At 36.7% G+C, this 144,179-nt stretch overlaps 1 pseudogene; it reads left to right on the top strand.

Annotated features, from left to right (window-relative positions):
- The first annotated feature begins 48,162 nt into the window (after nt 1-48,162).
- Nucleotides 48,163-48,292, top strand: LOC117309292 (U2 spliceosomal RNA; annotated as a pseudogene).
- The last annotated feature ends 95,887 nt before the right edge of the window (nt 48,293-144,179 follow it).

The raw sequence follows: 144,179 nt of genomic DNA, 5'->3' as shown, positions 1-144,179 counted from the left end.
CCATTACATTTAATAACACAAGCTTTAAAAGAGTCACTTTATATATGAGGCCAATCTACTTCCTTACCACTGTACTTTTTTAATACTTTCTCTAAACTTTTATTATTGTTTATTAGTATATTTTATTGAGGTATAGTTGACTTATATAAGTTTCAGTGATTCACAATTTTTAAAGTTATACTCCATTTATAGTTATTATAAAATATTGGCTCTATTCCCTTTGCTGTACAATATATCCTTGTAGCTTATTCATTTTATATATAGTAGTTAGTGCTTCTTACTCCCCTACCCCTATTTTGTCTCTCCTTACCAATGTACTTTTTTAACCTCTTTATTGGAGTATAATTGCTTTACAGTTGTGTGTTATTTTCTGCTTTATAACAAAGTGAATCAGCTGTACATATACATACATCCCCACATCTCCTCCTTCCCACGTCTCCCTGTTGACCTTCTGAAAGGCCATCAGTCAGTATAGGACTATAAAAGCTCATAGAAGAGATGCAGATAGTGATCAAATATAATAAAAATGAAAATATAAGAAAATGATGAAGGAGAGAAAGAACCAGAAACACAAGTGTGATCAGTTACCGCCTGGGACTCCTATCAGATGAACATCTGCATGAAGTCTCCTTGCCTCCTGCCTTGGACTAACCTGTTTGTACGTGGTCCCGTACCGCTAATGGTCCCATCCCCGTGGTGCCCCAGGCCTTCTCTGTCCACTTTGCCTCGGTGACAGTGGGCCACCTGCACACTCACAGTCCTGACTGGGAGCAGAAAATGTGCCAACCAGATTCTCGTCTTTCCCTCCCTGGTGGGACCCTGGAACGCTTCACGATAGGCTTTCCCAAATTCTGTGTTTGTTTTCATAATATTGCAGGGATGAGTAAATCTCTTGTTCTGAGTCCCCAGACTGCTCCTGGAAATCTCAGAATAACTAAGTGATTCGTACGATAACTGAGTATTAGGAGTGGAAGGATCTTAGGGTGATCCAGGGGGCGACACATTTCTTTGCTTTAAAGATAAAGCTCTGGGAATCCAGCCAAGCTCTGAGACTTGCCAGACCAAATGCCCAGCATGACGCCAAGACCTCATATTCGGGTGTCCCGACCCTGCACATCACTGCTTTACCTTACTCTGACCCCCAAATGCTGCTCTTCTCTTTGGAGTGGACACCAACTCTTTTTGTTCTCCCAAATGCAAGTCTTTTGCAGAAGACCCAAGAGCTGGTGAACATGAATTAGTTATTATTACATTGAGTCATTAGAGTTTTAACTGGTGTGTAACCTAGTATACAACTTGTCAAAATCCATTGGAATAATATTGACTCAGTTAGTGATTAGGATTGAAGTTGAGTACAAATTATATACATTTGAGTGTTTTGATTCTCCTAAAATTATAAATCTGAAAATGTATAATAGATTCTCAGCCTAGATTTGTATAGATTGTTAATTGATGATTAAATTTAAAAGCATAAGTTTGCTTATCAAACCAGTCTACAACTTCTTATAATACCTTTAGGGCACAAGAGGGATCTTAATTTCTATTAACTTGTAGAGAACAAAAAATAACAACTACATCCTAACATATTCCTTAAGCAATGGAAACAATAAACTTACTTTGCTTTTCTTTCTGTCAAGGACAAAATATGAAAAGGCAGTACATTTATATCAAGGAACTGATGAGATTTATAACTTCAGCTACTTTTAGACTGCCTTCATTATAACTTTATTCTCTATTATCCTATATTAGATTATGTTAAAAATTCAAGCTGAAGTCTCATTATTTTGGAGACAGACAGGAGATGAAACATACCAATAGTGAAAAATATGATGCTCTGAGAATATTCTATTCAGAATGAACTGTGTTTCTTTTCTTACCGTAAACATAAACAATATGCATTTAGTAATCTGTATTTAGTATGAAAATAGCTATTTCCTTAAATTACAGTATATATTTGCTCTGTTTTCTTTTTCTTTTTACTCTATTTGACTTTCCAATTTCCTGACATAAAAACTATCAATAGGAGATCTCAAATTTTTATTATTAAAAAATATTCAAGAACCCATTTGGAAATATACCTAAATTCTTAAATTCATTTTATTCTTATATTCACTTAGATATTTATAATTTTATCATTCTTATAACTTATTAATCTTTCAAAACTATATAGGAACTTATTAAAATCTCTAAGAAATAGTTTCTATCAATTTATCTTATTATTAAAAGTTTTCTAATTTTAAAATTTGCTTGGGTCCTATTATTAAGTCCATAAAGTTTTTTTTTTAACATCTTTATTGGAGTATAATTGCTTTACAATGGTGTGTTAGTTTCCACTGTATAACAAAGTGAATCAGCTATATGTATACATATATCCCCATATCTCCTCCCTCTTGTGTCTCCCTCCCACTATCCCTATCCCACCCCGCTAGATGGTCACAAAGCACCGAGCTGATCTCCCTGTGCTATGCGGCTGCTCCCCACTAGCTATTTTACATTTGGTGGTGTATATATGTCCATGCTACTCTCTCACTTCTTCCCAGCTTACCCTTCCCCCTCCCCATATCCTCAAGTCCATTCTCTATGTCTGTGTCTTTATTCCTGTCCTGCCCCTAGGTTCTTCAGAACCATTTTTTTTTTTTTTTTTTAGATTCCATATATATGTATTAGCATATGGTATTTGTTTTTCTCTTTCTGACTTACTTCACTCTGTACGACAGACTCTAGGTCCATCCATCTCACTACAAATAACTCAATTTCATTTCTTTTTATGGCTAAGTATATAGTACATAAAGTTGTACAAATGTTATATTGTCGTTGGGTTTCTGTAAGTTTTACAAAATAATGTTCTTTGTTTAATCACTTATCCTTTGACAATGTTTTATAAAAATACTTTTGCACGGGCTTCCCTGGTGGCACAGTGGTTGAGAGTCCGCCTGCCGATTCAGGGGACGTGGGTTCGTGCCCTGGTCCGGGAAGATCCCACATGCCGCGGAGTGGCTGGGCCTGTGAGCCATGGCCGCTGACCCTGCGTGGCAACGGGAGTGGCCACAACAGTGAGAGGCCCGCGTACCGCAAAAAAAAAAAAAAAAAAAAAACAAACTTTTGCAGAATTTTTCTCTTATTAAAGTCGCCCCCAAAAAATTTTCTGTAACTTTTTAATGTCCTGTATGTTTTAATTGTATCTCTTAGAAGCAACTTTGAGTTAAATAAATTTACCAAATCTAAAATTCTTGGAATTTAAGAGATTTTAAGCAATTTACATTTATTTAAACAAATATTGTAATTGATATGCCACTAAAATTTTATTTTTCATTGCTTTATGTTATATTTTATCTTTGACTATCTTACATTTTTTCATTAATTTTGTATGTTTTGTTATATGTTCCTTTTGGTTGCTGTTTACCTCTTTATAAATTTGAAGATAGTTTACACATTTTGATTTTATTATCAAATGGTAATTATTGTTCTTATCAATAGTAATTATCTTTGCGTTTTTCTAAAATAATAGTCAAAATTAATTTATTTAATTTTCAAAACTCATTTTTATCATAGATTTGGCTTCCTTCTATGCAAATTGAGTAATTTAATTAGATGGGGGGCAGTACAGCTTAGTCTTAACCAAGTGGGCTTTGGAATCAGAGATCTGTTTTTATTCAACATTTGCTAACTACACATTGATAAATTACTTATTCTTTCCCAATATTTTTCACTTGAATGATGTTGATAAATGCACCTACCTTACAGGGTTATTGAAAGGATGAAATGGCATGATACACCTTAAATACTCAATACACAGAATAGCATACTCAAAGCTCTTAATACTTAATCATTATTTTTGTAATATTAAACTCATCATCATACTTATCAGCGTGTTTTTTTCTTTTATCCCCTTAAATCTAGTTTAGCTTTCAAAAATATTATCAGGGATTTAACATTAGTTTCATGCTTTTGTTTTATTTGTAACCTTTAAAACCTTCTTTTTTAAAAAATCTTTTCTTCCACATTTTTGGAGAGCCACTTTCCCCTACATCCACACAAATAAAAATCATGTAATGTTAATCTTTTGAGAGCAGGCGTATACTTAAATTTCTCTTAAATCAAGCTTATTTTTCTTCTACTCTCAAATATCAGGTACTTCTGGCCTTTTACCATTTTATTTCTGTGTCAGTTAAATATTCAGCATTCTCCTAAGATATATAAGGGGTTTTTAAAATGTTATCTCTTTGCTTTTCGTATTAAATCTGGCATTGTAAGAAAGAAACCATACACAAAATACTATGTGTTTTTTTTCTTCTCATAATTTACTTAAAACTGATATTTTAAAGCAAAAAGCATAACAGTGTTAAGGTTTATAATGATATGAAACCATTGCATAGAGGAAAAGAGAGTGTTGAAAGGGTAAATGAAATTATACTGTTGTAAGAGTATTACATTTGTAGAGTGCAAAGCAGGAAAGGGGAAGTGTCAAGGTGAAGTACAAAGCGCTAGGAGACATAATAGTCTCTAATGAGTTAAAGATGCATTATTGTTAGACCTAGCTAAGAAGCCAATAGAGGAAATAAAACAGAACACTAGAGCATTTATTGATTGATTGATCAACACAAGTTATTAAAGGAACAACAGAAGAACAAAATCAGAAGAAACAGATTAAAAACCTTTGGTTGGCTTATGCCCAGACATATCAATTATTTCATTAAGAGCAAGTGGACTAAATGCCTTTTAAAAAAGCCAGAGATTGTCAGACTGAAAAAAAAAAAAGGCAAAATCTAACTATTTGCTAAGAGATGCATTCTATGTTTAAAGACCCAGGTAAATTTCAAGAAAAATGATAGAAAAATATACCATGCAAACAGTAAACATTAAAAAAAAAAAAACCCTGGCACCGGCATGACTGTATTAATAAAAGAAAAAGTGGTCTTCACAACAAAGAATTTTAAGAGAGACAAAGAGGAAAATTACATAATGATACAAGAATGAATTTACCAGGAACACATGACAATTCTAAATAGCTCTTTACCTGATAAAAGGTATTCAGAGTTCACTAAGCAAACTGTGAGAACTAAATGGAGAAATAGGTAAATTTTCAAAGATATTCAGATATATTAACACCCTTGTATTAGTACTTAATGAAACTAGCTGACCAAAAAAAAAGTCGATAAATATATAAAAGAGCTAAACAGTATCAACCTACTTACCTAACTGGCATGTAAAGAACATTCCAATCAGAATTTACAGAATACACCTGCTTTTCAAAGTCACATTTAATATTTTTCAAGATATTTGCCCATGATATGTCTCAATACATTCAAAAGTTTGAAATCTTATATGATTTGTGAAAATTTAAACTGCAAATCAATACATTAAAATACTTTCAAAATCTATAGTTTATTAGCAAATACAAATTTGCAAAATCTATAGGTATTTGCAAATAGATTTCTAAATGACTCATAAGTCAAACACAAAACAAAATGAAAATTTAAAGTATTTTGGACTACCTAAAAACAAAAGGTAAGCATATCAAAATCTGTGAGTTATAGCCTCACCAGAGGAACAATTATAGCTTTAAACAATAGGAAAATAGGATTTAGGTTTGGGGTATGTTAGATAACTAAAGAATTTCTGACAGCAAGAAGTTCTTCATGTTTTCACTAATTTGAATTTTAGTGGGAGGTCCAAACAAGAAAAACATGTCTCCTAAAGTTCTTAAATAGTTCTGGGTGCTTTTAGTCCCTGGGGAGATAGTCCTAATCAGTCATCACCAGTAAAGTATAGTTCCAGCTTATTAGGTTCCAAATACAGAAATGAAAAGTAATTCCAGTGACAAGTTACCCTTGTCATCCCCAAGTGGGTTACTCATGTAATCTCCATCTACTGATGAAGATATATCTTATATTCAATGCAATGGGTACTTCATATGTGCTTGATACTGTCCATCATTTTAAGAGGAATGAGCAAGCAAACATACAAAAGACAACAACACAACAAGAGCAACAACAACAAAAAATAGAAAGGTAATAAAATGTTCTCTCATTGCTCCCCAAATCAGGAGGCAGTGTTTGTGGTTCCATCCATCTATAGCCACAAAAGAAAATGATGACACATTCAAAGAGAGTAAATTGAGAGAAGTTTAATCAAGGACTGTTGACGAAGGTGCCTGAAAAGTAAGGGAAACGAGCTGGTGAGGCACCCTGGGGCAAGCAGTATTGAGATAACTCTTAAAACCTTCAGCTTACACACAGAGCCCTATTTTCCAAACGTATTCATGCCGATCAGAGATCTTTTCTAAATGATCTCATGATACAGGCAAACATAAGCCAAAGGCATAGGCGAAATGGAGAGAGATCTAGAAGATCAAGGGCTTCTTCTCAGGTCTTTCCTTCCTGTATTAGACAATTTTAGCTTTGCAAATTCTCTCACATGTCCCCCAGTCCTCTCTGATTCTTATATCATAATCCTATTCTTTACAAATTATTTCCTGCACGTTTGTCATAATTCTGTCTCAAGGATAGCCTCATATCAATAACAATGAAAATAATGATCCCAGTGCCACTTATTAAGTTCTAACTATGTGCCAAACAATGTGTTAAATGCTATAAAAATATTATCACCTTTTTACTTAAAAAAAAAACAAACTGTGAAGTAGTCAATCCGTTTAACTACTAAAAGTAGTTAATCCGTTTTAAATACAGGCTCATCTCACTTTATTGTGCTTCATTGTATTGTGCCTTGCAGATTTTTTTTTTTTTTTTTTTTACAAATTGAAGGTTTGTGACAACCCTGCATTGTCAGATGATGGTTAACATTTATTTTAGTAATAACATATTTTTAAATTAAGGTATGTACATTGTCTTTTTTAGACATAACGCTATTGCACATTAATAGACTATGGCATAGTATAAACATAACTTTTATATGCACTGGGAAACAAAAAAATCCATGTAACTTGCTTTATTGAGATATTCGCTTTATTGCAGTAGTCTGGAACTGAACCCACAATATCTCTCAGGTATGCATGTGTAAGGAAGGTGAGGCATATGTCAGACAGCTACTAAATTGTTAGATAGTCCTTGTATTTTGATCATTCTGACTCTGAAACCCATGTTCTTCATCTCTACGATATTTTAAATCCTATTGAAATGTTACCACCCAGTGGTAAATATTCCTAAATTGCAACTCTCTACATACCTCTCTTTGGATTTTAATTTTGTAATGGTTCTGTCCTGCAAATAGGACTAATTATAAACTTCAACAGAAAAATTGTATTTCCTATTACACTTTCCATAAGACCTTTTATGAAGGAGTCAAACTGGAAGAGAAGCACACTTTCATATATATACTCATATATTCCATGGTTTCCTGACTCCTTCCATTCAATTCAATATTTCTATCTTTTGGATCCTTCGTTCTGAGCCAGGCCCTCCATTAGGATATTTCAGGTACCTAAAAAGGGAATGTATTGCTCATGCTATCACATTATCATGACTTCTACTCTTCACTGTCCTACAATCAGTCAATCTCTCACTCTTTATCATAGAACATTCTACATTCTTCTGGTATTTCCCCTTTTTAAAGCAGTAGTTTCTACATTTAGACACTTTTTCTTCTATCCACTCTGCCGTTGATTCAACAAAATTTATACATTACTTGCCTGTTAATATTAAAGGAATTGTATATTTATTTGTGCATATGTCATTTCCCCCACTGTGGTGTAGAGTTGCTACTTACTGAATCACTGTGTCTTCTTAGTTTCCAACTCTGGAGTCAAAGATTGACTTAGTTTTCCACCTTTATGTCATGTGGTGCCTAGCAGGGTGTCTTGCACTTGCTGTTAATGAATATTTGTTAATTTCTGGACTAATCTCGAAATGCATTGTCTTGAAGGCTATCCTGTGGTTTTCCAATGAATCTCATACACAGAGTCACTCCTGCTGAACAGCTTCTTACTCTGCAACTCTCCTCCCCTGCATTTACCATTGTGTAGCAAAGCTTGGGTGAGACAGTTTTTTGGCTTAGAGCTTCGTTTTCAGATGAGAAAATAAACTCTCCTTTTAGATCCTTCACATTCTCTCGAGGTCTCCTGTAGTAGTTAATGTATTTCTTTCAGTTGAAAATATAAACACAAGAATAAATGACCCTATTAGCTTGTAATTGTCATCTCCTGGGTTTACTTTCAGTGCCTAATGGGGAATTTTTTCCTTTAAGAGAGGTCTAAATTGGTCCTATTGCCCAATATTAACCACATGCTCTAGTAAATATCTGTGCCAATGATTAATAGAAGAGGTCATCAGTAACTGTAAGGTGAGTGGCACATTCATAGACAAGTACCCCGCCCATCTTGCCTGCAGTAACTTCCTATTTGAGGGATTTTTTCAAATTAAACCTTTAAAGGAAAATAAGGTCTCTAAAGATAGCCAAGCACCAGAAAAAAATTGCAAGGGAAAATTGTATTCTGTTAGGTATAAAATATTTTTGAAGTGGGTGCATTTTATTTTTTCCTCAATCTTCTTATTCCCTATTCTGTCTGACAGGCATAAATTCAAAGGTGTCCTTGTCTCTCACCATTTGTGAATGTGCCCAATTATATGTACATAGGACATTTACTGTGACATTTACCTGGTATCCAGCTAATGTATACAAATAAATCTAAGTCAAATTTAATAGTGCTTTCGGAGTGCCAAGTCCTGTGTTGATATATAAGACAAGGTAAAGTGTAAAATACTTTGACAAGTCAACACAATTGTATGGGAGTTTAGAGGAAATACTGCTTGTATTGTGGAATAAATAGGGATTTTTTGGTCAAGAAGGCATAGGTTTAAACCTAGGCTGTGTTACTGATTAGCTGATACCTTAGGCAATATAATTGCCTTTCTTTGCCTCAGTTTCCTGAACTATATAATGAGAGACAACGTTTGATATAATGAATTGTTCTGTGGACTAAATGAGATGGCATTTTTGGAGAACCTAGCAGAACACTTGGCCTGTAATAGGTGAGCAATAAACATTAGCTGAGATCCCTTTCTTTCATTTGACATCTTCAGAAGACTTCCTGTAAGGGAGATGTACATTTGGATTGGATTTTTAAAGCATGAATAGGATATTAAAGTATAGACAATGGTGTTAGCAAAGTTTGCAGAATATGTATGTTTGATATAAAGATTTTTCATTACCACCCTCATTTATTAAACATGTTATGTTGCTATGTGGATGGTCAGATAAGGTTACAGGTACACAAGAATACTGTAGTATAATACTTTAAAATTTGACTTTTCCTTTCATCTCTTTCTCTGTCCCTCTCTCTTAAGTGACACGAGAGAAGGGAAATAAGGAAGGTAGAGACATATCTGACCATAGTTGTCTCTAAACCGTTGTATAGGAGGTGAATCATCACTCTAATTACCTTGGTGAGTAAGCATTATGAATCATTTGCATTTGTGAAAGCTCAATAACCATTTACATCCCTTTATTAAAGACATCATTTTCCTCTTTTTTCACATGCGTATGACCCAGCACCTAGCTTTGTACCTTACCTCTTAACCATCATTCTTTAAATGCTGAATAGGTGAATTTGGACTTGGATTTTAATTCTTTTAAGTTCACTAAGTACAAGCCAGATATACTATTGTCATGAAAACTCTAAATGCTGTTAATATCTGATATACATGGTAAATAGGGTATTTGTATTCAGCCAGGGTTTGGTCTAACTTGTTTTCTTTTCAAATGAAGCTTGTGTGGTAAAAGACCCTTCAGAACTGAACAGCATTGATTTCTTTTTTCCTTCTCAAAAGCAACAGCAAATATATAAACTCTCCTTCCTTGGTGAAATATTTATGTGCAAGAGATACTGCCTGTGTCTGTTTCTAAACACACATTCCCCAGCCCATTAGCTGTATATTTAAATATTTTACACTTTCTATTTTTCTACTAATTGACCTTCTGACGAAAGTAATTTGTGATCAGTAAAAGTCACCAAAATTAACATGTCAATTTAATATGTTTAAAGAATCTAACCAAAGCAGTTATTTTCAGTGGAAAGCTATCAAATTCATTTTAGGAAGCTAGCAAAATGCTGGTACTAAAAGCTGACAAAGATAGGAAACACATATAAAGAAACTATAGTATAATCATGAAAACAAATATATTATTATAAAGAAAATACTTGAAAACCCTTTTCATTTGTAGATATGATTACATCTATATAATGATTTCGTCCTCATCAAGTAAGTGGAGTTTGCCCCCCCACCTCCAAGAATCCTTTATTTCTAAATATGTTCCTAAATATCCATCTAGTTATAAGTGTAGTAAGAAAAAAGGTCCATGGACATCTCAGTTGAGGAGTGTATTTCTCATATAGTTTCCTTTTTATCAAGTAAAAGGATAAATCTCTTAGCTCCTACTTAATAATAAAACAATAGTGACATTTGGATCAAGAAGAATAAAAAATAAGTTTGTATCAGTATTACTTTTAACACTGCTTTGGAAATTCTGAATAATATAGTATGAAAAGGAACAAGTAAGCCAAAGAGTAATTTTAAAAGACACACTATTAGAATTTATAAAAGTTTATATACTTTTATCTGTATTCAATTTTGGTATTCTCACCACCACAAGAGAGAGTAAGGTCAACACGAGGCTAGTTCACCATGGACTGGAATCTGAGGGAGCTAGTCGCTCACTTCACTCTATGTTCAGATTCCAAGTTGATGGAAAAAGAGACACAAAGGCCAGGCACATATGAACATATAACTACTGGCTTATACCTAAGACATGTGGAAGTTTCTTTTTGAATGAAACTTCCCTCACCAATCAGAGTCAAAGCAGCAGGACAGATCCTGGATTCCATCATAAATGACACCATCCTCACAGACTGACAGCTTGAAAGAGGAGAGAGCTCATCTTTGATCCCTTGGCAAGCAGGTCCTGAGAGAACCAAAAGACCATGACCACTTACGAGCTTTTACCACATAGTTTTTCCTTTATCCTTTTTAAAAATATATATATATATATTTATTTATTTGGTTGCACTGGGTCTTAGTTGTGGCAGGCAGGCTCCTTTGTTGTAAGCTCGTGGGCTCCTTCGTTGAGGCATGCATATGGGATCTAGTTCCCTGACCAGGGATCGAACCCCAGCCCCCTGCTTTGGGAGCGTGGAGTCTTAACCACTGCGCCACCAGGGAAAACCCTACCACATAGTTTTTCATCATCTAATAGAAAGGATAGCAAGAGAGAGAGTGGTAGATGTAACATGGAAAATGAAGTTGGGGCAATAAGGGTGTACCCCAAATCCCCCAGTTTTTCACAGAACTCCACTTTGTGCATGGTTACTGCATAAGGGATGTTGGCATTATTGGAAAATTCTCTCTACTGAGAAATAGTCAACTACATCTTTACCCAAGAATGATGTTGAGAAGTACGGGTCCTTGAATCCACCAAACCCTATGCAATGGATTAAAATAGCCACAAATTATTTGACATGTCTGTCATTAAGAGGTGGAGGCTCTATATCCCCTGTACTTTTTTCTGAACTAGGCCTGTGACTCCCTTTTGACCAAAGGAATATAGCAGAAAAGAGGTTATAGGACTTCTGAGGCTACATAATAAATCTTGGAGTTTTCACTCTGGGAGAAGCCAGCCATCCTATAAGAAGTCTGACTGTTCTGAGATTGGTATGCTGTGAGGAAGCCCAAACTAGCCATGTGAAAGGCCACTAGTCATGTGGAAAGGCCACTCGGGGACAGAGACAGAGACAGAGGGGCCTGGATGTGATAATCATCCTAGCCCAGACATCAGACATGTAAGTGAGGAAACAATGCTAGGTATGTCAGTCCCAGTAGAGATAATATGAGGAAGAAACGAAGAACTCAAATGACAGCCAAAAGGAAGTCCCTAAACATATGGCCCCATACATCTCTACTTTTCAAGCCATCCCAGTCAAGGCCTCAGTCATTATGGAAAAAGGGTAAGTTATTTTCATAACCAACAAAATTGTGAGCATGGTAAAATAGTAACATGACCCAGGTCAATCATTTAAAATATCTGATTATTTTCTTATCTGTAAATTGAGAACAAAATACTGGTATCTTTTTTATATCACTGTTATACACAGTAAATGAGAGAATGCATGTGGAGCTCTAAACATAATACCTGATAAAGAGCATGTGACAAATTTATTACATTTTGATAAGCTGTGCCTCTGAAAAACTGAAGGATCATGAGAAGAAATAGCACCATAACATCAGTAGAATTCTGAAATGAAATTTATGCTGAAACCAGAAATTGTCTCACAGTGGAATTTCAAGGCAATTCCAGATTGAAGCATTCTGAAAACTATGCTTCATGGTACCATGGCAATGTTTCAGTTATATACTTAGCAGTTAGTGATACCATTATATTCCAGAATGATTATATGCCTCCCCAAAAGGGATAACATTGTCCTTTCATGGGAGAGCCATGTCCCTGGCTTATTCTGATGAAAGGAAAGAAAGGAAGAAATGAAAGATGGGAGGGAGGAAGGGAGGAAAAGAGGGAGTCTACCAGTGAGTCATATTCAATCTGAAAATTCATTTGGTATGTGCATTTAGAGCTTTAACAGTGAAGGTCATTTGACTCAGTATTTCTCAGCTAGGAATTTATCCACAAGAAATGCAGGAAAGTCTCTGCCTACAAAGATATTTATTGGGCTTCCCTGGTGGCGCAGTGGTTAAGAATCCACCTGCCAGTGCAGGGGACATGAGTTTGAGCCCTGGTCCAGGAAGATCCCACATGCCGCAGAGCAACTAAACCCATGTGCCACAACTGCTGAGCCTGCACTCTAGAGCCCACAAGCCACAACTACTGAGCCCCCGCACCACAACTACTGAACCCACGCGCCTAGAGCCCATGCTCCACTACAAGAGAAGCCACCACAATAAGGAGCCCACGCACCTCAGCGAAGAGCAGCCCCTGCTCACCACAACTAGAGAAAGCCTGTGTGCAGCAAGGAAGACCCAATGCAGCCAAAAATAAATAAATAAAATTAAAAAAAAGATATTTATTATAGTTACTATATTAACATCAGAAATCACTTGAAATATTCTACATAAATAAGTTATGGTTAACCTATTCTATACAATATTATGATTTCATTACCCATTATATTTATTGTGTTGAAGACATAAAAAATCAATTTTTTTTAAACTTGATATGCCAAATAATAAACATAAGTATGTGAAGTTTATACATAACTATGATTGGAAAGGAATCCCCAAAATAGTACCAGTGGTTTTCAAGAATTTGTAAAATTATTAGTAATTTGTTTCACCTTTTTCTTTCCTATATTTCTCAAATTTCTACCATGAACTGTATTTATTTTTTTGTAAAAACACAAAAACCAAACTCTCTCTGCTTTCATTTAAGTAATGGCAAATTGTAGAATCATAAAATAGCTTATCATATAGACAAAATGAAACAAAATCCCTGGTGAAATTTCTGTTTTTCTCCTCTATAAATCTCATCTCTCATATTTGAGAACCTTTCTGACAGCTTCAATGAAGATGTTAAAAAAATGAAAAGATAAAAAATAGGAAAAAATACTAGAGAACTCTTCTCACTTCTGTATCAAGGTGTGTCTTGGGAGAAACCGTCAGAAAATTTTAGTCTAGCTCTGATTAATCTTCATTTTCACCTCCAGATAAATAACTACATATTACTGTCAATCATATCATGGATGAAAAAATAAGACCTCATTGAGCATATTCTTAAATACTCTATTATTCATCGGAAAGGTATAATAACATTTGTAAGAAGTTGTTTATCCAATAAACTCTCATGTAGCCCATGCATTTTGACAAAATCAGAGCTTGAAGGTTATCCCTGTTGCTTGAATCAGATGCCTACAACATTCTAGGGAATGGATAGACTTTCCCACATTGATGTGTTTCCATGGTCCTTCCATACCAAGAATCCTTACTTCTATGAATATACCTTTCAGGAATGATGTGCAAATATTTGTAGAGAACTTGTTTGCTGGTCCAGGATTCTGATAGTCCCTGCAGGAACTAAATTTCAGTAGACATATGTTTGCTGCCAGATTTTAGCAACATAATTCTGTGCTTAGTTGTTTGCCTGTTTGTTTGCTTTTTTAATTTAAGTTTACAAATCCTTGATAATACGAATGCAAAGGAGGGAGGTAATCCTTAAAGGACATGTCTTTTCTTTGTATGTGTTGCACTAAAGATAGTGAGCTTGGCTTTTTAATAGTATCTATTTTTAAATTAGTTATTGCTTTCCCAGGTCTTATGTTGCCCTGTCCTTTACAGGGCTGGACTTACCTTTTTTCCATCACTATTTAAAGGAGTCAGAACAATCATCGTACCATGCCTGTGTGAAATCATACTTATTCTAGCACAACTAGGTACTCAGGAGCACGGACAGAGTCTGATTTGGAAAGTGCCTCATAAAAATCTAATCAGAGACTGGCAAGGGATTCTCACAGATGAACAGTATTAAGACATTAATCTGAGTTCACTCCCAAAATGTAGTTGAAAACTTCACTGTGGTAAGTCACCTGGGGAAAAAGTGTATTGAGGTACTTGTCACAAGTAGGAAAGCACTCATGCCAGCATCTCTTTATGAATAAAGACATTTTTCACAGTATTAGCAAGCAACAGTAAGAGAAGGTCTTATCACGGTATCCCTCTCCTATCTTTCAAAGGGATGTGACTGTTATCATACAGTCTTCTTACTCTCACATGCATGTCACCTCCAGAGACTTTCTTTTCCAATATCTCTAGAATCTAGGAGATTACAATATCTCTAGGATACGAAAGGGTCCAGAACTATAGGTTACTATTGTTCAGCCCAGTGGACCTGAAGCCAGAAAATCTGGTTCCAGTCCTTCTTCCTAAGTTACTATGTTTTGACTTTTGGCAACAAGCTACTTAGCCCTTCTGAGCCTCAGTTTCATCATCTGTAAAATGGGAATAACACCTCCAAGCACTCAGGATGGTTGTGGGTTTAAAATGAGATCACAGCTTAAAGCTACTTTGTGCACTGGGATATATTAAATCATTTTGAGGCAATCTAATTGGGTTTGCTATTAGTCTGTCTGTTCCCTGATACACTTTTGTTACAGGGAATTAGAACAGATTTTTTTTTTAAAAATGAAGAGCCTCTCAAATGGGCATTAAACAGAGGTGGTTTGGTTTAGAGATCTACTTTGAATAGGGCAAAATTCAGTGTTTGCAAACCAAAGTGAAACTTGTTTGCTACACTGCCTTTCCTTTTCAATTCCACACCCAAACCATCAGCACTGGCTTATAAGCCCTAATTAGTGTCGTTGGAGAGCAGAGTGGTTCCATACTGCCATTGATTAGAATGAGATTCAATTATCAGATGAAGGTTTATTAAAGTGTGTGTTTCTAGCTAGCTGGCTTCTCACCACCCAGCAATGTGCCCTCAGGGAGAAACACTGCCCCTGGCAGCATGAAAGACCATCTTAACTTCTTATGTACATGGGGGCTGAGCGCAATTTCTGTCTGGCATGGGAAAAGTCCAGAAGGAAAACACTGAAAGGAAATGAGTTTTCAGGTGGAAGAATGACAGTGTGACAGGGGTACAATTTCTTGCCTTGAATGAAGGAACAAAGCACCAATTCCTTCCGAGTTGCAGGTGACCCCTACCTCTGATAGAGGATAAGAAAGTAATTGCTCTCCTCTGCCATGGAATGGACCCTTCATTTTGAAACCAGGCTGGTCTGCTGATTGGTTCTGCTAAGTAACTCTGAAGAGACCCATTTGTTTAGCACTATGTGTAATTTTAAAGGAAAGGATGTGTCAGCAGCTGGGAGGAGAGTCAAATGAGGTCACTGGTGAAATAGCGGGAGAAATCTGCTGGAGCCTCTGCCTTTTTTTCTATTCCATCTTCACTGACCTTTGCACCAGAAAACTGATGCACCAACAAAATGGAACCTTCATTTTCTCATTCCCTGAATGACCAGGCCATCTCCCCAGTGCCTCCAGAAATGGATCTTCATTTCTCTATTGGTGGGGACACCACATTTAACCCTTAATGTTAAGGCAGTTTTCACCTGCAGAGCTTCCATCAGTATAAGCTGGTTATATCATAGAAGCCTTGGATGTTCAAAAATCCCATCTCTGATACACTGTTTCTTTCTGTGGATGGTGGAATAACTGCCACCCTTACAGAAGTTGGGGATATAGGCAGATATTTTTGAAATTCTAAACATGACAATCCAAGAAAGTGATTGAGCACTGCCTTTTTACCTATAGGTTACCTTCAAACATAAATTAGTTTATGCTCTGAAAAGGTACTTGATGTTTCAATGTCAACTGAATCTGATTTCACTTAAAAAACAGCAATTTAGTAAATGTTACAGCTTTAACTTTGATACTAACATTTTTGTGTGAGAAAAAAAATCCTAAAAGAAACTGCAAATAGTGAACTTCATCATTTCCTTCTCAGCAATTCCAGAATATTAAAATGTACCCCATCATGGTCACGATCACAATCACTTTATATTAGAATTCTCTTGTGTAAGCTTTCTTCCCATCAGTTTAGTGAGAATCTGTGGCCAAAGGCCCTCCCTATTCATATCAGTTTTCCAGGGTTCCAGCAGAAGTTTGGTATATGGCAAGCACTTTAAAAATTTGAATTGAATAGGTGTATATTGAACAGTGTATGAGTTTTCAGAATATGTGCAAATGAATTAAACAGGAAACTGAAGTTACCACTCACCTATTTTAGTTCATATATAACAGCCTTATACTTTTTCGTACAAAACCCTTGTCTTCTTATTCCCTGCCTATTATTTATTGCTTCTGGTTATCAGCTTATGGGGCACTTCAATGTGGAGGTTTTGATAGGTCTCACTGACTCCAGCATTCCTGAGCCACTTAAAAGGGCTTTGAGGGGAAGACGGAAAGTCTTTCTTGGTTGTTTTATTTTTCTCAGGGAATATTAACCAGAAGCATATATAGAGATTCACAATTTCCTTTGTTATTTGTTTGCTTCTCTGTGGCATCTGATCTGTTTCAACATTGGCTGGACCGTGTGGCTTTCAAAAATAAATTGTCAAATGTTTGAGCATGGAAATATCCCCAAGATCAGGACTGTGTGAATTCTGTGTGTACTCTGTATGGAATCCACTTGGTCTTTTTGGAAGGCAAAACAGAGACATAAAAAAAGAGATTGGTATATAAGATGTCATTGGCAAGAGTCAAATCCAGCATCTATGACTTGGCAAGATTGACATAATCTTTCTGGACCCCCCTTTCTTCCTCTGTAAAGTGGAGATAATACCTTGTTTGGGAAGATTATGTAAAAATTTAATGTTACAATGTCAATAAATTCATTCATTTCTTTATTCAGCAATGTCGGTGTTTAGAATGTTCTGGGCTTTTTTTTTTTCTTTGTAAGCAAAAACAAGCCCAGAAACTGCTTCTGTACGCCTTATGCTCTAGTTTTTCTAGAAAAAAAAACAAAATCATTCAAATACTTTATAGTTACAACCTAATACATGTTCTGGAGAAAAGAACTGGATTCTATGAGGACATTGACTTTTCCCATAAAACAGTCTCCAAGGAGTGTGACCTGGATGACATGGCATAGCAGACCCTTTTGCCTTAATCCAAGATGAGCTGTGAATAATGAAGAGAAACTTTCCAGATGAAGGAAGAGTGAGGAAAATATTTCAGGCAAAGAGACCAGCAAGGCCTAAGGCCCCAGGGTGGCAGCATGTGGGGGAGGGGTTAGAAATGAATGAGAAATATGGCAAGAGAGAGCTGATGGGGTATGGACTGGTGAAAAATAAGATTGAAGAGCTAGGCAGAAGCCAGTCTTTTAAACCCTGTAGACCATACTAAATTTTTAGCCTTTATATCAAGACCTGTAACTCCCTTTCAAATGTACTGACACTATATTTCCTAGTTTTAAATAGAAACAGAAATGCGTTTCTTGAATCATGTCTAATGTGATTGCTCAACCCAACTGGATGATCTACAGCCCAACCTTTCCATTCTGAGCCCTGGTCTCTAGGATACTGTTAGTGTGGTCACCCAAGGTAGCACGTTCTAGTTCTTTTAGAATCCCAGGATTGGAAAGGATGACCACCGACCACTACCAGGCGTCCTTATGCCTGATGGGAATGTGCTGAACATCAGAGGACTGTCCTATCATACAGATTTCCTGAACTCAGAGTTTCTTTCTCTGCCATTTAGCGCCTTCTCCACATTGCTCCATCTTGGATAGAGATGTTCCATGGGTCACAAGCAGGGCACATGGAAAGGGTGAAAGAATAAAGAGGGATTAAGGGGGTTAAAAAAATAGAAAGAAAAAAAAACACAAAACACTGAAACTAAGGCATTAGCATAATTGTTCTTCCAAATCCAGTTAGCCACCAAATCTAAAGGATTCTATCATTATTATATTTTCTTAAATGCTCCCTCCTGTCCATCCCCACTGTCATTACCTTGGATCAGGCTCTCATTCTTTTCACTTATTTCTGTGAAAAAACATTGACCCCTGTGTTACTCAGGCCAACTCATATTCCTTCTGTTGTCAGACCAGTCTTCTTTAAGTAGAAAACTGGATCTGGTCAGTCCTCTATCTAATACTCTTGAACAGCTCCCTTATAAAATGTGTGGCATTTAGTACATGGTCTTATGCTGGTAGATCTATACAATGGGATGCTCAGATGGTTTCCATTCTGTGGCGTGGACAAGACAGGCATTCCCAGTACACTGGACCTTTTCTTTCTTCGTGCCAAACACCAGTGGGTTGTGGTATGGTGGTGGAGAATTGCTGCTCCAGCTCATGGGATCAACTGAATAAATCATATTTCATCTTAAGGAGGGTGACTGATACCACAACTGTACTAGGAATTGTGCTAAACACTTTGCATGCCATACTTTATTCAGTCCTCATGACCAAGCTTTGAAAATGGTGTCATCATCCTTATTTTATACACACAGAAACTGAGATTCAGGGTATTATTTAAACTTCCCAGTCAGTAAGTGGCACAGTTTGAAGTTAGACACAGACAGGAAATCACCAGAACACACACTCTCAACCACTGTTATATAATCCATGTCCTAATTGTTTTCTTCTTTTCTTATAGACAAAAGTTAATGAGTAAAAATCAAACTGGGATTTTAAGCTATATAATCATATCTGTTTGTCCAAATTCACAGAAACTATTCCCAGTTTGTTTTTTTTTTTCCTAAATGCAAGGTTATTTGGCCTGAATTAAGGTAGCTATCACTAGATCCTTGAAAACTTTGTGTTATACTGAAATACCACTTAAAAATGCCTGTAATAACAGGATCTAAAATTCAGCCATGACCTAGCCAAGGATCAGGTTCTCAAAGCCTCTTGATTGGTTTGCATCATTCTGAAAGAATCTGGAGTTAATGCTCCTGCCCCATCCTCCCGCCCACCCTCCCAGACCAATCTCACCAGCCCTTTGAGATTTTGCTAAAAGCCCAACACACTGTCTTCCAGGAGCATTATCATATGGTCTTAGTAACAAGAACCGAATAAAAATGGACACATTACACAGCCCTGGTTCCTCCAACAGTGATTGGAAATAGATCAAAAGAGCTAAGGCACTAACTCAACCAGCCATTCCATCATCAGCTTGTCTCAGGGTAGTAATAAACTTCTTGGTCTGCTAAATTTATGGAGTAGAAGTGCAAGCATGGCCTCCCAGCGGTACCCATGGCTTTGATCAGGTCAATAACAGTGGTCAGGAGGTCTGCATGCTGACCATTATAAGCACCAACGTGGACTCTCACCAATGTGCTGTCATTAGCAATTGCTTCCACATTAGTTTCTTAGCTGGAAAGATAAATCAGGCTGCCTAAGGAAGGGATTTTATATGAGAGTGCATGAGAATGTTTCCTATGTAGAAGTGTAAGATTAAGGGTTTAACTCCAAAATATTCTCTACATTTATACACTCCACTAGCTTAGCCAGCAACTCTGGACCATGAAAGAACTAGCATGGTACAGCCATGAGTCACCTTCTCATCTGACTGAAGGTATGACCTCTACCTTTGCAAGGGAAATTGTGCCCTGTGCTGCAATGGGAAAAAAACTTCCATATTATATGATTTATGCAATTAATAAGCTTAGATGTGCTAGTTGCACTCTGTGTTTACAATGGATATAATATAATTGACTTTGTAGCAAATTTGAAAGGTAAGTTGTATTGGTCCTTGAAGGATCATGCTTGCTCTGCCACTGGACCTATGCAGGCACCATTTCATCTACCTTGGCCATTGTTGCTCTCTTCATGGTGTAGTTAACTCTTACTCTTCCTTCAAATGGCAATTCAGGAACATTTCCTCAGGGAAGCCTTCTCAGACCTTGCTGAGTAAATTTCCATCTCTCATTTCCACCCCATATGGGTGCTCACTTCAGTGTAAATAAATATATTTGGTGACTCTTGGATTCATGTCTGTGTCTGTCTCTAAGCTGGTACCTCCATGAGGGTCAGAAACCTGGTGCTTTGGCTCACTGTTATACCCTCAGTACTGAGCACAGTCTTCAGCTGACAGTAGGAAAACAAGAGCTATTGTAGCCAAGAATGTAATGAGAAAAAATACTTTAAAAACTAAGAAAGATATATATCTTTTTAAAATATGCGAAGAGAATTACTCATCTTAAATTCTAAAAGCATTCGTTTATTCGTTCATTTCTTTCAACAAATATTTTTCAGTCTTCCACTATTTTCCAGCTTTTCCTAAGACCTGGATCTACAATGGTAAATATAAATAATCTTAAAAAAAATCTCTTTCTCGTTTTCTTTTGTTCTCTGACAGAAATAACACTATGTATTTATTCAGTAAAAATAGAATGGTATAAATCCTTGCCCTCTATTTATATATCAGTGCTTGGTGGCAACCTTTATGTTTGTTGCCTCTAAGAGTATAGGAAATTAATGCTTGGAAAGGGATGTTTTACAATGCTCAAAACTCCAGAAACAATTTCCTTTGGAAGGAACTTCTGGCATTATAATTGATTATCAGGATATATGACTTCTAGATTTATTTTTACAAAAACATAAAAACATAAAATGAAAAAAGTCCACCTTCTGTGTAGACTAAGAATGATGTGTTTTAAATGGCTTTATTTTTTTAATGTTAGGTAGAAATTTCCTCTTTCATGGGATCAGATCCTTTGGAAACCACTGCCAGACAGTGGTTGGTTATATTGTAAGGAAAATAAACATGTGCTAGTGAAAAATGAGGTATTTAGATATTCAATGTATATGTGTTTTTCTTGTATATGATGTGTTAGCATATCACAGAGAACTGTCTGGGTGTCAGGAAAAACTTGGAATTCTCTCAGCAGCGTGTTGAGTAAAGGCCAAACATAATAAAGTACATCTGGCTTGCTTTCCAGAGAGATCTAAGAAATTAATTTTTCTGCAAATTAGAACCAATTTGTATTGAACTCCTCTATATAAGCAAGTTAAGATTGACCATAGGTAGCTTTTACTCGCATGATTTTTATTGGCCGCTTGCTTGTTTAGGGGAAATAGAGAAACAGGGCAGCACATCTCTAATAAGAGTTCATTGAGTTTGCACACCTTTAAACAAGAGCAAGATCTACCAGTTGGCAGTATAGTAAAGTAATCATACATTCCAGCTTGGAACATTCACTCATGAACAAAAATAGCTCTACATAAGACCGTAAATATGAAACAGTTGTATGCAGTTCAACCATAAGCCGCATCTGCTTAAAATTTTAGTAAGACACATAGAATGGCATTCATTTCACATTTGTTCAACAGGCGGATCATTAATACTATAGCTTGAATGGCCTAGATCAGAGGATCTCACAGTGTGGCCCCTGAGCCAGCAACATTAACATCACGTGAGAAATTGTTAGAAATGCAAATTCTAGACCCCATCCCAAACCTATTGAATCAGAAACACTAGGGGTAAGGTCCAGAGATCTTGTCTTAAATGCCCCTCCTAATGAGTGTTCCTAACTGCCTTCCAGTGAGTACCCTTGAGAATAGGTACTGTCCTAGATTCAGGTAAATGGAGTTCAGCCCTAGCTCAGTGTGTCACTTTAATTCTTTGCTTCCCCCCTTTCTTCACTTCTAAATAAAGACATATTAAACCACCTCAAGATTTATTAGGGATGCATGTAATAGAAAAAGCACAGTCAGACAGAGTTGGCTTCAACGTCTGAATTTCCCCCTCGTTACCACATGGCTTTGGGTTAACAATAATGAAAACTGATTTTATTGACCATTTACTAGGTGCCAAACCCTATGCCAAGTGCATTATCTTTATCTTTGTCTCAGTTTGTCCTCATAAAAAACTCTAATATTGTCCCATTTTATAATTTAATTTCTGAGATGTAGAGAGGTTTTACAAATTGCATAACTGGAATTAATACATGTATTAAACTTACTCAAGAGCCCCGCTCAGACTGTACTAGTTAGGAGTAATCCTTCTCTAGATATAAGACTTCTATAATCCTGAATAACGTGGCATAATATGACCAACCTCATAGAAAATTAGTGAGTCAAATGGGAAGAGCTAGATATCTGACACACTGCAGCTACTCAAATACAAATTCCTCTCTTCTTTCCACTCTTCAAGCATAATATTCCATGATATTATATGAAATATATATAAATTAAAAGGATGGTTAAGCAAAAATTTAGAAATTTTACCTCTATTTTATTTTTAGTTTTTGAAATATTTATTCTGCTACACTTTACAAATTCAGGTGTTCTTGAAGAGGCAGAAGGGATCTTATCCTTACTGACTGAGAGGATTGTGGGGGACACACCCTAAGTTGGCTGCCAACACTCCCTGTCTCCTGATATTATGCCCTCTCCTTGAGTGTGGGTGAGAATTCTGACTTGCTTCTAACCAATAGAATATGGCACAGTTGATGTGATATCACTTCTATGATTACATTATATAGGATTATACCTTTTGGGACTTCCCTGGTGCTCCAGTGGTTAGGACTCCACATACACTGCAACGGCACGGGGTTCAATCCCTGGTCAAGGAACTAAGATCCCACGTGCTGCAAGGTTTGCCCAAAAATAAAAAATAAAATAAAATAAAATAAAAATGTAAGATGCCCTTGTTACATTAAAAAAAAATTATACCTTTTATCTTTCTATCATACTCTCCCTATAGGTGCTCTCCTTTAATGGCTGTTGATGGAGCAAGCTGCCATGCTGTCAACTTCCCTATATTGCAAAGAACTGAGAGTGGCGTTCAGCTGACAGCCAAGAAGGAACTGAGGCCCTTGGTCCAACAGCCCACAGAGGACTGAATCCTGCCAACAATCACTTGGAAGCAGATTCTTCCTCAGCTGAGCTTTCAAATGATACCTCAAGCCTGACTGTCACCTTGATTGGAGTTTGGTGAGACATCCTGGAGCAGAAGATCCAGGTAAGCCATGCCCTGATTCTTTATTCACAGAAACAGTGATGGAATGCATGTGCGATATTTATCTTAAACCTCTAAGTTTGCTATGTAGCAATATATAATACAAAGATTAAATGGTTTCAGCTCTAGGCCATTAAGTCCCTATGTTTTGTGCTGCTTTCTCAAAGTGCTTGAAATCAGAATAAATTTAGATAAAAAGTTAATGACATTCTATAGCACTAAAATAAAGACAGTGTTCTCTAGATATGGTAGGGAAAGCTTATAGAAGAATAGAGGCTGCTAAAAGGATAACCACAGAGCCAAGGAGGTGCTCTCCCAATAGAAATCTAATGAGCCTTTTCCTGGACTGCAATTTTTCACCTGTCCTCAAAGGTCTGGGTTAGGTATCCTCTCCTCTGGAAAGCTGTCCCAGGGAACTCCATTCTGAAGTGACCCTCTTCTGTGCTCCCACATAACCTGACTCCACTTCTTTGATTGTATTCCCATCTCCCTCATTTCATCCACTGGACACTGAGTAATTTATATTTGTCTCCTTTCTTAGGGTGCTCTTCCAGCTCTCCTCTTGCCCCTCTCTAACTTTATTCTTCATGTGAAATTCCATATATTCCCAACTTGTGAGTACCATATGCAAACTAAAGGAAAAAAATGGAATATATTGGCTCTTTCAATGAAACAGTCCAATAAGTGGTGCTGGTGTCAGTGACAGCTAGTTCCAGTTGATCAAACTGTGGTGTCAGATCTCATTGTCCTTGTATCTTCCTCCTCTTTCTCCCATTTGTTCTCCTCCCCTTTTATCAACTTTTTTTCTTCTCCTTCTTGCCCTCTCTCTCACTTTTTACCCCTACCCGGTTTCGCTTTCCTTTCTGCTGTCTTCCTCAAGAAAGGTTTCCCATGGAGCTCAATGATGTTTCCATTAACTCCCTGCTTACTGCATCCTTCCAGCTAAGCTTATCTTGCCTAGCATTCTAAACTATCCTATAACGGGTTTGCTGTGTCCCTAGTTATATTGTGGGACCACCCCCCAGTGAATCATTTTGGCCAGTCTTGGTAAAGCCTCTACATTGGTCACTTTGAGTCACGTGGCTGATTAGCTCACCAGAACCACAAAGAGTGATATAAAGGAAATTTCAAAATGGAAGCATTTCGGGACAGACTGAAAAGTAGCAGATGACCATTAAGCACTAGTTTTTACTTTTTACTTTTTACATAAGTGAAAACCCCTCCAGTTCCCGGTTCAGCCTCATCTCCCCTTTGACGTCTCCTGTGTGCTCATGTCCCTACATCCTCTGACTTTCAGCGTTTATGAAATAATCTGCCCCCCATCCACTTAAGAATGTCGTGAGTTGTCTAGAACCTCATTCCATGGTAAACTAACCCCTTCCTCCCAGCTCTTTCAAAAAAATACATCTCCAATTATTTTAACTTTAAATGACTTCAAAAGCTTAATTCCTTGAGCTGGACCCTAAAGATTTCATCTGATTCTCTCCAGTGGAGGCTGCTCACTCTTCCCATGCTATGTTACTGTACAGAATTACTTGTGATTTCCCACATGGCTTTCCATGGTCCTGTCTCTGCCTGTGCTGCCTTCTCCTTCCAGACTGCCCTTTCTTGCCAGTCCTTCAAAGGCCAGCCAATGTTAGTATCCTCTCCTCTAGTAAACTGTCCCGGTAAACTCTGTTCTAAATTTCAAGACACTCTTTGGTGCTTCCATGTGACCTGACTTCCCTCATTAGACTGATTGTGTTTCTGTCACCCTTTCAGAAGCAGTGAGCTTCAAGAGAACAGGCACTGTATCTTTTTTCTCCTTAGGCTTTAAAATTACCAGAGTGTATTGCCCATAGTAGGCATGCAAATGTTAGTTAGGTTAATGAATCCATAGTCACATTTAATCTGCACCATGACCCTGTGTGACTGATGATATATATATATGTATAACATTTTATTCTATATTATAAAACAATACATACTCACTACAAAAAATTTGGAAAATACATAATCATACAAAGTATAAGGTAAAATCAGCTTATACTCTTACTGTGCAGAGATAATCACTGTTATCATTTTGGTGCATTTCTTTCTAACCATTCTGTTTGCATTAGAAAAGAAAAAAAGATTGCAGTTATGTACTGTACATTTCCCAGGCTTGTTTTCCATCACTCTCCCTTATGCAGTACAGGGTCCAACCTCAACCTTCTTCTGCTTCCATCCTTTTGAAAACGCTAGTCCTCCTGTATAATGCACCCACTCTTCCTCCGCTTGCAGCACATTCCTCTGGGCTCTCTCAGTCAATAACTCGATTTCTATTCCCTTTGTGACTCTTTCTCTGAGACCCTCAAGTTGAGTTATTTATTACTTCCCTGTGCTGGTCCACTACCTGGCACATGTATCTCTTGTAACATTTAGACCTTTTAAGTATGTGCTCGTTGGATGTTTTCCCCATTCAACACAGCACCTCACCTTTGCCTCTTCTCCCACTCTGTTCCTTCTTGGCCCTTCCCACCCTCATTCTTCACTTGTAATTTGACATACGTTATACAATCAGAATGTGATTACAAACTGAATGAACCATGCCATGAGCTTTTAGTCCTGTATCTGATACAGATGAGCAAAGAGAGGCATATGTAAGTTACATCAATTGCCCAAGGACACACTGGTATGCTGCTTTCATTTTCTGGAAGGAGAAAAAAAATCAATAGTCTGCAGTGTCTTTCAAATAAATTAAACACACATGAACCAGTTTTACATCTGGAGTGGGTATTTGCAATATTGATGCTTCAAAATGAAATTGAGTGTTACCCATCACCAGAATGTCTTAACACCAATGAGTTAATACTTCCATCAACCGTGAGCGGCAGCTGAAAATTCCCTGAAAATTGGCTTCATTTCAGTGGCAGCTCTTCCAGGCACCAACTCATTTCATAACATAGAGGCCATGCAGAGTGGGTTGCATCACTGGCCAGGCGTGCTAGTCTGCTTAAGACTGACAAAGGGGCAAAGGAGAAGAGAGCTCTTGTCTGACAGAAATTTTGTTTAAATTGTTCCTCTCTCCCTCCTCCTCCCCCTCCTCCTGACTTCTCATTGCTGAACTGTGATTGCATCATCTTCTCCTTGAGGAAGACAGGGAAATAAAAGCACTCACTTGTGTAGATAAAGAGCATGTGCTCCCCAAAGTCATTCCAGCAATGCACAATAGAGCTTGCTGCAAACACAAGACCAACACGATCCATCGACAAAGAACATCGTCCAGATGCTGCCTTCTGTGCTTTTGGGTTGTTTTCTTGTTTGTTCATTTGAGAAAATGACACTGCAATAAAGAAGAACAAGAGGTACATGGGTTTTGCTCACCCAGTGATAACCAATATATAATTGTAAATGAATTTCCCTGAAAGCAACTGGAGAGAGATTATACAGTTGTGGGAGGAGAGAGAAGGCACACACTGACAGAGCCCATTATTAGAACCTGAGGGCTCAATGCTGCATTTCCTATTCTGACAGGGTATCATTTTAACCCACTAGCAGAAGTAAACTCCTTGGAATGATCTGTAGTGTCAATTCAGGTCATCTGTTAACTCTGTCAATGATGTTTATTGTCTGCTGTAAACACAGGTGGGAATGCCCAGGAGCATTCCATTAATACGGTCACTTAGTGCTACTGTAGTTGTTTCCAACTATGGGTCCAAGAGAGTTCTTTCAGATTGTGCTTCAAAGGGATCTGGCTAAAACCAGCAATATTCCCCTCCTACCCCTGACATGCAACATAAAAGAAAATGAGTGACAAAAATGGCAATTCAAAATCGCCATGGTTAGTTTCTCTAACTAGTACCTAGGAGCTAGGAATGACATACTAGTGTTTTTCAAATTTTGGATTGCCAAACCCATACCCCTTATTTCTGAATCTAATACTTTTCCAATGATGCAGATGTTGCTGGTTCAGGACCCCATCTTGAGAAACACTGCTCTATATCATTTCCCATAAAACATTTCTACAACATGTGAACAGTGACAGCAAATGTTACCTTGCTCATAGACTTCCCTTTCCATCATTTTTTTTCTTCAGTAATTGGAACATCATGCAGGGAAATAAAACTTAAGTATAATATTTGCCTAGTTAGCTCACCCATTCCTAGACATAACTTCTCAGGACTCAGTAAAAAATTATATGGTTTAATTATAGTTAGCAAGGTAGACTGAGCATTGTTACATTCGTTTGCTCACATGACCATTTAGTTGTTTATTCAATACATAGTCTTATATTTGTCATAGTCAGATCCTGTGCTAGGGACTGGGTAGACAAAGATGAGAAAGGCATAAACAGTGCTGTTAGGGGATCAAAATCGAGAGGAGAAATCAAGCAAATATGAAACTATCAGCTATGATTGCACAATGATGGCAGCAAGTACAAAGGAGCTCTACTTCCAACCAGGCTGGAAAGACGGTCAGGAAATACTTCAAGAGTAGCTGATATCTGTGCTGTCTTGGAGGGGATGGAAGCCTGTGAATCTGATGGATACAGTGCTTGGTTCCCAGAAGGATGATAATGCTAGAGATGAAGAAGTTTTGTTTTTTTTGTTGTTTTTTAACAAGGGCCCTGCTGTGGTGCTAATGAAGAGGTTAAGAGCACCTGCCTTAGGGATCGGCCTTCTGAGTTCGAATCTTGACTTGGTCACTTGATACCTGCGTGACTTTAGTGAGTCACTCAATTTCCCTGAGTCCCATTTTTTTAATTTGTAATATGTGGATAATAATAATGTTTGGATTGTGTTGAGGATAAAATTCAAGATAAGGCATTTAAAGTCCCTAGTATACCGACTAACCTGTACATAGACAGTACTCTCTAAATAGGAGTGGAAATGTTAATGAATATCGAATGAATTAAACACAGCAAGTTATAACCCTACACTGATGGGAAGAACTTGAAAGGTGAGATGTGCTATCAGGGCTAGAAAATGAATTTTCACAGCAGCCTTCCTCATTGTACTCCTAGAATATCTATACATTTTATTTGCAAACTAATGGTTCTATACAGTCCTCTGAATATTTGTTGAAATTTTGGTCTGAAAAGAGAACAGAAGAAAATTTCATCCAGCCCTTTCAATGTAAATAGGAGTAACCCGAGGCCCAGGAAATGTAGACGGCTTGGGCAGCCATTTTCAATAGGCCATAGTCTTCTTAAAGACCTGAGTCACATTTACTCACTCTGTAATCCTAGTTCTTAACACAAACCTCAGACACAGAAGGTAGCACATTACTCATTCATGAGTACTGAATGAATGAGCAATTCAAGGTTTGGGGGTTTTTTGTTTGTTCTTTAAATTTTTATGGCTCACATAGTCAAAAATGCAATCCGCCTGAAGCACATATCTAAGACAATGATAAAACTTATGATATGTAAAGAGATCACATATATTAAAATTCTTTGTTCATTATGCACACTTTTAATTCTTTAATGCAGCTTCAAAGATTCCTGCATAAAAAGCCTTCTGTCTACAGTTTTATTTAAATCACTGGTTTACAGTTAAACCCCATGGCAGGATGAAATATTCCTAATGTTTTCTGCATATTTTTTTCTCTAAGAGCACTAAGAAACAGTTGCAGAATCATTCTTTATTGAATGAATAAATGTGGTTGGCTCTGCTTTCTTCAGTATTGCCCTTATCTTACCATTCCTGACATAGAACCCATGGCATTCGTGACATGTTATTGGCCTTAAAACGGGCTCACCATTGAAAGGAAATACATGCCTATCAAGATCAAAACATATCTAGAGCCTCAGGCTCTCTCCTAACTATGTTCTCTTTCTACTCTATGCTTCTCTCATATTTTCAGACTTGAGGATCATTTCATATGATCTTTGTCAATAAGAGACGGCCTGTAAACTGACACCATCCTTAAATTAAACAATAATGGTCTCTCATTTTAAGGGAAATTTGGGAATTTTTCTCAACATTTTTTCAACCATAAGTTGATACCATTGGAGTCAAGATGTTCCTTTGACAGTAGAAAACTCATTTTGCATGCATGTTATAATGCTTTTGATTTTGCAAGGGCCTGTTGTGATGTGTGATAATTTTTGTAAGACTTCGGTCTGCTTTTAATTCAGTTGATAAGAAAATTATAAAAGATTTGGACAAGCATGTACCAGGGTATTGCATCATTTTCCCAGTGTACAGCCACCCAGTTGGCATGTTCTTAAGTGAGACACTAATCTCTTTCAGCCCCACCATTAACTGATGCCAGTTTTGATTCAATAATAAGGATGAACTTCCCAATATTTCACCTGATGAAAATGGAATCTTCAGCCCCTGGGTGCCCAGAATCAAGATTCTGGGGCTCTAGAGTATTGTGAAAATATTTCACATGTCTTGGTGTTTATCATTATGTTCTATGTGGTGAAATTTTTATAAGTAGGTAGATAGAGTGAAAGGATAAAATAGGTCAAAAAAAGCAAAGCTCTGTGAGGGACGGTAAAAGGATTTTAAATTAGAATTTGATAATTTTATTAATTTTGTAAATGGAAAAGTAAGTGCCTATGTCTTAATACATTCAATCAAAATTATCTAATGCTATCCTTTGCTGCTGCAGTTAGTGATGGAGTCTCCTTTTTGTGGGTAAGCATAACAGCCATTAATTTTAATGAGAGTAACATTTGTTTGTTTGTTTTTTTTAAATGTGGGCATTGGTTGGAATGAGTATGCTGAAAACTTGCACTGGACTGAACTGAGTGATAAAAGCATCATCTTCCAGGTCAACAGTGCACTAATCAGGAGGATTCTGTATACAAGGATGCTATAAACAGTGATTACCAAGGAGTTATTAAGTCAATAAGCAAACCCCTAATTTATAAATGAGTAACATTGACACTAAACAACAGGTCAACTCTCATAGTCTCCAGTATTTCAAAGCCTGCCATTATTCCCATAAGGAGAGGCATACCTCATTTTGTATAGCAATAGAAAGGAAGAATTATTTCGTAATTTGAGTAACAGCATAAAAATATCCTTTCCCCTAATGAGAAGATAGCATACTCTTTGGTCTTTTTCATTTTGGCCTTCCCCTCCCACCATGGTGTCCAGTACACTCTCCATCTACTTTGATTCCAAACATCTAAGGTGGTGCCAGGAAGAAGCATTTTAACAAGCACTTCAGAGGGATTGAATGCAAGTTTCCAAGCCTCCAGGTTATAAACAATACTTCCAGTCGTGCCAGAATTTTATCTTTAAAATGCAAACTTGATCTACATCTCTCCCTCCACCCTATCCACCCCCAACTCTTCACCACCCACAATTCTTCAGGATAAAAATTGACAAACAAATCCTAATATCAGAGGTTATAAATTGGAGGTGGGCAGGTCAAGATACAGTTGGTTTGTTCTACACATTAAATAAAAATTTTAATATGTTGTCAATATTTTAAAATTAGAGATTTCACAGAAAGCAACAGATTGAAAGCTGTTCTCTAAATTATTGCAACATGGCTTGCCCAGGTTAAGGACAGTTCTCTTCAAGTGGAACCCACCTTATCCATTAGTCCCAATCACTTCTTCTCAATGATAGCAATCTGTCTTGCTAGCTATGACCTTGATGGGACACCTAAGATATTTGAAATTTTGGAAACACCCCCCCACTGCCACCTACAAAATCCTTTCCCTCCTCCCGTAAAACACCTCCTTGAATGCTGGCACAGAAATTTGGCCTCTAGCAAAAACATGTTGTATTTTTTTCTCAAACATGTTTTGCTGTTGTTCAGTTTTTGACTCTGTGCTTTTGAATAGGTTTTGCATTGAACACCCAGCCTCCATGATCGTATCCAGGGTAAACTTACTTTTCCCTTAAAATTCAAACCAGAGATGATACAATTTAGAGTAGTGTGCATTGTTTCCTCGTTAACTTCCTATTACCATCTCTTACTAGTATTTAAGTCCATTCTTTAAGTACATTTGCTTACTTTGAAATGCTAAACTTTGAACTTTACAGAGTGAGGACCTAATTTAGTTGTATCTCTCATACCTAACCTAAGCCAGGAGCATGGTAGTTAACACATAAATGTTGACTATAGATGGATGGATGTCAACAATATAAACATGCTTGCTGGTAGCTGTAGTTTCTATGAGCTACCTTCTTTATTATTATATTTAATATGGTCTTTAAGAGTTGTAGAAATAAGTTTTAATCCGTGGTGAGAAAACAGAAATTAAGGTAAGAAAGTAACTTTGTCTAGTTTGCTAGTTATTCACCTCATCCAGACACTTACTCATGGAAACAAAATTGCAACCGGCTATATGAAGAAACTGTAGTGTATTTATATTATCCACCATGTGAGGGACAAAGAACAGAGATGCAGGATCTAGGAGAATGAGTGGCACAAATTAGTTTCTCAAAAAATATTTGTTGAATGATTGAATGAGTGGATACATAAATGAATGAATTTGAAGATGATTGTGATTCCAGACTTCAGGGAACTTATGCACTAGTGAGGACATGATTAGGGTTACCATCTCCAATTGTGCCAACTATGAAAAGGTGCCATCCTTTGGTGCAGATAAATCATATAATGCAACCTCTTCAGGCAGATAAATTGTAAAAGATGCTTCTTATTGAACTAATTAGATCCAGTCCCATGACAAGCAGCATTGACTAATAACCAGGACTGCATTTGAACGTCCACTCACTTGTCTTAGGATCCAGCTACAAGTCTTAGGTTGTCTTAGGGCACAACCTCTATTGCTGTATGTAGTAGCCCTATGTGTTCATAAAAAACAACTGATGCTAATATTCTGTGATGAGCACAAGAAATTAAGTGTGGCTCAGAGGACAATTAGAGCTTAGATGAGGGTCTCTCTATGGAGACCAAGTTGTCAGTGAAGCTGCAGAGGCAGAGCTGACATCTGAAACTAGTTGTAGAGGATTGGGAGAGACTAAGCAGTCCCAGGACACCAGGCAGGGCATTCCAGACACAGAGGCTCAACAGGTACTCACACACAGGGGACTGTTGCTGAATGAGTGTGTGAGGATGCAGGAGTCCAGTGAATTATAAATGCATGTTACAGCAAGTGAAAGAAAGCACACAACCAAGAGTTAGGTAAAATAACAATAGCAACATATAATTAACTCCTATCGAGCAGTTATAGATGCCAGGAACTATTCTAAGCACTTTATATACATCAACTAAATAATTCCTTTCAACAACCCCATAAAAGATAGGATGAAAACTACGCATAATCTAGTACTTTCTATGTGTCATAAATTTTAGAAGCCTGTGAGTTAAGTTCTGTTGTTTTCTTTATTTTGCAAAGGAACAAACTTAGCACATTCTGACTTCTCCCCACTCCCAATTTAAGGCTCAAAGTGGTTATGTGACTTGACTAAGTTTATACACCTAATAAGTGGTAGAATTAGGATATTTATGACCAGATCTCTGCCTCTAGCAAATAAGACTACCCCATGTATTCAGGAGATAAATCACTGAGAGGCCTATAACTTGGCTCCAGTGAATGAACTTTCCCTGGTCTAGTCAGCTCTAGACAAGGTGGAGAACTCTCTGGTGCAAAACACAGTTTATGGGACACAAGGTTTGCTGAGGAACACAAGCACCATCATCAGGATCAGTGGGGCAGATATTTCATAGAGATTCCCAGTGCGTCTATGGTAAAGACAAGAAATCTGTTTTTGTTTTGTTTTGTTTGTTTTTATTAAGCTCCATGGATAATTCTGAGAACCAGCTGTATTTGAAACCATAATTTTATAATACTATAATCCATTCCTACTAAAATGCCCTCTATTTGTATTTAAATAAGTCAATTAAATTTACTTCCAGTTGAAGAAATAACTCTTGCATTTCGCTAGAGAGCTCAAAAGTTTGGTGAAATAAAACCATGTACCCAGGGGAAATAATAAAAATGTAGTAGCTTGTGTTTAGGACACTAATAACCAGATATAAAGTAGAGTTTTAGGGGAACTATAGCATAGATAGATTGATTGATAAAGATATTGGAGGTCTTCTACAAGTACTAGCAGAGGTTATATTTCTTTGAGTATTTCTGAGAGCAAAAATATGAATAATTATATTTGGATCTTTACAACAACCCTTCAAGATGTAAAAAGAAGGCACTGTTATTTCCATCTTGTGGATGAGCTCTCAGTTTATATGACAGTCCCTAAGACACAGCAAAACTAAGGATGACTCTCAGAACTTCAAATGTCAAATCCCTGCAGTCTGCACCCCATCATGGTACCTCCTTTGCAGAAGAAGGAGGAGGAGGAGGAGGAAAAGACTCCTTTAAACTTTTTCTCTATTTGGAGCAAAGCAACAATTACAGAAGAAACATTAATGAATGTGCCAGACTTCAAAAGATAAGAAAACTTTGGTCCAAACTGAAAGCCTGAATGAATGGTATGTAAACAGATGTCCTGAATACCTTATCCAAACTATTGGATTTCAGGTGATTGAATTGAAAAGCTTATCATGAACTTAGTGAAATCTTTAGAATACTTATTCACTCCATGAAAACATATTGATACAAGACTTGGTTCCAGCTACAATACAAGATACTAAAGATGAAGGCCTATAACCCTTGATTCTGAAAAGCAAAGAGGCTAATTGAAGACACCACACACATATGAGTGAGCTTTCACAGCCCAGCGAGAACAGAATTGTAGCAGAGAGACATGTGGGCCTAGTCTTGCTTCATAGAAAAAGGGAGATCCTGAGTTGAATCTCAAACATTAGATCAGGCCAAGTCAACTCAAAAGGAGGAGGAAAGCTCATCCTTGAAGACAGAGAAGGAAATACAAGGAAGAGAGAGGAGTTTGAGGAACCTGAAGAGGTGTAACCAACTGTTGCCTTCTTAAAGAGTCATAGAAAGTTACATAGACTCTCACACTCATTCCATGAGTATGTGATATCTACCACACACTTTCAATGTGTACAACACTAGCCAGTGCAGTTCTCAGAGAAGCAGAGGGCAAATTTCAAACATACCAGAAATAGTACCTATGATAAATGAGTAGCTGAGCTCGGTTTCCACACAACATCTGACAAAGGGATTGCAATGCAGGGCCTAAAATCAATGCAGCTGTTGGAGAGTGCACCAAATGCATTAACAGCAGCTTTCATCTCTCAACAACTAGAAGGGTAATAAACTATTACAGGAAGGGACACCTGGAGATCCTTGGGAAATGCTCACTGCTGAATGAAGACAAGTCAGGAAATTTTCAGCAAAAGGAGAAACCCAGGGCATGGAATGGGATTCGTGGACCCTGATTTTTACTCCTAACATGTGCCATGGCCTGATGCAGTGTTGGGATGTGTTCCTAAATAAAAAAGGTCCTTCCATTGCATTTTCACTGCACTGCTGCTAGGCAGGATAGTCACTGAGGAAAATCCTAGTAGAAGGTGCAGGAGATATATGGGTGAGGAAAATCCTAGCAGAGGGTGCAGGAGATATATGGGAAGGGAAAAGAAAGACATATGCTTTCATTCTTTCTAGCATTCCCAGATACACATCTGGGAGAATAGCCCCAAATCTTGAGTTCTGCCTTTAAGGTCTAAAGGAACCAAAGAGTTTCATTCAAGAGCTCTGTACACATCTAATGACCTGAGCATTGGTTCAATGTATAGTGAGGGAAGCTATATGGTTTCACAAAAAATGTGTACTTGGGAGGCAGGTGGACAGGTTCAAGTTCAGTTCCTGGGTATGCCACTTACTGTGCCTTAGTTTCCTTATTAATAAAATGAGAATTATAACTGTACCTCTCACATACTGCTGATGTAAGGATGCAATGAGAGATGCTGGTGAAATACTTGGTAGAATGCCTAGCACATAAAAAGTGCTTCATGAATGTTAAATCTCCTGCTACTATTCCATTTTCTCCTTCTCCTCCTACGTTTCCTCCTCTCCTTCTTTTACTCCACGTCCACCTCTAAAATCTATTGGAGATAGCACATCAATAAAACCACTGTTATGAAAAAGGACAAAGGAATAACGGACATGGAGTTCAGTGAGTTCCCAAGTAGCAAGAGGCAAGGAAGTGGGGGAAGGCAGAGAGAGGGAGAAGGGTGAGGAGAGGAAAGGAGGAGAGGGGAGATGAGGGGAAGGAGAGAGGAAAGGATAGGAGAGGAAAGATTGGTCCAAGTCTTATTCTCTGTAATTATTCCCTTAGCAAACCTTATTTTTTCTCCCTTCCCCAAATATTTATAGAGACACTTCTATGTTCAGAACTGTAATAAAGTCTTAATTTACCATGATGAATTTGTCAGAGTTTGCCCTTGTGGACTAGTTGGGAAGACAACTAAGAAAATAGACTGTTCAGTATATGGGGAGGAATGCATGAGTTAGAATGTGATGTGTGTGATGAGAACACATAAGGAAGGCACATGAGCAATTCCTGGGCCACCAGGGAGGGAAGCAGCAACTTACACAGCATCAGAGGACTGGTGGATTTGGGCCAAATAAATGATCAGTTGATAGGGACTGGTCTGGATTTTGGGTGATTGGTTATGTAAAGTTGGACAGACAAGAGGACATGAATTGCTCTCATAGGATGGAAGAAGTTTGGTATAACAGAACAGTGGAGTGGAACACAAGGAGTTGTGAGTGATTGGAGAGCAAAGCAATGGCCATCTCAGGAAGGCTTAATAAGGCAGCTTTAGAAGCTTGGGGTTTGCACTGACGGCTAGAGTATAGACATGGAAGGTTTTAATCAGAGAAATGACAAGGTCAGATTGCTTCTCAGATGACATAGATCGCTCTGGTGCACTGTGAAGAAGGGAGAACTATGCAGGCCATGTTTTGGAAATTATTCAGATGAAAGTTTTGGGTGGCCCACACTTGGGAGGCAGTGGTAGTCAAGATGAAGTGTGTGGATTCAAGAGAAATCCAGGGACAAAGACATGAGTATTCAAAAATATGTTGAATGTAAAAGTTGGAAAGAAAGGAAGAATGGCAGATGACACAAAATACATGCATACGTTTCTAAGACAAATTTAGGGAGAAAAGAATCAAAGTATCACCTTTCACTGGAGACCTATGAATAACAACAGTTGTTAAAATTAGAGTATTAAGAGAGTGAATCAGTTTTCAGCATATGTGGTCTAAAGATGGAAGAGATCTTTATAAAATAATACTTATCCCAGAATATCTTAGAATATCATGAATAGAAGTTTTGAGACTCAAACACAGACCTTAGGATCCTTCCCCTTTCTCATTCCCTATTCTGTGTTTCTTCCAGAAGGCTGGAATGTATCAAATTTGTATTTGTTTTAACCTAATTGATGGTGATCTCAATGTTTCCAATAGTCTTTGAAAATGTCTGGAAAATTCTCCAAGTTAGAGATCTAGATAATCAATCTTGCACACTCCTTAATTTAATTCAATGGAGCTCTGAATGAATACCAATTCCTAAGATAATTTGCAATTCTAGGAGCTTTGACCTTACTTTGAAACCACAAATATAGTTTTCTTTCTTATTTATTTGCAAACTTTCAAAATTTCTCTGAAAACTGGAATTTTTGGTACTCAGAAATGCTTTGTTCAGGTCTTTTACAACATTTATTTAAGTGTGGCTGGATAATACTTCTTTTGATATCAGGCACAAATATCTCTGATCTTGCATTCTCCATGGCCCATAAAACTTCTGAACACAGAATAGAGGAAACGGTCATTCATCAATCTACCTAGGGAAAGGGGGAGAGATTGCCAAATTACTTCTCCAGTCTACATTAATGCTGACTGTCCAAACCAGGAACTTTTAACTATGTTGCTATTCTTGCATTCGGAGATCATTTTTATATTATGACCTCTAACAATTTGAAAAATAAATCTTAACCCATGGCCTTTGTAGAGGATAGAGGCAAGAAAAATTAATGCGAATACCACTTGCTAAAATAAGTACACGCTTTTTCTCTGATAACAGATGTGCTCTCTGTTCTCTGAATGAGGCTCCTGAGTACTGCCCTAGATTTTCTCGAAGTATCAACAAAGAACTCCTTATGGCCCTACTATGTGCAACACAGCAGAGGAATACAAGGTTAATGATAGGGTCTCTCTAGGTTTTTTTTAGTTTTTGAATTAATACTAAAGGTAATTGATAATTTGCTATAATAGTGCTTTTTTTTGAGATTTAATAATTAAAATACTGTGTGAAGGAGAGATGTCAACAAAAGATACTGTGTGTGAAAATGCCCACCAAAATGCTTGTCGCCTAATAATAATGTAATATTAATAACATTAATTATATTAATAATGGTAATTATTATAATAACAGCTTATATTGGGAACTTACTTGTGATGACTTATTTTATGTGTCAATTTGACAGAGCCCCTGGATGCCCAGATATTTGGTCAGACATTTTTCTGAGTGTATCAGTGGGGGTGTTCTTATATGAGATTAACATTTGAATCAATAGACTGAGTAGATTGCCCTCCTTAATATGGGTGAGCCTCACCCAATCAGTTGAAGACCTGAATAGAACAAAAAAGGCTGACTCTCCCACATGAATTAGAGGGAACTCCTCCTTCCTGACTTCCCTTGAGCTGGGACAGTGAGGTTTTTTCCCTATCTTTGGACATTTCCTTTATTCAATAAACAAACATTGATTGGGCCTCTTCCATGTTGCAAGCATGTTTCTAGGCATGGAGACACAGCAAGTGCTGTACAAGAAAGTGTTTAACAACCAGTTCCCCAGAAAAAATGTATTTGTAGCTTTTGCTGAGTCTTATATAAATACTCCTAACATGACTGATTTTAAGCTACCGGCATGATGTCAACTGGCTCATAAAATTCCTGAAATTTTACCGATCCACTCTCATGCACTTGAACAAGCCAGCTGCTGCACATCACTGACCCAAGTGTGAAGAAAACAGACAAGGGCTTTTCCCTTGTGGAGTGAACATTCTAAGAGAAAGAAAACATTCTGAATTAAACACACAAGAAAATACCAGGTAGTGATAATTTCTATGAAGATGATTGGGATAGAAAGAACAGAATGATAAAAGTGAGAAGAAATTCTCAGACATAAAGACATTTATAATTAATCTGAAATAAGAGAAAGGCTCTTGTTCTGAAAATAACATATTTTATTGTATTTCAAGAAAGGGGCACAGCCACTTTAGAGGTCCTAATGTACCCAAAAAAGAGAAAGCCTGTTGGGTAGGTAGATAACTCTTTGGCTCCAAGGGCACTTAATAGTCTCACTCCCTCTTGGTGGTTACTTATGTACATGTGCTTCTTCACTGCTTCATAATATGTACTTAGTTCCTTGAAAGAATGACTCAGCTGTGGTTCAAATGAGGTTACTCTGTCTGGCAGAACACTTAAATGTTTTCTGGATAAGAAAACGTAGAGGGCTTCCCTGGTGGCGCAAGTGGTTGAGAGTCCACCTGCCGATGCAGGGGACATGGGTTCGTGCCCCGGTCTGGGAAGATCCCACGTGCCGTGGAGTGGCTAGGCCTGTGAGCCATGGCCGCTGAGCCTGCGCATCCGGAGCCTGTGCTCCATAACAGGAGAGGCCACAACAGTGAGAGGCCCGTGTACCACAAAAGAAAAAAAAAAAAAAAAAACGTAGGAATTCCAGCATTTGGTATGCATATCATCTGGACCTGAGATCACTTTTGGTGGTACCTAAACAGGCACTTTTTTTTAACGTCACTGTTAAAAATTTAGTCTTTTTATTCTTTTGATTTTCCATCAATTATGCAAGGAAAAAGTCTTAGTATATTGGAAACAACTCTTTAACCATTTCAATATGCACTCATCTTACATTATAAAAAGAATAAACCTTAGGTTCACATCCCTAAGCAATTGATCAGTTTAACAATAATCTTTTGCTTTTGTAAAATTTATGGTTTTATAGTTACATTTCTGGTGTAAGGCAAGTTTTACTTTGTATTCTACTTACAGTGTTGATTTAATTTAATTTGATTTTAAATAAATCTAAGTATAATTATGAGAATATAAAGAAAATATAAGCAAAAAATAATACAAGTAGATGTAGAAAAATCATGAAATTAGTACGAGAATGACTGAGGTTTAGCAAACTGTCTGAATGACTAGATCATTCTTTCATAGTACCCTATTGGGGCAAACAAAGTGTATGAGTTGAAAATGTCCTCAAAATTCACTTCTGGAGAGGTCAGTGCATTGACTACTAAATTCAAGATCTTCAATTTACATGTGATGAATATAGGCTAAATGATTGAAGCAACTTGACCAAGTGTCTAATTCAGCTTGGGCTGCTATAACAAATTACCATAGACTGGGTGTCTTAAGCAACACACATTTCTTTCTCACATTTCTGGAGGCTGGGAAATCGAAGATCAAGATGCTGGCAGATTCGCTGTTTGGCGAGGACACTCTTCCTGGTTTACAAAAGGCCGTCTTCTCCTTGTAGAGAGCAGAAGCTGAGAGCAAGTTCTCTTGCCTCTTCTTACAAAAGCACTGATCCCATTCATGAGGGCTCCACCCTTACGATCTCCCCACCTCCTATTACCATCACATTTTGACATATGAATTTTGAGGGGACACAAAATTTCAGCCCATTAGTGCCAGAATTCAACATAGAAACTCCTATTTCCAGATCTAATGCTCTTCCTACCTAAGATATTAAGTTTACCTTCCAAAAACGCTTTCACTTTTCCCTTTACTTCTCTCTGTTTCCAAGTCAGACTATTGTATCCATAGCCAAACTAAGTTTTCTGAATCAGCACATCAGCTTTTGAAATGAACTGGAGTAACTCGGTTTGGTGAAACACCCACAGATAATGTATTTTTCCATTCCTTTGACCATTGCTCAGAGTTAATTTCCTACTGGCATTCACCCTGGAACTTGTTGTCTAGAGTTGCCCATGTAAGAACAAGCCCAATGGCAAGTCAGTACAATGGTCCCTTGATATCCACGAGGGATTGGTTGTGAGACACCCCTCAGATACCAAAATCCACTCCATCGATGCTCAAGCCCCTTATATATATTTGCCATTTTATATAACCTATGCACATCTTCCTGTATACTTTAAATAATCTCTAGACTACTTATACTATCTATTACAATGTAAATACTATGTAAATAGCTGTTGGAATGCAGAAAATACAAGTTTTGCTTTTTAGAACTTTCTAGAAACTTTTTTCTGAATATTTTTTATCCATGGTTGGTTGAATCCATGAATGAAGAACCCATGGATACAGGTGGCCAACTGTACATGGTTTCTGAAGTGGCTGGTCTCATGGCTCAGATTGGATTATATATTTTAAACTGCTCTATGTTTTCTTTGATAATGTTTGTAAGCTTGAAGATCCCACTTGGTTCCTGAACTTCAGCTGTTCTGGTAGATGACAACTTAACACTCAGGTAGCACACAGGGTCCTCAAAGTGAAACGTTTACTCTGTATAGCCTGTATTTTACATGGTACCATCTCATATACATTCTCCAAATGGGGTGAAAATCTACTCATGTGATTTGGCAAAAGAAAGAAGAGAAACTTAAGTTTGTTGATAGTTTTTCTTTCCTCCTTTATAATAAACTAAGTGGACAAAATACAAGATTCAAGTTCTAATTCCATCCTTCCATTCCCCCAAATTTGAGATCCTGCTTATTTTCTTTCCAGTACTTGTGCTTCCATCTTTTCTCATCTACAGTAGATAAATACTTGCCATAAGTAACATACTGGAGATTTTGAGCAGTGCAGATTAGATGGCAGATATAAATTATAGCTGAAAATACAGTTGACCCTTGAACAATGTGGGTTTAGGGGCATCACCCATCCAAGCACAGTCAAAAATCTGAATATAACTTTATAGTCGGCCCTTGAACCTGCAGTTCCATAGCTGCACATTCAACCAACCTCAGATCATGTAGTACTGCAGTATGTATTTATTGAAAAAGATCCACATATAAGTGGACCTGCACAGTTCAAACCCATGTTGTTCAAAGGTCAACTGTATTATGATCTTCAGTTAAATATCACTGTAAGGAGCCAAGGTATCAACCAGAAGTAGACACGGTTTTTTTGATTCTGTAGTCAGACTGTACTCTCTTCTAGTCCCTTAGCACTGTGTAGAGCTACTTACAGCAGCAGCAGTAGAAGTAGTATTAGTACTGTAGAACTAGTGACCATAGACCTAACATTTATTGTTTGTCATGACCACTATTTATTAAGTATTACTAGTTGATAATCCTGACTCTGCCACTTACTAGCGGTCAGCTTGCACAATTCACATAATCTCTCAAAGCTTTAGCTCTTCATCTATAAAACGAGGATAATAATAGTACCCACTGCATGAAGCTGACTTGATGATTTAATTAGTTAATACACATAGAAAGTTAGGACTGTTCTGGTACATAAGAGGTATTCAATGGTAATTAATTAATTAAGAGACTGAAACAGCATCTCTGTTAATAAATTTGTCTAACATCTGTTTTCATCACAATGACTTTTTTTTGATGCATAATATCCTGTGTCCTTAACTGAATTGTTAAAAATCAGAGTGACTAAGTGGAGGAACCGGGATTCAAACCCAGATCTGTCTGAGCACAGAGCCTGAGGGTTAAACCCTTGAACTCTTCTGGCTGCATGGGTCACGAGTTATTCTCCTTAGTTTTAAGTCCAAAAGACATAAAAGATTACTGAAAGCAAAGGTGATGGAGTCCCACTGACCTCTATATGTCATCATTAGTGATCTGGGGACACCTGACTCGAAAGCAGTGGGCCAGTAAAATGAAGAAACACATTTTTATGTTGACTATCTCCTAACTAAATGCTTCTGAATCTGACCCATTGTTAATGTAAAGATCTGCTTGGTGAAAGGAGCTCTGAGATAAGTCATATCATTTAGAATAAGCATCATGCTGGAGGGCATATTTCTGCATGAATTCCCTCAGTGGCTAGCGTCTGTAGTCCTCATTCTGCATTTCTTGTTCTTGCAGAATGAGAGCTTATTTTTATAGTTTTACAGTGTGCTACTTTCTCTCATGGATGGTAAAAAAACATGATTTCAACTGTTGGCTTTGTAAGCTATAATCATGTAATTGGAAACAGCTGTGCACACAAGAAATATAATTCAAAGCAGTTTAATTAATACATCTTTATTGATAAATTCTACTCATAATACCGATATTATTGTGTGATTCTATAATCAAAAAGGGAATTTCTGAGCCCTGGCTGTTTCCAGATTGTGTGCTCAACTTTTACTTTCATAAAGAAACCTGAAAAAGATATTTTGAAGATGACTTCATCCACTCTCTCAACTCTCTTCCTGACTTCTTGCTGCAATCCCCTTCTCTCCTCAAAGTCACAGGGCAATAAAATCAAGCTTCAAAGATTGGTTTTATTGTGTAGGGGATGCTGTTGTAAGCACCGTATCTCCCCCTCAAGTCTGAGGCATTCATTCTCCCAGCTGCTTTGTTGGTGCTTCCCCTGAAATTGCTGTCTGAGGGCTGCCTGTTAATAGGATTTTGTATCCAACTATTGGCCAGTGGTAGGGAGCTAAAAAGGCCCTTCCTGCTTACCTTAAGGTGGGCCAACTCTGAAGACCATACCAGCTATGGGAATGTCTGAAACCTTTGTTGCAACTGTCTCATATCCCAGTTACTCCCTCTTCCCAGTCCTATGCCCTTCACTCTCCCATAGATGTACATTCAAAGAACACTTCCTAATAAACTTCCTGCTGGAAAACTGCATCTCAGCATTTGTTTCTTGGAGAACCCAACTTCAGATAGATTTTGGACTTATTCTTACTTTATTATTACCTCCCTTGGTGTAAACTTTTGATACATTTCCATTTCTTTGAATTCCCAATGCTGGCCCATTTTCCATACAGTGTTTGTTTCTTGACTCTACTTTAAGATATGTCTTTGATTCTCTCGAACTCTTGGTGAATGTTATTGTTTGGAGTAGAAAGCCCCTATTCTGACTCCATCCTATTAGTGTGTGTCAAACCTGTACAAACTTTTACTTTAATGAAGCAACTTCTTTCTACATACATTTCAACACACACACACACACACACACACACACACACACACACACACACACACACACACACACACACACACACAATGTCTTATGGACCAGGAATTCAAACATGATTCATTAAAAAATAAATCTTATTGCCTGAAACTTTGAACAAAATTAATTTTAGAAGATAAAGTTGTAGTTATTGGAAAATAAACCAAAGGCAAAACAGTAGTTAACCTTTATTAAGTGCTTACTGTATTCTAGGCTTTGTGGTAACTGCCTCACATGTATTAATTAATTTACTCTTCATACTTACCCACAGAAGTATGTACTATTACTTTCTCCATTTTACACATACATAATACCAAGAAAGATGTACTTAATTGCCATAGTTTGCCAGAAGAAAAAGGCTATTCAGGATATTTTAGCTTTTTAAAAACTAGAGATAACTTAGACATGGTAGCAACAGATTCCTTTTGTGAGATATTTATTTCAAAATGCTGTTGAACTATTTTAAATTCTGTAAAGAAATATAATTAGCATATACTTCTCTGCAAAATGTTTACAATATTGAAAACATATGCTTCTGAATGAACATTTGTCAAGTAAGCCTTTATGTTTTTGATCTTTTACAATGTAAATATTTTTAATGAGTGACAATATATCTGCATTATAAACTCTGTCATTAGCTAATACTACAGTTTAAATTCAATTATGATTTCCAGTCAACTATCTGAAGTTAGAATGTTTATCTGAACACTGGGAATATTATATCCTGAAACCCTTGACAACACCAACTCTCAATTATAATAGTGTCACATAAAGGAAACTATTTTACTTTTAAAAAACTGTCATAGAATTTTTGTATACTTTTTTCTTCTATTTTAATGTAATCACTTATATTAATCTTTATGTTCCCAGCCCTAATAGAATACTATGAACAGACTGGCTTTATATTGGATTCATAAGATTATTGAGAAAATTTAACAAAAGCAAATTTATTATCAATATTTAAGGGTCAGGGGGCTTCCCTGGTGGCGCAGTGGTTAAGAATCTGCCTGCCTATGCAGGGAACACGGGTTCGAGCCCTGGTCCAGGAAGATCCCACATACCGCGGAGCAGCTAAGCCCGTGTGCCACAACTACTGAGCCTGTGCTCTAGAGCCTGAGAGCCACAACTACTGAAGCCCGCACGCCTAGAGCCCATGCTCCACAACCAGAGAAGCCACCACAATGAGAAGCCTGTGCACCACAACAAAGAGTAGCCCCCGCTCGCCGCAACTAGAGAAAGCCCACACATAGCAACAAAGACCCAATGAAGCCAAAAATAGATTAATTAATTGAACAACAACAACAAAAAAAAAAAGTGTAAAAAATATTTAAGGGTCAGGGGAAAAGAGGCATCACAATGAATGCAAATCAGAATTCCTGATGTTAATATTTTAATCGTGGTAGTTTTTCAGGTTAAGAAACATCTTATTTATACTAATAACATTTTATTCAGTAGTGTCTTGAGTGTTTCTGATTTAGATATTATGATTGACATCTCATTTAGTCACTGACAAGAATGGCAGAAATTCATATCTCAAGTGCCTTCTGATAATGACAAAATTAGCTAATATTGCATTCCATTTTGAGTTAATGCTTTTAAAGATGCTTCCAATCTACACTTCGATGGTGCATAGCGGAGGCAATCATGCATTGTGTATCTCTTGGTGTAGATCTGATTTCAAATATATTTTCCCCTTGTTCTCATATTAGTGAGACCACATGCTTCAGTTTTTGATTGAATAAACTCTAGCAGGTATGCACAGTTCATACCTAACCTGAATCCTAAAGTAGAATTAAAAAGGAAGTCAAGAAAAGGAAAAGGCTTCTCTTGGAAATAAAAATGGAGGAATTGCCTAGGAATCGAATCTGTAGGTGTGTTCATGTTGCAATCTACCTGAAGCGAAATATAGTCATGGGCTTATACATGAAACAATACTGAACCTCACCATTGACAGAGGTGGGGAATAATTTACAAGGCTAAATGCACATTCCATAATTCCAAAGATGTGTACACTAAACAGTATGTGGCAAAGCCTGTGTATGTCTTTACCTAAAGGCATTAAGAAGGTAAGAAGGAACTGTAAGATGAGGTTAATGGTGTTGCTGAACTACAGGCATGCATAGGAAAACTAAGAAGAATGTTGCATACAAGTGATAATACTAATTGGAAAAGTTATGAGGTTATACTACTATACATAGTGTTTGAAACAAGTGTGTGTCTACGATTTGAGATAAATGTGAACGAAGTTATCATTTATCTCTGAATAGCATTTGTATTTCTGTAATATGCATTAGCTTTGAGCGCATAGAACTTAATGATTTGAGACTAGATAGGTCAAACTTAGATGCTTAAATCACCATACACATTTTTTTCTATCCTACATATTGTGAGATGCTGTGGGTTAAATTGTGTTCCACCAAAATTCACATGTTGAAGTCCTAGGTCCCAGAGCCTCAAAATGTGACCTTATTGGGAGATACGGTCTTTAAAGAGATAATAAAGTTTAAATGAGGTCATTAGGATGGGCCTTAATCAAATATGACAAGTGTCCTTATAAAAAAGAGAAATTTGGACTCAAAGAGACGTATATAGAGGGAATGCCGTGTGAATATAAAGGCTGCCATCTGCAAGCCAACTAGAGGGTTCTGGAACAGAGATTTCCCTTAAAGTCCTTCAAAGGAACAAATCCTGCCAACACTTTGGTTTCAGACTTCTAGCCTCAAGAACTATGAGGTAATAAATTTCAGTTGTTTAAACCATCCCATTTATGGCACTTGGTTATAGCAGCCCTAGCAAACTAATACAGATTTTGGTATGGGAAGTAGAGTGCTACTGTAAGAAATAATTGGTAGAGACTGGAAGAGTTGTGAGGTGCATGATAGAAAAGGCCTAGATTGACTTGAATAGACTGATGGTAGAACAATGGAAATTAAAGGTAATTCTGGAGAGACCTCAGAAAGAGGTAAGAATGACCAGAATGTTGCTAGAAATATAAATGTTAAAGTGCTTCTGGTAAGATCTCACATGCAAATGAGGAATATTTTACTGAAAACTGGAGGAAAGGCCATCCTTGTTATAAAGTGGTAGATAATTTGGCTGAATTGTGTTTTAGTGTTTTGTAGAAGGTAGAATTTGTAAGCAATGATCTTGGATATTTATCTGAGGATATTTGTAAGCAAAGTGCTAAAGATATGGCCTGATTTGTCTTTGCTGCTTATAGGAAAATATGAGAGGAGAGATGTATTGAATAGGGAATTGGTAAGCAAAAGGGAACTAGAACTTGAAGTTTTGGAAAATTGTCAGCTTATCCAGATAGTGTGCTCTGAAAAAAGGGACAAGGGTATGGCTGAACAAGAGTTTGCCCAGGAGAAGGCAAGTGAGTCATGGGTATAGTCAGCCACCTCAGCAGAAGCCAGGAATAGAGATAAGGTTATCAAGGAAAGTTTGTGGAAGACCTTCTTATCTAATAGCTTGGACCTTTGTGAACCACACTGGAGGGCCCTACAAGGCTTTTGAAGATTTTATACCAGTATAAACACTGCCAGCTTGGAATTATAGGGACAGAGACAAAGACAGGATGACCTGAAGGAAGGCTGTCAGACTTTTGGAATTCTGTAGGCAGGAAATGGGCTGACAAATCTATCCAGCTGCAAACGTGCATTTTCTTTCAAGAAAACGGACATATAATTTGGAAGCACTTCACAGGTCAACAAGGCTACCACTGGTATCATGAGCCCAAAAGGCACAGGGCAAGAGAGTAGAGCTGCGACTCTGATGGGCCCAGAAGACAGAGCATAGAGTCAAAGAGGATTATTCTTAAGCCTTAAAATCTAATGGAATTTACCCCACTAGGTTTTGGACTTGCTTGGGACCCATGACCCCTTTCTTCCTTTCAATCTTTCCCTTTTGGAATGGGAATGTTTAACACATGTCTTTCCCACCATTGTATTTTTGAAGCAGATAACTTGTTGTCTAGTTTCACAGGTTCACAGAAGAAGAGGTATTTTGACCCAGGGTGAATTGTACCCAGAGTCACCCATACTTGATTTAAATGATATGTAGATGAGGTTTTAGACAGAGTTGATGCTAATGGTTTAAGATAGGTGGGTGGAAGGGGGGATGCTGAGATAGGGTGAATGCATTTTGCGTATAAGAAGAACATGAATTTTGGATGTCCAGAGGGCAGAGTGTTATGAGTTGAATTCTGTCCCCTGTCAAAATGTATATGATGAAGTCTTAACCTTTCATAGCTCAGAATGTGACTTCAGATACACGGTCTTTACAAAGATGATCAAGTTAACATGAGGTCATTAGGGTGGGCCCTAATCCAATATGCTTGGTTTCCTTATACCAAGGGGAAATTTGGGCACAGAGACACACATACAGGGAGAACACCATGTGAACATGAAGATGGCTATCTGTAAACAAAGGAGAGATACCTGGAACAGATCTTTTTCTCATAGACCTCTGAAGAAACCAACCTTGCCAAAAGTTTGATTTCAGACTTCTAGCCTACAGAACTGTACAACAATAAATTTCTGTATTATGTTTCTCTTGTTTAAGCCACCCAGACTGTGGTACTTTGTTATGGTAGGACTAGCAAACTAATACATGAAGGGTTAATCCATATGCACGTATTATTATGTTCTTATTTTATTTATTCATGTGTTTATACATTTATGTATTTGTGTTCTGTACATTTGCAAAAGCAATTTGAAATTTAAAAACATATCTAAAAGCATAATAATCGCTTCTCGGCCTTTTGGCTAAGATCAAGTGTAAAAGCATAATTATACCATGTTAATCTGCTTTACATATTCTTGGCAGTATTCTGTATATCAGATATTGTTCTAGCTGCTTAGCATACAGTAGTAGATTGTTCAAACATAAGCCACTATATGCTAAAGTAAAGAGAGATCCGTAATTAATACAGATATTTGATCATTTTAGTAATAATAAGCGCTATCAAGAATATATATTGAAGAGATTGGTTCAAGATGGCAGCGTAGAAGGATGTGCGCTCACTCCCTCTTGTGAGACCACCCGAATCACAACTAACTGCTGAACAATCATCAATAGGAAAACACTGGAACTCACCAAAAATGATACCCCACATACAAAGACAAAGGAGAAACCACAATGAGACAGTGGGGGGGGGCAATCACAATAAAATAAAATCCCATACTGCTAGGTGGGTGACCCACAAACTGGAGAACACTTATACCACAGAACTCCATCCACTGGTGTGAAGGTTCTGAGCCCCACATCAGGCTTCCCAACCTGGGGGTCCGGCAACAGGAGAAGAAATTCCTACACAATCAGACTTTGAAGGCTAGCAGGATTTGATTGCAGGATTTCGACAGGACTGGGTGAAACAGAGACTCCACTCTTGGAGGGCACGCACAAAGTAGTGTGTGCATTGGGACACAGGGGACGGGGCAGTGACCCCATAGAAGACTGAACCAGACCTACCTGCTAGTGTTGGAGGGTCTCCTGCAGAGGCAGGGGGTGGCTGTGGCTCACCATGAGGACAAGGACACTGGCAGCAGAAATTCTGGGAAGTACTCCTTGGCATGAGCCCTCCCAGAGTCCACCATTAGCCCCACCAAAGAGCCAGGTAGTCTCCAGTGTTGGGTCACCTCAGGCCAAACAACCAACAGGGAGGAAAACCAGCCCCACCCATAAGCAGACAAGCAGATTAAAGTTTTGCTGAGCTCTGCCCCCGCAGAGCAACACCCAGCTCTACCCAGCAGCAGTCCCTCCCATCAAGAAACTTGCACAAGCCTCTTAGATAGCCTCATCCACCACAGGGAAGACAGCAGAAGCAAGAAGAACTACAATCCTGCAGCCTGTGGAACAGAAACCACATTCACTATGTACCAGATGAAGGAACAAGATAAAACCCCAGAAAAACAAGTAAATGAAGTGGAGATAAGCAACCTTCCAGAAAAAGGATTCAGAATAATGATAGTGAATATGATCCAGGACATTGGAAAAAGAATGTAGGCAAAGAGCGAGAAGATGCAAGCAATGTTTAACAGAGAGGTGGAAGAATTAAAGAACAAACAAACAGAGATGAACAATACAATAACTGAAATGAAAAGTACACTAGAAGGAATCAATAGCAGAATAACTAAGGCAGAAGAACTGATAAGTGACCTGGAAGACAGAATGGTGGAATTCACTGCCATGGAACAGAATAAAGAAAAAAGAATGAAAAGAAATGAAGACAGCCTAAGAGACCTCTGGGAAACATTAAACGCAACAACATTCACATTATAGGGGTCCCAGAAGGAGAAGAGAGAGAGAAAGAACCTGAGAAAATATTTGAAGAGATTATAGTCGAAAACTTCCCTAACATGGGAAAGGAAATAGACACCCAAGTCCAGGAAGCGCAGAGAGTCCCAGGCAGGATAAACCCAAGGAGGAACACACTGAGACACATAGTAATCAAACTGACAAAAATTAAAGGCAAAGAAAAATTATTGAAAGCAGCAATGGAAAAATGACAAATAACATACAAGGGAACTCCCATAAGGTTAACAGCTGATTTCTCAGCAGAAACTCTACAAGCCAGAAGGGAGTGGAAAGATATATTTAAGGTGATGAAAGGGAAGAACCTACAACCAAGATTACTCTACCCGGCAAGGATCTCATTCAGATTCCACGGAGAAATCAAAAGATTTAAAGTCAAGCAAAAGCTAAGAGAATTCAGCATCACCAAACCAGCTCTAGAACAAATGCTAAAGGAACTTCTCTAAGTGGGAAACACAAGAGAAGCACCTACAAAAACAAACCCATAACAATTAAGAAAATGGTAATATGAACATACCTATTGATAATTACCTTAAACTTGAATGGATTAAGTGCTCCAACCAAAAGACACAGGCTCACTGAATGGATACAAAAACAAGACCCATATGTATGCCATCTACAAGAGAACAACTTCAGACCTAGGGACACATAGAGACTGAAAGTGAGGGGATCGAAAAAGGTAATCCATGCGGATGGAAATCAAAAGAAAGCTGGAGTAGCAATACTCATATCAGATAAAATAGACTTTAAAATAATGTTACAAGAGACAAGGAAGAACACTACATAATGATCAAGGGATCAAACCAAGAAGAAGATATAACAATTATATATACACCCACCATAAGAGCACCTCAATACATAAGGCAACTGCTAACAGCTATAAAAGGGGAAATTGACAGTAACACAATAATAGTGGGGGACTTTAACACCTCATTTACACCAATGGACAGATCATCCAAAATGAAAATAAATAAGGAAACAGAAGCTTTAAATGACACAAAAGACCAGATAGATTTAATTATATTTTTAGGACATTCCATCCAAAAACAGCAGATTACACTTTCTTCTCAAGTGCGCATGGAACATTCTCCAAGATTGATCGCATCTTGGGTCACAAATCAAGCCTCAATAAATTTAAGAAAATTGAAATCATATCAAGCATCTTTTCTGACCACAACGCTGTGAGATTAGAAATGAATTACGGGGGAAAAAGTGTAACAAACACAAACACATGGAGGCTAAACATTACATTACTAAATAACCAAGAGATCACTGAAGAAATCAAAGAGGAAATCAAAAAATACTTAGGGACAAATGACAATGAAAACACAATGATCCAAAACCTATGGGATGCAGCAAAAGCAGTTCTAAGAGGGAAGTTTATAGCGATACAGTCTTACCTCAGAAACAAGAAAAATCTCAAATATACAATCTAATCAAATATACAATCTAATCTACACCTAAAGGAACTAGAGAAAGGAACAAACAAAACCCAGAGTTAGTAGAGGAAAGAAATCATAAAGATCAGAGCAGAAATGAATGAACTAGAAACAAAGAAAACAATAGCAAAGATCAATAAAACTAAAAGCTGGTTCTTTGAGAAGATAAACAAAATTGATAAACCATTAGCCAGACTCATCAAGAAAAAGAGGGAGAGGACTCAAATCAATAAAATTAGAAATGAAAAAGGGGAAGTTACAACAGACACCACAGAAATACAAAGCATCCTAAGAGACTACTACAAGGATCTCTATGCCAGTAAAATGGACAACCTGGAAGAAATGGACAAATTCTTAGAAAGGTATAACCTTCCTAGACTGAACTGGGAAGAAATAGAAAATAGGAACAGACCAATCACAAGTAATGAAATTGAAACTGTGATTAAAAATCTTCCAACAAACAAAAGTCCAGGACCAGATGGCTTCACAGGTGAATTCTATCAAACATTTAGAGAAGAGCTAACACCTATCCTTCTCATACTCTTCCAGAAAATTGCAGATGGCTTCCTTGGTGGTGCAGTGGTTGAGAATCTGCCTACCAATGCAGGAACACAGGTTTGGGCCCTGGTCTGGGAGGATCCCACATGCTGTGGAGCAACTTAGCCCATGAGCCACAACTACTGAGCCTGCTCATCTGGAGCTTGTGCTCCACAACAAGAGAGGCCACAACAGTGAGAGGCCTGTGCACCGTGATGAAGAGTGGCCCCCGCTCACCACAACTAGAGAAAGCCCTCGCACAGAAACGAAGACCCAACACAGCCAAAAATAAAATAAATAAATAAAAATTTAAAAAGCCAATAAAAAACAAAACAACCCAATCAAAAAATGACAATGAGGTATCACCTCACACCACTCAGAATGTGCATCATCAGAAAATCTACAAACAACAAATGCTGGAGAGGGTGTGGGGAAAAGGGAACCCTCTCCCACTGTTGGTGGGAATGTAAATTGATACAGCCACTATGGAGAACAGTACGGTGGTTCCTTAAAAAGCTAAAAGTAGAATTACCATATGACCCAGCAATCCCACTACTGGGCATATACCCAGAGAAAACCATAATTCAAAGAGCCACATGTACCCCAATGTTCAATGCAGCACTATTTACAGTAGCCAGGACATGGAAGCAACCTAAATGCCCATTGACAGACGAATGGATAGAGAAGATATGGTACATATATACAATGGAATATTACTCAGCCATAAAAAGGAACAAAATTGGGTCATTTGTTGAGATGTGGATGGATCAAGAGACTGTCATACAGAGTGAAGTAAGTCAGAAAGAGAAAAACATCTTATATTAATGCAGATATGTGGAAACTAGAAAAACTGTACAGATGAACCAGTTTGCAGGGCAGAAAGTTGAGACACAGATGTAGAGAACAAACATATGGACACCAAGGGGGGAAAGTGGCGGGAGTGTGTTGGTGGTGCGATGAATTGAGCGATTGCGATTGACATGTATACACTAATATGTATGAAATGGATAACTAATAAGAACCTGCTGTATAAAACAATAAATAAAATAAAATTCAAAATTCCAAAATAGAAAAAAAGAAATGATCATGAAACAATAAAGCCTTTGTAGCAGACCAATTAAAAGAAAAATGAATGTATATTAATTTTGTGAAGACTGGATGGAGTACTTCATCTTTACAAATGGTGGTTGTAAAATGTCTGTCTGAGAGGTTGACATTTGATTGGAGGCATGAAGGAAGAGTCATGGGAAAATCTGAAAGAGAATGTTCCCATCAGAACAGACAGTGCAAAGGCCCCGAATAGAGACCATCTAGGTATATTTATGAGAAACAAGAATGTCCAGTTTGGCTGAAACATGATGAATGAGAGAAACATCTGAGAGAAATAAGATTAGAGAGGTAGACAAAATGTCATAAAGAGTCTTGAGAACTGTGCCATGGTAAGTAACAACTGTGCTCTAACAACCTCCTAATCACTTAATTGACTTAATCCAAAATGAGTATTTCTCCCTCTTATTTCGAAATCTGATGAGAGTTGAGTAACTCTTATAGGTCTCTCTTTCAAGGGGTGATTCATTGTTCCCCATTCATCCTCTACGTCCTCCTCAGAGTCCTTATTTGGATCTCCCCTTCCAGACAGCCAGTGAGATGAGTGAAAATGTGGTGTATCACACAAGATGATTTAAAGGTCAGGCCTGAAAGTGGTTACTGGAACCCAGTTATATGGCACCAACCCAATGAAAAGAAAGGCTGGAAAAGATAATCTTCCTGTGTATTCTGGAAAAAAATTAATTGGATTTTCCAAGATGCTGAACTCCTGCTGACTTCCTCCACCCAAATTGATCCTGAGAGCAGGGGTCAGCAAAGTATGGTCTGCAGGCCATACCCATCTCAGAGGCCATTGTTGTTCACCCATGAGCTAAGAACATGGGTTTTTTTATACTCTAAAGCATTTTTTACAACAAACAAGAAATAAAGAAAAGACAATAAAGATGGAGAGAGAAGGAGAGGAAGAGAAGGAGAATATATGGACCACAAATACTAAAATATTTATTATCTGGTGCTTTACAGAAAAAATATTGCAGATCCATGCTCTAGAGGAAGCATAGAGCAAAAAATTTTAAGTTAGTGAGAGAACAATATGAAACCCCAGGGTGACTAGAGGGCTGTTCAAACTGATGCATGTGTCTGTGTGTCTGTATGTTTCTGTGTGTCTGTGAATCGTTGGCTTTGGCCTGGGGTAGAAATTACATTCTTATTTCTCCATAATCATTGACATGAGACTAAATGCACCTGCCCCATACTAACTATATTAATACCAGACAAACTTTCAGACAAATACATAATATGTAAATATTGTAACAAATAATCTGAATAACATGATCAATAAGCTTGATTTTATGGGCATATGTAGTATTCCTAAGCTCTCAAGTTCTCAAGTTCCCTTGGAATATTAACCAAAAAATAATAATTTTTCTCATTTATCTTATTTTTACATATTAAGTCATTCCAAATTCAGTGTCAAAACAGCAATCATTTTATTGTTATTTTTCATGGTTCTGGAGGTTGACTGGGCTCAACTAGGTGGTTTTTACTCAGGTTATCTAAGATAGCTGCAGTCAGATGGTACCTGGGTCTAGACACATAGAAAGGCTTACTCACCTTCCTGGAACTTGAGCTGGAAAGACTCAACAGCTGAAAGCTGGAATGCCAGGGGGTCCGTAGGCATCTCTGTCTCCATGTGATATCACTGAGTTGTGTTTCCAGCATGGAGACTCAGAGTAGCTGAATCCTTCACCTGATAGCTCAAATCTAAAGGCTTGTGTCCAGAGAGACAAAGACAGTCAAGCTGTTTTGACTTTTATACACTAACCTTGGAAGTCACACAGCATGTGCCTTCCACAACCTATTCTCCAAGGTAGTCACAAAGGCCTACCTAGGTTCTTATGAAAGGAGAGTTGAAGAATGTGTAAGCATGTTTTAAAATTACCACAATATTTTAGGCTATATAGAAGGTGTGTAAATTTCAATGAACAACATACAAACTAATCTCTGAACATTAATGATAATTTATTGTTAAAAGAAAACATACATTCATTCACCATGTTAATAAATTTTAAAAAGAATGACTATAGCTTCTTGAATTATGCAGACGAAAAGTATGTGATAAAATTTATTCATTTCTGGTGAAAAAGAAAAAAAAAACCCTTGGCAAAGTAAGAATAGAACTTTCTTAATATGATGAAGATGATATATAAACGAAAAGGAAAAAACAGAAATCAAGTTAAGTGTAATCTTAAACAGGAAAGGATTAGGAGCATTGTATCTTAAATTGGAAATGAGACAAGGGTGCCCAGTATGACATTTGTATTCAGTATTGTATCAGCAGTTAAAGAGAAATAATTTAGATGTAAGAGATTGGAAAGGACATAAAACTATCATTAGAAAATATGATCATTTGCATAGAGATTCTAAAGGATATTCAGGACAAATTATAAAAATGGGAAATTTGGATAAGGTGGCTGGACATAATATAACAGAAGTGCTTAAATTTCTATCAAAGAGCAAAAAACAATCACAAAATGCAATTATAAGGCAGGATGTATCCGAGAATATCAAGTGCTTAAGAACAAATGTAACAAAACTGCAAAACCTCTGCAGGTAAAACCATAAAATTTTAGTAGATGTTTCAAAAGACCTAAATAAATGAGAAAATAATACTAAATATATGGACATGAAGATAATGTCATAAAGATGCCTGTTTAATAAAATTAACCCACAGCTTCAATAAAATTCCAATCAAAATATTGATATGGTTTTATGATGTTACTTGATAAGATGATTCCAAATGTAAATGGAGAAGTAAAGTTATGATAATAGCAGGATTCTTCTAAAGAAGGCATGAGTGGGACTGGTCAGCATCTAGTGGGATTTGCGATTCCTTGGTTAGAGTTTGGATTATTTTGTTATTATTTGTAATTATTTTGCAATGAGAAGGCATTGGTAGATTTCAAGGAACCATCTGATCATTCTGGCTGTTTTGTGGAGGAGGCAAGAATAGAGAACAATGAAGCAGCTGAAGTTCCTAGCTATAGATGATGGTGAATTACAGAGGCAGTGATGAGAACTGGTCAGATCCGACATATGATTTGCAGGTAGGTTATCAGGATTCACTGATGTACTGTACATGAGATATGAGGGAAATAGAAGAAACAAGAATAAATTGTCAGTTTTGGTCCCAAGCAACTGGGTGAGTAATGATGCCATCCTTTGAAACAGAGAAGGTTTGGAGTGGCATGGAATTTGGAAAGGATGTGTTGGCCAAGATGAGATTCCTAGTAGAGAAGAGAGTAGGCAGTTTGATATATGAGTCGGGAACACAGGGGACAAGTAGAGCATAAAGATTTAAATTTGAGAGTCTACAGAAAATAGATGATATTTAAAGAAATGCAACTAGATGAGAGATCCCAGAAGGAGTAGAGAGAGAGAAGGGTAAATCTGTAGTCAGAGCCCTGAGGAGACCCCGATAATTTAGAAGTCTGAGTCATCATCAGCCTTTTCCAGGAAGGACTGGCCTTTCCATTTCTTTCCTTGTTTATCATGCAGGTAGTAGGAGTTGCCAATGATATTAATCAAAATCTAGGACACACCTGGGCCCTGTGTATAAACTGGCCATTTCAATGCTGTATAGGTAGGAGGTGAAGTCCTGGCCCTTTTCTTGCACTGCCTGCCATCCTGTAAAGCATGTGTACCTGGCAGGGTTTTTCTCCAGAGAACCTGGGAGAAAGAAAAATGTAAATAACTGATTATTAAAAATCCAACCCTTTAAGGCCTAACAGCTAACATTATCTAATTCACAGTAGTTTTTATCAGGAGAATTTTACTATTAGGAAAGTCCAATCTATGAAGTTTTGAGAGGAATATGATTATCCTTTTGGTTGCTTCAAAAGATTCTCTTAAAAATTGAGTCTTCATCCAAGTTAACTTTCTCCCTTGGAGAATAATGGTCAGAAAAGCCCAGATCCATTTTCAGTTTAATTTACAATTTTGTTATACTTAACGTAGTTTTTAACGGGGTGATCTGTGCTCTCAATTAGCTGTGAAAAATATTCTCCTGTCACCAAGATGATTCTTAGAATATTTTATTTTAGTTTAATATACTCTTTAATAGGATCCAAATCACAGAATGTTAAATGTGTAAACTTCGTAGAAAATGAATGAATATCATTAAAATAGAATATGCATTCACTTTAATTACATTATCTAATTTCTTTTAAACATATTTTGGAAGAGAATTATGTTCAAATTTTTCTGTGACCCCTGACTTTTCTCTGCCTTTGTCCCAGGCATCCTCATAGAAAACAGGATCTGTCCCACAATTATCTTAAGACTATAGCAAAGCTACTCTTTTTTCCTATGAATGTTGTTTAAATTACTCAGCAATCTTGATGCAGATTTTTATTTTTCTGACATCTTTTCTGCAGTTGTTTATATAAAGTATCACCAGTTCTGTGCCCTTGGATTAGTCTCTATTTTTCAGTGTCAGGTTTCTATGTAGATTTGGAAATGACAGTCTGCTTGTTCAGTTCTGCCTTTGTTGTACAGGAGGGCTTCAGAATGGTGGGAAGAGTTCCCTCCCACCCAACACACACACATACTGTAAAAATGGATTGTTCTGGGATTTCTTTTTTTTTTAACATTTTATTTTATATTGGAGTACTGTTGATTTTTTAAACTTTGCTATGGTATTTCTTCATAAATAATTCAGAATGTAAGGGAAGTGTGGGAGTTCCCAGAGTAAGAACACGTCCAGCTTACCTCATGTTGGTTTCCCACTTTCTCAACAAGAGACCTTGTATAGGATGCCTTTGTAACTGATGTTCAATATCTTACTGTACTGGAGTCCTTTTGCACTCAGACCTTTATCATCACCCAGGAAGCGATTATACAAGAATCTGTTCCTACTGTAGATTATGTTTAGAGTTCCTCTTAGTTATCACACCACATTCAGCATCATTTAAAGTATGTCTTGTGGGAGGAAGAACAAGCCAGGTGTCCATCCGATGTAGCTCTACTGTCAAATTTATGGTGATCTAGAAAGCCCATTTTCTAGAAGAAAATTTTAGTTCATACAGTGTATGTTTGATGATTATTTTGTGCTTAAACAATATAGTCTTGTAGTTCAGGGACTTTGGTTCAGTTCTTCAGGTAAATGAATGCTATGGATGATGAATAGTCTAAGGAGGAGTACATACAATTAATATGAAGTGAGACTGTTGAGAAGGTTCCCTAATAATTATAATTATTGTTGGAAATTATTGTTAGGTTCTATAATAATTTGCAACTAATGTTAAATACAGTTGTTCCTACCATCTGCAACCTAAAACCTCCAGTTGTGGTAAAGTAGCTGAATCCTGAGGTTTGTTTTTCATGACACATGCTCTATACTTAGTGAAAAATACGGTAAATGGTCTCCATAGTTCTGTTTGCAACAGTAAGTCAGTGCCATCCTAGGCTTCATGTTTACTGTGAATAGGTAAATGGCTAAATAAATGACTTATTTAACACAAATATAAATGAGTTTACATACACATCTAATTAGCATGGTTAATTAAACCAAAGATTTTTCACCTTTTATCACAGTCACAACTCCATACACTGAAGTCATTTAATTGGTGTGTGTTCCTTATTTTTCTTTTAAAAAATAAGCTTATGAAGACTTTAAAAAATATGAAGTGAAAAGAGAAAATCCTTTTATTTATAAAGGGATGGGAAGTGTTCAGGATTTTCATGACATTCTGAAGAGAGGCACTGTTGTGTGAGTAGTACTTTTGTAATAAAACTTAAAAGTGTTCTAAAATTATTATTTTCCTAATCATGGGGTGGGAAATGCTCAAAGATTTCAGGATATATGCTAAGGAGTGACATTGGCGTGAATAGAACTAGTATTTGTGTTTTTATTGATTTTTAAATAAAAACTTCAATGTTCTAAAAGCATATTTAGTATGAAGCTATTCAACAGAAAAAATAAAAAGCAGAAATAAAAGTAGTAGAACTGAATCCCCCAGGGAAATCTCTATACATAAATTAGCGCACTGTCAGGAAGTTTTTATTCACTTCTCTCTTGGTCTCTCTTCCTGTCACTGTTGTCTTTATCTGACACTCTCTTGTATTCCTCTCTGATGTCCATCTGTTTGTTTCTGCACGTATCTTATCTACCACGATGCCTCTCTCTCTCTCGTTACTCCCCTTTCTCTTCTCTTTTAAAATGTGTGTATGTTTGTGTGTGCATATATAAATACAATTATATCATATATATTTTAGCAACTTTCATTTCCATTTAACAGTATTTCATGGACATATTTAAACTAGTATTTATAAATAAATTATCATTAAAAATTGAACTAATGCAAACTACTTTAGAAAAAATATACTTCACCATATCATACACATATAGAAAGTTGTAGAGAATATCTGGGCACCTGCATGTCACAGAGCTTTATCAAATGTAAATCTTTTCCATAGTTCTTTCAGACATGATATGTAACCCCCAAAAAATGTAATTAATAGTTTCTGAATTTCCCAACCTGATATGCACAGCATTGCATCTCGTTGTAGTTTTAATAAACATTTCCCTGATCATTAGTGGAATTGAGCATCTTCTAACATATGCTATTATTCAGTTTCCATCTTCCATGGATCGCCTATTTATACAGTAGAAGTTAAATACTTACCAGTCCCAAATAAATTAAATTCATCCTTAATTAAAATTAATTTAGAATATTAGGCCAAAGACTTCAAAAGCTTTGAGAGAAGGCAAAACGTTGGGCTGGTGACACAACTGCTTGAGAATATCAAACAGAGGACTAGCCTTTAACAATGTGTTATAAAGATGTGAAAGAAAAATGAAAAATATTTACTAGTTAAAGAGGCACAGCCACTGAAAAGAATATAGTCATTAGGCAATCTGTGTTAGAAGATCTTTCCTTTCCAGATTTACACACATTCTGGATCTTATAAAACATTGTCTTGGCTCTTCTCTTTTCTTTCTATTTCTATCTCTCTCTCTCTCTCTTTTTTTTTTTTTTTTCTTTTTTGGCAAGAAATTTTGTTGTAACCTTCTCACTTCCAAAAGCAAACAAACAAAACAAAAAAAGACAGTAGTTTGTTGTTCTATAGGTCCTAAACTCAAGACTGCTTGTTGTGGATAATTGTATTTACTCATTCATATTTATTTATTTATGTATTTATTTATTTATATTCATAGTATTTATTTATTTTTTTATTGGTAGTTGAATTTACTTACCAAACAGTCTTTACCCATATTTAACCCAATAATTACATTCCACCAGTCTATTATAATGAACTCACTGATTATAAAAAACTGGTCATATTGCTTTGGCTTTACAGCACTAACCCTTTTTCAGTTCCATTCGTTGTAAATAAATTTTTCCTGTGTGTGACTTGTCTCTTCACTTTGATCATAGTGTCTTTCTTTGAATGTAATATTTTAATTTTTTTTAATTAATTAATTAATTTATTTATTTTTGGCTGTGTTGGGTCTTCATTTCTGTGTGAGGGCTTTCTCTAGTTGCAGCAAGCGGGGGCCACTCTTCACTGCGGTGCACAGGCCTCTCACTATCACAGCCTCTCCTGTTGTGGAGCTCAGGCTCCAGAAACGCAGGCTCAGTATTTGTGGCTCACGGGCCCAGTTGCTCCGTAGCCTGTGGGATCTTCCCAGACCAGGGCTCGAACCCGTGTTAGCAGGCAGATTCTCAACCACTGCGCCACCAGGGAAGCCCTAAGATTTTAATTTTAATGAAGTTTAATTTATCATATCTACTTACATTTTGTTTGGTGTTTGTGTGAGTGAGTGTGTGTGTGTGTGTGTGTGTGTGTGTGTGTGTGTTAAGAAATTTTTTCTGTACCATTTGGTCATATAAATATTCTCTCATACTTATGTCTAATGATTTTTTAGAAATTTGATTTTCAAAAGTAGGCATCGAATCCACTATGAAATGGTTTTGGGTAATGGATGGATTAAGAATCTAATTTTATTGTTTTATTCCATATGGATGATCACTTTATCCCTGTGCCATTTATTGAATAATCCATCTTTCCCCACAGACTTGCAATACTAACTTGTTAGATGTTGATTTCCCATACATGTAGTTCTTCTCTAGACTCTACTACTGCAGACTTCTGGATCCTTCTTTTGTGCTATTTTTTTTTAACCCTTGAACAAAAACTATACTATGGCTTCTTAATAAATCTTGGCACAACACTGGGGAAGAATCTACAACACACAACATCCATTTTTCTTAAAAATTTATGCCAGTGTTATTGGTCCTTTGCTGTCCCATGTAAATTTTAGTCACAACTTACCATCTTCAGGAAAATCGCTGTTGAGATTCTGATTGAAGTTATGTTCAACTATTAGGTTAATTTGGGGGAGAATTTCCATTACAATAGTGAATCCTCCCATTAATGAACTTGGTGTTTATACATTTAGTTAGTTCTTCAATGACTTTCACTAATAGTTTTGTAAATTTCTCAGTAGAATCTTGCCCAAATTTATATTTAGTAATACTTTTTAGTTTTATATTACCAATGAAAAATGTTTTTAATCAGTGTTTTCTAAGTGGTTAGCTATTAGTATATAGCAATACAATTGATCTAGATAGTATCTATGACTGATTTAGTTTAATTTGTACAAATATCCTTTATGTAGATTCCATTAATTTCTATTTAGAAATTATATAAGATGCAAATAATTGCTTTTTTCTTTTTTCTTCTCCTTATCTTCTTCCTCTTAATTTCTTTTATATTTTATTGTGACTTTTTCTTGTTCTCTTCTGTAAAGTTCAATAAAAATTTGTTCTTCTAAAAATAGAACTACCATACAACCCAGCAATCCCACTACTCGGCATATACCCTGAGAAAACCATAATTCAAAAAGACACATGCACCCCAGTGTTCATTGCAGCACTATTTACAATAGCCAGGACATAGAAGCAACCTAATTGTCCAACAACAGATGAATTGTTAAAGAAGGTATGGCATATATATACAATGGAATATTACTCAGCCATAAAAAGAAACAATTGAGTTATTTGTAGTGAGGTGGATGGACTTAGAAACTGTCATACAGAGTGAAGTAAGTCAGAAAGAGAAAAACAAATACCATATGCTAACACATATATATGGAATCTAAAAAAAAAAAAATTGGTTCTGATGAACCTAGGGGCAGGACAGGAATAAAGATGCAGATGTAGAGAATGGACTTGAGGACATGGGGAGGGGGAAGGGTAAGCTGGGATGAAGTTGAGAGAGTGGCATGGCCATATATACACTACCAAATATAAAATAGATAGCTAGTGTGAAGCAGCCGCATAGCACAGGGAGATCAGCTTGGTGCTTTGTGTCCACCTAGAGGGTGGGATAGGGAGGGTGGGAGGGAGATGCAAGAGGGAGGAGATATGGGGATATGTGTATATGTATAGCTGATTCACTTTGTTATACAGCAGAAACCAACAGAGCATTGTAAAGCAGTTATACTCCAATAAAGATGTTAAAAAAAATGTGTTCTTGACTTAATGAATAAATTTCTAGAGTTTTACCATACACCTAAAATTTATGGTGGTGTTTTATATTTCTAATACATTAAGGAAATCTGTCTCTTTCTAAGAATTTGCTAAGTTTGATAAGATTTAATATGAATGATGAATTTTATTGAATGCCTCTTTTTAAAAATCTGTTCTTATAGATACAATAATCTATTGTAGCTACAGTATTTGCCATTTTTTTCCTTTTGATTTTAGTTAATGTGATGCATTGCATCAGAATATTTTTAGATGTTTAGCCAGTCTTCCTGAGATAAACATTATATGTGCATAATTCAATATATATTTTTATATTGATGAATTTAAAGAGCTATTTTTTTCTTATTTAAAACATACTAATATGTCAATAATTTGTATTATTCTTCTCATGGTTTTAATAACAAAGTTCTACAGCTGACATAAAAGTAGGTGGGTATCTTCCTTTTATTTGTTTATTTTTTTTGTTTGTTTTCTGAAATATTTTATAGGGCGTAGAAATTACCTATTCCTTGACTGTTTTGTAGAAGTTTCCTATAAGTTGTTTGAGTTTTAAGTGTATGTGTGTATAAAAACCACATGAATATTTATTTTCAAAATTTGTATTTTCTATTCCTTCAGAATCAATTTTGGTTATGTTAGCTGAAAGAAATACACAACCTAAAAGTTGAGAATTATGTTTTATTCATCAGGCATGTTGAGCACTTAAGCCTGGGGCACAGCACCTCAAAAAGCTCAGAGGGACTGCTCCAAAGAGGTAAGGGAGGAGCCAGGATATATAGGAGTTTTTGCAAAGACAAACCAGTTAGTTGAACATCAAAAGATTTCTGCTATTTAAAGAAAGATCCAACATCTCAAGTTAATGAATTTAGCTCTTTTCTATGTATAGGAAGATGTAAGAGTCTGGGCTTATTGAAATCATTCATTTGATGCACCTTAACTACCTAGGGCCAGTATCCTGTTATTCTCCATCCTGAACCCACTCAGGATGCACAATTGAGAGTGGTTGCATTGGCTGATGGCTTGTTGGCCACAACATCCTTTGTTTAAGGATATGGCAGGCGACATTTTTCACCATGGTTATATATATATATATTCATTTTAATAGACATTTCATCTAAATCTTCAATTAATTGCCTGCAGCATTTTACTTAATTTTAAACTTATAACATTTCTATTACAGTTGTAACATCTATCCATCTCTGTATCTAAATATTTATAACTTTTATTTCTCATTTATTTGTACATTTTCTTCCTTTTTTGTCTGTTCAATCTTGCTAAAGATTTATATTTTATTTGGTCCTTGAACGAACTACTTTTTGTGTTGTTGATTTTCTATTGTTTCTCTGTATGCTATTCATTAAACTTATAGTATTATTTTCTTTCTTATACTTTCTTCAATTATACTATTGATCTTGAATAATTTGTTGAGTTGAACACATTTATTTTCAGTCATTTTCATGTTAATAACTGAATTTAGGACTATTTATATAGCTGTGTTTACACATTTTGATACGTGATATTGTCATGTTTCCCTTTTAATACTAAATAATTTTCATTGGGTTTATTAGGAAAAATTATAAATAACTATTCTATTGTTACTTTCTAATAAAATTGCATTGTGGTCAGAGAAGCTGATCATTTTATCAGACTGTCTTACAAGATGAGTTTAGTTAATTTTCATTTAGTGGGTCACAGAATATTTGGACTTCATTTTTTTTCTGTCTTATTTTTTCTTTTGTTTTCCGTTTAAAATATCATTTAGCCTTCTGATGGGTCAATAAACTATTCAAAAGCATAATTTAGTTCTCTCTGTTGTTTTAGTTTTCTTTCTGCTTCTCATTCCTCACCCCTTTCCCCATCCCCTTCCTCCTCCTCTGTCTTCTTTGTTGTCTTCTCAGAAACTCCCTAATTTCAGCTTCATTATTCTAGTATCTTTATATTTTAATTTAATCTTTGTATCTACAGTTTTATCACTATGTTTGGATGCACACTAAATTGTATTCACCTTCTCTCTACTCAGAGTGTAGTTTTAATTTAATCATACATGTTTTTCTTCATTTCTGAAAAAGAAAAAGTCAACTCTTCAAATATCACATCTTTTAATTTCCTCTATTCTGTTCCAGAACAATGGAATTCTTTAGGAAACTCTCAGTCTCTCTTCCATGTGCCCTTAAGTTCTATCCTGCCTAGCAGGCTATTTCTACTTTCTTTTCAGAAATTCTGTCCTCACCTGTGTGCTATGTCGGCCTTGTTTTTGTCTTTTATTTTGATTGCTCTCTTTGGCATTCATAGGCTTTTATTTGGGTTTTCCATATCCTCCTATTATTGTTCTTTTGTAATTTCCAGTTCTATTTTTTGTCAATGTAACCTCTTCCTTCATTTCTCTGAAGACCTTGAACTTAATTGATTTTTAAATTATTTTATGTTCTATTACTTTCAATTTTTTGAGGGATTTGCTTTTTCTGCTGACTTAATCTTTAAGATCCTTTACATTAGTATGCTTTGATTTGGGGAGGGTGGGATTGTCTTGACTGAGAATCAATTTCTGTCTGTCTCTCTCTCTCACTCCGCATTGTCTCCTAGGGGTTTGTCTATACCTCCCTCCCGCAGTCCTTTAAGACAGCCCTACTTAAAAAAAAAAAAAAAAATTATATTGGAGTATAGTTGATTTACAATGTTGTGTTAGTTTCAAGTGTACAGCAGAGTGATTCAGTTGTACATATTTTAGATCACAGTCACAATGGGATGTGATAGTCTCTCACTCTGCTGGTTATGGATTGACTGAGCTCCACTTGTGCTTCCTCCATTCTCTCGTTCTTTTCTGCATCACAGAAACCAAAACTGCAGCAAATCTCAAACAACGTCAGCATCTGTCCAGGGTCAGAGATGTGCCATTCTGGCCTCTGGTCTCAAGCCATAAATCTGGCTCCAACCCGGCCATGTGTGAGTCATGTTATTCCCCCTTGCTTGATAGGAGGCAACAGTCTCTACCATGACCACCTCTGAACCAGAAACCCCCCACGTAAACTTCAGTTTTGCTTACTTACTCTCTTGCCTTTCTGTTCTAGTCTGCTCTATAGAAATGTTCATTTTGTTTTTCAGTGTTTCAGTGTCCTTTCAGACTTCCCCATATACTTTACATATAATCACTATGATGTTTTTAGTGCAGGGTAGAGTGTGGGAAGCACAAAATTTGAATTTATGATCTTTTCTTGACTGAATGTATAATGATCTTTGACATAATAGCCTTTCTATGAGTTTATGTCATTCTTTTTCTTTTAATATTTGAAGGAACACTTTCTACATTAAAAATAGTAAAACTTTCTTTGTCATATGTGTTTTACTTTTCTATATCTCATTTTATGTAAAGACATATGGCTTAGGTTTTTTTTATTTTTAGTGATTTCATTGTCAGATTTAACAACTTAAACTTTTATGGTTTCTTGGTTTCTTGATATGCATAGAAAAACTTATCATTAGCAGAAAAAGAAAAAGAAAGAATCATCTGAGCCTTTTCCCAGTTTGTTTAAATATCTGATGCCTCTGAAATTTATTTTGATGAATGGAGTGACATAAGACTCTGACTCTCCCTGCAAAGTCTTATGGGTTTACCAACTTTATTTATGAATAATCCATATTTTACCTCTCTTATTTAAAGTGCCACTTTCTCACATGCTAAGGTCACAAATACTGGTTGTATTTCAGGCTTTATTATCTTCTATTGACCTATTTGTGTCATTACCATACAGTTTTAATTGATACATTTGATATATTTAAATATTTAGAAGAGCTGGTACCCTCTTCTTATTCTCTTCATCCTTTTTTTTTTTTTTTTTTTTACTGGTTCTACAGACTTTGTCTTTTAGATTAAATCTTTAGATCTAGATTCATATTTTTCATGTTTTCCCTCCAAATATTTTTTTAGGAAATTTATGGGGATATCATTACATTTACATGTCAGTGTATGAATTTAAGTTGGGTATTCTTAAAAAGATTATGCATCAAATGGTCCTTAATGTCTCTCATTCCGTAAGGGCCGTAGAAAATTCTTGATAAGTTAGCCATTCATTAGTGATTTTACCATTTTCTTTCTTGTTTTATATTTTTAGCTAGTTATTTGTGTATAAAGAAACCATTAGATTTTTTTCCACTCATTTTATAGTCAATAGCATCACTTCATTCTCTTATTTAGACTTCTTTTTTTTCATTTGCTACCCATGGCTCCCCCATAATCACCTATGTAATTTCTAAATGATTATAAATGTGCCTGCTGTTTTCCAAAATGTATCACTCTTCTTTAATTCTCTTTCCTAATTTTTTATCTTGTACTTTCAAAATGGTACAAAATTATGATAATTATTATGAACAATCATATCTTTATTTTGAGTGTAATAGAAATGTTTTAATATTTCATAGTTAAGTGTGAGGCCAACTACTGACTTCTGAAATTTATTAAATGCCTTCTTAATGCCTATTGAGATGGCTATATTATAAATTATACTAATATCACATCATTCTTGTTGTTTTTAATTGAACTTCAGTTGGGTGCTGTGCATTACTCTATTACTATATAACTAAATTCAGCATGCTAGCAGGTTATTTTTTGTTTGATATTCACAAATGAGATTGGCCTGTGGTTTTCTACTTTTGTGTTATTTTTGGTATGGGTTGGTGTTTCAGAGAATATACCTTTTAAATTATTTCTGCTTCTCTATTTAGGCATTGCTTTTAGTTTTGAAAATGGCTTTATTTAGAATGCAAAATATGCAATTGCGACCCACTGATTTGATTTCACAATGGTTCATGTAATAATTCCCCAAAAATGTAGAATACGAGGAAAGAGGAATTTGATGAACAGGAAAACTTTGCTCAATTATTCATTCAACAAATTAAGTATTTTTCATGTGTTAAGCACTGTTCTACGATCTGGGAATAAAATAAAGTAGTCTCTTCAGACGGCAAAGTTTCTGCTTTCATGAAGCTTACATTCTAGTCAGGGACAAAGGTAGTAAGCAGGTAAACTAATATCATTATTATGAAGTGATTGTATTTATGTATATAGAGCCATTAATGTAGATACGCTAGTAAAATGAGCAGAGGTTAAGAATAGAGGACACATCTATCTATGCTTAGGAGAGACCCTCAGAGATGATATCTAAGCTAATATATACAAGACACAAAACTGAATTACTCAAACGGTAGTTTTACAAATATAAAAAGGACAAAGAGGGCACTTAAAATTATCTCTCCTTACATTCTTTTGGCATACACAGTAAATTTTAAGTTCCTTTGGTGATAAATATAGGAAAAAAGAAGGGGGGAAAATCTACTTTTACATGTAAGACACAAAGAAACAAATGTTTCTGGTATTTATGCCAGAACCTGTCCATTGCAAAGAGCAGAATCTCTCAGAGTGATCCCCTTGGAAAAGTTTACACATATTTCAAGAATGCAGCTATGACTCAATATATTTAGGGACTTAATGCTGAATATTACTCCCACAGTTTATGAGACACAAGAAATTCTGTCTCACTATTTTGTATTCATGCTGGGTTGGGAGCGCACATTAGCTTGACAGGAAACCCATTTCACCAAAATTGGTTCTGAATGACTAATTTTAGATGTTTGCAAAAGTAAGTAGTGTTGTGCCTGAGCAGTAGTAGTTTACATAATTGTTCAGGCACCATCGTGTAAAACAGGATATTCTTTACATTTCCCACTGCAGGAACCCAAAGAATGACTTACTTAAGCTTGTAGGAATACCCCAGTGAAATCCCTTCTCAAAAAAAGTATTAGTAATAACAATGATTCAGATTTTAGGCTCTTCACAAGAAGAGCCTGTGTTTTCTTATTCATGTTTTAACACTTAGTGCCTACAAGATACCTGGAATATTGTTTGTTCCTCAGTTAATGTGTGTTGAATGAATGGAATATTTTTAATTCAATGTTTAATGACAACCAAAAAAATTGTCAAAAAGCTTCTGCACCCTGCAAAGTGAACTTTTTAATTTACTGCACAGTTACCTAATGAATAAATATTTATTCAAATTACAAATAAAATGAGGTAGGACTACACAGAGGGAGTTGTGGTTGTTAACTATTTGTATATTGTAACTAGAATAATGGTGATGCATTATTCTGTTAGAAGGTGATTGGAAATGAGTCAACCAATATTTAAAGAACATTTGACAGGCTCTGTTCTAGGATTTATGGGTACAGCAATGACTAGAAAAGAGCCCTTGCCCTCAAGTAGCTTCTCTATATTGTGGTGGCATTACTATTTTCTCTCTTGTTCATTCTCTACAGCCACTTCTTATTCCCCCCACCCTCTCATTCTGTTTCTCTGCCTGATGTTATTACTTCTACTTTCAAAAATAGATGGAATACTTCCAGGAATCTGAGCTGAACCAAACTAAATACATAAATAATTGCATAGTTCTCATTTTCTGTGCCAGCTACTGCTCAGAATTCAATCTTTAACATAAACATTTTCAACAGAACTGCATTTACAACAGTTATCCTGTTGCTCCAACCACTATCATTCATTTGTGCTACTGCAGGGTCTGCGGATACAGGAAATGCTATTAAATGGACAGTGTATGCAAATCCTCAGAGTGAAATGACCTTTGCATATGCCATCTGTCAAAAAGTTCTGATGGGAGAGATTCTGAAAAACTTCCTACTTGAATAAGGTGAGGGCAAAGGGACAATAGAGCTGACAATTATTTTAAGAACAAAGGTTGCATGGGAGAGATTGGTTCAAGATGGCGGAGTAGAAGGACGTGCCCTCACTCCCTCTTGCAAGAGCACCAGAATCACAACTAACTGCTGAACAGTTATTGACAGAAAGACACTGGAACTCACCAAAAAAGATACCCCACATCCAAAGACAAAGGAGAAACCACAATGAGACAGTATGAGGGGCACAATCACAATAAAATCAACTCCCATAACTGCTGGGTGGGTGACTCACAAACTGGAGAACATTTATACCACAGAAGTCCACCCACTGGAGTGAAGGTTCTGAGCCCCAAGTCAGTCTTCCCAACCTGTGGATCTGGCAACGGGAGGAGGAATTCCTAGGGAATCAGACTTTGAAGGCTACTGGGATATGATTGTAGGACTTCGACAGGACCGGGGGAAACAGAGACTCCACTCTTGGAGGGCACATACAAAGTAGTGTGTGCATCGGGACGCAGGGGACGGGGCAGTGACCCCATAGGAGACTGAACCAGACCTACCTGCTAGTGTTGGAGGGTCTCCTACAGAGGCAGGGGGTGGCTGTGGCTCACCGTGAGGACAAGGACACTGGCAGCAGAAGTTCTGAGAAGTACTCCTTGGCTTAAGCCCTCCCAGAGTCCGCCATCAGCCCCACAAAAGAGCCAGGTAGACTCCAGTGTTGGGTTGCCTCAGACCAAAAAACCAGCAGGGAAGGAACCCAGCGCCATCCTTCAGCAGACAAGCAGATTAAAGTTTTACTGAGCTCTGCCCCTGCAGAGCAACACCCAGCTCTACCCAGCAGCAGTCCCTCCCATCAAGAAACTTGCACAAGCCTCTTAGATAGCCTCATCCACCACAGGTCAGACAGCAGAAGCAAGAAGAACTACAGTCCTGGAGCCTGTGGAACAAAAAACATATTCACAGAAAGATAGACAATATGAAAAGGCAGAAGGCTATGTACGAGATGAAGGAACAAGATAAAACCCCAGAAAAACAACTAAATGAAAAGGAGATAGGAAACCTTCCAGAAAAAGAATTCAGAATAATGATAGTGAAGATGATCCAGGACCTCAGAAAAAGAAGGTAGGCAAACAGTGAGAAGGTGCAAGAAATGTTTAACAAAGACCTGGAAGAATTAAAGAACAAACACCTAGAAGAATTAAAGAACAAACAAACAGAGATGAACAATACAATAACTGAAATGAAAAATACTCTAGAAGGAATCAATAGCAGAATAACTGAGGCAGAAGAACTGATAAGTGACCTGGCAAACAGAATGGTGGAATTCACTGCCATGGAACAGAATAAAGAAAAAAGAATGAAAAAAAATGAAAACAGTCTTAGAGACTTCTGGGACAACATTAAACAAAACAACATTCGCATTATAGGGGTCCCAGAAGGAGAAGAGAGAAAGAAAGGACCGGAGAAAATATTTGAAGGGATTATAGTTGAAAACTTCCCTAACACAGGAAAGGAAATAGCCACCCAAATCCAGGAAGCACAGAGAGTCTCATACAGGATAAACCCAAGGAGAAACACACCAAAACACATAGTAATCAAATTGACAAAAATTAAAGACACAGAAAAATTATTGAAAGCCGCAAGGGAGAAATGACAAATAACATACAAGGGATCTCCCATAAGGTTAACAGCTGATTTCTCAGCAGAAACTCTACAAGCCAGAAGGGAGTGGCATGACATATTTAAAGTGATGAAAGGGAAGTACTTACAACCAAGATTACTCTACTCTGCAAGGATCTCATTCAGATTAGATGCAGCAAAAGCAGTTCTAAGAGGGAAGTTTATAGCAATACAATCCTACCTCAAGAAACAACAAACATCTCAAATAAACAATCTAACCTTACACCTAAAGGAACTAGAGAAAGAAGAACAAACAAAACCCAAAGTTAGTAGAAGGAAAGAAATCATAAAGATCAGAGCAGAAATAAATGAAATAGAAAAAAAGAAAACATTAGCAAAGATCAATAAAACTAAAAACTGGTTCTTTGAGAAGATAAACAAAATTGATAAACCATTAGCCAGACTCATCAAGAAAAAGAGGGAGAGGACTCAAATCAATAAAATTAGAAATGAAAACGGAGAAGTTACAACAGACACCACAGAAATACAAAGCATCCTAAGAGACTACTACAAGCAACACTATGCCAATAAAATGGACAACCTGGAAGAAATGGACAAATTCTTAGAAAGGTATAACCTTCTAAGACGGAACCAGGAAGAAATAGAAAATAGGAACAGACCAATCACAAGTATTGAAATTGAAACTGTGATTAAAAATCTTCCAATAAACAAATATCCAGGACAAGATGGCTTCACAGGTGAATTCTATCAAACATTTGGAGAAGAGCTAACAGCCATCCTCCTCAAACTCTTCCAAAAAAATTGCAGAGGAAGGAACACTCCAAAACTCATTCTAGGAGGCCACCATGACCCTGATACCAAAACCAGACAAAGATACTACAAAAAAAGAAATAATGGACCAATATCACTGATGAATATAGATGCAGAAATCCTCAACAGAATACAAGCAAACAGAATCCAACAACACATTAAAAGGATCATACACCATGATCAAGTGGGGTTTATCCCAGGGATGCAAGGATTCTTCAATATACGTAAATCAATCAATGTGATACACCATATTAACAAATTGAAGAAGAAAAGCCATGTGATCATCTTAATAGATGCAGAAAAAGCTTTCGACAAAATTCAACACCCATTTATGATAAAAACTCTCCAGAAAGTGGGCAAAGAGGGAACCTACCTCAAAATAATAAAGGCCATATACAACAAAACCCCGGCAAACATTATTCTCAATGGTGGAAAACTGAAAACATTTCCTCTAAGATCTGGAACAAGACAAGGTTGTCCACTCTCACCACTATTATTCAACATAGTTTTGAAAGTCCTAGGCATGGCAATCAGAGAAGAAAAAGAAATGAAAGGAATACAAATTGGAAAAGAAGAAGTAAAACTTTCGCTGTTTGCAGATGTGATGATACTATACATAGAGAATCCTAAAGATGTCACCAGAAAACTACTAGAGCTAATCAATGAATTTGGTAAAGTTGCAGGTACAAAATTAATGCACAGAAATCTCTTGCATTCCTATACACTAATGATGCAAAATCTGAAAGAGAAATTAAGGAAACACTCCCATTTACCATTGCAACAAAAAGAATAAAATACCTAGGAATAAGCCTATCTGGGGGGACAAAAGACCTATATGCAGAAAACTATAAGACAGTGATGAAAGAAATTAAAGATGATACAAACAGAGGGAGAGATATATCATGTTCTTGGATTGGAAGAATCAATATTGTGATAATGACTATACTACCCAAAGCAATCTACATATTCTGTGCAATCCCCATCAAATTACCAATGGCATTTTTTACAGAACTATAACAAAAAATCTTAAACTTTATATGGAGACACAAAAGACCCTGAATAGCCAAAGCGGTCTGGAGGGAAAAAACGGAGCTGGAGGAATCAGACTCCCTGACTTCAGACTATACTACAAAGCTACAGTGATCAAGACAATATGGTACTGGCACAAAAACAGAAATATAGGTCAGTGGAACAGGATAGAAAACTCAGAGATAAACCCACACACCTGTGGTCAACTAATCTATGATATAGGAGGCAAGGATATACAATGGAGAGAAGACAGTCTCTTCAATAAGTGGTGCTGGGAAAACTGGACAGCTACATGTAAAAGAATGAAATTAGAGCACTCCCTAACACCATACACAAAAATAAACTCAGAATGGATTAGAGACCTAAATGTAAGACCAGACACTATAAAACTCTTAGAGGAAAATATAGGAAGAACACTCTTTGACATAAATCACAGGAATATCTTTTTTGACCCACCTCCTAGAGAAATGGAAATAAAAACACAAAGAAACAAATGGGACCTAGTGAAACTTAAAAGCTTTTGTGCAGCAAAGGGAACTATAAACAAGATGAAAAGACAACCCTCAGGATGGAAGAAAATATTTGCAAACTAATCAGCAGACAAAAGATTAATGTCCAAAATATATAAACAGCTCATGCAGCTCAATATTAAAAAAAACAAACAACCCAATCAAAAATGGGCAGAAGACCTAAATAGACATTTCTCCAAATAAGACATACAGATAGCCAAGAAGCACATGAGAAGCTGCTCAATATCACTAATTATTAGAGAAATGCAAATCAAAACTGCAATGAGGTATCACCTCACCCCAGTTAGAATGGGCATCATCAGAAAATCTACAAACAACAAATGCTGGAGAGGGTGTGGAGAAAATGGAACCCTCTCCCACTGTTGGTAGGAATGTAAATTGATACAGCCACTATGGAAAACAGTATGGAGGTTCCTTAAAAAACTAAAAATAGAATTACCATATGACTCAGCAATCCCATTACTGGGCATATACCCAAAGAAAACCATAATTCAAAGAGACACATGCACCCCAATGTTCATCGCAGCACTATTTACAGTAGCCAGGACATGGAAGCAACCTAAGTGTCCATAGACAGACAAATGGATAAAGATGGTGTGGTACATATATACAATGGAATATTACTTAGCCATAAAAAGGATCAAAAATGGGTCATTTGTTGAGATGTGGATTGATCTAGAGACTGTCATACAGAGTGAAGTAAGTCAGAAAGAGAAAAACGAATATTGTATATCAACACATATATGTGGAACTTAGAATAATTGTACAGATGTACTAGTTTGCAGGGCAGAAATAGAGACACAGATGTAGAGAACAAACATATGGACACCAAGGGGGGAAAGTGGCGGGCACACACACACATATATGTGTGTGCGTGCAATGAATTGGGAGATTGGGATTGACATGTATACAGTAATATGTATAGAATGGATAACGAAAGAGAACCTGTTGTATAAAAAATAAATTAAAAAAAGAACAAAAATAAAGGTTGCTTGGAAACCATGACTCCATTAGTCCATGTCTTTCCCTCATGTGTGGTTTCCTAGGACCTGCTCTCAAACATTCCTATCCGGTTGTAGGAATTATCGTCAAGAGGTGCCCTCTTGTGACAGCTGCTTCGTTGTGATATTTCTAATTTCTTCTTGTCTACTACACATGGGTTTCAGAAATACTAAACCATCAGTCTGATAATAAATGTTTGTGGGTGATGAGAATATTAATGGAATAGTTCACCTATCCTAAAACTAGCTTCTCCAAAATAATTATATGCAATAGCATCATCCATCATCTAAATAGCCTTCTACTTATTAATGTATTCTTCCTTTAAACAAACACTTGAATACCTCCCGTGCACTGGGCATTGTGTTAATAGTTGAAATATGCCTATGAAATTGATTATTATTAATTTGTTTTTAAGGATTATTGAAGGGAACAATCCAAGTTTGTATGTATACCTTTATGTACCTGTTACTCAAATGATATCTCTCTACTCTACACACTTATTCACAAATTGTACTCTTCCACAATTCATTTTTAATTGCTGTGAACTTGGAATGTTTTAAAATTTGTTTGAACATTTATACTAGGCATTTGCATATGAAGACAGTTGCTTTCAAATTATCACTCACCATTACTGAAAACTACAATTCAAGACATATTCACACAGAGAGTATTTGTGAAAGACATCTGTTTTTAGTTTCTTGAAACTGTGTTTGACGTTGCAAGTGTGGCTTCCTTAGATTTATTTGGTAGAGGCAACTTGATATAGTGAACAGAACATTGGACTGAGTGATAATTTGATTTTCAGCCATTTAGGAGTCCTCCATTGGTTTGCAAGCATCCTGAGGGAAGGGAAACTGCCTTATTAAAAGATATATATCCGCAGAACACGTATGGTGCTCATAAACATTTGCTGAATTAAATTATATTGAAGAACACTGCTATGAATTTCACTGGGTGCATCTCACTCACTGTTATAAAATCAGAGAGCTGTCCTTGATGACCAGAGATATATTATTTCATTACCTTCCTGCCCAAATGTGCTGCTAGTCTCCTAAACTCAGACCTTAAGTTAAAGTGATTCTGAAAATAATTATAAATGGTCATTCATTTGCTTCCCAAGCTAATGCATAACATATAATTATGTGTAGGGAATTTAATAAACACAATTGCATCCTATTCATGCTTGAGTTTTCAGTATTTTATTCCTTCCCATTTTATTTGCCTTGCCTATGCTCTTTCATCAATGTTTTTGAGACATCATGAAAATAAAGACAACCAAAACTTAATTTTTTGGGTTTAGAATTAAAATTATTCTAAGACCCATTGCAGATGTAAGTCATTTCAGGCTTGGAGAACAAAGGCTTTGTTTTGCTGATTTTTATCCCCTTGATACCCTTATAACCCTTTCTTGAGATTATACAAGTTCTTTATAATAAATATTACTCAGGGAAAAGTCATCTGTTTTTGCAAATAATCTTTCTGAGCCAAATTGATTTCCTCCCATTGTCTAACATGCTCACAAGGGTGGCCTGCTTTCAGAAACCAGACATTAAAGTACTTGAGCTCAGGTCCAAGTCAGAATTTGAAAAAAATATGAAGCAATATAACTAAAGTTTTTTTATATAGTAACAAAAGTCATTTTAAAAAATTAAAAAAACTCCAACTCAACATATTAACAAACTCTTAACTCTTCAGGTTGAATTCAACGTCAAGTTAATTGCACTTTTGAACGCATGTCTGATTATGAGACATGCAAATTAGTCTTTTGTATCATTCTGACTTTTGTACCTAGGGAGTATTCTGTTTGAGTGAAAGAATCTGCAGCTTGATTTTAATTTTTTAGAACTGTTCTGAAGCATCAGAATTGCTAGGTTTGTGTGTACACTGCTTAATATGCCGGCAGGAAACAGCATGAAATTATTGCTTAATACTCTAATGTCTTTAAATTACAGTCTTTATAAAACTGCTTCATTGATTTTTTTCATTATTTTATTAGACTGATTGGCTTACATTGAAAATGTATGATATATTAAGTGCACAGAGCTAAAATACTCAACTAGAGTTTGTACAATGATTATGAATATCCCAGTATTTAATTTAAACTGTTGTCATTATAAATAAATCATTGAAATAACCACACAATTCTTGTTTATTATTCAGATTGTTATTTTTCTGTGCACTTGCCACATTATTTATTCATTTAATAACTGGAACTTCTAAACCAATGCATGTTTATATGAACAATCATAAAATGTAGCTTTTGTGATACACAGAGCCAAAAATGTATTTCAGGGTTACTGCCTCTCTACAGCTAGTAGATCTTAATTACTAGTTGTGTGAAACAATGTCTTCGATAGGCAAGTTTTTTTTTTTTTCAAAATTACCCTATATGTATTCAGCAATTCAGACTTCTAGCCAAGTGTTCTTATAGAAAGATGTAAATTAGTTTTTATGAGCATTACAGAGGCAGAAACTGATCTACCTTTGCAGAAGTTCTCTGCCATGAATAAAGCCTCTGCGTGGGGATAGTGTGCTATGGTAATTTGTGTTTATTACACACAAATTATTCCATAGATTTTATATTCAATATTTAATTTTACTCATCGAATATGGACTAGTTATCTACTAATAGCCACGCACTGTTGTGGTCACATATATAATCACATTCAAATCTCAAAACTACCCTGTGAGAAAGATGTCCTTATTTCCAACTAGGGCCATACAGTTTGTGATTAAAAGGAGCATCTGCTTTGAGGTCATATACATGTAATTTTAACCCAGTTTTGTCACTTATTTTCCACATAACTTTGGAAACGGTAGTCAACCTCATTGACTTTACCTGCAGATTCTTATGTGTAAAAGAATGAGAATGTTACTGTTCAGGATGTTAGTTGGGTAATTCTAAATAAAATGGCCTAACAAATGTAGAGCATGTAGGAGGTTTGTCACATGTAGGAGGTTATCCAGAAATGCTAGTTTCTTCTCCTGCTTCTCCCTACCCAGGGCAGAGATTCTAAATCAGATTGTGACTTGCCCCAAATCACACAACACATGAGTGATAGACCTACAGCTACAACTTTTTATTCCAAGCTCAGTGCTTTGTTCAGTGAAATCAGCTGCCTGCTTAATTTAAGATTATTTGGTCTTTTATTTCAACGTTTTAAATTTAAATACCCTGTATCCCTCTATCCTTTACTGAGATGATGACAATGCCAAAGAATTTATAACTTTCAGTAGAAACGCACTTCTTAGAAAATAAAGGAAGTTTCCGTCTACCCACCTATTTGTCTATTCTATCAGTAGAAAATAGTGTTGAAATAAAATAATCCCACTCATTAATAGTACACCATGTTTCGCACTATTGATATAGTAATGTCTTCAAATTGATGAGATTCTTTCATCATAGAGTTACATTCTCATTGGGATGATAATGTTTAATCAAATAATAACACAGACAAAAATGATAATCCAAAGGTGTACAGGATAAGTTTCATAAGTAGAAATATAGTGAGCTATGAATATATTATTGAATACATATATATTAGGGACTGATCTGGACTGGGGATCAGGAAAGACTTCTTCTGGAAGAAAATTTTAAAGTGGCTTTGAAAGACAAGTAAGAATCACATAGACAAAATGAGTTGGGTAGCAGGGGGGAAATGAGGCAGAAGTCAAGCAGTTTTGGAGATCTGGAGGCAGGGTGAAGTGTGGTTTATTGGGGAAAAAAAATAAAAACGGAACGGAAAGAAGGCTGTCATGGTTGGAGTTGAAAGCAAGAGTGGATAGATGTGTGATGAGTATGGGGCTAGAGGGATGAGCAGGACCAGATCTCACGGAGCCTTGCAGACCCTGACAAGTAGTTTAGTCTTTATCCTAAAATTATTTAATAAGCAAAAGAGAAGGATTTTTAACCAAGGTGGTGACTTAACCAGATTTTTAATTTTTGGTTTTTTATGTTCTGGCTAATTGTGTATAGAAGAGTTCAGAAGTTGGATGTAAGAAAGCCAGTTTGGAACTTGGTAAAATGGGTGAGGCACTAAAAGTTGGTAGCTGGAATAGGTGGTGAAAGTTTTTGCTCATGAAAAGGAGTGAACAGATCTGAGAGCTTTCTAAGATGTTCTAAGGAAAATCAAAAGAGCAATGTATTTTGGTTACCTTCTTTATCTAATTAACTTCTAATTATATCTCCTGTTGGAAATCATGGTAAATTGCTCACTTGACTTAGGTACCTTAATAAACCCAGTCTTAGGATCATTGGATTGTTTTGGTTATGTATATTAGAAAAAATGTGCAAATGACTTAAATATGAATAAATGTAGGTGTATGTACATAATGATATATCATGGGAACACTGAAATATTTTTCAGAACAATAAAATGACATAGAAAAATGTGCAAGTTATACTCTTAAGTGCATAAACATTTTTTTTTTAAAAATAAAGCTGCTTTAAACAACTTATAAAAAAAAGAAAACCACTCCCCCACATTTTAGCCCACCTCTCAACACACACACACGTATACTGAAGGAAAAGAAAACTAGAAGCGTATACCAACAATATATTGGTAGTTTACTGGTGAGTGGTGGGATATAGATTTTTGCATTGTGATTTTTCCCTTGTCCATATTTTCCACATTTTAGACATTGAATATATATTACCTTTCAAAAGTGAGTAAATATATAATATAATGAGTTATGTGTTAATTGTTCAGAAGCCTGTACAGCTAAGACAAGAATAAAGAACATTTGGACTCTCACTATATATATCATGTTGGCCCAACAGGTATCTTTAAATAATACAGACTAATATCCCATCCCTCTTTAGGCAGCTAGGAGTTGATTAGATTATTTTTTCTAAGCATCAAATATTTGATCATAAAAATCAGTTGGTTATTTCAGGGTGCTCATGAATAGATACATTTTTCACAGAGCCCAAAAAAGTAAATCTGAAATGAAATCTGAACATCAAAGTTTTTCTTGCTCAGTTAATTATTGATATGACACTAGGTGATAGTGGTACCTACAACTTATTTGGAAGACATTTTAAAACACTAAATGTAACTGAATGAGGATATACAGTTGTTTCCTATAAAATTAGATATATAATTATTGGACAATTTTCAGGCAGCATTAGCTTATGCTTTGGATCACCTACATTTTTGCGGTTGAAAATACAAGTCTATCAATGCCTAAAATCATGCCATTCATCTTCATTATTGTCAGCATCGTTCCATTATTTTGATGCATGAAGGTGCCATGCCCCTGGCTAGTGTGGGAACCTCCAGGCATGAATATCAGATCCCAGAGCTTCAATTCTCATTGCATAATAGCATTCTTACCCTTGAACTTATTTAATATCCATTTTACCAGGCTGAAAAGGAAGGTATAAGAAGCCACTTTTCCGGCTATTCCGAACACCCCTAAATACATAAGCTCTAAATAAGTAAAGTAACAATAATTTTTTATGCATGTACTGTACAGTTTTTTATACTTTTCAAAGTATTTCTTCACTCACTAATTAAACCTAATTTTTAAAGCATACATGCTGTAAAAATCACCATGTTTAACACTGGGGATGCAATGTGGAATCATGCTTTCTAAAGCGTTTCTCAATTGATGTCAGTGGGAGAGAGGGGAAAATCATTATTTACCCTGATTTTACAGATGAAGAAGCAGAGATCTAGAGGACTTTTCTGACCTGCCCAAGGACACACATAAAAATAAGTTATCCTTTACATAAATTGCAGCAAGATCTTTTCTGACCCACCTCCTAGAGTAATGAAAATAAAAACAAAAATAAACAAATGGGGACTAATTAAACTTAAAAGCTTTTGTACAGCAAAGGAAACCATAAACAAAACAAAAAGACAACCCTCAGAATGGTAGAAAATATTTACAAATGAAGCAACTGACAAGGGGTTAATCTCCAAAATATACAAACAGCTCATGCAGCTCAATATCAAAAAAAAAACCAAACAAACAACCCGATCAAAAAATGGGTAGAAGACCTAAATAGACATTTCTCCAAAAAAGACATACAGATGACTAACAAACACATGAAAAGATGTTCAACATCACTAAGTATTAGAGAAATGCAAATCAAAACTACAATGAGGTATCACCTCACACCGGTCAGAATGGCCATCATCAAAAAATCTACAAACAATAAATACTGGAGAGGATGTGAAGAAAAGGGAACCCTCCTACACTGTTGGTGGGAATGTAAATTGGTACAGCCTCTATGGAGTACAGTATGGAGGTTCCTTAAAAAACTAAAAATAGAACTACCATATGACCCAGCAATCCCACTCCTGGGCATATACCCGGAGAAAACCATAATTCAAAAAGATACATGCACCCCAATGTTCATTGCAGCACTATTTACAATAGCCAAGACATGGAAGCAACCTAAATGCCCATTGACAGAAGAATGGATAAAGAAGTTGTGGTCCATATATACAATGGAATATTACTCAGCCATAAAAAGGAATGACGTAGTGCCATTTGCAGAGATGTGGATGGACCTAAAGACTGTTGTGCAGAGTGAAGTAAGTCAGAAAGAGGAAAAGAAATATCATATAACATTGCTTATATGTGGAATCTAGAAAAATGGTACAGATTAACTTATTCGCAAAACAGAAATAGAGACACAGATGTAGAGAACAAACTTAATGGAGACCAAAGATGGAAGGGGGGGTGGGATGAATTGGGAGGTTGGGATTGACATATATACACTACTATGTATAAAATAGATAACTAATGAAAACCTACTGTATAGCACTAGGAACTCTACTCATTGCTCTGTGGTGACCTAAATGGGAAGGAAATCTAAAAAAGAGGGACTGTATGTATACATATAACTGATTCACTTTGCTGTAGCAGAAACTAACACAACATCATAAAGCAACTATATTCCAATAAAAATTAATTTAAAAAATAAAATAATAAAAAGCAAAAACAAAGGTCTCCTGATTCTTCATGTTCTATGTCCTTTCTTCCAGTGGTCCCCAACCTTTTTGGCACCAGGGACCAGTTCCATGGAAGACAATTTTTCCATGGACCGGGGCAGGGGGCGGGATGGTTCAGGCAGTAATGCGAGTGATGGGGAGCGGCAGATAAAGCAGATGAAGCTTCAGTCGCTCACCCTCTGCTCACCTCCTGCTGTGCGGCCCAGTTCCGGTATCGGTCCATAGCCCAGGGGTTGAGGACCCCTGCTCTCCTCCATCTCACATCTTAACCACATATTGATTTAATGTATTACAATCCATTAGCACTGTATAACCTTGCTCATCACAGAAGAGTAAAAACACAAAATGGGACATTAGAATTCAGGAGGAATGGAGTACTATTCTATTATAAAACTCTCCTTCTTTACTTGATGGTCACAGAAAACAACCTCTGTTTTTTTAGGACAATGAAGAAGAATCATAGTGGTAATTAGGCAAAATACAAAGATTTCAAAGTATGAATTCAGTAGATGATGTAGTAACAGTGCCTCAAAGCGTTTAGGATATGTGATGTTGGGGGAAGAAGGTGAGAAAGTGAAAGCCTCTCTGTTACTGAATTTATTACATGGTTTCAGAGAAATTGATTCTTATTTCTGTGTCCACTTAGTCCATTATAGATTGTATACTTATCGCCCCCTACCCCATATCTAACACAGCCCTGGCTTTTTGTTAGGGATGTACAAATGTCTGATGAATTCAAGCAAGAAGAAGAACAAATGAGGGAGAATGGATGAAGGGAAGAAAAACGATGATTCAAATAATGTTTTGTTGGCTTGGGAGATGAATGGAGACTAGAAAGTCCTCAAATACCCACCAAAGCGTTTTCTTGGTGATCTGAGTACACTCCTTCAGCATCTAACATTTATCATGCTGTCTGTCCCAGCTGCTGGAAACAGTAGGGGGCATTTCTTGCTGCCCAATGATTCCCCCAAAGAAAGGAGCACACCTACAACAGCACTGGAGTGTGGAAGATCTGGCACTAACTTTAAGTAGTGATAAAAGTGGATAATCCGCTTCTTAGGGAACATGAAGTGATAAGAAAAGAAATTGTTTTATTGAATTTTGAAAATCTACCATTGAATTGAAAAGATATCTCATACAGAAAAAAAAAAGCCAAAATCCATATACAGGATTGGTACTAGAGATGTTAAAGGGTCTTCTTTTGGAAAACGACCAATTCAGAATTTGGCCCAGCCCAGCCCTTTGTGCTCTAGATATTTGTGATTCAGCTATTTCTTCCTTGGGAGTCCTAGATTTCCCATTTATCATTCATTCATTATGCTTGTATATAAAACATGCACTCGGTGAAGATTACTAAATCGATTATTTGTTTTAACATCTCTTTCTCTCTCTCTCATGAATTATTGAAACGATCCATGTAAAATATTAGACCAGGGCTTTTAAACAAGTTCTTAATACTTTCAGTTCATTCAACATATATTCAATAAAAGAATATTACATTGTTTGGGATGCTGAAAATAAAAAGACAATTGCAGTAAGTTCTCTAGCATTGAGGAAGAGACTCTGGCTCTACTTGAATTCCAAACATCTTTCCAGATACAAATTTTTATGGTTCTATGTAGTTTTAAGAGTATGGAAAAATGTTAAGCATATCTTTTAGAGCTTGCAATGAATTTGTTTCCAGGTAAGAAAATCAGTGTCAAATCAATTTGGCAGTAAGATTAATCATTGAGAACTGATACTTGACTGATAAAATCCTTTAATCACATTGCAGAAATGAATAAGAAACCTCGAATTACTTCAAAAGTAACATTCTACTTACAGTTTGCCACTAATATCCCACCATAGACTCAAGTCCAGTTCTTCTCTCCTGGATGTCTTATTATGAGTCCTACTGAGGTTAGCACCCTTCCTTGAATATTCCATATCCATTATTTATTTTAAAATATTCTTATTCCTCTTTCCCATTTAGAAAAATGTAAATAACTCATACTAAGCCAAAACATTTCCAATCCTAGGATACCATCTCATATTTTCCCAGCAAAGTGAGACCCTCTGATCCCCCACAATAATTTCTACCCATTAAATTTCAAATTTATATTGACAGTTGTACATCCTATCCATCCTATAAGCTAGTGATATCTTTAATAATGATAATGATTCTTACAAACCCCATGATACTTAAAACATGCTGAATACATTCTAACTTTTCTCTTTCTTTCTCTTTCTCCTGTATATATACACACAAACACATATATATGCATATACATACACATCATCCATACACATGCATATGGAAAATTTATATATATATATATGTGTATATATATGTCTCTATTTTACAGATGATTATATAATCACACACATATATATGACTAGTTAAGCATAGTCATGAAATTCATGGAATATAAATAATAATATATATGGATAACCACACATAAACATATACAAATATAGATATATAAATAAATATAATGTAAATTAAATAATATAAGTAAAATTAACCTCTATTTTATAAATGAGGAACTAAGGCTAAATTATTTAACATATTTAAATGAGGAACTAATAACTGAATTATTTAACAAAGATGGTAAATAATTTCTGCTTAGTCACAATGGTAGAGCAAATGGCTGAGCCAGAATATAAACTCAAGCTTCTGCCTCTCATCCTTTTTATTGTTGATTCATCAGCATCTACCACTGTCTGACCTAGAGTAAAATAATCAATACATTTGTGTTTACATATGTGTTGAATGAATATTATGTGAATTTTGATTTTCCATAGGTCCAGTTTCATGTGACTGAATGTTAATAAAATGGTTTGCTTGTGAATTGCTTAAATATGGATTTCCACTGAAAGTAAATTATTTAGAGGTAACTTATATTTAATTGGTTTCAGTGCTCTTTCCAGATAAAGTCAAGGCATTTGTGCTCCAGTAGTCTCGAGTACACACTAATATTTCAGTATTGAAAAACTATTTTCATGCTCTATGGTAATAACGTATTTCCACATTTATTCCTGATTGTATATTAAATTTTCCTCAAAAATGTGCCTTTTGTGAATCCAAGGACCCCTTTGATTTCTATTTCAGAAACCTGTTCTAAGTCTCATGGTATCCCGCATCCCCCCAACCCTTCCATACCTTGTTACTCATCTCTAATTAAGTGGATGACGATCCTATTGAGCCCTGTGAGCAGAATGGGTGGAGTGACCCAGCTTTCTCTCAGGTCACATTAGGTGTCTGGTAAAATCTTTATAAGCACAAAATCTAGTCCATTTTCTGAGTATCTAGTTGTAATGTTTAAAATATAGCTTTTTTCCTCTCACCTTTGTGTAAACCATTGACTGTGTACCAGGGATAGTGTGAATCCATCTGGAATATTTTTCCTGCTCAGACAGTGCTCAAAGAACTACAACTCCCAGAGTGCACCATTCTCAGTGAACTCATGTCTCAGACTCGTCCTACTTTTCCCTTCACATTTCACAAATCAACAGGGACATGTGTATAATATGGGGTGCTTGTCCTGGAGGGCAAATACTGTACGTTGGGTGATGGTTTCCTTCCTTCAAATTAAAACTTTTTAAGTCTCTAGGTTTAGGTACACAGTGGAGTTGATGCAAATCTTTAACTATTTTTCTTCTTGAGTCCATTACTCTGTCTTAGGACTCTATTTAGTAATTTGTTGATTAGAAAATCGTTCTAATGACTGGTAATGTTCCTAACTTCCAGTATGGGCGCATGCACATTTGTCCATCAGTATTACATGAGTATTTTAGTGGAAGGTGAGCAAACATCTCTCAGGCATCATTATTTTTCTTTGTTCTAATCTAGATGACCTAGACTTTTCTTCTTCACCATTCTTTCTTTATGATGTTGTATAATAGTTTCATGAAATTCTCTTCTTGAATTCTACCAAAAGTGAAGAACACATCCCTAAAATATTCTTTGGTACCCAGTATATCAATTATAAAGGTATGTTGGTCTTCAGAGTATCAATTTCCTTTTCCCTTATTTTCATTTAGGTTTGCTTTGTTGGGTTTTGTCCTTTGGTGTACTCCTGTTGAATGAAAAGTCATATAGCTAGATGACTAATTTTTACCAATAGACACAGGATCCAGATTCCCTTTTTTCTGCTTGCTCTTGGGAACTGGGGAGAAAACTTCAGCCCATACTCTGGCTGACACACTGAACTTGTATAGTACAAATTATTAGAGAAACAAAAAGATAAAGATGTCAAGTACTTTTCATATCTACTTCACATTGTAATAGTTTATTTGTGAGGACTGCATACTCTTTAGGCAATAAGTAACTGCTTATCTCACCAAAGTCCATTTATTTCTTTTCTAATGTTGGGTGAGTATTAAAGAATCTGACAAAATGTAGAGAGGAAGTCTTTGCTGTTGATAATTTTCTTTTTGCTTAATCTATGTTGTCTTTATAGTGGTGAGTAGAAAACCATCTCAGATTTAGGAATAGGATGCTCTTGGCTTTTGCATATAATGTTATGTTCTAGAGTTTATTGGCTTTTTTTCCCAGAATTTTCTCAAGTATTGTTTTGAAAAGGTTGAAGAGGTTTTCAGGATCTTCTAGCAAGATTCAACATTAAACTGCTAGTCTCCAGAAATAGTTTTAAGTTCATAAAATATCCTATTGCCTAATAGAGAAAAAAACATAAATTTCCTAATGTCTCTTTTGAACTATCTGATACTTTGATAATGTAATTCAGAAGAATATTTGGTCTCTCAGTCACTCTCATTATCTTTCTTCTGACCAACATTTCATGCCATCTAATCATCTCACCCAGAAATTAAGAGATAACTGATGATAAAAAAGAAATTGTGAAGTTATTGAATTGTGTTGGTTTGACAAACAAGGTTTATATATACTATCTGATATCTCCCATTCAAATTCTTTAGCTGGCTGATTTTGGAAATCAGTAAAGTAATTTTATTAAATCAGGTCTTTAAATTTAGGCATAAAATACGCTTCTGTAAGTTATAAAACTTAGAAATCATGTTAATACTTGGCATTATTTTAATCAAAAATGTTTTAGAGAATACCAAACTTTTGTAATTTAGAAAGTAACAAATGGATTCAGGTTTACAATTCTGAGAGCTCAGACATGAGGAAATATGCCTTGAATACCTTTCACAAAGAAACAAACCAAAAACCAACAGACAGACAGATAGGCATACAACCACAACCTCATTCAAGCATAGACTGTTAAATATCTCTATGTTTCAAATTCATTAAAAAAATACTTCCTCTTTCAGTTAAGATGTGGAAGGATATAAAAGATCTGTATTCATGTACTTAAAAAAATAACAAAACCCAGACAAAACAAAAACTCTGTACTTATACAGGACCATTGAATTGTGGTAGAGAAAAAGAAAATAAAAAACACAGAAGGAATAAACTCTAGAGAGACTAAACCCATCAGAGGTAAGAAGAGAGCCATGCCATTTTCCATACCTGAGAGTGAGCACCTATTCTAGGTACTGGCAGAAGGAGGAATGCCTGCCATAGACAGAAAGACGTTACAAGGACAAAAGTAATCAGATGAGAGTTACCAGGTAGTGTGGGCTAGTAGGATAGCTTGGTATCTGGGTATTCCAAACGTAAAAACAGAATACCCGACCTCCTGATTATATAGTAAGACAGAGGAGATACATTTTCCTCTATTTCTCCCACTGAGTATAACCAAAACCCTCTGTATTATATGTAAAACAAGTATTAAAAGATTCTGGAATGTGGAAAGAAGAATGCAAACAGGCAAGGGATTTTAAATCTTAAGGTTTGAAATGGTGGTGAGTTCCCCGGGTTTTATTTTTGCCTCATAATCCTTGACATGGAACTGAAGATGTGAGTACCCTGGAAATGACAATGCACAGACCCCACCCCCTACCCCCCCAAAACAGAAAAAAGACCTAACAAAAGTCTATTCCTTCTAGCCAATGGACCAGGAAAGGGACAACCTAGCAAGACAGGAAACTTTTAGATAACTGCTTTACTACTACAGTCCAACACCACACACACACACACACACACACACACACACACACACACACACACACACACAAACACACATACACCACTGTGGTTCTACCTCCACCCCCCACCAAAGTGGAAAGCCTAGACTTCCACTCTTGCCAGACTGAAAGAAGGTGCCCCAACCCTTCTGCTGGTAATGACAGAAAAAGCTGAGAATGTTGCCTGTATTTCCACCCCCATCTAGCAGTAATGATACCTTCACCTCTGTGGTGTCATTGGAGACTCTTTGGGGGGCTAGACTTCCAATTCCACGTGGCAGTAATAAGTAGCCCCTGTCTTCCAGCTGGGGTGGCATCAGAGGAGGTCTAGTGGAGAGTCAGGGTATTCATCACTGTCCAGTGGTAATGAGGCCATGTCCCTCCTCTGCTCCAGGTCATCTGAGTCCAAAGAGGACATTACTAAAATATACACAGAGACATATTTTTAATCCTGAAATTTCATATGAGTTTTCTGTTAACACAGACTTTATCATTTGTAATTTATATTTATTATTTATTTATTATGTATTATTTCATAATAGTTTATCATGCCAAGGAAACATGGTGTATTCATCTATTTACCCATTGTTGAAGGTTAGTTTATTTCAACTTTTCAAGCTTTACTTTTAAAAATAGTCTTTCAGTGAACATGTCTCATGTCCAAGTATCTACAAGATGTGTGTGTGTAGTAGGGATTTGAAACCAGATTGCCTGGTTCTAAGTCTGGAAATGATGAAAAACGAAAAAAGAAAAAAAGCAATACAGTTCCCCTTGACATGATCGTGAATGGTACATCCTGACTGGAACACGTTGAATAATTTCCCTAATTTTAATTATAGGATTTTATTCAGAGGGTTCTACTTAGTACACTTTAGTTTTCAATCAGTCATCACAGACCAGAAAATCTTCATTTGAATGAAATATTAGTTTTCAGCAAATCTTCCAATTTTTTTTTTGGTAGCTGATAGCAGGGATTCTTCCAGTTAAACTCCAGCCTTTTTCATATAAACATGTTCACAAAAATTCCCCATTCATAAGGAGGCTTATATATTGGCTCATATACATAGAACTGTGTTTAGAATATCTAGGAGACCACATCTACAATATTTTTGCCAGTCCTTGGACAAAAAAATGAATCAAATTCCCAAGTCCAAGATGTAAGCAATACCAGCCTTGCCAACTGTATCTGTCCATTTATTTGTCAAAATTCTGAGGTAAATATTAGGTTATTTAGAGTACAGCTTTTTATCCAAGCTTACTATGGTTCTCTAAATATATGTATAGCCACCTAAACTGACAAACTTTAATTACTTGACATTAAAAACCAGTATTCAGATGTTCTATATACCTAAGATTATTCATTGAAAATACTTAAGCCTAAGGACCACTTTACCTGAGAACATTTAAAATAAACAAAGTAGAAAAACAAAAACAAAGTTACCTATGGTGCCTTTGAAATTGTTTAAGAGTGAAAACACTGAAAGGTCCAAAACAGATATGCACACACAATTTACAAGCATGCATTTTGGGGAATGTGCATGCTAGATTGAAATTATGGAAATGAAAGAACAAAATGCCAGTTTCCAGGGGATATGAAGCAAGACAAATTGCAATGAAATATATGAATAACCAAGTCAGGCAGAAACTGGGGGAAAGGCAAGAGCTACTAGTTAATAATTATGTTGGGTACAATATCCCCAGATGATTATTTCATTTCTGCACAAGGTCAGAGCAGCATATAATGAGCACCGTTTGTATTTGGCCATCCACAAAATTAAGTAACAAGTTTCATAACAACATTTTCAGGTGCTTTGGAATTTCAAGGTTTTAAATTATTAATTTTTGTACTTACTTATTGTTACATATACTTTAGTTCACAAAAGCTATCATGAATTAAATTCTCATTAAAACTCATTATCAATGCAAATTCTAAATAATTGTCAAAGAAGGAAAGTTATGTAATAATTTGGAGAAGGGGAAAATATTTATACCAGATATTTAGACTGAGAATAGATGTTTCACTTGAACCCAGACTAGGGCTTTGACCTTTTAAAAAAGTAATATAGGAAACATGGTAGATATAAATCCTCTGAAAATATTAGTAATCATATTTATAATTTTGTTTTAAGAACTTGGGCCCCTGGAGAAATATGAATAATAGTGAGCAATCCTCTGAAAATATTAGTAATCATATTTATAATTTGCTTTTAAGAACTTGGGACCCTGGAGAAATATGAATAATAGTGAAATTCAAAATATTGATATTCTGATGAAATTAGAAATGCATACAAATTGATTAGACAATGGGAGACTCATTGTTGAAATTTGCTATTGGGTATCCAGTAGGGGTTAGATGTTAAAATCTGAAGAATAATACTAAAAAGATGAGGCAGCAAGCAGAATTCCTTAAGAAGATATTTTCCAAAAAACAAAAAAAGGGAGGACAACATTGAGATGAAGAGAGTAGTTTTGCTTTGTTTTGTTTTATTGCGTTGTAACTTATCTGAAAATCAGGTAACATTGTTGAAAAAAGTTTTAACAAGGAAGATAGTCACACAGTTAGATTTGGAAATACTAGGTCAGAAAATTTCAGCCTGTGGATATTTTAAACCTCTGTGGCCTATATATTATAGTTCTCTAACACTTTCCATTTTCTTCCTGGCATGCCAAGGGCCTCAAATAAGAAGGAAAGATTATTAAGTGAGATACAGTGAGGATAGTATTTTGTTTTTATGAATTTAGAGAAAAACTCACAGTTTCATTGTCAATACCCTTAAAGTCATCATAAGTTATTAATTGTTATAGGATGTGAGTTGTTAAGACAATGGAAAGTTGTTAAGACAATGAACTTAAAGTTATTAAGGTGGAAAAGTATAACTAACAAAAACACTGAGAGTCTATAAAACCAATTTGATCCCTAACGTCTTGGATAAGCATGGTTTCTAAATTGGGGTGGGGGAAGAATAGGGAGGGCATGAACAGTAAAAGCCATTGAAATAGAGAGGCAGAAAATACTAACATCTAGAGAATAAAATCAGAAAGAACTGAGTGCCCAGGGCTGGCCATGCAGGAGTAACTTGAATTGGACTAACCTTACGTTTGGAATTAACTACATATGCTGGATACAGTTCAATTTTAAAACAAACCTTCCTGACATGTTAAAGAACAACCACTGCAGGCAGGATTTGTGGGGCTGAAATCTTGGAGAAAAAGACAATACAAGAACATAAGCTCCACATTTACCCCATCTCTTCCCTGAGGTATGCCAATTTGCAGCAAGGTGAAATAGAACTCAAGGAGAAAGCTCAGCCTTGCTGACTGAACCAACAGAACAGGGTCCTGAGTTGCCAGATAAACTGAGGTTAAAGTGGCAAAATCCTTAACAGGAGAGAAATGGAAAGAAGTGACCTCAACAGTATGTGAGTATGTGTATAATATTTTCCCAAGGAATTGGCCAATTCCAGAGGTGCTCAAGCACAAGGAAAGACAAAAAAAAAAAAGAATAAAGCAGCATCTGGGCGCTTGAGGAACTGGGCAGAGATTTCATCAGTCATGTTGCTGAGAAGAGGAAGGCTGGGATTCAAGCCCTCAAACGTGATACAACCAACCTGAGGAGTAAGGAGGAAGCTGAAATAGACCAGCCTGAATAAAGCTGGAACCAGCCCATGGAAGCATCAAGATACACCACCATTAAGAAATGAAATTTAGTGTTCCTGGAGTAGATAAAACCATCCAGAGTCTCTAGAATTTTTAATTCAAAACATATAGCATTTCATTAAAAAAAATCACAAGGCATGTTAAAAAATGGGATCAAATGACTGAATATAGATAATTCATATACTGATGTAGAGAGTGATTCTAAAATAAATATAATTAATAAGTTCAAGGTATTAGAGAGAAATATGCACTCCAGAGTCATCCCTCTCTCTCTCCATTATATACATAATGTTATTTTATATATATATTTACACACACACACACACACACACACACACACACACATATGATGTTCAAAGGATAATTTGGTTTCCTAAGTTGAAAAAAAAAGGCAGAGGTAGAATGAAACAAGAGCAGCAGAGTCCTGTATGATGGTTACTATAGAATCCATGCATCTAAATAATGTGGTTGGTACCATAATGGTGACAGTAAAGTTGAGGAAAATTGTTTGGTTCTGGTTATTCTTTGAAACCAGAGCGAAAAGGATTTCCTGCTGGGTTGTCTATGGAGTATGAGAGAAAAAAGGTGAGTCAAGAAGGAATCTAGGGCTTCCCCGGTGGCACAGTGGTTGAGAGTCCGCCTGCCGATGCAGGGGACGCAGGTTCGTGCCCTGGTCCAGGAGGATCCCATGTGCCGCGGAGGGGCTGGGCCCATGAGCCATGGCCGCTGAGCCTGAGCGTCCGGAGCCTGTGCTCCACAACGGGAGAGGCCACAACAGTGAGAGGCCCATGTACCACAAAAAAAAAAAAAAAAAAAAAAAAAAAGAAGGAATCCAATTCTTTTGGCATTAGCTGCTGAAAGGAGCTGCCTACATCTACATTAAAAACCACTGCAGGTAAAACAAGTTAGAGGAGAAAAGTCAAAAGTTGTCCTTTAGACATGTTATAATAAAAAAATATTAAATGAAATGAATGGTAAACTCAACCCATTTAACATTTATTTAAATGGATATCATTTAAAGGAGATGGATGGTAAACTCAACCATTTATCATTTATTTCAACATAAAAAGATGGAATACATTGATTGCTCTCATTTTGCCTTTCCTAACCATTCCCTCGAGCCATATGGGAAGTGAATTTAATAGAATCAGTGATATGTACTACTTTTTGAGCATAAATCTTCACTACTTCAAGTGAGTAGTGTGGTACCTTACAATTACTTTTTTCCTCCAACCTGTTCAAATATTTGGCAGGAAAATGGCCTTATCAGGTCATCGTAGAGACTCTGCTATTGCTGAGCTAATAATACATTTTTGGAAAACTCCATTTCAATGTTGCAGATGAAAATCTATGCCTACTCTCGATGTCACTTCCAAACACATTGGAAGATGAGCCACAGGGGAAGCCCATATGTTAGAAAAGCATGCTTCATTTAGCTACTGCAACATGATGGCTGAAGGGTGCTATAGATGGAGTTGCTCAGAAAAGATTACATCTCTTGGCTTCTGGCAAAGAAAAAAAAAAGCATAAAAAAGGCTGTGCTAAGGGCTAAGAGCTTTATTGAAATTCAACAGAAGCCTTACAGAAACGGTGAGCTTCTGACTCGTTATCAGGTACCTGAATTTGGACATCCTGACACCCTATAATTGAAATTCATTGCTCGACATTTAGTCTATAAAAATGGTATGCTGTCATTAGCACTGACTCCTTACTATCTTCTCCTGTCACTCCTTAGGCCAGCTTAAACCATCTCAGATGAAATAACCTAATTCATGTCAGACCTCAAGAGTTCGCCACTATTAAAGTGGAAAGCTAAAGCAATGTTTAGCAAAGTGGTAAAGACTAATGCAGTAGGATTGCTAGAGAAGTAGGAGTCTTTCTTTTTTAAAATTCCCTTAAAAATTAATGCTCTCACATGGTACCATCTCTATTACACTGCTCCTGTCAGAATGAGAATTATTACTTTTTTAATTGCATTTTAATTTAACCTGCTAATGCCACACTGTCTACCGTACGCTTTAAGAGCTATTTGAATGTTAGTTCATCAATGAGACAAGTTAATGTAAGAATTACAAGGTAATATTTCACAGTCATCATGTGAAGAATTGAGGCAATTATGTGGATAATTCAGCCAAAAAAGAGCCAGGCTGCCATAGTTTTTTTGAAATACTTAGGTAAGAGAGGAAATGCTGGGTTTGGGAGACTCATTGGATTTATTCTAAGAATGACTATATGTATCACTTGGTGTCAAGGTTATACTCAGATGGTCATAGAGAAGTTTGTTGTCCCAGTTACTTATAAGGGGAGTCACCTCATTAATTAAAGAAACAGGGGAGCCTGGCTGTCGACAACTAGAACTTTGAGCTGTCCCAAATTACCTGAGCACATAGAACTAACGAGAACCTTCTCAATGACTTAGGTAACAAAATAAAAACACCACTGAAAATGATTCTGCTTCTCTCTTTTCCACTGCATACCTTCAATTTTCCTTCAGGTAATTTGGAAGTGTGATATTGTGGTTTATAATAAGTATGGGTCTTCATTCCCATTTCTGGCATAGAGCTTCTAAAATGCTTGAAATTTCTTAAGTGATGAGAGTGATAAAGGTGTTGTTTGTTATATTAGTGAGGTGGCTTTTGGAATGCTCCTCCATCACCTAAGGATGGAGCTGGTCACCACAGGAGCCAACCATGTGATTAGAGGTTTGGAACTTTCAGTCCCACTCCCCTGACCTCTAGGGAGGGGAGAGGGGGTGGAGGTTGACTCATTCTCCAGTGGCCAGTGATTTAATCAATTGTGCCTATGCAGTGAAGCCTCCATAAAAATCCAAAAGGACAAGGTTCAAATAGCTTCTGGGTTGGTGAGTGTGTGGAGGTGCTGAGAAAATGGTGCCCTAGAGAAAACATGGAAGTTCTGTGCCCTTTCCTTATACCTTGCATGTCTTCCACCTGACTGTTCCTCACTTACAGCTTTTAATAATAAACCAGCAATATAGAAACTCAAATGTTTATCTGGGTTCTGTGGCCACTCTAGCAAGCTAATGGAACCCAAGAAGAGTGTTGTGGGAACCTCCACTCTGTATCCAACCAGTCAGAAGCAAAAGTAACAACCTGAACTTGCGACTGATGTCTGAAATTGGTGGGGGAGAAGGGGGAGTCTTGTGGGACTGAACCCAGAACCTCTGCAATCTGATGCTATCTCCAGGTAGATAGTGTCAGAATTTAGTTGAATTGTAGGACACCCAGCTAGTGTCCCAAGAATTGCTTAATAGTGTAGGGAGGAAATCCCCCCACAACCAGTATGATCAGGAATTAGTAATCAGGAACATAATAGGAAGAAACAGAAAAAAAAAAAGCCTTTTCTGTTAGTTTGTTTTTAACCACCACCGTGAAATGACTTATAAAAAGAAAGCACAGTATTAAAAGAGTGATGGAAATGTTTTTTCTCAAATTAATACTGTACTTTGTTCCAGGTCACTCATAAGCTTAATATGTGCATAACTGCAAAATATACTCTTTTGTGCCTCTTTTTTCCTCTTTCCTTTGAGTCCAACAGTTTTGTTTTAATTTGAATCACAAATTCTCTTAATGTAGTCAAACAGCATTAGATTGAGTACTGGAATACCCAGATTCATGTCTCTCCTTCATTACTAGTGAGCATGGTGATCCTAATATGGGTCCCTTCCCATGTCTAGTACTAGAATCTTTACTCTGTAATTAGTAGTTTGTATTCGGTGATCTCATTGGTGCTGTTTGCTCTCCTGGACTCTGATTCTCAGGATGCCTGGGAGTTTCCTTGCCCTTGACTGATGAATTTAGTCAAGGATTGCTTTGAATCACCCTTCCCATTACTGAGGGTCCTTTGAATGGGGGACCTTGATTCTGAATGGATGCCTCAGTGGAATCACATGATGGTCCTGTAAGCACCCTAACAATATTCTCCCTGGCACCACCCCTGAAATTGCCATCTTAGAGCCAACAACACACAGGAATATGAAGCCACCATGGGTGAGCAAGCTTTATAATTAAAATGTGATATAGCCATTGGATTTTGCTATTAAGGAAGAGCTGAAAAGGTTGTCATATACTCTTTGGATGTGATGTTCAGAGAGGCTCCAGGAGACACAGGTGCTGTAGAGACTGGGTATATTTCACTATATATGCCTGGGTGTAGTTCACTACTACAGGGTAAACACCTTGAGCACAGTGAAATCATACCTTATCCATCTCAGTGTTCCTAGTGCCTAGAACAACACCTGTACCATAGTAAGTGTTCGATGAATATTTGGAGAAAAGAGAAGGAAACAGAGAAAGGAAGAAAAAAGAAGGTAATAGAAAGGGTGAGAAAAGAAGAAAAGGGTAGGAGTCAGAATAAGGCATCACACATTCTTTTTTGGTAATTGTTATGGACTGAATGCTTATGTCCCTCCAAATTTCACACACTTAAGTTCTGTACCCCAGTGTGACTGTATTTGGAGATGAGGCCACTAAGGAAGTAATTAAAGTTAAATGAGGTCATGAGAGTGGGGACTTGATCTGATAGGATTACTATCCTTATAAGAGATACCAGAGAGTCCCCCCTCCCCCTCTATCTCTGCACACATACCAAGGAAAAAACCAGGAGAGCATACAGCAAGAGGCAGTCTGCAACCCAGGTGGAGAATCCTCACTAAGAACCAAACAGGCTGCACCCTTGATCATGGACTTCCAGCCTCCAGAACTTGAAGAAACAAAATTCCATTGCTTAAGACACTTAGAATGTGGTAATTTGCTAACCTGCAGGCTGAGCAGATTAATAGAGTAATCTATATTACAGTAATCTAAAAACTAGATGATTTTAACTTTGCTGGACTCAACCAAAGAAAATTATTTTTCTATCTGTACTCTTATCAAAGTCATCCTTCTAACTCCTGCTCTAGTTATCCTTCTCCACTAAAGCTTTCCTCGACTCTTCAGCCCAAACCAGTCTCATCTCATTCTGATTTTCTGTAGCCTTTGGTCCTTGGCAGTGGCTGTTATCCTTACCTCATTTGGGGATTTTTTTTTTTCAAAATTCTGACACCCACATGGTATCTTGAAGAACTGGTTGAGAAACTCTGACAGTGAGAACCAGCCATCATGATTTAAAGCTCCTATTCATGGTTTGTTTTAGGTAATTGAATTGACATGCTCATCATTCTATAGACTTTCCTGGAAATAAGATCCCTAATTGTGCTATGCTTTTATCTCCCTGTCATAAGATAAATATTTGAATACCTAATTCAAGGATATATTTACTTTTCAATTATTCATAACTGAAGTTTTATCTAGTAAAGGCAATGCATGTTGATCAACAGTTTGTAGGGAAAATAGACAATGTTTATATCCTAGGAAAAAAGCTACCAGTCATAAACAATGCTCTTTTTTTTTTTAACATCTTTATTGGAGTATAATTACTTTACAATGGTGTGTTAGTTTCTGCTTTATAACAAAGTGAATCAACTATACAAATACATATATCCCCATTTCTCCTCTCTCTTGCATCTCCCTCCCACCCTCCCTATCCCACCCTTCTAGGTGGTCACAAAGCACCGAGCCGATCTCCCTGTGCTATGCAGCTGCTTCCTACTAGCTATCTATTTTACATTTGGTAGTGTATATATGTCCATGCCACTCTCTCACTTCGTCCCAGCTTACACTTCCCCCTCCCTGTGTCCTCAAGTCCGTTCTCTACATCTGCATCTTTACTCCTGTCCTGCCCCTAGGTTCTTCAGAACAATTTTTTTTTTTTTAGGTTCCATATGTATGTGTTAGCATATGGTATTTGTTTTTCTCTTTCTGACTTCACTCCGTATGACAGACTCTAGGTCCATCCACCTCACTACAAATAACTCAATTTCATTTCTTTTTATGGCTGAGTAATATTCCATTGTATATATGTGCCACATCTTCTTTATCCATTCATCTACTGATGGACACTTAGGTTGCTTCCATGTCCTGGCTGTTGTAAATAGAGCTGCAATGAATATTGTGGTACATGACTCTTTTTCAATTATGGTTTTCTCAGGGTATATGCCCAGGAGTGGAATTGCTGGATCATAGGGCAACTCTAGTTTTAGTCTTCTGAGGAACCTCCATACTGTTCTCCATAGTGGCTGTATCAATTTACATTCCCACCAACAGTGCAAGAGGGTTCCCTTTTCTCCACACCCTCTCCAGCATTTATTGTCTGTAGATTCTTTGATGATGGCCATTCTGACTGGTGTGAGATGATATCCCATTGTAGTTTTGATTTGAATTTCTCTAATGATTAATGTTGTTGAGCTTTCTTTCATGTGTTTGTTGGCAATAACAATGCTCTTTGAACTGTCTTTATAAACTAAGTAAATTAGGATATATTTAAATGAAGTGAAGGAAAGCTGTATCCCCATAAAATTTCTAAAGTAGTGCTGTGGTCAACAAAGTCTATCAAAAAGGTGATAAAATATATTAAATACAAGGTCACTGAAACTATAAGGAGAACAAACTGGAACAATTGCTGAATTTCAAGTAAATGTTTCCTCATCATAAGAAAAAAAAAAAGAATAATACTATAGAAGAAAATTTTACTGAGCTAAAGAAACACATTAATCTTCAGAATGAAAGTATCTCCTGAAGGCCAAAGAGTGAATGACCAGTACTTCACTCCTCCTCTTGAGGATTCCAAGGATACAGAGAAACCTAGAACTATCTAACAGAAAGGAAAGAAAAAGAGAGTGAGATAGAGAGGGAAAAAAGGGTGGAAGGAGGAGACGTAAAAGAAAACAAAAATGATGAGAAAAAAAGAGGGAAAAATTAAAGGGAAAGGGAAAGGAAAGGAAAGAAAGAAAAGCAGGGTAGAGGAAGAGAAGGAAGGGAAAAAAGTCATGGTTACTATTTGTTTTTCTTTTGTCTGCTTGCTCTATTTTGTAATTCCCTGCACCTATTACCTTTATTATTCTAAAAATACATAATTTATTTTAAAAACAAAGAAAGGAAAAGAAGGAATACAGGAAGGGAAGGAAAAGATAATCAACCGCTAGTGAAAAATTCCAGTTGTTCCTTAACACTCAAGGCCACTTCATTTTTTTAAGCTTTTCTTAAATGACTCCCAGGCAGGACACCCTGAGGCACTGACAAAACATTCCTCTGCGATGAAACACTTTCTCATTTATTGGAATTATTTTTACAAAGATGTTTCTCCCATTAGACTTCGATTTGTTTGAGGAAGGGATCATGGCTTGGTCATTGCTGTGCACCCACACTGAGAAAGGGTCTTGAATATCTTAGGGTTTAACAGGTGTGCTGCAGGTAGGCTGGAGGAAGAAGCCATGGCTGTCAAAAAAAGAAAGGAATCAAATAAATAAGTGAATATATATATATGTATATATATATGAAACAAATTTAATAAACTCTTTGGAAATCTTACATACAGAATATTAAATATTTTTTAAAAAACAGTGCATCAAATGACAAGGATTGTGAAATTAAGATGGCTGATTAAAATTCTTTTAATTGAGAAAAAAATACCTTGCTTTTCAGTTATGTCTTATGAGAATAGTATAGTCCTTTGCTTAAAGACTTTTAAGAAACATGATTCATTAAGAAATAGATATTCCGTCCTATTAATGAATAGGTGAATTTTTTCTGTATGGCTTTGCTTTCCATCTTAGGAGGGATGAGAGACAGCCTCATTGAGTCCATCTTTACCAGATGATACTGCTGCTGGTGGTGGTGGTGCTGCTGCTGCTGGTGATAATGATAAACAATTACCACAGCCATTTATGGGCTTCTAACAGTGGCAGTGTGACAGGAACTTTGATAGGGATTTGTCTCATGTAATAGTCATCTCAACCCTTGTGAAGCTAGTGTTAGAATTTCCAATGGAAATGGAGTCTTGAGACATGTCCAGTCTCATCCATCTAGCAATTAATGGAGCTAGGATGGAAACCTGTATCTGTCTGACGCAGAGATTATGTTTGTCCAGTTTCTCACACTGTCTACTGAGGGGCGCTCCCCCTTGTATGACTAACCTCCTTCTGTGGACTTCTTTTTTTTTTTTTAACCAAAATGCTACTTTGATTCCCAATTTTCTGTGTCAAGTTACAAACAATTTTTCATCCCTGCAGTCACACTTTTATCTCCTGTCAGCTCTGTTAAAGAGTCATAGCATCAGTATGGTTTTCCACTCCCTAAGCAACTTGTGGATTTCATATTCCCATGAAGCAATTTGTCACATCTTCAGTTTTCTCACGTTTCTATTCAAAAGCAAGCCTAGTTCTGCTTTTATTTAATTCTTCTCTTTGTTGAAAATGCCCATACCATCAGAGCTTTAGTATCCAAACTCCCATCATTACATCGTCCCTCTGCTTTGACGTAAAAGATATCTCAGAAAAATCAATTACCCTTTTTCAGAACTTCCACAACAAATTTCCTTTTGACTTATGTATCAGAGGGGTACTGTAATTGCTGCTTGAGTCACTATGTCCTTGCTACTGTAAATGAAGACTTTCTCCCTTTTTTCCCATTGTATTCCAGTGTCAAAGAAGTAAGAAAGAATAGTAAAATGGAAAAGCCTACTAAACCAAGAAAGGTGATGGGTTTGATCTCTGACATTCTCCTCACCCTAACCCTCCCACAGCCTTTCACTGTGCAGCTTTAGATGAACTACTCAGTTTATCTGAATCCCAGATTCCTCTTCCATGGAGATGATAATGTATGTCCCACCTGCCTCATGAGATAGATTTTTTTTAAAAAAACTAAAAATACTATGAACTCTATTTTTGAACTAAAATTTCATATAAATGAGTCACTAAACTGAATTCTCTGCTTTATAAATGATTAAATTTTATACGAAAATGCATGTTTACTTTTCATTGTAATTTGTTTAAGCAACGTATTTTCTGATTGTCAGAATTCTTTAAACTGAAATCCACTTGGACCAACATTCTAAATCTGTAGGTTTTATCTTTATCCAGTTTTTCAAGCAGATGCCAGTTGCATAAGCAGTATCTACAGACATTGCTCAGCAAATTCTTCCTCAATTTTACAGCCTGGAGTACTTTCCATGTGTCTTACTTATGGTCAGTTTTGCAGGAACCATAATGTTAAATTTAGTCTCGAAGAATGTTCATCCCCTCTCCCCCTTTGTATGTCTATGCTTGAAGAAAACTTGTAACAGTGATATATTGGCCGTATGTTGGAATCTCTTCTGGAGGGAAGGATACAGATAACTTTATTGGAAATACAAAGCTTCACTGAGTTCCCTCCCTAAGAGAGAACAGCAATATCCTTTTCCTGAGACAGTTGGATACACCCCACTTATAATCCGTCTTCACATAATGTTAGAAAAAGAAAGCTTAACCAAGAAAAATATTGTCAATAAATATTAGACCTACTTATTTTTGGTTGAGACTAATCTCTAGATGTCTAGATGAGTCCTAGACCCTTGAGGTATCTCATGAATTTTACCACATATAATGGTAAATGTGTATAATGGTAAATGGTATTTACCACATATAATGGTCCTAGGTCTAGATGAGTCCTAGACCCTTGAGGTATCTCATGAATTTTACCACATATAATGTATCATAGAGTTGTCTATAAAGAAGGGGCTAAAGAATGGTGTGAGTTGCATTGTCTTCCATCAGTCCCTAAACTACTGATTCTCTCCTATGATAGGCAAAAATACTTTATTGAACCTACTCTTTGAATCAACAGTTGAATCCAATCTTAAATCATATTCCATCATACTCTTGATATCCCAGCATCAACTTTCATTGTTATTCTGTTTCTGCCCTTCACTTGTATGTTGGCTCTTTCTTTATCCTTATTTTTAGCATGATAACCTCCTGATGTATTGATTGAGCTCTTTTTTACTATTTACTTATTGGGAAAGCTTCCCTAAAACTTTGTTTGTTTGAGTGTTCATGCCTCTGTGTGTGTGTGTGTGTGTGTGTGTGTGTGTGTTCCTAGAATGGTGAGGAACACCAGTGGCAAGTAGGTGAGGTATAAAAATTATATAAAATTTCTTTCCAGAGATTTTCCTCTATTTTTTTCTTTATAACAAACTTTTATTGATAACCCTATCTCCATGGACACAACCATAATTGAAGATGTGGAGTATTACAAGAAGGGTTATTTTCAGTATCATATTATACAGAGAGTTAGAGAAAACTTTACTCCCAGCTCTTTGGGAGGAAAAAGCACAGGGTAAAGTGGTTTGATGACATCTAGTCAGAGTGTTCTTTAATATTCTTTCATCTTATGCCACAAACTATTCATAAATACAGTTTTTTATATATCAGTGAAGTGTCCATGGGAGGCAAGAGTGTGTTGATAAAATATTATTTGATCACTTCCTATTACCTGAATAACCAACTTTGGTTTGAAAATATAATGGGCTATACTGGCCAATATATAGTTACCCAGTAAAATTCAGGACACCTCATCAAATTTGAGTTTCAGGTAACAAAAATTAATATTTTCAGTATAAATATATGCTACCCATATTTGCATGGGATATACTAAAATGTCACTTGTCATTTATCTGAAATTCAAACTTAATTGGGAATTTTGTATTTTTATTTGCTAAATCTGGCAACTCATAATACCTTCACTTGTTCTAATCTTTTTATCTTCAGAATACAAACTGGGGAAACTGAGGCAATTGAGACGATGTAGAAAATAATTTCCAACTCCCATTATTTTATATCTAAATAATTCACAATGGCCTCCTTTTCTGAATGTGTGTGTGTATGTGACATTAGTGTCAATAGGTCATTATATATGGTTCTTTGGCTATTAGTAACAAACAAGCCAAAAAGGAATTTCTTGTGAAAATAAAGAGAAATTTAATATAAAGAAACTGAATTTACTTACAAAGTCAAAAGTATGGCTATAAAAGCAACTTTTAGAAAGAAAAGTTTCTAGGACAGCACTGAGAATCTCCAAGTTCTACAATTACTTCTTCAGTTGCTAAGCCCTAACTGTATTCAAACTCTGTGAGTTGTGAGTTGTTTTTCCAGTTCCAAGTTCCTGAGAGTACATAATTGGCCCACTTGGGGTCATATTTCTGTCCCTGTGGACAGTGCAGCAAATCTGTCTGACAGAGAAGAAAGTCAGGGAAGTATGGTGGGCAAATAAGTACAGAAGATACCATGACATAGATTAAATGTAAGGGGAAATCCATTCTTCTCCTCTGAAGGGAGCTAGTAGAAGCTCATCTAAACTCATTGCTAATGGAAAATGAAAATTAATGACAACATCCTAACTGTTGTCTCATTCTCAGTATATTTTGGAAGGTTTAACATTTAATGCAAAAGAATAAACATAAGCATTTCATACCCTTAGCAGTTAGACTTGGATAAACAGTGGGGAAACCATTCAGTGGAAATACAAATCTTTTATACCACCCTTATCTAGTAAAGATCATCTGACAATTAAGAAGGGGAAAACATGAATGCAATACAACAAAGTCATAAAAACACAAGATTAATTCAAGGATTTACTTTTGTTTTTGTTGTTGTTTCTCAATAATTTGCCCTAACATCAGAGCAGAGCACCTTATCTATGGAGCTTAGCTTAACCCTGAAATGGCAGAAGCCTAATCAGTAGACTGACTGGTTATGTGTTGGAGGCTCCATGATTACAAGACAACTGTCAGCCAGACTTGGATTTGAATTGTTTCTGCATCTTATATTCTATGAAACTTTGGCTAGTATTTTTTTTTTCTTTCTGATCCTCAGTTTTTTAATCTGTAAATTGAATACAGTAAAACTGAACTAGAGATTGTAAGAATTAAGAAAGATGATTTTTGTAGAAGATTTTGATGTTTCTAGAAGAGTCTAGCACAGGGCCCCTCAAAGAGAAAACAAAACAGAATGAAATGAAACACCAAAGAACTATTATTCAGTGTTTCTACTTCTGTTAATATCCAAATGGCTCCAATCATACTAACCTTCCTTCAAATAACAGTAACCTCTGGGCAAAATAAACAATGCCAATTCAGTGAAGGCACTGAAGCACAAACAGAAGCAGGAAGATAATGAAGGAGAGTCAATACTTCAAAAAAGAGAATAGCACTTAATTAGTTTTTCATTTTTATGACTTTTACTACTGACAGCATACCTAAGTCTGCAACCTGCTGGGTGAGCAAAAGTTTACCAGAAATGCTGAAGATAAATGTCTAGATGACCCCAAAGTTATGCTTAAAAGAACTAAACTAAACTTTTAACTGTCCCCCTGTTGCAGAAAAGATGTTTGTCGGTTTGAGTTAATTCAAATTAATTATCTACTAAAAAATATAAAGCAATACTCTTCAGAGGCTTCTACAAAATACCATTCACAATGTCCAGAATGCAGTTCCAAGTCACTCAACACACAAAGAAATAAAAAACAAAAAACAAACAAAAAATCCCAAAAAACCTTTTCAAGAGAAAATAATGTAGACTGAACCTGAGATGATCTAGATGTTAGAATTAGCAGACGAGGATTTTTAGTAACTATTATAACTAGGCTCAAGAAAATAAAGGAAAACTTGTCTATAGTGAGTGAAAAGATAGGAAATCTTTGCCGAAAATATAAATGATAAAAAAGAAGAACTGAACAAATATTCCAGGACTATGCCCATCCTAGATTTTGATTATCAAGTAAATCTTCTTTAAGAAGACTCCCATATGCTCAAATGCCAATAGGAACCAGGCTGGGAATATAAATGAATGACACACTCAGGGTGCACCCTGCTAGGTACTGATTGGGCTTATGGTGAACTAGAAAACACTGTCTCCAAACACTGTCTCAACTGAATACTTGCTATTTTATTTCAACCAATTTTTGCCTTAAGTAGAGATTGATAAACACTTTCTATAAAGGGCAAGATAGTAAATATTACAGGCTTTGTGGGCCGTGTGGCATCTATTAGAACTACTCAACTCTGCTATTATACCATAAAAGTAGTCATAGATAATACATAAATGAATGGTTGTGGCTATGTTCCAATAATACTTTATTGACAGAACATGTGGTGGGTCAGATTTGGCCTGAGAGATGTTCTTCAAGAACCTTGTCTTTACAGACATTTGGGTTCAAGTTTGCATGATATTTCAAGGAAAACTGGGCCACTCTATCTGGACTTGTCCTAGAGCAGACATGCATATATTTCTGAAAGATAAATAATTGTTTTCAAGTCCACAGAAAGGAGAATGGGATGTCAATCTATGCAAAGGAACAAAGTTATGAAATATTAGAATATATGGACAAGTTGCAAGTATTTTGGTTTAGTTGCAGAAGAGAAATTGTGTGGGGTAAAGTTAAGAAAGTCAGATGGGATTTGATGCAACCAATAGATGACACCCTTCCTTCCCACCTGAAATAGACAACAACTAAGATATTATAACACATCTGGTTAGACAACAACAACTAAGGTGGGCAAAGAATACATTTAGATGAATCCCTACATATCAGCTTTATATATCCAATAAATTCTAGATTGGCAGACTTAACTTATAAATTCAACATTGGGCATTTTAATATTTCTTCCACTTTTATCATCACCCAGACACCCCACCTCACACCACACATGCACACACATACACAGACACAGACACACACACACATTAATCCAGGTTTCTGCAGTGTTTGGAATACATAGCAGAAAACTCTGAATCTCTTGCCTCCCACTTGTCAGGAGAAGAGCATAGCTGTAAGCCAAATTCCCTGACTTGGTGATTTGGGATTGATTATCTGCACCCAACAGAGAAAGGTGAACCAGTGACTGCACCTACCAACAGGGTGATCCCTTGTCTCCTTAGGGAGGAATAACAGATAGAGCAAAAGTATAAGGATGTTTCGGGAAAATCTTTCTTTCACACTATAGGAGAGAAAATAAGCATTCCTCACCCCCAACAGCATACAGATTCCACATATAAAATCCCTCAAGTGTATTGGAGAAATCATTCCTTGCTATGTTCAACATAAAAATTATCCTGAGTTTAAGATCAGTTATGTTAAAATGATTTATATTTCTGACTTCTCATAGCAAGGATATCATGACTTTGTTTTAAATCTACTAATGCAATCCATGTTACTAAATATCTATTCAAACTGTGTGATAATTAAAAAGTTCCATGCAAAAATTCCACCCCATCTAAAATGATTTAAAAGCAAGCAAAATCATCATAAAAGATCTGAGAGTTACTATTCTCTTAGACATCCAGTTAAAGTCCCCAGGGAAGCTTTTAATTTAATGCTTCACATTAAAAACTAGCCTTGAGTTGTTCATTTACCTCTGCGTCCCTGCAAATAAATAAAAAAGTGTGCCATACATCTTAGTCAGATATTCTCCATTACCAAATGGACCCAGTACCTCAGCCTTGTTGCTTGTCCCCTGGACTCCAGAAGCATTTGTTACATCTACTCCCACCAGTATGTGATTTAAATTCTGGAGCACTACTTTTTTTTTTTTTCGGTACGCGGGCCTCTCACTGTTGTGGCCTCCCCCGCTGTGGAGCACAGGCTCCGGACATGCAGGCTCAGCGGCCATGGCTCACGGGCCCAGCCGCTCCGCGGCATGTGGGATCTTCCCGGACCGGGGCACGAACCCGTGTTCCCTGCATTGGCAGGCGGACTCTCGACCACTGCGCCACCAGGGAAGCCCTGGAGCGCTGCAGTTAAGTATACATCATAAAAGATTTTTCTTTACTAGTTTAAAATCTCCTTCTGTCCTTTAACAAATTCTGTTAATGAGGCTCCTTCAAACTGCTAAGCTTTCCAAATCCATGCCTTCATGTTACCTGGTACAAAATAATCAGAAAATCTAACAGCTCTCCATGGCAAAAATACATTAGAGAAGTCATGTATCTGGCATTTGCAGTAGGCAACAAAGGTGTTTATTGTAAAGTGATGTTCTGTTGCACAGAAAGTGTGAGCATAAGTATACTAGTGCATGTACATATACTTGTCCATTTATTCATTTCATCAAACAATTTTTTGGTGTTTAAAAAGTAACAGGGTGGTCCAGTGGTTAAGACTTTGCCTTCCAGTGCAGGGAGTGCGGGTTCTATCCCTGGTCGGGGAGCTAAGATCCCACATGCCTTGTGGCCAAAAAACCAAAAAACATAAAACAGAAGCGACATTGTAATAAATTCAATAAAGACTTTTAAAAAAGTGGTCCACATCAAAAAAAATCTTTAAATAAATAAAAATGGGAAACTTGGACACAGAAGGAAGACTATGTGAAAACAGAGGAGGAAGACCCCAGAAGAAATCAGTCCTGCCGATACTTTGATTTCACACTTGTAGCCTGCAGAACAGAGACCATAAATTTAGGTTGTTTTAAGGCACCCAGTTTGTGGCTCTTTGTTAAGGCAGCCGTAGGGAACGAGTCCATGCATGCAGAGCCATGTTAACGTGAGGGTTACAGAATCCTAGACATCCTGAGGGCTGAGTGCAAGCTGGCCCTCGGTCACCTAATGCAGCCTGGTTTGTGTGGAAATTTCCTGGGATTGCTGTTGCAAAGCTCGTATCTGGGGAAACCTCTTAGTCCTGAGCAAACAAGGACAGTTGGTCACTCTGAGCGGACACCTGAACGTCCAACAGTGCTTCCTTCTGGGGTTCACCAGCTGTGTCCCTGAGTTGCCAAGTTCTCAGAGCAGCCGGTCAAAAGGAAGAGTGGCCGATGTGGCTTTTGGAGGAATACAGCAAAGTGATTAGCACAGGTCCTGTGACTAGCTGGCATCCTTCAGGACTTACTCAAAAGAGGTGATGAAAAGACTTCCTATTTCAAAACAAAATTCCAGTAGCCCCGCAGAAATCTAAAGTTCCACGGATCTTTTGATTTTTTAATAGAGTTTCCATCCCAGAGTCTGCTTTAGGTCAGATTCCCTAGAAGCATAGCCTGAGTTACGGAGTCATGGGCCAAGTCATTTACTGATGGACGTCTCTAAGGAGAAACTTCCCAGGAAATGAGGGAAGCGGGATGGACAGGGAGAAAAAGTGGACGGGGTCTGATTGCAGCTGAAGTCGCCGCCTCAGCTTGATCCCTTGGGGAGCTCTGGAGCATATGTGTTTCTACGGATTCGCCCACCTTGCTCCATGGTGCCGGCCCCTTGGGCCTCCTGCTGGTTTTATTTTTTTTAATTTTTATTGGAGTATAGTTGATTTACAATGTTGTGTTAGTTTCTGCTCTACAGCAAAGTGAATCAGTTATACATATACCTATACCCACTCTTTTTTAGATTATTTTCCCACATAGGTCATTACAGAATATTGAGTAGAGTTCCCTGTGCTATACAGTAGGTCCTTATTAGTTATCTATTTTATATATAGTAGTGTGTATATGTCAATCCCAGTCTCCCAATTTATCCCTCCCCCTCTTTCCCCCCGGTAACCAAAAAAAAAAAAAAAAAAAAGGACTTCCCTGGTGGCGCAGTGGTCGAGAGTCCGCCTGCCAATGCAGGGGACATGGGTTCGTGCTCCAGTCTGGGAAGATCCCACATGCCGCAGAGCGGCTGGGCCCGTGAGCCATGGCCGCTGAGCCTGTGCGTCCGGAGCCTGTGCTCCGCAATGGGAGAGGTCACAGTAGTGAGAGGCCCGCGTACCGCGAAAAAAAAAAAAAAAAAAAAAAGTAACAGAAGATAAGCATCTGCATGGTGATATAGACATGCAAACAAACAAAAATATAACACAAATGCTAAGCGTCAAAATATTACCCAGAAAATAATGATTTTCTAATAATGATATTTTCAGGTAATATTTGTAGGTAGCATTAGAAAATAATGTTCTCTGGAAATAATTGTTTCTTCCATTTATTCATTTACTTATCAATATTTATTAGGCATTTAAAATGTGCCAGGAATGCTGCTAAACTCTTGAGATGAACCAATGATTAAGACATTAAGGATTTTTGCCATCATGAAGCTTATAATCTAACACAGTGGTTCTAATCTTTTACTTTTAATCATGCACTGAAAAGCAAGATTGCTTAAATGCTAACACAAACCCATGTATATTTATTGATTTATGAAGAATATATGTATATACTTACATGCTATAATATAAAATACAGTATAAAACATAATCCAAAATGCAGATAAGTGATAAGATTAAATAGTCTTTAAAATATTATTTAATTAACACTGTAAAAGTTTTGGTCTCAGTAAAATATTAACATAATATGATAAATATATCTATATAGGTAATTATGTAATACCACTTCCACAGTAACATTTTTGGTGAGAACAAAAGTGTTTCTGTATGTTTAATTACTATTAAGATATGCTTTATTTATCAAGCAAAATCAATCAATAGTTGATTTAAAACAATGAGCTTTGGAAATATTTATTAAAATAAAATTCTATTTCCTAGGTTCATTCCTTTTTTTTTTCCTACCTCTTTTTTGTAACGTGTACCTATATAAGCTTTTAGCAGATAACGCATACTGTTTAGAGGATCAAAATCTGGTAACTGTAAGAGCACTTTTAAACATTTGGCTTTAATTCCCTTTCCTCAGCCTGAATTTCTTTCTAAAAACACTGGATTTTACACTTAATGTTAAAAATACCAACTTTATTTGAAGAGATCTTGAAATCCTCCAAGGAGACCCCCAGGATGCCCTATCATGGCCTCCACAACTCTATAACATTTTATAGGGCTATAATACCCATACCCCAGGGAAAGGGGAGATGGGTCATGCAATCTAGAACAGAGGAATAACAGTCTTTGAGGAAAGCTGTAAAAATGGAAAGGAGAAGATCTGGGACAAAGTACAGTGCAAGGAGAAAGAATTGTCTGTGATGATGTGGGAAACCAGTCTCCAGATGCTTGAGCTTCATGGTGGAGTTTTGAACTGGGCTGTAAACACACAGGATGGGTTTGGAAAAATCCTGGGACCCTGAGATTCTCAAGAAGAACATTTCCCCCTGGAAGCTTTCAGGCAGCTGGTGTCCTGCATGCTGAAACGGTGAAGCAGGTCCTCGAGTTGTACCCCCACGCAAAAGTGGATTTCTGCCCCCAGAAACAAAGCTAAGTCATAATTCCCCCAGTATATCTTCAACATCCACAGGCTTGCTGAATTGTCCCACCTCTCTGCTCTTATGGCATCCACTACCTCTGCTCTCATTGCCTTAGATTGCAATTATCTAATTTCCTTCTCCAGACCAATGAAGCCTTTTTTGAGAGCGAGGTCTCTGCATAACTGTCACCAATTACAATCCCTAAGCAAGAAGGAATTCTAAAAATAAATATATTTTCACTGATAGTTTGTATTTTGAATAGTTGAACATAAAATATTCTTAGAGACGGTCAACTTTGAGACTACTACATCAGTTATGACTCTTTTATTCACAAGTGACAAAAAAAACCCCAAAAACCCTCACATAGCGCTGTTGGCTCACATAGCAGATAAGCCCAGGTTGAGGAGGTGACTAGGTGCAGGGCTTTCTATAACATCATCAAATCCAGTTTCTTTTCATCTCCCATTTACTATTTTTCAAGTTGGCTCTATTCTCCTTTCATTGTGAAAAGATCGCTAGAGAAGTTTCAATCTTATATTCTGGAAACTGGAAATCTAGAGAAGAAAGACTTTTCTGGGAGTGCCAGTAAACCTGGCACTTGATGATTTTATATCACGGTTTCACCCTGAACCAATCACTGTGAGGAGCTATAGTTACACCAATAGGAGAATGAATGCTGATGAGGAAACCAGAATAATTTCCCCATAGGCATAGAAAAAATAGCACCATTTCCAAATGGCATATACCATCAGAGACCTCAAGTTTCTTTGTAATTTTCAAAATTCTTTCAACTTTCTGCAGTTGTGGGGTTTTTCCACTAATGATGTTTTACTGCCAAATTTGCCATATGTTGAACAGCCACTCTTAAGGAAAGGAGGGCAACAGAAGTGAGCCCACTTACACTGAAACTGGGTTCTTTATTGCTACACAGCTGACACTGATAAATGTTGTAGAATTCCTTTCTGAAATGAATGAATCGTTTTGACAAGTCTTCAATTTAGTGTAATTTTTACAACTCCACTGGATATTATTCCCGTAACCCATTATGTGCACCTATCTATATCTCTTTTGACAAAATAAAAGAAAAAAACCCAAAATACAAAAAAAAAACACACTTTTTGTCTGTCTCTATCTCAAACTTTATAGACTTACATTCTGACACACTTTTATTAACTCCAATCTTAAAATACATCTCAAGCTTTAATAATTTTTCAATATAATCAATTTTAGCATAGATATTATAATCCCTTATTCCTGTTAAGTACTTTCATTTTCTTTCTCCCTTCTCAGTTACACATGGTCCATGCAGTGGCTCCTCAGAGTGTTAAAATAGCTCTACTCTTTGCTTTCAGCTCACATGGTTTTCATTTTTTTCCATTGACATCTAGGTCTTTGTTTATTCACTGTGTTCATCTCTGGATTCTTATATCTGCAATACTTGCAGGTGGCTCTTATAATCACGGTAGGAAAATCATTTTATCTGGTGTCAGATAGACTTGGGTTTTACCTCCCTCTCTGTGACATAGTGAACCTTTGCTGAACCCTAAATTTCCAAAATATGAGATGAGAATAATGATATATATTAAACAGTAAAAATAGGATCAGTTTTGTTGCAGTAACAAACAATTCCAAAATCCTCAGTGGCTTAAGATAACAAAACTTAATCACTTGTTCCTACTTCATGCCCATCATAGTTTGCCTGGGAATCTGTTCCATGTTGTCTTCATTCTGAAAGTCAGGCTGGTGGAACAGCCTCCATCTAGATTTATTAGAGGGAAATAGAACAAGACAAATAATATGCTTGCTCTTAAAGCTTCAACCCCAAAATGGCAGGTGGCTTTTATGCTTCTGTTTCCTTGGCCAAAGCAAAGCACAGAACTAAATGTAGCATTAAGAAGAAAGGGTCCCAATTATGCTTGGGAGAATGATAAGTATTAGGTGAACAACACTGTGGAAGCAACTATCTCTCTTAAATTTTTTTTTTTCTTAAATATAAATTTAATTTTAACTAAAAGGACTGCCAAGTGGAGGACACTCAGATTTATGAACCCTTAGAACATATTTTTCTAAGGACCAATTTCCTTTTCTTTGAGATAAGATTAATAATTCTTAGTTTGGTAGTATCAGAAGCCACTTTTGTAGGTTCTGCTTTCAAAATAAATATCAGGTTTTTTTTTTTATCTCTGTCCTCATATCACAGTTATCTGCTGGGGGAGTTTCTACACTGGCTTTCTAACTGGGCATCCATGTCTGCTCTTGACAACTCCCTTTAATCTATCCTTCATACAGTGGTCAGAGGAACCATTTAAAAAATGCAAACGTGATGACATAATTTTCTGGCTTACAAGCCATTAATGTCTTCTCATTGCTGTGAGAACAAAGTTTAAAATCATTAATTTGGGTTATATGGCTGTGAATAATCTGGGTCCTACTTTTCCCACCACCATCTCTTGTAATTACCTGACTGTCCCGCACCGTATGCCACCTGTGCTGGCCTTCCTTTCGTTTCTCAAAGTGGAAAGAATTATTTATACTTCTGGGGCATTAATTTTCCATTCCTTCTGCATGGGGAGCTTTAATCATATCCTTCATCTAGATTACTCCTTACCATCATTTGAGTTTCAACTGAAAGAGTGTGAATGTACAGAGGCCTTCCTTAGTGTTTCATTGCACCCTGAACTTCCCTTCTATAGCACTCATACAACCATGGTGACATTTATTTATGTAATCTTACATGTTTACTCCCTGACACAGCCCTTACCCCGTCTTTACGGATACATTTAACTGGTACATTTTGAATCCCCCAGTCACTAATAGAATCCCCAGAATTTATTGTGTTCAATAATTAATTTTTGTCTAAATGAATGAATTAAAATGAAAGAGCAAATGTAATAGTAAATTTGTAAAGACTTTCTAATGTAAAAGAAAATGTGGAAATATAGGGAAGAACTATAATTATGTGAGAAATAATTATAAGATAAAACAGGTTGTGCTCCACATAAGACTTTTTAAATTCATTTTATTTTCTAAAAGTGTTTGCATGTTTCTAAAGATAGAGTGAAGATAACTGGAGAGCACAGTTTCAAATTTTTCTCATGAATTAAGATGTTGAAATGTTTTTTCATAAGAAGAAATAGAAGCCTTATTTTCATGAGAGTGTCCTAAATGTAAGAAAGGGTTCATGGAATTTTATTTCTCCTTCCCCAAACAATAGTATATAGTTGACTTATTAAAATTGTTTATTGAGTATCTGCTATGTTCTAGGTGCTAAACGAGGGTCTTCCAAAAGAATAGTAAACAGCATGTGACAAAGTGCAGATGTGATAGAGAGGGCTATGCAGGATTTGGACCCAAGAGAGTTTCCCTGTAACAGGAGAATAGAGTACAAGACTCTCTAACAATCGGTCAGTGAACCACAAGCCTCTTAAGAACATGAAGGAGAATAAAGGGGGCTGGGGGTGTTTCAGAGCTTTGTGAACTGAGTTGCCCTATGTGATTACAAATTGACCTAAATGGGCAACCTACTTGTGCTTTGCATGGTGATGGTCATCCATACAAGGCTTAAATGCACACCCCTGGATCTAGTAGAGTATTGACTAGATACTCTGATTATTCCTGATTGTGACACATCCTGGTGAGCTGGCAGCTAGTCTGTGTGCATTCATGCTTTCGTATATTCATTCACTCATTTCAACAAATATTTGTTGAGTATCTATCAAATTCCTGATTCTGCCATAGACTTCAGAGATAACCAGTGAATAAAATGTGCTGATATCTTGCCCTTGTGCAAATTGTAGTGGAGAATGGAAGAGCACATAAGGTTGGAGACTTTGAAGAAGGACATTCCATTGACTGGGACCGGGGGGTGGGAGGGGAGAATGGAGGACTCCAGAAGAGAGAATTCTCTTGGCTAAAACCCTCTTCCTAAAAGTCTTTCAGTGTTTGCACAGAACTCAGAGGACCTTTGTACTCCAGAAGACAGAGGGCCTAGTTTGCTACCTAAGAGTCTTGCAGCTTTGTAGCCAACAAGGAGTTAGTTCCTAAGAGAGGCAGTTCTCTCTTGGAAAGGTACAGACAGTAGCAGCAATGTCAAGGATGATTCTTTGATTCTTTTGGTAGGCAGCCAAGGTCATCCAGAAAGAGGAAAAAAATGCCTCTACTTTGCAGAGAATTTGTGTGGCACTCTGGATATTTCCCAGAATGCCAGGGGAGGTCTTTGAGAGGTGGGCCAAACTACTGAAGTGGGAATGACTTAGAGGATTTGCACTGCATTTATTGACATTGTTAGAAATTTGAAGAGACAGTGAGAGAGAGAAAAAAGACATTCACTTGTAATCCCCAGATCTTTAGTCTTTGCATTTATAAATATTTCTTCTAATGTTTTTCAGCATAAAAACATGTTTAGCATGATAATTTTGCATTCTGCCTTTTGGGTTTACCATTATACAAAAAGAATTGTTCATGGTTTTCCTGCCTTCACAATTACCATAGTGAATAGCTATATTATTTTCTCTTTTGAAGACAAATAGTAATTTATTTGAGTCCTCTACTCTTAGGCATTTTAGCCATTTCTATTTTTCATGATGCTAATTAGTCATGCAAAGTAAAAATTTAATGTGCATATTGTATTACTTCTTTTGCAATTATTTTTAGTATCCTTTCCAAGAACTTAATTCATGAGGTCAAGGTATTTTTTATTTTGTAAACCAAATTGCTTGCCCATAAGGTAAGTTATTTTTAATATAGCATCTTCACCAGTTAGATGTTACTTGTTTAAAGTTTAACAATGGAATAGATGTTAAATGGAATTTGATTATTGTTAAAACTCTTATTGTATGGATTAACTAGTGGCTTATGAAATATAATCCATCATCCTCTTAAACTTTTGGAACCTGATGTATCTCAGAGAAATCCCAATCTCTCCTTTTCCTAGAATTACTGATCTGACAAAATGTAACATTTTTCCCATGGTAGACTGTCTAGCATTTCAACTCTCATTATTTTATCTCTGAGTTTATTTCAGCTGTCATTATTTTACCTCAGAGATCAACCCCCTCCCACTCCAAATAAATGGAAAGATATCCAGTGAGGATGAATTCCTGGTATATTTGTCTCTGGATTGGTTTTCTCATTTCTTCATTCGGCACATTCACTTATACTTGCTCAGCAGATAGTCATGGTAGAAAGACCCAAATGAGAATTAAATAAGCTATTTCTGTTGTAGGTTTTCCTGCATTGCTGTGTCATATTTGGTAACCTGTTTGAATGTACCTGGATCTCAGTTCATCTAAAAAATTAGATGGTGAGTCTATATGGTTTTAATGTCTTTTTTTTCTGCTTTGGAAATCTACATTTGCTGATTGTTTTGATTCTGATACATTTTTTCTGTTTAATACCTTTGAAATGATGGTAAGCTTTCCACAGATGTCAAAAGCCAACACTGAGGAGTAAGGAGTTGATGTTGACAGCACACAAACAAGCTTAGTGTTGTATATGAGATTATTACATTATATAATCATCTGCATGACTGAGGCAAAATGAGGCATTTGAGTAGTGGTTCCCCATGGGGATGAATTTTAATTTTTAAATTGTCATTTAAAATGTATTTTACCAGATTATATCATGATGCAAGATGGAAGTGACAATCATTGTGGGAATAGATCATTTCCAGTCACATGTTGGGCATGTGATGTGAGAAAATAGAGACTGTCAAAACCCTTAGTATAATAGGTCACAGACTTTAAAGCTAAGAGAAGTTAGCTTGAGAAACCTTTGTACCATCAAGATCTAACACTCATACTGCTTTAAAAGCATCCAGCTGACCTTAGAGAAAAATTTATTTAATTTTAAATGGCATATAATTCAACCAAAGAAGATAATAAAATCATAGATTTAGTCACAAGTGAAAAACAGACAAAAACCCTGGATTCTTCCATATTTCTTAAAATGATACTATCAATGTAAGAGTTTTTGAAGATATAGGAAACAAAAATGCAGTTATCACAAAAAGTGTATCAGCATACACATTAGTTTATAATATAACCAAAAGTGAAAGAGAAAAATTTGCAAATAAATGACTGAACTAAAGGAGGTTTAAATATGATACTTAAAAGTCATGGGCAATTTATGAATTAATCCATTTGTGGTCAGTAACAACAACGAAAGTTCATGATCAAAACAGTATTCTTTCTGTTTTTTCAGAAAACTTTTACTTAAGAGAAATACATGATTCTGTCTCCTCAGGAATTATAACCACATATAAGTTCAAAAAATCTGAACTTATTTTTTGTTGTTAAATATGATGCACTTCTATAGTATTTAAATTCTTGCATTTCATTTCCTTTAAAAAGAATGTTCATCTATACCCTGAACATACTAAGAGATTAAGAAATTTGGAATTAATCGGGAGACAACCATTTATAATGTTATCTCGAAGTGATGGTCAATAAGACCAAGGGAAAAGGTAATATAGTGAAAGTTCCTAAATAAAGATGAGTTACTCCCAAGTGAACTTGTCTATAAAAGACTAATGGTAAATGGATTTAATAAAAGAATATCACTGAATTATTTAATGACTTGGAAAGGGAGATTGGGAAGCATGTGGAAAATCTGATAGTCATTATGCTTTCCATCGCACCTCATTTTTCTCTGAAACAGAAAATGTTAAAATGAGTCTAAAAACATCACTCAGTTGTTATTATTATGATTTTCCCAGATTCTCTGATCTTTTGACACTATGCCCAGTGCTCTCACCATGGCTACCTCAGAAATTTCTCAGTCTTCTGCCTACCTGCAATAGCTTACAGATTTCTTCTCCACTAATTTCTGGGTAATAAACTTAGTCTTCTCTTCATTTGGCTCTTAGTGTGGGAACCCCTCTCCAAGTTTCTCCAAGGAGATTCTCTGTGCTATGGTAATTAGAAAAGTAAATGTGCTAAATATATTTTTGGCAGCAAAGGACTCTGCCAGATAAATAAAGCAGCCCAGGTGTAAAAGGAAAAAGGGAAGTAGATACTGTAAGAAGCACTGCTGGCTTGTCTCCCCAGTAAAATTTCAAATCTGTTCCAAACCTTTTCCTATACCTGGACAGTGACACTCAAAGTGCTTTGGAGAATTTAATTGGAACAATCCCATTAAACTGAGAATGGTTCAGAAAAGTCACAAAAAGTAATAAATTTAGATGGGAGGAGTGAAAGCATGCTGATGCAACTCAATTACTTAAAAAAATATGTTAAAGACTAATTTGATTTTACATTTCCCCACAAGTATGGCTGTTAAGAAATTTGCATTAAGTGTAACTACCAAAAAATGCTAAAATTGGGATTAATAGTCAAAATGTAAAATCACAAATTAATGCAAAAAAGCCATAAAAAAGTTAAGATTAGATCAAATATCTTACTGAATATGAAAATGCCTTTAAATGTATCCAGAGACAAGCATCGCATCTGTTCATCCTATCCTGACCTCCTAGAATCAGGATTTGATTTTCCACATCTTTTTAACCCTCTGGAGTGGGCACCTATGATATTATGTGCCCAGAGATCTTCATTTCCTAGGAGCAGCCACTTCCCCTACCATGCTGGTCCAAGTAGCCCCAACCCCTGGCTCAAAGATCAATAAATAAACCAAGTTGAACTAATCAGATACCTTCCTGGGTATTTGGAATGGATAAAAATACCAACTCAGTTTGCCCACACTACTCTGAACTGGGGAACTGTAATCTTGGGAACTTTGTTTGCCATGTCCTAACATGTGGATTGATGAGTAAGGGGGAAATAAAGGCTTCACTCATCAGTAGATGAGTGAAAAATCACACAGAAGGTGTATGTGTAAAATAGTAAAATAGTGAGGAGAAGAGACATGATGGTGTTTTTGTCTGATGATCCAGGTTTTCCTGAAATTAAACTGTGATCTTATTATTAGGCTATCTGAGACACTTAAGTACCTTTACAGAAAACATTTAAATTTATTTCACAAATATTCTGCATTTTCTTTTGAAATTCAAGTCCACCATGGTGGTGAACAATTCAAAAGCATCAAAATATATAATTTACTCTCTTCCTCATTGCAATTTAATTACATGGTCTAAATAAATACTTCGCTTAAAGGAGTTATGTTGAGTTTCTCTTATCTGAACCCCAAAGAGGACTAATTAGTATATACTGACAGAAAGTATATATTCATTTAGTATTTGAAAAAGATTGAAAGAATAAATAAAAACAAGTAAAGTATTAACATGCTGAAACTACATCTTCTGAGTTTTAAAGGAGATAACGAGTACAATTTTTAAAAATAGGAATAGTAAGAAGAGTATTTCAGGTAAAAGAAATCCCATCAGAAAGGAGAAGAAAGACTTAGGCTGTGGTGGAAAGAGGCTGTTAAAATGGAGGATAAGATTCAAATGAAAACGTGATGGGATATAAGAATGTCTTTTGGGGTTATGTTCAAGGGGAAAGGGAAAACAAGTATGGTTTAAGGACTTGAGAGTGGTGGAGTCAGAGCTGTATTTTAGGATTATTCTGGAATCTACATCCAAAATGGTAACATGAACAGAGAGTAAATGTGCCAAAAATAGTTAAGATGCCCTTTGAATAGTTCCGTTATAACCTGCTCAGGCTCTGAGCTAGCAACAAGAAATTAGATAAATGAATATCTTTGGAAGAAGCAATCAGAGAAATTTGGTGACAGAGGTGGAGAGAAAGGGAGAGTGTACATTTGTAGAGAATTTCAGGGTGTTATGGACAAGATGACAATCCATAAAGAAAATCTCAAAAGTCAAAGCAAATGCATTTTTTGAAGAAATGCATGTAATTTGTAAGATCTGTTTTAGACATGTTGAGTTTCAGATGTCAGAGTGAAGGTGACTATTAGGCAGCAGGAACCCATAAATGATGTTTGATAAGAGGCTGTTGAAATACAGAACGATAACTAAAATTCTAATATTGAATAAATTAGAGCCATTAATCACTCCATTCTTTTCCAAGATAATATAAACCTTGCACCTTTTTACAGGGTATATAGAAATTCAGAATTATATACATAGATTTCTGAAACTCAGAAATATATACATTTCATTTACATTTATTTTTGCTGAAATATGATTTGTCAAATCCAAAATTTCCCTCACTGTAACAATGTTATTCATCTCTGAAATGATAAAGAGCCCTAATTCCTATTCTATAGGCGGTATGCATATGCCTTTGGAACGAGGATATTTCTAGAAGGCTCTCTACAAACATTTGAATGAACAAAAGACCAGAGATATAGAGGAGAGACAGGTAACACATCATGTAACTCAAAATCTAACATACAGTTGACGTTTAGGAAGTGCTTATTGTTAAATTTATTCTCCCACCAAACTCAGTCTTAGGCTCACCTAGGACCAGAACAAGACAAGTAAGTGCCCTGACAGGTTAATAATTTCATAGCTGAGTTGGAAAACACACATACACATAAGCACATACACACATAAATACTTATTTTCTATTTATAGAACTTTACCTCTTTCAGTATGCTTGTAATTCAGTCACCTTCTTCTTCAGTCACCTCTCCCCAGATGTCCTTTGCCCAAGAATACTTAGGAGGAAGACATCATTACAAAATAGGATTACAAAAAAAGAAGATGAAGGCAGAGTTCATATTCCACAATGTATAGCTTTTCACTTAAAAAAAACCGAAACAACAACAACAGCAAAAATCCCTCTTAGCCACATCTATCTTCTCTGTATGTCCCTTCTTCCAAGCCACTATGTCCCTCCCCCTGTATATTGTCTTCCAGGACTTAGTATTCCTTGCTTCTGTTCCTCGTTGGGAAATTCCCCACCTCCTCCCATCCTTCTCTCATGCAGGAGTTAACACTGTCCCCATTTCTATTGCCAAACTTGCCTGCTTCCAGCCACAATCTTAAAAGTCTTCAAGTGTGACATAAACCATTACCCAGAAGATAATGACTTTGCAAAGCAAAGACTCTTTAGCTTCCAAAATCTGCGTTTCTTAAAAGAGAATGGGAATTAAAAATGACAAATACCTTTTTTTCTTGACTAATCTTCAGAATATTTTAAGGGACTTATTTTATACACTGAAAGAGATAGAGCCAATTTATTTTTCATCAGTTATATTGGAGTTGTGTATAGAAGCCTGAATCAATTGATGCCATATTTCATATTTATTCCAACAGTGTTTTATTTGTCCTACTAATCTATCCCTCAGTCTCACTCCAGGTTCAGTCAATAGGCAATACCGAATGGCAGTATGTGTGATTGAGAAATCTGTGGTGTCAAATGAAGCAAATGTTGTTCCGAATCCTGAGTTTTTAATAAATGGCATGTGTTTATTTTAATGTACGTATCTTCTAGATCAAGACCAAGCCAACAACTTTATAAAATAGAATAGGATTTATCAAACAGGTAGCAACATATTTCTATACTGACAAACTCTCTTATCAAATTAGGAAAAATATTTCTCACAAAGTGTCAAAGCACAATCTGATCTTAAAAATTGTGTCACAGAAAAGACATAGATGGATTCTTGGAGAATATGGGCTTCTGGCAATTGGCATCTTCCCTTCCTTTCTTCCCTTTTTTCTTATTTCTTTCACATAAAGGTATTTGCAGAAAATGCAAAGATGTGCTTCCATATACTAATTAGGTCAATAGAGGAGGATGTGAGAATATCACTGTGAGAATATCTGAGCTTTAAGATTAAAAAATATATCTTTGGTTATATAATCATCCTAGGTACTTCATATCTGCAGATGCTGAGGGAAGAAAGAGTCCTTTTTTTTTAATTAATTAATTTATTTATTGGCTGCATTGGATCTTCATTGCTGTGCAGGGGCTTTCTCTAGTTGCGGCGAGTGGGGGCTACTCTTTGTTGTGGTGTGCGGGCTTCTCATTGCGGTGGCTTCTCCTTGTGTGGAGCACAAGCTCTAGGCACGTGGACTCAATAGTTGTGGCTCATGGGCTCTAGAGCGTAGGCTCAGTAGTTGTGGCCCACGGGCTTAGTTGCTCCGCGGCATGTGGGATCTTTCCAGACCAGGGCTCGAACCCGTGTCCCCTGCATTGGCAGGCAGATTCTTAACCACTGCACCACCAGGGTAGTCCAAGAAAGAGTCCTTTTTATGTGGCATTTTATTCATTCTTTCCTTCAACTTTCATCAGTTAAGGATCTAGTATACGCCAGGTATTGACTAGTCATTGGAGAATAAATTATTTCACAATCTAGTAAGAGAAAGAAATTTTAAAAATCATAAATTAATAATGAGACATCCTAATGGGCACTGTAATGAGGAAGTTCCAGTGTAGGCACCAGGTTCACCCCTAAAGTTTGTGGGGCCTGAAGCAAGAGTACACGTGGAGGCCCATATACCTTATTATTTAAATATTTAAGATCTAAATCTAAATGTTTATATTTTTAGTAAATCTGGCTAACAACCATTTAATAAGATATTGAAACTTGACAAGTATATAATCATAACAAAAATAGAATAAATACTTGCCGACTTGCTCATTTTTTGCTCTTTCAATCTTCTCTTCTAATCAGTCGGGAAATTCATAGGACAAAATTCCACTTTTCCTCTTTTTCCTGTGGAGGGGGAGGGGAGGCTCATTGAACCCTGTCCAAGGTTAGCTACTGGACACCTAACAATGCCATCTCCCCTATTCTTGCTGGGTTTCATCTCCTTGACCAAGTCTAAGCCAAGATATATCTGACCATAAGGGCCTTACTCCTGCATGCCTTTTAGGAACCTGATGCATGAAACAGGTTCAGATTTTAAATTCTCATTAGTGGCACAAGGAGAGCAGATCCTTGGCTCACCCCCTTCTCTTTCCATCTCTAGCTGCACCCTACCTCTCTACTGGTCTCCTTCACATCTATGTACAACCAAGACCATACTCAGAAGTGCCAGTCACAACCCCCTACTCATAGTGCAAGAATTTCCCTTCAGAGGGCAGACTTGAGGGAATACACAGCACAGGTCCCAGAAGTACACTTGGGCCCATCTGGGCATGGGATTCTGGGGTCGTCCTGGGGAGTGGTCTACAAGGGGAGGAGGATGGTTTCCAGGTGGAAATGTCCCCTGAGCCTTCAAACTCTTGCCCTTATAAGGAGAAGCACTGACATAATGAGATTCTCTGATGCCAGAGCCCTGTGCGGGATCTAAGATTGTGCAGTCAAATATAGGAGCCACTAGCAACACATAGCTATTTAAATTTAAATCTAAATTCAAATTGTTTAAAACTAAATAAAATTTAAAATTCAGTTCCTCAGTATCACTAGCCATATTTCAAGTGCTCAATAGCTGCAAGTGGCCAATGGCTACCATACTGCAGAAAGTCCTATTAGACAGTACTAAAGCAGGCAAATCTCCAGCAATTCTGGTTTGATAGGGATGCTACTGAAATATTTTCTCTCAATAAGTTAGAATCCCATATCCACAGATTATTGGTTTAGAACAAATTCTCACACCAAAGAGAACTGAGAAAAAAAGGTGGCAAAAGCATGTTAGGATAAAGGAGGAATTTTACAATATATCAAGATGTTGGAACTTGGCCTTTATAGAAAAATTTAGATTCTCTATTATATCCTCTGGAATCATCATTTAGCAGATGGACATGAAACAGCCAATGAAGCAGCTGAGCTTAAATAATGCACAGGGAAGGTATCAGGTGGTCAGAATCACATTGGGTCCAGAGAGCTAAAATCAATTAGAAACTTGGTACTGTAACAGAAGGAAAGATCAACACAGTCTGGCAACTAACCTAAGTGGAGCAGAGGCCGGGGGTAGGGGGCAGAATTCGTTCTGCCCCCACCATGACTTCAGAGTTAAAAGTAATCTTACACCTTTGAAAATATAGACATATAAAAATACTGAATTTATTTATGTTAGTACCACTGAAATCTAGCTGCATTTAAGTACAATGTCATTGTATGTGAGAACACTCAGATTATGTCCTTTAAGGGAGAACATATAGAGAGTATGGCTGATGCAAGGAATAAAATGGAGCCAGAGGGCCTTTGCTGTACACTCTAAAATAAAACTCTCTTCCTTGAAACTATCAGCCACTTTCCCTTGTGTAGAGTGAATATTAAAACCCAAACAGCTAAGATTGCGGGTAAAGTCTTAACTATTTCAGGAGGCTGTCTGTATTCTGAGTCTCTATAGTCATAGCTGGCCTGACTCTTTCTTCTCCAGTGACCCTGGACCTCTTTCAGGACCACAGACTGTGATGCTCTTTTGATGTCTGTGATAGTTAATTTTATGTGTCCACTTGGCTAGGGTACAGCACCCAGCTTTTTGGTCAAACACTAGTCTAGATGTTGTAGTGAAGGTATTTTTTAGATGCATTAATATTTATAATCAGTTGATCTAATGTAATGCAGATTACCCTTCCTAATGTGGGTTTTCCAATCAATTGAAGACCCTGACCACAGAAGATACTATGAGATGAGAAAATACTGATGTGGCAGATAGAAATTCTTATTATTTCCTAATGCCTACTGTGTCCTTGATATGTGCAAGCTCTGTTCTAAGCACTTACACAGCTATTAGGTGACAGAGGCAAGATCTAGACAGTTTTGAGGGTCCCAGTGCCTTGCTAATAATGACCTTATAATATTGCCTCTGCTTCCCTAAAAGAAACAGATTCTTAAGGAAAGTCTGATCCCCACATTCTCAAGTTGTCTCCAGTAGTAGCACCTGAATGCTGTTTTCATGTGTTAACTAAGGCTTTAAATTGCTAGTAACTTTTATTTTCCAACCAGTGTTCCACCAGTAAAGTTTGCCCTTAATTCCATAATCATTACCATCCATTATGGTCTTGCACATATGAGCTTACCTAAACAAATCAAAGCCCTCAGAATATAAGTTGTTCTCAGGTAGACTGAAGAGGAAAATGTCTGTTTATCATGAAAGCTTTATCAATGTAAAATGGACTGAAAGTGGATGTTATTTAGATGAAATTATGTAGAATGACCCTGAAAGATATTTAAAGTAATCAAGAACATTCCATCTGCACCAACCAATTCATAATAGCTGTGAGTTCACCTTTCCATACAAGAAAATACATTTTGAATTTATAATATATTTCTGTGGCACATAGAGTTCTGTCTAAGAGATTTGTGGCCACCAAGTAATGCAGAATGGCTACAACCATGCCAGATTTAAGAATTCTTCATGTAATTAGATGAAATTTTAAAATTACATGACTTTTTAAAAAATTATTTATTTTTGGCTGCGTTGGGTCTTCGTTGCTGCATACGGGCTTTCTCTAATTGCGGCGAGCAGGGGCTACTCTTTGTTGATGTGCACAGCCTTCTTATTGCAGTGGCTTCTCTTGTTGCGGAGCACGGGCTCTAGGCACGCAGGCTTCAGTAGTTGTGGCACATGGGTTCAGTAGTTGTGGCTCACGGACTCTAGAGCGCAGGCTCAGTAGTCATGGCATACAGGCTTAGTTGCTCCACAGTATGTGGGATCTTCCCATACCAGGGCTCGAACCCACGTCCCCTGCATTGGCAGGCAGATTCTTAAGCACTGCGCCACCAGGGAAACCCCTACATGACTTCTTGAGGAAATGAAAAAAGGCCATCAAGATAAATTATGCATAAGAATCATTTGATAGATACATCGTATATATAATAGATGCACTGATTATCATTTTGAATGCAATAAAAATAAAGCCCATTGTTAAAAATTAATCCATTTCTATCACTTCACTTGTACTTAAATGTGAATTTTATTGATTAAATAATTAAACATACACAGCCAAAATATAAAAAAAAGGAAATGGAAATAAAGGTCAGTACTTAACTGATCTCAAGATAGAAAAGTTTTGGTAAAGCATGAAAGTAGTGAAAATTATCACGAAATGAATAAAACAAGTGTAAACATTAAAATATAAAAAAAAATAAACTGCAAAGCACTGAATTGTAATATTAGTAACAAATAAGACAACAGATTAAAACCTTCAATATACAAATAATTGCTTCCATCAATGTAATAAAATGTTAAGCCCTTACTAAATAAGTGGGCAAATGAGATGGGTAGAAAGTAAATTCACAAAGAAATATAAAAAGATGAAAATGCATGTCATTAAAAAGGAAAATCGTATTAGTAGCCAAATAATTTGAAAACAATAATTAGATACCATATTTACTTATCCAATTAGATAAGAAAAAGAATATTTGAGTTCTCAAGCTCATGTGGCTGCAGTGAGATGGATAAGTCATACATTGCTGACAGGAGCACAAATTAGAAGGTTTTAATGGATATTAATCAAACAATAAGAATCAGAATCCTTGGGCTTCCCTGGTGGCGCAGTGGTTGAGAGTCCGCCTGCCGATGCAGGGGACACGGGTTCGTGCCCCAGTCCGGGAGGATCCCACATGCCGCGGAGCAGCTGGGTCCGTGAGCCATGGCCGCTGGGCTTGTGTGTCTGGAGCCTGTGCTCCGCAACGGGAGAGGCCACAACAGTGAGAGGCCCGCGTACCCCAAAAAAAAAAAAACAAAAAAAAACAAAAAAAAAACCAAAGAACCCAATCCAAAAATGGGCAGAAGACCTAAACAGACATTTCTCCAAAGAAGATATACAGATTGCCAACAAACACATGAAAGAATGCTGAACATAACTAATCATTAGAGAAATGCAAATCAAAACTACAATGAGGTATCACCTCACACCAGTTAGAATGGCCATCATCCAAAACTCTACAAACAATAAATGCTGGAGAGGGTGTGAAGAAAAGGGAACCCTCTTGCACTGTTGGTGGGAATGTAAATTGATACAGCCACTATGGAGAACAGTATGGAGGTTCTTTAAAAAACTAAAAATAGAACTACCATATGACCCAGCAATCCCACTACTGGGCACATACCCAGAGAAAACCATAATTCAAAAAGAGTCATGTACCACAATGTTCACTGCAGTCTATTTACAATATCCAGGACATGGAAGCAACCTGTGTCTATGGACAGATGAATGGATAAAGAAGATGTGGCATATATATATATACAATGGTATATTACTCAGCCACATAAAGAAACGAAATTGAATTATTTGTAGTGAGGTGGATGGACCTAGAGTCTGTCATACAGAGTGAAGTCAGTCAGAAAGAGAAAAACAAATACCATATGCTAACACATACGTATGAAATCTAAAAAAAAAAGTTCTGAAGAACCTAGGGGCAGGACAGGAATAAAAACACAGACATAGAGCATGGACTTGAGGACATGGGGAGGGGGAAGGGTAAGCTGGGACGAAGTGAGAGAGTGGCATGGACATATATACACTACTAAATGTAAAATAGCTAGTGGGAAGCAGCTGAATAGCACAGGGAGATCAGCTTGGTGCCTTGTGACCACCTAGGAGGGTGGGATAGGGAGGGTGGGAGGGAGACACAAGAGGGAGGAGATATGGGGATATAGGTATATGTATAGCTGATTCACTTTGTTATAAAGCAGAAACGAACACACCATTGTAAAGCAATTATACTCCAATAAAGGTGTTAAAAATAATAATAAAATAAAATTTTTGTGTGCATTAAAAATATATATTCGTACCTTATTTATTTCAGCATTCTACTAAATTGAGATTCTCTATTGGTCATTTAGCTCATGTCTATTTGATAATGAATTTGTCTGCTGTGAAAATTGTCAAGTTCTCTTTGTAATTCTGGAATTTATTTTTTATTTATTTTGATCCAATGATATAAGAACGTATAAGTTGACTCTAAGTGATTTTTGTTTTTTGCAAATTCTTCCCTTTATGACAAACCACATCCTTAAAATAATTATTTCTATAAATATTTATAAGTATCAAGTACTGTAATTAAACTACTTATTAATATTTGGCATTTGCTGCGCTAGGTTTTCTTTTGATAATTTACTGACTTATTTGGACTTAATTCTGCCATCCTCTTGTCTTTTCTATTAAAATCTCTATTTTACTCTTTTTGTTCTCTTTGCTACAATCCTTTAGAGTTTTTCAATAATCTTTAATTCTCATCTCTCCTTTTATTGTATTTTCATGTGTTAAATGGGTATTCTTGATATTAACCTGTATGCTTGACATAAAGCCTGTAATTAATCAGTATCTCAACTTTCCTTTCAAAACCTCAAGGTCCTTAAAATATTTTAACCCTTACTATCTCCTTATAATTTCTAATTAATTATTTCCAATATTTTAGTTACTTCTAGTTTAAAAATAAGAAAAAATTACAATAACTACATTTAATAGCTACAATAATAGTAACTAAGGGTTATTATTATTTTATTACTATGATTATTGTGTTTTCTTTCAGTTTGTTCTATTAATTCAAGATTTTAGGGTGCAAGTCTGTGGTGTACCAAGAATGATAGATTGGGTCCAATCAGTGAAGGGGTGTTGTCTATAGAGAATTTGAAATAATATAAAAACAAAGGTGAATCAGTCTACTTTTTTCACCACGAGTTATCATTTGCAAGTATCATTGAACTTGAAATTCTAATCAATACTACTAATAAAAATATTCCTCCATGAAAAAAATCATATGGTGGTATAAGTTCTAAATACCTGTTGCAGTTAACGTTGAGTTTTCATTATTACACACACACACGCACACACACACACACATCTATGCTTAATTTAAGACATTTTTATTACTGAACAGTATATTCCACATGGAAGTTAATTTGGAGAACTCCAAATTATATAGTGGACCTCCACTTACATGACCTCGGCTACATGCATTTGTTTAGAAAGTGAGGTCAAAGGTTTGGAATAATTTTCTTCTCTCTTTCAGTATAATTGGTTCTCTAGCCTTGTGGAACTTTATATGTCTGAGGGTAAACTATGTTTAAATGAGGATAGTATAGTGGTTATACAGATTCAGAAACAGAACTTAATTCAATTCTACATTCTATGTAGAGCTCTCTCTGGGAGCCTTGTAGAGCTTTCTCTGGGAAGTATTTCTTTGAGTGCTTTCCCCTCTTATTCAAATAAGACTTTAAAGGATTTAAATATTATGAATCCATTACTTTTTTATTTTATGCATTATTGTTTATTTTTATGGGATTGATTTCATATAGAAAGTTCAGTGAAATAAATTTTCATTTCTTCCTTAGCCAGTATCATTATCATGACATTTCATGACTATCATTGGGAATATTTGTAATATAGAATAGGAGTCTGTTGAGAAAGAAAGAAAGAAAGAGAGAGAGAGAGAGAGAGGGAGGGAGGGAGGGAGGGAGGGAGAAAACAAGGAAGGAAGGAAGGAAAAGAAAGAAAGAAAGAAAGGAAACAAGGAAGGAAGGAAGGAAGACTCACTGTGTGTCAAATGTGCTAGATGCAACACTGGTACTCGTGTTCCTGTTGGTTGTGTATGCTGGCTCTGTTTCAAGAAGTATTGTTTCCTCTTTGGGTCTGTAACTGGGGACTTTAAGCTTCCTCAAAGAGAGTGTGGTGTCTTCTGCAGAAGCCACTGGTGCCCTGTGTTAGGGGTATGTCTCCTAAGATTACAGCTTGTGTTTGCTAAGCTCTGGCACCATTCCTTATGTAAATATATTGTCAGGGAGTATTGACACCTCATGAGTTTGGAAAGATTAGGTCTCATACCAGTATATGGTGTAAGCTTAGGACTTTCAAATCCTCATGGGGAATTTTTTTTAATATATATCTTCAAACAGACTTCGGCAGAAACAGTTTTCTTATCACTTATCTTGACCAGTGCGTGACATTTGTAGTCCTCTCTTCATAGAGGCTGTGTCCTTTTCACATGTACCTCCTCTTCAGGGGTCTTCCCTCCATGGCCCTAACTCATGAAAGCCCAAGGCTACTCTCCTGTCCCTGCAGAGGACACTGAATTTCCAGACTCTAGTTTCCATGGCTTTAACCTGGACCTTTCTCCTCCCTCAACCTCTTGTACCTGTCTGCTTACATATTTACCACTCTGGTAGGCATTGATCTAGTTTTGTAAAATCGTATCCAATGTATTGTTGTGTTTGGAATAGGCAAATTCATATTACATCCTCTTATTATAACATGATATGGAACTTCCAGAAGAAAATTTGTGCAACAAAATATTTTGTGGGGGTGAAAAAAGGCAATTTACAAAAAGGCATATGCAGTGGCCTATGTGGGGGGTGTGTGTGTGTGTGTGTGTGTGTGTTTTGGCAAGGCAGGAGAGGATATAAAACACAATCATACAAAAGTCCCTAGAAGATATAATTATGTGGCATGCATATCTTTCTTCTCTCTATAATTTCTATGATACATATATCACTTTTATGAAGAGAAAAAATAAACATGAAAAATACAGGAATATTTCTGTCTTTTGTTTTTGCTCACTATTTCAAGCTAATATTGCAACGGTGTTTTTGAAAGAAGACATTTAATTTGTTCAGGTTTTTCTTACTGGTACAAATTAGAAAAGGAAGATACGGTGTGAGAATAAAGAAAACGTTAAACTATATACCTTGGTGGAAGTACTATAATTTTAAAATTCAGATTTAGGAAAGGTAAAAGGACTCTGTTTCTGCTGTTTCTGACGTTATGTAGGAAGCAGCTAAAATCCAGATGAGGGGAATGATGGAACAGGTCAGAAGGCCTCAGTAAATTCTGAGCTGTTTCACATGGAGTGAGTTTGGGTATGGCTAGAGTTATATCTACTGAGGAGATGATTTCTTCATTTGGTTGTAATTCATTGACTCTCCATTCTGTGTGAAGCAACCTTCTAAGTATTATCAGTTTAGGAGCAAAAAACAAACAAGCAGGCAAAGGAAGCCCTGTGTCATGGAATTTAGCTTCCAGTGGGATTAGGGGAATGTCCATGGGAGCAAGTGGAGGACTCCACATGCAGTGCAATGGGATTTTGGGGTGCCACAAAGCAAGAGGTAGATGATGCTCTAGGACATGCACCTTCCTGGTGACTCTGACCCTAAATTTGGCTCTGGAATGCGGTGGCCTAGCTCCCCATAAATACTAGGAATACTGAGTAAAACAAAAAGCTCTGGTGCAGCAATAATTTCTGTTTCTCTGATTCCTTAAGACCCACCACAATTAGACAAAGTTGCCAGCAGCTGAATGATGGAATTAAGCACTCTGCCAGCCAGGGGAAGACACACGTAGCTCTGGTGTGTGGGCTCCTGCTCCGTGTAGCAAAATAAACTGAAATTTAGCCCAATATTAAAATGAATATGTGCACATTACACAAGAAAACATTAAACAAGCACTACTCTGCTGGGTGTAGGAACTAACCCACATCATCACAAAATGCCCCATATATTAGAGCATCCATTTTGCACCCAAACAGGAAGCTGTAGTAAGCTTCACTTTATGTGGTATTTATTCCTTTACTTACCCATGCAATGAAAAATTGTATCCCTGATGCAGATTTAAAAACTTAATAGATTCTTATGAATTTGCAAAGAAAGTTTAAATAATGCCTCATTTTTTAAATTTGGAAAAGGATATAATAATGCTCACTTCATAGAAACATGATAAGGATTAGAATGAGAAAATGTAGGTTTTATTAGTATTATCATAATTTTCAATATCCCTAAGGATATTCCAATTTCTTAAAAATATATATGCCCTTAAAATATAACTACCATGTTAGCTCTTCACTATATCTCAATATAGTGTGTATAATTTAGGTCAGAATGACTTTCACAAGGAACTATCCAGAAGACTTAAACTCATTTTCTATCATACCACAAGTGTGTCTCCCATGTACTTATCCTTACGTATCTTTTGTGTCACATCCCTGATTCAAAACCAAAACCGAAGAACAAAAATCCACCTTCTGCAGCCCATTACTTCAATGATATGTAAAGTGATTTAGTGATTTTTGTTAACAGATCCAAGTAGACTCCAGTAAGATGTGTTGAGATTCACATTCCAGCCAGATTTACAACTTTTCAATAAATGCAAAAGTTTCTATGGTCTATTTCAATTCTCCAGATGGATTAAAAAATTATTCCTGTAAAAAGTGTTATTGAAATATATTTGAAACTCCCTAATGCCATTAATATAATCTAATGTACCACAAATAAGAGCTAGGCTCCTTTAATAAAAATGTAAGTACTATGGACAGTTACTCTAGCAATAATCCTAGCAAGAAAGATATTTAATTATATTAACAAAGGGTATTCATTTTTCCTGTTCCCCCTTTTTTTAGACAGCGTCACCATTTTGTTCACAAAAATTGTTTGTTTCCTCTCACCCTGCCTTGGAAATCATTATTATTAACTGCTATAGGTCAGCTTGGCGGGATCCACTCAGCTATTCTTATGCTCTGCTTTCTCTTTCATGGCCTAGAGAACTGACCTTTATTGAATTTTAATTTTAGCTAAAACTTTTAATGCTTTTCATGGCTCAAGAAATGAATTCAGTAAGTGAGCAAGTCAGAACAGCAGTTTTTATTGCAGTTTTCTACTTTTCAAATCCATCAAAGAAAATAAGCCACCATCTGGGAGCTATATAATGCTCATTCTGAATCTGTGTATTCTAACTTGAAAATGTCAGATCCCTTTCTGTCCATTTAGTGTCTTCTGTCAGGGCCCTGAGTGGTCAGCATGTGCCAATGAGGTATTGTGATGCTGAAAAGTGGGGTTTTTTTGCTGAGAAGGATATTATCTTACATATACAAAGCCCTGTGTATTTGTTTATTTATTTATTTACATTTTGTAATCATGGTTGTTTTCAAACATCATATAAATGTATAAAAGCTGGAGGCTCCATCCAGGGCAAATGCACCATTTTTTTTTTTTTTTCCTGGGTTTCTACTCCACCACTGCTCCAGAAGGAAAAAAAGGCTTCCAGGGTAAGTGATACAGCAGAGGACTTTCTGAGGGGTGTTTGCATGCTTATCCTCTGCTTAGTTTTGCCGAAATACCAGGCCATCCTTGTATAAATGGAATTTGCCAGCAAGTGAATGATGCAGGTGCCGGTGAGAATATTCAGACCGCCTCCCAAGCACATGCGCAGACTGGATGGATCTCAATCCTGAAAGGCTAGGTCTAACGTTTCATTCACAGCAAAGTTTAAATTCCCACTGTGAGCCCCAAGACTAAGAAAGCAGACAGCTGATAAGTAATAAAGGTACGATTGCCTCTAAGAAAACTGTTTCTGGGCCTGATATTTGAACTGCTGACACTGATGAAGTCCAGGGAGAGAAAAGATTATGCGTTGCATCGTCTTTCTAACAAAAGTGTTAGTATTTTAGTGTTTAAATCCTCAGGAAGAAATGACTACTTTTTCTTTTTCAATATTTCCACACACAAGTTTTTCCACAGGGATTATTTTGACAAAAATCATGTACCATGGTCAAATCTTGAGGAAATATTCCTTAATATTGTCCCTCTCTTGGAGAGTAGCTATGTGCATTATCACATTAAATACTGAAAGAAGCTTGTTGTCACACCTGTCTCCTTAACTTTAAGAGGCATTTCCTAAACTTAACTATCCACTGAACACTATTTTCCAGGAAAACCTATTAATTCTATAAAATGTATTCTGGTGCTTGCATTCCAGCAATAAAATTAAGGAGATGGACTGGATGGCATGTAAGGACACACCCAGCTCAAAATTTCAGGACCTCCACTCTCTGCAAATGTATGTTCCTCCACTCCCTTCCACTGCTAACCAGTTTATCATCCAAGGGCAGAAGCTCCTCTGCTTAAGACCTCGATCCCTTCTGCTTTAATGCAAAGCCATTCCTCTTTTCTAGCTCCTCCTTGAACCTTCTTTCTGAGCCACTCCTGAGGCAGCACACTTACCGGAAATAACCCTTTAATTAGTTAGAAGACCACTAATGTCACTTGTCAGAGTTCTCTAAATATTAGTTCTTTGATTGTCCCACCACGGTATACTAATTGTCTTGTTATAGATACAGAGCCTATGGATTTGAATATTAGAATAAAAGGACTGAGAGTTGAACATGTAATAAATTTGTGACTTTTAGAAATCAAGGAAATGATCTGAGTGCTAAATAACCTTCCCAAATCGTAACTGTTTCAGACTATAGGTTCTTCTTCATTTTTTCTTCCTCAGCCTCTGACCTCACCCACGTGGTGGTCCAGCTTTACTGAGCTTCCATTCACCCCTCCCAGCATTGTCAAGCACTAAGAAAAAGTCACCCACCAGCAGCACCATAGTTCATAAAGCTCAGGTTATAGAGATGGAGGGCAATGTGAGGTGGGCCCTGATGTACAATAAAGAAACTTGGACCCATGTTACTACTCAGTAAATAGTCCCAAGGTTTCTAAGTTTCTTGTAGTTTATTAGTTGCAATGACTAATTATGGCCCATCCATGTGATTAAAACTGATGCATGCCATTTGGGAACCAGGGTGGCAACACCTCATGCACAAATCTGCAGTATCTCTCCTTCTTTGCTGCTATGGGGGACTGATTTTTAGGTATAGGGAAAAAGTAGTTTCCAGTGCTCATTTCTAAAATGTGCCTTCATCTATTCTTAACAGACACATTACACATTCATAAAGTCCTATATTAAGGAATCCTCAAGATTGTATTAAAGATTCCTCACCTTAAAGGCCCCTCCTGACCATTAAAGTCAACACTTTACTACCTAGATTGGCTCAAATGAGGGAAGCAACACCCCCCCTCTCTTAAATAATTCAGTCACAGGAAGCCTTATTGCAGGCATTTTATCTTTCAATAGACTGACACAAGTAGAAATGGAATCCTAAAATACATGTTCTGATTTCTCAGTAGGAAAATTTGCTAAAGCGATTTCTAATTCCCTTATGATTTTACTTACTATAGCCATATTCTAATATACCCTTCCCCCAAAAAGATAGAAAAAACCAAAAATATATTTTATCTGTGTTGTAGTTAATAATGATATAAAAATAAATTATGATTTTATTCCATCTTCCACTATTAAATACTTTATGTAAATTTTTTCTATATAGAAAATGTAAAAAAATTTTAAAACAATACAGAACACATTAGCTTAGGTTTGCCATGCTACTATCATGATTCAGCTCTTAAGGGAAAAAAAATCCCTTGCCCCCTATTTTAACAAGAGCAAGTAGAGTGTAGGTGAACACAAAGGGGGGTAGAAAAGACATATAAATAACAATCTTTCAAAATTCTATTCACGAATATTGTTTTTTGTTGTTGCAATTGTACAATGAAATATGAAAGTTCAATTTCCTCTTCATTTCCTTTTAATAAAACTTCTTTTCATTTCATTTTTGAGAGAAGATTGAATCTAAATTACTTTGACTTCTCTTGGCCTAGCTTTGGCGAATGCTACCAGACATGAAAACAGAGGCCTTTTTAAGCATCACCCATGGAAATAAAGAGGCACAGCCTCCATCGCTGTGTACATTAGCAGTGAGTGCCAACTGCACATTATATTGTAATCCTTGCTCCTTCTCTTAACCAGGTCATTTGCAGAAAGAGAAAATCTACAAAGGTACTACCCCTGTTGGGTTTTCCTTATCCATCCCATAGCAAACTTATTTTCTAATGGTAGGAGAAAATAGGGTCCTTTTTGGTGAGGTAACATTTGAATTTCCATATGATATCAAAAATGTTTTTGACAAACATCCATGTTATCGGTTGAGTTTTGTCCCTCAAGAGTCATATGTTTAAATCCCTATCCTAGTACCTCAGAACACGACCTTATTTAGAAATAGGATTGCAAATGTAATTAGTTAAGGCGGTTTCATAATGGGGTAACGTGAGCCCCTAGCCCAATATGATCAGTGTCATTATAAAAGGGGAAATTTGAAGACAGTAACACGTACACTAGGAAAGTATTATGTGAAAATTGGAGTTATGCTGTCATAAGTTAAGGAGCTACCAGACACTAGGAAAGAGTCTTTGAACAGATCCCTACCTTGTATTTGCAGAGGGAGCATGGTCCTGCCAACACCTTGATCTTAGACCTCTATACAATAGAACAGTGAGACAAAATAATGTCTATTGTTTAAGCCACTCAGTTTGTGATACTTTGTTACAGTAGCCCTAGCAAACTAAGACAACCCAGAATACCACAAACGATTCATCAACTTTCCATGGTATCTTATTGCCTAAGAAAAACAAAAAAAACAAGTTCTTTGGCATGGCTTTGAAAGGGCTCTTGTTACCTGGCCTCTGTGTACTTGTTCAGCCTAACACTTCTTCCACATGGTTTGACCTTTAAAATATCAATCCTTGTTCTCCTAGAAGTGTTTCCTTCTTCTACCTCAGGCCTTTGAATATGGAATTACCTCTAAAATTGTGTGTAATATATGTTCTAACCGTCATACAATTTTTTTACTCTATTCCAGCAATGGCATATTCAAGGGAGTGAACTAATGATGGGCTATGTTTTCATAATTAATTAAGGACAATAATAAAAATATGAAGGTATATTCAGTGAAAAAATATTGTAGTGGGGGCTTCCCTGGTGGCGCGGTGCTTAAGAGTCTGCCTGCCGATGCGGGGTACACGGGTTCGTGCCCTGGTCCAGGAAGATCCCCCATGTGCCGGTCCGGGAAGATCCCACGTGCCGCAGAGCGGCTGGGCCCGTGAGCCATGGCCGCTGAGCCTGCGCATCCGGAGCCTGTGCTCCGCAACGGGAGAGGCCACAGCAGTGAGAGGCCCGCGTACCGCAAAAAAAAAAAAAAAAAAAAAAAAATTGTAGTGAATGGACTGGAGGTCTCAATAAGATCAAAGAACTTTTAAATGAGGGATAATAGAATAGTGAGACAGAAAGATGGTTAGAGGAGAGTGCTGTACTTGAAGTCAAGATTTTGCAAGTGATGCAGTTATTAGTGATGTCTCAGATAAGACCATGAGAAGGTGTCCCTGAGGTGGGAAATAGTAGGCTAATATAAGAATGAGTTCAGGGACTGAGATCAGGGTGTTGAATATACAGTTTATGTGGATGTTGAATTTTCTAAGAATAATAAGGAACAGTGGTGAATAGTGTATAGGAATCTAATGGTTATAATCTTTAGCGAATGAGAAGTGACCAAAAAGCTAACGAAGGGGCAGTGAGTTGAAAGATCTGATCTTACGTGTTTCAAAGAAACTCAGGTTATAGGGTAGGGAGGAAAGCAAATGGTCTAGATTAGCAAAGAAAAACAAGGAGTCCCATAAAGTCCATATGGGAATCATGGGGTGGAAGAAAAATGAAATAGGTTCAGACTCCAAATACCACATAAAAACAGACAGAACGAGATTACAAAACCAAAATTGATAGATAAGATTTACAACAAAACCAGGTGACAAAGTATGACCACAAACACTAAAATTCAAGTGAGTGGGGAAAACCAACGGCTACAACACCTGCATGACATCTGGTTTGGGCAAAGGAAGGAGGAACCCAGAGGCAACACTGACCAAAAATAGCCAATAGCTGTTCACTGGAGAACCGCACCTGAAACTGGGAGACACTTTGATTTTTCTAATAGTAGGACTTCCACCTAAGAAAGTTTAAAGGGGCCCAAGGGGTGCGAGCAGTCTATCCCCTGCGAACTTCCAAACCTGACCTCCCAGGCTCCTTGCTTAGAGCCATACACTCATTTTTTATTCAATCTATTCTATTCTATTCACACCACAATCTCTCATATATTGTCCGCTCTGCAACATTGCAAAAAGATCACCGAGAACCTTGGAACCCAATCCTCTTTCTCTATGCTTTTTTTTTCCCCTCCCAGATCTATTTTAACTTTGACATTTTCTGTGATTAGACTGATTTGGAAGAGAAAGTTTTGTACACTGGGGAATGGAATTTAAGCAATGCCTCCAAGTTTAATTGCATTTTGCTTACTAAAAGGAAAACAGACCAAAGCCAGTAAACACTAAGGAAAGAACAAATCACTATCAAAGAATGCATATCAGATGGGAATCAATTCAGAGCTTATTGCTGGTGTCAAATTATCAATAAGATTCATCCTTAGGGACAGGAGGAAAGCTGATCCACAGTAGGAATAACGAGGGAGAAAGCTCCAAAACATCATGCGTTCTGATTTTTGGGAAAACTTTCAGCAAATGAGATATTCCCCTGGATGGCAGAGATCTTTTAAAACCAACCTTAATGGATGTTCTTGTACTTATGCATACATCTGTCCATCTATCTGTTTATCTGTCTATTAGCAGCCTGACATGGTAGGAAGGGCACAGACTATGACATAACACAGATTGGGATTTAGAAACTGACTCTAACACTTCCTGGCTTTGGGCAAGTTATTATCGTGAGTCACAGTTTCCTTAACTTAAAATAGCACCAATAACACATATGGATTGCCATGAGGATCAAATTAGAGAATATAGATAGAGTGCTTTCCTTTGTTTCAGCAATCCATAAATACTAGCTATTAGTAATATTATTAGATAAGCTGTTGTAGTGTATGCATTTGTTACAATGATGGTGTTTTTCAAATCATATTTTATCCTTATGTTCTGACTTGCATGAGGGTCCTCATGGAGAATATGGGATAAAAGGATAATTAAGATCAAAAACATTTCAGGAAACTTAAGAGCGAGGCCCCTGTGGCTTTGGTCCTTGACCCACCATCACGGGCTTCAGCACTTGGTGCCTGCCTCAGACATTTGCTATAATTAGTACTGAAAGCATCCCTGGGGGCTTGAAAGGAGGCTTCTTCCCCTGAATGCACATTTCCTGTGTGGCTGGATTCCTTGGGTTTAGGCCACTGGCCAAAGAAGGCAGATCTGGAGGGGCACATGCTTTTCTCAGGATGAAGTGAACAGATAAAAAGGAGAGGAAGGGAGTGTCACAGGACGTCCTAATGAGATCTCTCCTAGTTGTGAGACCTCTGGGCTGAGGAATTAGTGTGCAGATCATTTGCTAATGAGCACGACCACAGCCATAGAAGGATCTTTAAATGCGCTAAGAAATGTGGAGAAATTCTACTGACTGCCTTCCTAAACTGGGTGTGCTGAGAAATAAGATGATCCATTTAAAAATGCAAGTCCTAAAAAAGGCAATGGTAATAAGCACAAATTCTAGTAGACATGTTATTATTAATAAACACTGTGAGATTGCACCCTTCATATGTGCCAGTGGGTTTAAGGGAGATAGCTCTTACTCAAAATCTGTGATAGGCAGCAGTCCAACTCAGGTCTAATTGCCTTTCTTTGCCCCACCCCCAGAAGTCTAACAATGAGGAGGAGCTTTCTCCTTAGTTCATGGGAGCTCAGTAAACACTTCCTGGTACTGAGGACTCATATTTTGCTCCCTCCCTCCACCTTCCTCCTGTTTTTCATTTCTTCCTTCATTTGAATTACATACAACCTGTAGGCAACCAACACATAGTGTGGGTATGACATTCTTACTTTTAGGTAGTGCATGATTGGAAGCATTAAAAAGTACTGAGTAGATCTCTAAAAGCTTGTCCTGATATTGACTAATTTCTTATTAGAATTAGATATCTTGGCATCTTATTTCTAATTACTTTTTTATTAAACACACACACACCCACACTCCTACACTTTGACCTTTTCCGCTCAACCTCTTTGAGAAAAGGGAAGGCATTTTTTATGGTTCCCCAAGGGCTTACAAGTTTATCAGCAAACCATGCATATTCAATCACACTCCCCTAATGAACTGCTGCTGTCAGTTTAGTTCTCATAAAAACACAAGTGAGGCAACATAGACAGTGGTGATTCCTGAGCCCAGGTCTGTGATACCCCAGGGTGTCTCCAGTTATTTCCAGGTGGGGGTTGAGGGTCTCATGAAATTCTCTGACAAAACTAATTTTAATCCACTTCAATTTGCAAAATTGTAGGCCATGCAGCACTTTGATTAAGAAGGACATTTCAGAAAATCAAGTGAGTCACAGTAGGGTATTGTAAATGGGAAAACAAACAAACAAAAATCTTTGGCATAAAAATTCATAACCAGTTACATTTTTCCTTCTTTTGTCCACATAGCCAGTGACAGCTCCTATTGTGATCCCAATATTTGGGTAGATGCTAAGGTGTTAAGGAGAAGAAAATAGAGAATCTAATATTTATTGAGACTTTGCAATGTGCATATCATTGTAAGAGAAGTTTTTGCATATTGCATTTCATATCATGCCTACAACATCCTTATGAGGTAGAACCAATATGAACTATTTTACAAGGAAACTGAGGGCTTAGAGCCACTAAATAATTAGCCCAAAGTCCAAAACTGGTAAAGCATGGAGCTGGAAGCTGAATTTAGATCTCTCTAATTCCAAGGCTTATATTTTTCTTATTAATATGTTTTCATAATTAGGGCATGAGAACACAAAAAGCGGGTATGGTCTGGCTGGGAAGAAAAACCACTTGAGAACTCAAGGATAATTCATTAGACGTAGACAATATAGGAGTGTCAAATTTTATGATAAAGAAATAAAATCAGGTGAGATATCAATGTGGGCTAGGGGAAGTAAAGGATTTTATGAACCAGCATGCTTAAGACCCTAAAAAATGGGTGAAATTGGAAGACATGGAGAAGAGCAGAAATAGGATTTGAAGTAGAAAAAAGGTAGGAGAATTTAGTTGGATGTGAGAAAGGTCACCATGGTCACAAGAAGATTCGATTGCCCAGAGTGGCCAGTTTGGGTAGGGCAATAGTGAGGAATCCCTTTGGTTAAGCAGTGTATGGCTAGATTCAATGAGAACTGTTACACTCGCAGACAGCTGCTCTTTGCCTTATCTAGTTAAAAAAAAAAAAAAAATTATTAACTACCTACTCTGTGTTAAGCACAGGAGGAGACCAGTCAAGAGCTCTGCACTAGTTGGAAGTTAATTGTCTAGGGACTAGTTCTAGCACCATCACATATTTGTGACTGGACAAATTACTGAGCCTCACTTAATTCAGAATGTCCTCATACCCTGAAATGAAACCATAACACAATACCTGTATGATTGCTAAAACTGACAGATTTCCAGACATTTGAATTCAACTATTTGACAGCTTCACTTAGATGTCTAATTAAACAATTTAAACCTAATATGCCTAAATAGAACTCTTGATTTTACCACTTCATAAGACAAAACAATGCAAGACATAAAACAAAACTTGACTTTCTTTTTTTTTTTTTTTTTGCCTTGCACTGCTGTCTTGGCCACATATCTTTGATTTCTTCTTCCAGTCTTGACTATTTCTGACCAATTCTCCAAAACATAGCCAAAGTGCTTTTTAAGAAAGTATTGTCACCATCTAAGTCTTCAATGTCTTTCCATCACTCTTAGAATGTAATCTAAATCTTGTTTCCTTGGGTTCAAGGCCTTAAATGGTTTTCTCTGAATCTTCAGTGTCATTTCTTCAATATCATTCATCAACCAACTTCTTTTTTCTCTCCGCGTTCCAGCCACACTGGCCTTGTCGAAGTCATTCCTGCCATCTCATGGTCTCTGAACCAGTTGTTCTCCCTACCTAAAATGTTCCTCTTTATATGTTTGGTACAGTTTTTGCCTAGAATGTCCTTCTCACTGATCTTTGCATGTTTGTCACTTCCTTACCATTCAGGTATTAACTCAAATGTCAACTCTTCAGAAAAGCCTTAGTGGCACTCATTCTAAAGGGAACACCCAGTTGTGGCCTGTCAAATCATTACCTTCTTTTCACTGCATTGTACTTATCACTAAGATTTTTCTTAGATATTTCTCAGATCATTTTTATGTTTCTTTTCTCTCTGACTCCACTAGCATGAAGCTTCAAGAGAGCCAAGAGACCTTCCCTCCTTGTTCACTATTTTATCCCTGCACATGGAAGTGTATGTGGCACTTAGGATGGCTACATAGATATTTGCTGTGTTAATAAAATGGTCAACCAATGTTTGACAGGGTTTGACATGAAGAAAGTCACTTTAGTGGGAAAGTGGACATGATACGCAGTCTTATTTGAGTAAGGACTGACTTGAATTTGAGTGGCTATACCAGAAAGAGGGAATGAGGGACAGCTGGAATGGAGCATAAAAGGAGAAATTGAAGAGGAATATCATAGGGAAATTTGAAAACATTTGGTGACTGATTGCTATGAAAGGTTTGAAGTATATAAAGCTTTCTGCTTCCTAACCTGAAAGGTCATGTAAAGTATGGAAACCATGAAGTGAAGAGAGTCCTTTGGCAGGAGTATGAAAAGTGATGCCCTTAGAAAGGATGTGGTACATTCAGGGAAAGATATCCAGTAGGCAATGTATTGACCTAACATGTTAGCAAAACCATGACACTTCACATACTGATTTTGGCAAATGTGGTAGATAGAACTATTGTTGAGAAATAGTCACCACCTCTCCATTCTGTGTAGGGAATGGACTTCTCTGCCCCTTAATTTTGAGCCCACTCATGAGCCTTTTTAAGATAATATTAGGATGCAAGGAGTTTTGGAATGTGCTTGAAGGGTAGGGCTTTGTCTCCTATGTTTCTGCCGTGAGAATCTTAGCTGCTGTTCTGAAAGGAGGTTGAGAGACCCATGAGAAAAATCTGGATTCAACCTGTAGCCCAAAGCCAAGCCCCGATGAGACTAGTCTAGGTCAACTGAACCCCAGCCAGTGTGAGGTCATGTGAGCAAAAATGTGTTGTAATTATTGTTTTAAGACACTGAGTGGTTTGTGACAATTTGTGACTCATAGAGAATTTTCAGAAAAGTCGAATTGAAACTGTTAAAAAAATTAAGCTTGCTGAATGAGTGAATATAGAAAATTACAAGTGGATAGGTAATAAATTATGTTATCCAGTGTAACTCCTTCTGTCTCTAATAACATTACTTCAGTTCATTTGCTCATTCATTCAGATATTCAGAAATACATATTGAGTGATATGGTCATTTATGTGCCAGGATTATAGCAGAAAATAAGATAAAATGTATGTTACAACCTTGATATCCAAAGTTCCTTTGGAACTTTTCTGCAAACTCTTCCAAAATGTGTAACTATCTCCTCAGACTGTCTTCCATGCTCCAGATATATATTTCAAGATGTCAGCATGACCTCTTAGTCCCCAAGGTATATTCAACTCAACATATCCAAATACTAGTTTCTTAACTTTCTCACCTTTCAACCAACAATCTTCTCCTCTTCCTGTCTTTCCCATCTGTAAATCTGTCATCAGTTCACTCAAGCCAGGAAGTCTGGAATGATTTTTTCCTGCTTTTCCTCTTCCATTGCCCAATCAACCTTCTCCCACCATCACGTCTATCTCCTAAATGTCTTGCCGGGCAATGCTTTCTTCTCTATCACATGCTGTCACTACTCTTAGGAAAGTCTTTAATTCCATTACAGTGGTCATTCTTTTGTGAGAAATAAATAATAGAAAAAATATGTAAGGAGCTTAAACAGTTTCCAATACAAATATATCATTAGTTTGTCTCTGGCTAGAAAATTTATATTTATCTGCTGAAGGCCAGCAGAAATGCCATCTCTATATTGAGAATGAGTCTAGCAAGGCATTTGAGATGGTGAGTACTCAGGTCTAAGGAAAAGTAGAAATATGTCTCCCAGAAATTTATCCTATGAGCCAAAAAAAGGGGGGGGGGGAGGAGAGACTCAAAGAAAATACTTAGACCAGTTCTCATTTCAAACTTTAATGAATAACTCAGAAATTAGAACATTACATTTATTTTTTCTTAATTCCAACCAATATTTTAAAAAGAATCACCTGACAGACTAGCTTATTTGAAAAGAGAAACACCAGACCTTCAGAACCTCAATTTCCCTTATTAAAATAAATGAGTTTGGCTTTGTTTGTGCTTAATCTTGGCTGGAAATTTACATTACCCAATCAGAAGTTAACAAGCCCCGCAGGGGAAATCAAGTGTCACATTAGAAATTCCACAGGAAATCCACCAATAAATCAGAGCAGGCAAGGCTTTATATATGGAGACTTCTAGCCCTTCTCAAGTCTATTAAAAACCTTTAAATCCTGCTTTAGACAAAACATAAAGGAGGGTTGGGATCTCTGTCATTCCTGAGAGGCCCTTCAATTTCTACATACTAATATTTAATCATTGAAAATGTCTATATATCCAAAACTAAGTCATTTAGTCTTGGTATATATAACACATTAATTTTATATAAACTCTTATTCTGACATGAAGTGGTTTACATAAGAGGGAAATAAAATCCTCTGGAGCTGAGTACAGAACATTCCTCTTTTACCCATCCTTTATCAAAAGAGAGTTGTGATGATGGTTTAAAATGGCATTTGGAAAGCAGCTCTTGATGGCGTCTTTCCCACCTCTGCCAACACACCTATGAAGACACCAACAGAGGTGAGAAATCACTTCTCTGAAAAGTGGGCATGACTGTCAATTTTACTACAAGAATTTGAGAGAAATTTCTGTTCTTGAGGTGAATTTACCTCAACTCTGAAGGCAAGAGATGGAAAAAGCATGAGAACTAGAGTATGCCTGTTTCCCCAGAAAGTAAGTAGGACAATAGCTATTTGCTCCCCCCACTCTTTGGTCCTTATTTCACAAGTTCATAGTCTGTAATATATTGATATTGGACTAGCTGTAACCCACCTCAACCCCAACATTGAATGCCAATTTGTCATCATTCATTTCTGTGTGTATGATTTCCCAAAAGCTGCTACTTTTAATCTCCCTCCCCCTTAGAAATTTTCCTTTTTAACGTCCCAGTATGAAATTCCAAGAAGACAATTGGGCAGAAAGTAAAAGAAAATGGCGGGCAATTGCACTCCTGGAGATAGAAACAATTCGTAATTAGTAAAAGCTGTGTCAGGGTCTTGGTGGAAAGAGCTCTTACAGCAGGTTATACAGCTACAATGTCCATCCCCTTCAACCAGTCAGAGCATTGGAGAACCAGGCACTGGAGATAGGAAATAATCACTTCTTGTACAGCAAAGTTAAACCCTGCAACAGGCCGAGAGTCCCATTGACTTTGAAAGAGAGGCTGACCAGCACCCAAGTGAATAACGAGATCAAAATAAATACACATACTCTGTTTACTGTCAAGGGTCAAAAACAAAAAACAGAACAAACATAAAACATTCTGGGGCATCTGCACAGATATACAAGAATGAAGAAAACAGAATGGTATCCTGAAGAACGAATGCGAGGATGAACAGGACTTCCCTTTATAAAATAACTTACTGGAACAAATAGAGTATATCTATTATGTGTACATTTACACTGAGAACAGCAATGGACAGGAACAGACAGCCTCACTCATATGATTTTAAAATATGATACTTCTTAGCCCCTTGACCATTTTTACAAATGACTTAGAGCATATTAAAATATCCTATGTTTTGTGGCAAGGAATAGAAAATGAGGCTATCTTAATTCTCCATAGTAATGGAAGTTATCTGTACTGAGACTTAGAAGGTCAGAACAAATATGACCTTGCTTCCTTTCCTAAAATTCTGAAGTTACTGCACAGTTGTGTGATTCCCAGGCTTCTACCTTCTTTCCACTAATAATGGTACTTTAATTTTCATCTTCAGAGTTCTCAAATTGGAAACTAAACTACACAGACTTGACTTGGCTGTTACATAAGTAAATCCCTCATTTTGGGCTGGTCCATTAACTTCTCTGTCTCTGTATCCACCATCAACTTTAAAAGGAAGCGATGAGAATTAATCGGTAGTTTTAACCTGTAATCTATGGAATTGAGGGGCTTCTAGGGTTGGATTTGGGAGACAGGTTGGATCGGGCAGGTCTCCAATCCCCATTCTTGCTTCAAACATGGCACTTTGGTATTCATCTGTTTTACATTGTGGTCATCTGCATGCGAATGTCTTGAACTAGTCAGAGCTCTCTAGAGAAATAGAAACAGGAGGATATACCCATGAGGAGATTTATTACAAGAAATCAGATCACATAATTATGGAGGCCTGGAAGTCCCACAGTCTGCTGTTTACAAACTGGAGAACCAGGAAAGCCAGTGGTGTAATTCAATCCAAATCTGAAGGCCTGAGAACCAGGAGCACAACAGGCAGGAAAGGTGGATGTCCTAGCTCAGTCAGTCAGGAAAAAATTAACTTTTCCTTCCTCCAACTTTTTGTTCCATTCAGGCCCTCAAGGGATTGGATGATGCCCACCCACATTGGGATAGAAAAATTCTTTACTAAATCTACCACTTCAAATGCTAATCTCATTCAGGAAAAAATGAGCACGCCATTGACGATATTCAATAGTAAAATATGTCAATTCTGAGTCAACTCTTATAGTTTGATTCCTTTCAGTATATTCTCCATATTTACAATAAAAGATAGGAATAATTTGCTGGAACATATCTAACCTACCAGTGTCAAAGATGTAATCCAGATCAAATTCCTAATAGGGCCTTGGTGATGATAAATTAAAATCTTATTCCTTTTTCCTAATTTCAAAATTTCAAATGTACTAAAATGAGTGTGCTGAAAATGAAGAATACTGATAATGAGATTTTTTTGTTGTTTATTTGTTTCTCATGCTAGTTATGCAGGAAACGTTCCTTGTCTTAGACTTGACAGAATAAAGTATGGAAAATCCACTTCTAATTCTCTGACTTATAAAATTATTTTAATAAGAAGATTAATGGGGGTCTTCCCTGGTGGCGCAGTGGTTGAGAGTCCACCTGCTGATGCA

Source organism: Tursiops truncatus, chromosome 19 (assembly GCF_011762595.2).
Source record: "Tursiops truncatus isolate mTurTru1 chromosome 19, mTurTru1.mat.Y, whole genome shotgun sequence".
NCBI classification, from domain to species: domain Eukaryota; kingdom Metazoa; phylum Chordata; class Mammalia; order Artiodactyla; family Delphinidae; genus Tursiops; species Tursiops truncatus.
The sequence above is the reverse complement of the archived record's forward strand: the minus strand, read 5'-3'. Positions and strand labels throughout refer to the sequence as shown.